Source organism: Vigna unguiculata, chromosome 1 (assembly GCF_004118075.2).
Source record: "Vigna unguiculata cultivar IT97K-499-35 chromosome 1, ASM411807v1, whole genome shotgun sequence".
Lineage (NCBI taxonomy): Eukaryota > Viridiplantae > Streptophyta > Magnoliopsida > Fabales > Fabaceae > Vigna > Vigna unguiculata.
Window position 1 is genome coordinate 7,193,393 of NC_040279.1, and position 144,179 is coordinate 7,337,571.

Genomic DNA, 144,179 nt, shown 5'->3' on the forward strand with positions numbered 1-144,179 from the left:
TTCTCAATTTTAAGTGCTCAATTGCATAAATCCTTAATTTAATTCAAGATCAAAAGATGAAGAATCTATGTTTAAATTTGAATTATTATTAATTTAATTTTGTTATTTGTGCCATTTCGTTTAAGTGGTATAATATAAATTTTTAATAGTATAAAAAATATTTGAAATATTTTTAAACTTGATTATTGGTTTTCCTTTTATATTTTGTTAAAAAGAAATTAACCTTTTTACTTTGTTTGATTTTTTTTGTTACGTATGTTAGTTTCTAGAGAAAATGAGCACAGGAGATCAAGATTTGCAGGTACCAAGTCCACCACAGTGTTCACAACAACCAACTCCCTTTCAAAGTTCCAATAATGACAGTCAATCTCCATTGAATCCATCTACGCAAACACCTTCAGATGTTCATGATGAAATACATTCAACAACACAAGTAGAGCCTGAGAAAGGGAAATTGAAAAGTGTTGTGTGGGAACACTTTGAAAAGATAAAAGTTGATGGAAAATACAAAGCTAAATGTAACTATTGCAAGAAACTGCTTGGTGGAGAAACAAAGAATGGAACAAAGCACTTGCACCATCATACAAACATATGTATTCAAAAGAAGGCTTTAGCAAAAGGAAAAGGGGGACAAAAAACACTTTTTTCTAAGATTTCAAGTGGCAAAAAGGAATTGGCTTGTGGAGCTTATAATGAAGAAAATGCCAAGAGGGAACTTGCAACAATGATTATATTGCATGAATATCCATTGTCAATAGTGGACCATATTGGTTTTATTAGATTCGTGACAACAATTCAACCATTATTTCAACTTCCTTCACGAAATACGATAAAGAAAGAGATACTCGGCATCTATGAACATGAAAAACAAGTTGTTATGAAGTTGATAGATACAAATAAAGGAAGAATAGCAATTACATCGGATATGTGGACTGCAAGCAATCAAAAGAAAGGGTATATGTCTATCACAGCTCACTATATTGATGACAATTGGACATTGCAAAATATAATTTTGAGGTACACCTTTTTTAATTTATAAATTTTCCAGTAATTTTTTTTATGCACCTCTAGAAAGATTATATGTCTTACAAAATATTGCTTAATTTATAGGTTCATTTATGTTCCCGCACCTCACACAGCTGATCGACTTTGCAATGTATTAGTTGATTGTTTGTTCGATTGGAATATTGATACAAAATTGTCTACTATCACTTTAGACAACTGCAGCACAAATGATAGCATGATTGAAAAAATTAAGGATAAGTTGAAGTTGGACACACTCATTAAGAAAGGGTCTTTGCTTCATATGCGTTGTTCAGCACATATCCTTAATTTGATTGTGAAAGAAGGGTTAGCCGTCCTAAAAGAAGGGGTGGAAAAAATTCGAGAAAGTGTAGCATATTGGACAGCAACTCCTAAAAGAATGGAAAAATTTGAGGAAACAGCTAGACAATTGCGAATTTCTTTCACTAAAAAGTTAAGTTTGGATTGCCCAACTAGATGGAATTCTACTTACAAGATGCTTGATATTGCCATATGTTATAAGGATGTGTTTTTTAGGTTAAAGCAACGTGAAGCTCAATACACTTCTTTGCCAACTGATATGCAGTGGGAATTTGCAAAGGATGTTTGTCGAAGGCTAAAATTATTTAATGACATCACAGAAATCATTTCTGGCTCCAAATACCCAACTGCCAACATCTTTTTCCCAAAGATTTGTGAGATCAAGATTGCAATAAATGATTGGGTTAAATCTCCTGAGATAACCATTCAAAATATGGCAATACAAATGTTAAAGAAATTTGAAAGTTACTGGAGTGTTATTCATGATATATTGACAATTGCTTCAGTTTTAGATCCAAGGTACAAGATGGACATGTTAGAATATTATTTTTATAAATTGTATGGTAATGATTTTGATCTGAAACTTAGTAGGATTCGTCAAATGTGCTATGATTTGGTTTTGGAATATCAATCAAAAAAGAATGAAACTTCTTCTTATAGAGCTACATCATTGGAGTTGGGAAAGGATGTTGATAATGATGCGAATGAATTTTTAGAGTTTATGGCAAAAAAGAAAAAATCTAGAACTACAGTTATGAAAACAGAGTTGGATTATTACTTGGAAGAAGATAATTTGCCGGTTACACAAGAATTTGATATCCTATCATGGTGGAAAACAAATGGGTTAAAGTTTCCAACCCTTCAAGCAATTGCAAGGGATGTTTTAGCTATTCCAATAACAACTGTAGCTTCTGAATCTGCTTTTAGTACTGGTGGTCAGATATTAACTTCTCACCGTAGTCGACTTCATCATATTACTATAGAGGCTTTGATGTGTACAAGAAGTTGGATATGGAACTCAAACCATCTAGGTAAGTTACTCAAATTTATTAATATTTTTTGTTAGTATTTTTTGTGAATTCTCATCTAATATTCTACATTTGGTGTTTGTAGGTGTTAAAAAATTAAAAGGAAAAGATGTTCTCATGAGTGAAAATGAATCTGATGAAGAAGGTACATTATATTCTAGTAATTAAAATTTTCAATTTCAATTATTATATCATATCTAATTTTTCATTTTTTTTCTATGTGTAGGTGGATCGAATGCAAATGAAACCACTGATCATTTGTAAAATTAATAAATATTTTGGTTATTATAAAATTTTAGTAATGTGTAATTTTTTAGCTTTTATATAATTATTTGAATTTTATTTAGTTGTTATTTGATACTTTAATTTGAGATTTATACTATTATAATATTTTTCTTAATATTTGACATCATGAAAATCAAAAAGAGTATGTAATTTTAATATTGAATATTTTGATAGTATCATGATTCCGTTGGTGTGATTTTTAAATTTTTTTTATAAAAAATATTTAATTGATATATGGAACAATAAAAAAATGGGTATAGGTATGGGTATAAGAAAATACCCGTTACACGGTGGGGATGGGGATGGGTCAAAAGTTGTATACCCGTTGGGTTTGGAGATGGGGATGGGGATGAATTTTTATTATGGGGATGGGGATGGGATCATGATACCCGTACCCGCCCCGCCCCGTTGCCATCCCTAAAACCCACCCTCCAAACCAACCCTACATCATCTACAATCCCACCCTCCAAACCAACCTATGCATCATTTGCAATCCCACCATCCAAACAAACTTCATGGTCACCTTGACCCTCCACACCAACCTCATGACCACAATATTCCAAAAAATGTACTATTTGAGGTTCAGACACCATGTGTACAACATAAAGATGCACTTGACCATTGAGTATGCCAATGTTGACCATATGACATGCACTTTTGTCATCACTAAGCAATTCCAACCTTCCTTCAAACACATAACCTTCACCCACCGAATACCATATCTCCTTGACATTCACATATCCCATCTCCTTCAGAATTGGCAATATCTCAAAGTAGCTCCATCCGTCTAGGTCACATGACAATGTATTGGTCTCACCCACATACCCATCATTGATAAACTTCCCCCTATGGTGAAAGACAACTTCAAAAAATGGCTTGTCCATCTCTCTATAAATCCTTGTGAAATATGAAAATGCCCAAACAATAATACAAAATTTACACACACCGACAAACACTTTAAAATGGGGGACCACAACCTCAACACCATCTCTGTCACACATAACAGTGGACCACCGTTAACAACAAATTGACTAAACAAACACTGACTCAAACGATTACAAAAAGATGCATAATGAAACTCGAAACGCATAAAATACAATAACCCTAAACACTACAATCAATGCAATCAACAAACACTGATAAAACCCCAAAGCCATCACAACAACACAATCAAACAAATGTGACACAAGTGGAACAAATACGCACCTTTGATCGAAAATCCACTGTTCATCGATGTCAATCACAACTTCAAAGTTCAATTTCATTTTCGAATGCCACAAAAATCCCAAATCGTGTTTGCCAGCTTCAGAGTTCACTTTCATCCTGTTCCTCGACCAATATTCTTCCAATTTGTAAGAAACCCTTTCGAAAATTATTTAATATTTAATTATTTACATTTTTTGCTTTACAATTCCACGCAAGAAACTAATTTAATATCATGTGTGCAAAAAATGCATTAGAAAACAACCTTAATTAGTCAACATTAATGATTTTAACATCGTTAATGAAAACGGACTTGATTTATGCACTTAAACTAATTTGAGGACCAAATTGACACTTTTTTAAGGTGAGGTACCAATTTGACACACTTAATCTAAAGTGAGTACCATCCGAGTAATTAAACCATATATTTTTAGTCTCACGCAAGATTGAAATTTGTCTTTATACGAAACTTTATATTTTTTGGTCTCAAACTTTAAAAATGAATAAATATAATTATTTTAATTACGTTAATTTTTTTACCTATCAAACATGTTTCATACTAACATTTGAGTTGTTTATACTGTTTAACATGTTCCAGCTTCGATATTAATTGAGAATGTATTTGACAAGTAAAACAAAAAATAACGTAATTGAAATAAAAGAATTATATTTATTCATTTCTAAAGTTTAAAGACAAAAATATATCAATATTTTGAAAAAATAAATTTTAATTTTGGATAAAAATTCATAGACTAAAAATATATTTAATTTTTCTGTAATGCACTCTTACACGTAGTTGAAAATGTGTAAACATCAATGTTATTTTAACCGTAAAATTTAGAATATTTTAAATCATACAATTCAAAAATATAGTTTTAAATACTTTTCTAAACTATTCAATAGAATATATATTTTTAAATTTTAGATTCTACTATCCACATAGATTTATTTTTTTATGATACACTTTCACGGGATTTATTTATTTTCAATGTTTCTTGAATTCCCAAATTTAAAAAATATTTTAAATCATACAACTTAAAACATATTTCAAATTAAAAATTATATTTTTAAATACTTTTCTAAATTATTCAATATAAAATATTTTTTTATTTATAGATTCTACTATCTTGATGTATTTATTTATTTATTACAATTTAAAATAATTCCGCCAAAAAACAATTTGGTCAAGAGGTTCGAATGCAAATGATGATGAAGGGGTATTAGCGTCATTTTCTATTATTAGGGTTTTTGCCTTTGTTGTATTTCCCCTCATCCATTCCCATGATAGTGGAGAATATTCAGAAACCCTAATTATTCAAATCTTCTGAGAACATATCAACACCACCGACTCCGCCTCTTCCACTCCCGCAGCCATGGCCGCTGCCGACTCCTCCGCCGCCGCTCCTTTGCGCCAGCTATCGCAGAAAGAGACGGACATCCAGATGATGCTCGCCGCCGACGTTCACCTCGGCACCAAAAACTGTGACTTTCAAATGGAGCGCTACGTCTTCAAGCGCCGCACTGACGGTCACTCCTCTATTCTCAAATTCTTCTTTCTACTTTTATTCTTGCATTTATTCACCCATTTTCTTAAACAGTGGTCATTTACATGTTCTTAGTTTCTCTGTTTTTTTATATAATAGAATATGTCTGTGTAATATAAATAGGTTTCATTTTTATACATCACCATTGTGTTCCAATTAAATTCATGTAGTTATTCATAATCACCAAAATGTAGAATTCTGGATACCTTTGAATCTCCTTCATAGTGGCCATGATCTTGTAGTAATAGCTAAGGGTGTTTCATGAGTGGTCTAAATTTTGAGGTATTTTTGAAAGGTCAGTGATCCATGCCATTTGATAATTGTATGGTCTTTTAATCTTCAATCCTGAAATAAATTTCCTGTTTTGTGTATGATTTATGCCATCGGATAAATTTCTCCGTAAATATTTACGGAGGAAGAAATCAAGAATGTTATAATTGAGTTTCCAAATGTTAAAATCGGCTAATGTTAACTTCTCCAATAATTGACGTGCATAATTTGATTTTATATTATGGAAATACTCAATTCATTTTGACTTCGTAGTTTTTTTCTCCATTATGTGTTTGCAAACTGGTTTATCAAGCAAGGAATTAGTTGGACTCTTGTTTTTAAGTAATTGGATTGGATGTGAGATGTGCATTACCCTGATATTTGTGTAAGGTGTTATAGAGCAGTAAGGGCTAATTTAATTACTGATTTGAATTTTATAAATGTGGTCTTTTTCAACTACATGACCCTGATAATTATGTGTTTACAAACTGGTTTATCAAGCAAGGCATTAGTTGGACTCTTGTTTAAGTAATTGGATTGGATGTTGAGATGTGCATGACCCTGATATTTGTGTAAGGTGTTATTGAGCAGTAAGGGCTAATTTAATTACTGATTTGAATTTTATAAATGTGGTCTTTTTCAATTACATGACCCTGATAATTATGTGCTTACAAACTGGTTTATCAAGCAAGGCATTAATTGGACTCTTGTTTTTAAGTAATTGGATTGGATGTGAGATGTGCATGACCCTTATATTTCCTTAAGGTGTTATAGAGAAGTAAGGGCTAATTTAATTACTGATTTGAATTTTATAAATGTGGTCTTTCTGGTGTTTTCTTTTTCTAGCACAGTTATAGAGTTTTTCTCTTGCTACTAAAATAAAATTTTTTGGAGTTTTTGTTGATTTTTGGGGTTATGGTTTTTCAGGTATATACATAATCAACCTTGGAAAAACATGGGAGAAGCTCCTTCTTGCTGCTAGGATTATTGTTGCCATCGAGAACCCACAGGATATCATTGTTCAGTCCGCCAGGCCTTATGGTCAGAGGGCAGTGCTTAAGTTTGCTCAGTACACCGGGGCTCATGCAATTGCAGGAAGGCACACTCCTGGAACATTCACCAATCAGATGCAGACATCCTACAATGAGCCTCGTCTTCTAATTCTTACTGATCCAAGAACCGATCATCAGGTTATTTACCACTTGTAGAAGTTAGAACCAGATTATTGCAGCCATTGAGGATGTTTTGAATATCTGATAGTTATTGATACTGATATTGTTATACTGTGCATGATTTGCCACAATTTGCCTTATGTTATTGATATCTGTGCAGCCTATTAAGGAGGGTGCTCTTGGCAATATTCCCACTATTGCCTTTTGTGACACTGATTCTCCAATGCGGTATGTTGACGTTGGGATTCCGGCCAATAATAAGGGGAAGCATAGCATTGGTTGTCTCTTTTGGCTTTTAGCTCGTATGGTGCTGCAGATGCGGGGCACTATTCGTCCGGGTCACAAGTGGGATGTGATGGTAAAATACCTGTTGCTTTTCTGAATAAAATGGTGGCTGTTCCGTATCTCTAGAGAAGTCTTAGTCTGTTAGCATATGTGTTATTTGGGGGTTTTCTTTAACGTTTTTGGATTAGTAATCAATTATCTCAAATTTTCTTATGCAGGTGGATTTATTCTTCTATAGAGAACCTGAAGAAGCTAAGCAACAAGAGGAAGATGAAGCACCACCTGCGCAAGATTTTGCCATCGATTTCAATGGTGCTGCCATTAGCAGCTTCCCTGCAGACAGACAATGGCCTCCTGCACTCGACCAACCCTGGACAGATGACGCTCCACAACCAATTCCAGCAGTTCCTACTAACTGGACCCCAGAAACAGCTGGTACGACTATGAATTATTGGTTTATTTAAGGTCCTTGCTTTATGATGATTTGTACTGAGTTTTTATCTGCGGTGATTCAGGATGAACAAGTTCAGCTTGGTCATTTAGCTTGTTTATTATCCTAAAATCTATGTCTGGATTTGAATTTGAGATAATGCAATCTCCGTCTACCTTTATTTTATAAATTGTATGCAAAAATGGTACTAATCCCTGACTTTGCTATGATTCAACATTTCCTCTTCCCCTGTCGCACAAAGACGAGAATTTTTGATTCTGCAGTGATATGATGATGGGGGCACACACGCACATGCATTTTCTGATACCACTTATAATTGTTTTGAAATTTATGTAATCACAATTTGTTTGACTAATGTTCCTTTTACAGCTGCAGGAGATTGGGGTGAGGCTGTTCCTGCACCGGTCCCCGCTGCCGTACCGGCTCCACAAGTTGGTGTGCCTCCAGCTCAAAATCTTCCTGCTACTGGCTGGGACTAGGACAATTTATTTTGATTCCATGGTGTTAAAACCATAGTTTTTTTCCCCTCGGCTCAGAATTTTCCCTTTCGAGATTATCTTAGAAAAAAACATAATTTGCTTCTCAGTAAAATTTTGTTTGTTGACATATTGTAGGAAACTTTGTCATTTAAATTCAATAATTATTTATTTTATAATGGAATTTAACTTGTTTTATTGCATGTATTTCATAAATAGTTAATTTAACTTGTTTTATTGCATGTATTTGATCGAATTTCTTATGGAAAAGTATTTTGTATTTAAATGCCTCAGTAATACATAATTTATTTTTTCAATCACCTATTTTTCTAAGAATTCAGTGTCTTTTGTTAAGGACTTGAGTTAAGAACTGGGCTTACAAAAGAATTCACTTATTTGAATTCATAAGAGACAATTCATTTGTTAAATTGTAATAATTATATAAATATACGAATCTCACTAGATCTAAGAATCGATTGAGAATGGTTTAGAAGTGTTATTGTTGTAGTTATGAATTAAAGAACAAAACGTCAATTTTGACATTAAACAAATTACATTTCATAAAAATAATTACTTTTGTTATGTTAAAATTAAAATTTGTATACAGAAGATATTCTTATATATAATCACAAAAATGTTAGCTTTAGTATTTTTTTTAAGATTACATATTTATATATTGCAATTAAAATTTGAACATGCAAAGATCCTAATTTATTATGACACAAATACTATTTACTTGACATGTTCTCCTCTCAATTAATCCTGTTTTTTTTTTTCAAAAAAAACAATACGATCTTCTTATTTGTGTTGAAATAAAAATATTCTAAAAATATCAAGAAAAATAATACTTTTTAATCCCTGAAAAATTTTATATCTTGGTTTCTATTTTTTCAACTTAAATTGGACATGCCTTTATATTTATTTCATATTCATATTATGAGACTATTTTGATCCTTATGCACACAGAAACTTGTAATCTTCAATGCTTTTGATATTCATTGAAATTTTGAGTTGCACATCTTGATTCTAACGCAAACTCTTACGTTTATCAAAAATGATTTAGAATATGTTTGGAGAATTCTCTACAAGTAATTTTACAGTAGAACAACATGAAAGAAAAATATAATCGATTTTAGAGATTAAAATTAATTTATAAAATTATTTATTATTAGGTTTTGCATAAACTATTTTTTGTTTATAAAAAGTTTGTTTTTTTCTCTTCTAGAAAATCTCCTCTGAAACACATTCTTATTATTGCATTCGTTCTAACTTTTTAAACTCCATAACTAGAAAAATATAAAATATAATTAACCACAAGATTTCGACTAAAATCTTGACATAATTTTTCTCGGGCAAAATTTTCAACCACAAACATGAAATTATTTCTAGGAATTTTTTTCATAATTACACGAAATGTATTTAAACTCAATTTTGGTTAAAATGATTTCTGAAAACTGTGATTCTTATTAGTACTACATGGTAAGAAAATCAATTTTTTTTTTTGTAATAGACTTTTTTTTCTTTTTGAATAATCATTTATTCATTCAATTAAAATGGGAAATAAAGTATTGTTTTTTCACATGGCCCATTCGGCCATGCGATCCACGAGTTAATACAAGCGACAAATTATTTGCGAAATGCAAGCTGCCTTTGATATTTTTTCAAAGGTCATTCAACATTTAAAATGAGAGGTGCACATTTTCCACCTAATCCAAATTTGAGGTGCACACTTACTACTTGTTGATTTATTAATATTTGCTGGTCACTAAAGTTTAAAATCACTAAAAAAATCATACTTTTTTTGATGATTTTATTAATTTTAAAATCTAAATTAAAAAATGTACAAGGTCAATAACTCAAATACAAGTATTGTTGTGTAAAAATCTAATTTTTAATTTTTAAAAATAAATAAAAAATGTAAAATGTATAAAACCAATTGCTCAATGTTAAAAAGTTAAAAAGTCTAATTAAAAATGTTAAGAAGTTTATAAAACTCTTTGAATGAGTCACTTTTTTCAAGAGAAAAAAATTTGAGAAAATGAAACAAATAATTTTTTTTTTTCAAATAAATTTAAGAAACTCCAAGTGTTATTTTAAATTTCACACATGCATTCACTCATACCGTGAGATTCACGAGTCCTTATTATATTAGTAAATAAATTATTCAATGTTACCTTGAATATTCATGGTACTTGCTTTTTATGATTCCTCTGTTCTTTCTCCAAAAGCTTATCTCATATATATGCCATGAAGCCACCAACATCACACTAACACTAAACTTACCACCCTTCATTGGATCTATCATTCTTCAACTTTCTTCTCCACTGATTCCATTCTCTCTCTAAAGGTATCTGCATTCCCCCTTTCTTTCTTCACCCATTTCCGTACGCTGTTCAGTTTCTCATGTTTATTTTGTCTGTGTGAATCTTTTGCACTAAAAATTTGATTTTGATTGGAATTCTGAGGATCCTTAAGCTGATTTGATCTGGGTTTTTCTTGTTTTATGTTGAAGGGGGGGAATTTTGTTTTTGGTGGTGAGTTTGTTAAGCAATGGCCCGCAAGAAGATAAGAGAGTATGACTCCAAGAGGTTGTTGAAGGAGCACTTTAAAAGACTCTCTGGCCAGGACTTGCCCATCAAGTCTGCACAAGTAAGCATTATCTTAGTTTTTTTTATAATTAAAATTAGTAATGAATGAACATTGTTGAGTATATAAATGTATAATTTAAATTGTGATGTGGGGTTATTTTTTATTATTGATAATTTATTTAGAAAACTGTCGAAATGTAATTCAGATACAGAAGTAGAGGGAGTGAAAACTTCACTCTCCATTTGTAAATAAATTTCCAAAATAGTTTATGTTGGCTTGGCTGTGAATCTTATACCTTAAAATTCTGATGGGTTATGGTCACATTGGAATCACGGATTAAGTTTTGTTATCCTTTGCTTGATTATAGGATTCTGTTTATCTGAAGCCAATGTAATAACTCAAACACCTACTGATTTCTGATCATTGCACTGCATTAATCTGATAATGATCTTCAAATCTTACAACTTACTGTTAATATGGTGTGTCTTCATATGATGTATAACTGATTTGTGGAAAAGAAATTTGTATCTTACTAGTCAATCAGTGCAGTGTGCAGATCAAACATGAATAATAAATTTGTTGTGTTCTATTTCTCAGGTTACAGAATCCACTGATTTCAATGAACTACCTGAGAAGGAACCATGGCTTTTATCTTCAAAATTGGTTGTGAAACCGGACATGCTATTCGGAAAGCGTGGCAAAAGTGGTTTGGTTGCCTTGAATTTGGATTTGGCAGAAGTTGCTTCTTTTGTGAAAGAGCGTCTTGGCAAAGAGGTGTTTTTTCCCCCTTTGTCCCTCCAAACCTTAAATTATTTTTCCTTTTTCTTAATCACCTTCTCTTTTTACTTTCTATTTACTTTCTTAATCTTTGTTGATAATGTAGGTTGAGATGAGTGGATGCAAAGGGCCCATAACAACTTTCATTGTTGAACCTTTTATCCCTCACAAGGAGGAGTTTTACCTTAACATTGTCTCAGAGAGACTAGGGAACAGTATAAGCTTTTCTGAATGTGGAGGAATTGAAATTGAGGAGAACTGGGATAAGGTGCCAAAATTCACTTTTACCTTGCATATAAATTATTTGAAGTAAATTCTTCTCACATCTTCCTTGTAATTCCCATAACGTACAAAGTGGTTTGTTCATATTTCAGGTCAAGACTGTATTTATGCCAACAGGACTGTCTCTTACATCTGAGAGTATTGCTCCACTTGTTGCAACCCTTCCCTTAGAGGTATGTTAATCTTAGTAATTGTTAGTTTTTTAATAAGATAACTTTCTTACTTTTTGGGTTATTCAGTAGGACCATGGGATTGAATATCACATGCTATTTTGTTGCCGAACGCTTTGTTTCAATTATTTATAAGTACTTTATTCATGCTTACAGATCAGGGGAGAAGTTGAGGAATTCCTCAAGGTGATTTACACTTTATTCCAAGGTATATTACAAAATATGCTTTTACCAACATTAGATATGCTTATGAAGAAAAGTTCATTGATATTTAAAGTTGCAGTTTTAAACATTTTCTTTTCCTATCTTATTTGTCTTCTCTTAGACCTGGATTTCACTTTCTTGGAGATGAATCCTTTCACTTTGGTCAATGGAAAGCCTTATCCTCTGGACATGAGAGGGGAGCTTGATGACACTGCTGCTTTCAAGAACTTCAAGAAGTGAGTTTCTTGACTCTATTTCATCATGTATAATTGAATGATGTTTTGATAGTAAAACAAACTGAATTATGCATGTTATTTTTATTTACAGATGGGGAAACATCGAATTTCCATTGCCATTTGGAAGGGTAATGAGCAGTACAGAGGCTTTCATTCATGGATTGGATGAAAAGGTGAACAAAATTATTACTTCTAGAAATCATGAATTCATAGAACTACGAATTCTGTTTCTTAACAATTTTATGTTGTTTGTTTGTTTATTTTCCTCCCAGACAAGTGCATCTTTAAAATTCACAGTATTAAACCCGAAGGGCCGAATTTGGACAATGGTAGCTGGGGGAGGTGCTAGTGTCATCTATGCTGATACGGTGTGTTCATAATATATTTAAAAGTTAAACTCAGAGCTAATCTATATTATATTGTAATATTAAGCAAAAGACTCTTTCTTACATACTAATTTATTAAAACAGGTAGGTGATCTTGGTTATGCTCCCGAGCTAGGAAACTATGCAGAATATAGTGGTGCACCCAAGGAAGATGAGGTCCTGCAGTATGCCAGGGTTGTGATTGATGTAATTATCTCAAACATTATTGATGTGTATTTATCATCAATTTATGGATACAATACATGATCATACATTACTTTGTAACATGATACAGTGATTGTTTCTCTCTATGGAAATCTCTTTGCAGTGTGCAACTTCAAATCCTGATGACCAAAAGCGAGCCCTTGTGATAGGTGGAGGAATAGCTAACTTTACTGATGTTGCTGCTACATTCAGCGGCATAATCCGTGCTCTGAAGGAAAAGGTAAGGACATATATCATCATGAAGCTTTTTTAATGATATATTAATTTGTAGGTTAAATATGTTTTTAGTCCCTGAACTTTAATGTGAAATTGAAATTCGTCCATGTATGAAATTTTGGTATATTTTTGTCCCTAAACTTTAAAAATTAATTGATACAGTTATTCTAACTCAAATATGTTAACTTTTTTAAAAGTAATTGAGTTAAAAGGACTATATCTAGTCATTTTAAAATTTAGGGACCAAAATGTATCAAAGTTTCAGATAAGGACGAATTCCAATTTCGTCAAACTTCAGGAACTAAAAACATATTTAACCCTTAATTTGCTTATGGTAGAGTTAATGATTGTTGACCTATTACAAACCAGGAACAAAAGCTAAAAGAAGCAAAAATGCATATCTATGTGAGGAGGGGAGGTCCCAACTACCAAAGTGGTTTAGCAAAAATGAGGGCTCTTGGAGAGGAGATTGGCATTCCCATTGAGGTTATATAACAAAATGATGCCTTTATTGATTGCACTGAGAAACCATCTGAAACTGTTGCTTATAGTTTTTCATAAAGGAACTTTTTCTTATCTATATTTTGGTATCTTTGCAGGTTTATGGACCTGAAGCAACAATGACTGGTATATGCAAACAGGCAATTCAGTACATCACTGCTGCTGCTTAATTATCCATTCTTAGGACGGTGTGAACTTCTTTTACAAGTATTGTCATGGATGATTCGAAGAGATTGTTAATTCTTGGTTCTCTGTCCAACTCTCAGAAGTTATTACTTTTGTGAGTTAGAGTGCAGGCTGTTATAAATTAGTCATCCAATAAAGTGGTGAAGAATGTTTTGTATCTTCCAGAATTCTGATAGTACATTAGTGACATTATAAAATGGTACAAGTGTAATTGTTTTATGTTAAGTCAAACTACAATTTCATGGTTCACTCATTTACTTTCATTAACTGAATTGGTTTTCTTTCCATTTATGTGGACTTAAATTTCTGCTTGAAAGGGTATCTCAGCAAGCTTGTTTAGATATATGCAATTATGAGTAAAATATAAGTCTTTATTCAATTTTTTAAGTAATTCAAACTCATATATAAAATATTAGAATTATATTTTATCAATAAAGCGATTCATGAAATGTAGCTAAACAATTCCCATTATGGATGATGTTGAAATTTATCATTCTACTTTTTGTTTGTTACAGTCAGTAATAGAAGCTTTTACAAATTCTCTGAAGAAAACAAAAACGCATGCTTGAGTTATTTTGAGGAGAATTTTTGTTGATGATATACCCACCAACCCTTATGAAAGCTTTAGAAAAATCAAAAACTAAAAGTGTTAAAAGAAATTTCACAAACATAAATTTGGAATAGGGTTTTTTAGTCTACCAGGATATGTGTCCCCACACTCAGTGGATGGTACTAATTCTCCATAAATTCTTTCTTTTATATTTTACTCTTCTAATAATTCTTTTTGGAAAAGTTTTTCCAAAATTCTAACAAAATAAAAAAATTAGTTTATGTAAGACCTAGTTTATAAAAATTCTTTTATATATTTGTTTAAAATTGTTATTCTTAACTTCTGTATAACATAATTTTAACTCATGAAAGAAGTTATTTTATTTATTTTTCTCTAAAGTAAATAAATTGTCCAAATATAACCAATACCTATTATCGTGCATGTAGGTTCTCCACTGATAAAGAGAATTAGAAATACATAGCTCCATTTGTGAAATAATAATTAGTTAACCATATATATATATATATATCTTCATAGACAAATACAACAATGAACCCAATAATACATTTCAGCATCCACGTGTGTTAGATTTTTACTCTTGGGTGAAAGCTGCTATTCTCAGTGCATTGAAAATTTATGGCTTTATAATTGGCGCAGACTGCACATTCGCTAAAAATATAATCGGTTTATAATATATAAATGAAATAAATCTCTTTTTACATACTGGTTTTGTGTAGATAAATTAGAATTAAATTTACTTTCAACCTTGATGGTGATGGTTACACTATTTGAAGTAAACTAAAAAGTTTAGAAAAACACAGAAGTTGGGGGTTAGGATGAGCATGTTCTTTTGCTGCTATTTCATCAAAATCAGCAGAAGGTAAAGAAGAAATCTAGTTTCAGTTTGAGTATACGATGTAGTTATTATTTCAAGCATCACAATAGCTTCAAAGAAAGAAATTAAAATGAGGCATAAAGTATGATGTACATTAGGAGAAGCTCATTTTTCCTGCTTAGCTGATTCCAATAAAATTAAGTCATGTCAGATTGTTCAAACTTCAGGTCTTGCATAGCTTGTATACAAGAGTTTTGAACAGCTCATTTGGCTAATTAACAGAGAATTAGCTGTTGTTAAAGAAAGATTTGGTGATTTCACAATGCCAATGTGCATCCCTCTGCAAGCAACAAGAGATGGTGGTGACTGCTTTAGAGCTTCTTCAGTGTTGCTTTTAAGTGTGGTTGAAGAGTTACTGTGTTGGTAGCCATCTGAACCTCATAGCAAAGAACCCCATCAACCAGCTCAAAACGTCTTCGTATCTCTTTAACCTGGGTAGAGTGGTATCAAGTATTTTAGGCACTGATGTGAAACATTTTAGTCTATTATTAAATTATGTTTTAGTTTGAATTAATAGCATAATGCATCTTTTAAGCTTCAATTTGAATATTTTTCTTTGTGTTTATTGTTTTTTGTCAAACGTATTACACATTAGGTGTTTTATAAGTGTGCAGAAGCATTTTTGGATGAAACTATCTCTATTGAAGGCCCCTCCACTCTCCCTGCAAGTTTGTATTCTATTGTTTTATTTTATTTTTCGATAAATAATTACTTCAGTACAATAAGTTTTAAGCTAATAAAAAAAGGCTTTAATGCAAAAATTTTAATTTACTACTATTTTTTTTTTCTCAAATTTCATTCATATAATAAATTTAATTAAATTGAATTGATTAACAAAATTATCTAAAAATATAAAAAGGTCCCTATCAAATAAATAAAAAGTACATAAGCTAACAGAAGTAAAAGAAAATAAAACAACATCAAAAAATACTATTATAAAAAATTATATCAAAGTAAATTTTAAAGATAAACTTTTGTATTATCAATTTTTTTCAAAAACAAATTCAATTCGCGCCTGCAATCACCATTCTTTAAAATATTAATAGCAACCAAAATCGTGTCATAAAGCACGATTTTAAAAAGCCATGCCTTCAAAAATGATTTTCACATAAAGAAAAAAAGCAATTCTTGCCATAATGTTCAAAAGTCCTCACCCGACTTCCCTCTATTTCTGTAGATATCTGTTTACCAATCATTGTTGTCACAACAATAACAAGTCTTTATCTCATTAGATGAGAGCTTTCATATGAGTTTGTTATACTTGAGATATGAAATAGATCCCTGTTGCCTTTCTCCATTTTATTCATCCAACTTATATTTTGTGTGCGACATCTTTATTAACTCCTCCATTATTTGATAATATTAATTAATTCTGGATATTAAACTTAGAAACAAGTGTCATAGCATCTTATTCTTTTTTTTACTTATAATTGTTTTCTCTTATTTCTAGCTCAAATTGCAATGCATATACTGTGTCTTGTTCCTACACAAATAAAAGTCCTTTGCTTTCAAAGTTTGTCTCCAAAGCTTAAGTTTAGAGCTAGCATCTTCCTTTGATTCCTCAATCCACACTATATCATCCACAAAAAGCATGTAATTAAGGATAATCTTATGTTGCTCCTGGTAACCACCCACATCCAAGATTAACCATGTTAGGACTTGAAATTGAGCTATGATGTAATCCTATTCTTATAGAAAAGACTTTAGTCTCACCTCCAAGTGTTCTCACTAATAATTATCCAATCACATGTTTTAGTCATGGACTACTTTTCCAAAGTCTTCCACAACGCTTCATTTGATACTCGATCCCAAGTTTTTTCCACGTCAATAAAAACTATATCTAGGTATTTTTCTTCCCAAGTTTCTTTTATCTCCAAGACGAATTCTACAACATGAATCTAAAATTTATTCATCCTCTTAAATTTCTAGTGCTCCCATATTATAAGTCAATCCTTGTTCATCACATAAAAACCATAATCCTCACAGATGGTGATAAAAAAATTTCTTAAGAAACATTTCCAATACAATTTTTTTGATACATTCATATTATCAGAAGATGCCGTACTAAGAAGGTTGTTTTTTAAATCTAACATAAAAGAAGCAATCCAATCATTGTCAGAGTGTAATGTATGTGAACAATGCAATCATAAGCATGAGACATCAACATCAGTATTATTGCATTTGGCAAATACTAATTTAGATTACCTTAGAAGCATTCCCCACCATTTCACTCTGAAGTTGTATCACATTCTCTTCAAAGCTGTATGTCCCTTTCTGGGAGCACAATATCAAATGAAACCTTAATAGCAGAGAAGGACACTAAAAGGAAATAAAAAATAAAAGGCAAGAAACCTGATGGACCAAGAAGCAATGAAACGATCAAGACTTTTATGTTTAAACAGTTAAATAAAGGAAGAAAGCAATAAATCAAGCATATATTCGGAAGAATATCTCAACATGACAACAAACAGTATAAACACAACCCATTGCATAACTTATGGATAAATGCATATAGAAGGAAATTTATGCAATTGCCTTATCACTCTTGCAAGCAACTGGTTATAATGGATTGAATGCAATGTTAGGAAAATTGGAACTCAAAACGTAGCAGAAATGGACTGTTTTGCCAGAGTTTATTTGGAGCAAAATACAGAATAATTGGAGCAAAATACAAAATAATAAACATGTGCTTGTTATAGTTTGACAAGTAACAAATGAATTCAAGGATTTAGGTTGATCCAAAGGGTATTACTTAACAAAACTAAATTAAGCCCCTAATTTTCTTATTCAAATAGAGTTGTCTCAAAATTTAAATTGAGGAGTTATGCATATTAAGAGTCCATGGAGCTTCTAAACCCACCATTCCTATAGCATACAGATTATACAGACACAAGTATGAAGCTAACTGGTAAAACAATTTATCCGTAACAAAAACCAAATCAAATTGAAATATAGTACTTGAACTTCCACAAGGCCATTGCTTTGAGCAATCACAACTTCAATGGTGCCATCAGGTTTAGGACGCCAGTATCCACTCTCACCGTGCATAGGCTCTCCAGAGCTGAGTTTCCATGTCTTCTGAGTGTACCCTATCACAGGCTATACCCATTTCACACACAACCAAACCAAATAAACATAATCAGTTCACAACCACACACAAAAGAAGAGAAACAAGATGAATTAAACTGAAGTCCAGAACATATATCATCATAAATGGTTAAAAAAAGAACGTAATTGAAAAGCACAAATAATGTACATTTAATTGTTCATGGCCATATAATTAGAAGTTAATTACTTTTCTGTACTCCAAACATCATGTTTCGGATAATACTTAAATTTTCTTTGCCTTAAGCAATCTTACTAGTTATATATAAAGGGCGAAATTGCTCCTTATCATATTCCGGATCTGAACTAGTACTACTGGATAAACTGAAACAACATCGTACTAGTTGATTCACTTTGAATGGTGGAATGATTTTGAATTGATTGACCATGTAAACTAATGGTGTGTCAAAATAAAATTCTTAAAAAAAAAAAAAAACCCCAGTTAATAAAAAGAGAACTTCAAGAGACCCAGATAGTGTTTATGGAGAAAGAGAGAGGAAAACCTTGTTGGGGGAATGGGAGAAGAAAAGCTCTTCGCCATATGAGAAGGAATGTATAGTGGGGAAGCCTCCTTCTCCTTGGCCTCTCCAAGTGCCCAGAAGGAAGGAGAGCGGTGCCACCGCGGGGTGTATGACGGGCGGTGATGTTGCCGGCGCCGGAGACTCCTTTTCAGCATCCATTTCTGTTTTTCTTTGGAAAATGTGTATGTGAACCCAATTATTGTGGAATCCAAAATGGGGTATTTGGATTTATTGCTTTGACTTGACTTGTGTGTTACTTTGTTCTGTGTTTACGAAGGTGATGGCAGTTGTTATGAGATAGTTGTACGTCCAAAAGCCCGTAACTTTCTAAGAAAAGAATACATTTATTATATAAATTTAAATTTATGAAAATATAATTAAAATTTAATATAAATATTTTATTTTGTAAATTTAAATAATAATAATAATAATTTATTATTTTTATTATTATAATATATCTAAGTTATCTATATATATTTTTCTAGTAAAATACATTCTACCGTACAATTTTTTTCAAACAATAATTGAGCCAACTAAAACAAAAATATTAATCCTAAATAAAAAATAATTTTATACATGAAAATGGGTTAATTAGTATTTGGTACTTATATTTGAATTTTTTTTTGTTTTTTTCACTTAATATTTATTAAATAGAGATAATGTAGTCATTTCATTAATTCGGTGTTAACTCTATCTTTTTTTTGTTTGGCTGCTACCATGAAGCCCTGTAAATTTTTATAATGGTCTTTTATGACAAAACTTTGTGATGGTTGTATTTTTGTGATTTCCGTTATCATCCTTCTTGTTCATATGTCCACGTTTTGAACATAATTAGCATTTCTTTATCGTTTATATGTGAATGTTCTTCCATGAATATTTGTATGATTGGCGATTTAGGTAGGCCATAAGGTGCTTAGATAAATGTAATTTATCTTGAAGTTGCCTATGTAAATGTTGGCAGACGTTTAATTGGGTAATGAATAATTCAACCAACATCTGCCAGCAAATATTGGTAAATTATTTTTTTTTTGTTTGGCTACTACCATGAAGCCCTGTAAATTTTTATAATGGTCTTTTATGACAAAACTTTGTGATGGTTGTATTTTTGTGATTTCCGTTATCATCCTTCTTGTTCATATGTCCACGTTTTGAACATAATTAGCATTTCTTTATCGTTTATATGTGAATGTTCTTCCACGAATGTTTGTATGATTGACGATTTAGACAAGCCATAAGGTGCTTAGATAAATGTAATTATCTTGAAGTTGCCCATGTAAATGTTGGCAGACATTTAATTGGGTAATGAATAATTCAACCAACATCTTCCGACAAATATTGGTAAATTAATTGATAGTTAAACTAAGATTGTTAATAAAAAAAATGTCATGTGGCCGTTTAGGTACTTAGCAGAGTACGATATAAATATTCATTCAACAAGGGTCGCTTAGGTAAGTGACACAAAACACGAGATAAATGTTTGTTCAATTAGGACCGTTTAGGTAGGTGACAGGACATGGAACGTGAGATAAATATTTGTTCAACCAGGACCGTTTAGGTAGGCGGTAGGGAACGCGACATAAATATTTGTTCACCCAGTTAGGCGGTAGGAACGGGAGATAAATATTTGTTCAATCAGGACCGCTTAGGTGACAGGGAACGAGGGATAAATATTTGTTTAACTAGGATTGCTTAGGTAAGCGACAGGGAACTTAATTGTAACTTGCATGGTATTTTGTAAATGTTCTGTAGGATGAAAGAAAAAACCTTATTTATTGATGGGGTGCCTCGTTAAAACTTCTCTGGCCAAAACCCTCTTTAGGGATAAAAGATCAGATGAGAAAAAAAAGTACACATAAGGTTACATAGTGTCATCTTTACAAGTTTTTATTAATGAATGCTTAACTAAAATAGAATTTCAAATGTGTAACATTCCACGTATTTGGTATAGGATCCCCCAATAACTACTCTAAGCAATATGTTTTGCTGTCGACATCTTCTCTTATTCTGAATGGTCCTTCCTACTAGCGGAGAACTTGCCCTCTCTTTTCCTCTCCTTGCTTGCCATGTGCCATGCTAGATCTCCTTTTACGAATGTTCGTGGTTAGAGTTTGGAATTGTACTTTCAGGTCGCCTCTGTTTGACCGCCATGTTTCTGATCAATGCTTTTTCTTGTAACTCAATCAGGAGATCCAGACTTGTACCGAGACTTTCCTGATTCCAATCTTCGTTGTAATTCTGTCTTTGTAATGAAGGTTCTCCTATTTCCACTAGTATCATAGCTTTTGTGTCGTATACAGGGCTGAAGGGGGACTCATTGGTTGAGGATTACGGTGTGCACCTATAGTCCCACATGATTTGCAATAGTTCTTTCGACCATCTTCCTTTTGATTAATCTAGCCACTTCTTAAGCTCTGTCAAAATGAATTTCTTAACGGCTTTTGCTTGTCTATTGCTTTGGGGGTGTTCGAAAGAACGAGTAACATGCTTAATTCTGAGACCTGTATAAAACTTATCCAATTTTTTATCGATGAATTGTCAGCCATTATCCATAATGATAATGTGCAGTATTCCATATCGGCATATTATAATTTTTCAAACAAATTATTGTACTTGTTGGGCTGTGATTGTTGGGAGTGGTTGAGTCTCAATCCACTTAGTGAAATAATCTACGATGACTATAAGAAATTTGACTTGTTCTTTTTTCTAGAGTGAATGACCCTAAAATATCCATGCCCCATTTAGCAAACGGTCATGGGGAGTATACATGATGATGTTCTTCTTGCTTGACATGTGTAATGTTGGTGTGTTTTTGGCAGGGAATACACTTCTTAACGTAGTTGTGGCAATCCACTTCCATTGTTGGCCAAAAGTAGCTGACGCGTAGAATTTGATTTTTCATGCTTCGTGACCTTGAATGATATCCATAAATTCCTTCATGTATTTCTTTTATTATGTATTCCGCTTGTTTTCTCGTGATGCATTTTAGGAGTAATTGACTATAACCCCTTTTCTATAGTTTCTCTCCTACCAGAGCGTATTGTGCCACTTTCCTCACCCGGTCGCTATCTTTCGGGTCTGATATATTACCCGTCTTCAAGTATTGTATGTATGGGTTCATCTAAGCATCGTTGTTATCGTCTATATACATACAAGTGCCAACCTTGTCCATTGATAGGTCCTCCAACGTTTGTTGAAGTAGGGATCTATACTTACCTTTCTTCTTTGTGCTTGCTAGCTTCGACAATATGTCAGCTCTAATGTTATCACCTATGGGAACATGTTGTATCTATATCTCATTGAAGCCAGTATCCATAACTGTTCGGACCAAGTGATAATATTGAAGCAACAATGGATCTTGAACTTGATATTCATTATTTAAGTGGCCCACTATGAGCCTAGAATTTGTCCTGCATAGTAACCATCACGCTCCCACTTCCCTAGCCAATAGTAAATCGACTAAAATCATTTCGTATTCTGCTTAGTTGTTTGATGTTTTAAACGCAAAATGTAGGGACTTTTCTATGAGTACTTGGTTAGGTGTTTCTAACATAATGTCAACACTTACTCCTTTTGGCTTTGAAGATCCATCAACATATAAGATCCACTAGTCTTCGCAGGCATGCGTGTTTCCTGTAAGTCATTGGCAAATTTGGCCAGGCACTGGATTTTTATAGGTCATCGAGGTTCATACCGAATGTTGAATTCGGACAACTCTATTGTCGAGAACAATATTCTTCCTACTAGATCGAGTTTTTGTAGTATCTTCTGAATGAGGTAGTCGATCTTTACAATCACCTAGTGATTCTGGAAGTAGGGTTTGAGTCTTCTTGATGGGTTACAAGGGATATGGTTATCTTCTCCGCCATTTGGTACCGCGTCTCTGGATCTTGTAGGGTTCGGCTGACGAAGTAAATTGGTTCCTACTTTCCATCAATCTAGATGTGGATAAGCAAAGGTTGGGTATTATCTGACTTTCTTAGGATTGGGAGAGAGGATGGTATTTCTTTTAGCGGTTCAAACACGTTCTGACATTCATCTACCCAGGTGAACTTGGTTGATTTCTTTAATAGTCGGATCATGGGCCTCGTCTTATCGGCTAGTCGAGGCAGGAATCATGATATCATTGTTAGCCTTCCTATTAATCGTTGTATTTCCTTGACATTGTTGGGGCTTCGCATATCAATGATTGCCTTACATTTTTCTGGGTTAGCTTTCTCTGTGTTAACATGAATCCCAGGAATTTACTGACATCCACTCCAAAAACACGCTTCTCCAGATTCAGTTGTAGGTTAAACCTTCTTAGAGCTGTGAATACATCCGTTAAGTCCGTTGAATATTGCACTAGGTCTGGCGATTTCACCACCATATCATCTATGTATACTTCTATGCTTTTACCTCTCAAGTGGCTGAAAAATTTGTCCATCAACCTTTAGTAGGTTGCTCTGGTGTTTTTGAGGCCAAAGTACATGACCTTATAGTAGTAATTTGCCTCTTCTATTATGAAAGTGGTTTTATTCATATCGGGTTGGTGTCATGGGAATCTGATTATACCCAGACTAAGCATCAAAAAACAGAAAACATAGTTCCTTGTCGCTACGTCAACTAATCTGGCTATGTTGGGTAAGGGGTATGATCCTTGAGGCATGCTTTGTATAAGTCAGTGTAATTGACGCACATTTTCCACTTGCTGCTATACTTCTTCACCAACACTATGTTGGCAAGCTAAGTGGTGTATTGAGCTTCTCCTATGAATCTGACATCTAAAAGCTTTGTGACCTTTATCTTAGCCATTTATCTCTGCTATTCTCCTAATTTTCTTTTCTTTTGGGATACATGTCAGGCTTATTTGAAAACAGACAACCTGTGGATGACTACCCTGGGATCAACTCCAAGTAGGTTCGTAGTTGACTAGGCGAATAGATTTGCATTTTTTCCCTAGGGTTTCGTCGATTACCGCATCCCCTTCTACACTTAAGGTTGATCCAACTTTCAAGTTTCTCTCTCCAAAAAGAGACATGTTTTTAGTTTTTCCCACAGGTTCGATTCTTGAATCAGTCCCTATTCAAGGATCAAGGTCTTCTCCTATTAAGGCGGCTCTTGAGCCAAGTACTTGTTCAACATTGTTTGCTACTATAGTTAGCTCCTGGGGTCGTAGACTGACAATATAGCATTCTCTAACTAGCTTTTGATCTCCATGGATGGTGATGATATCCCTAGATGCTGACGGGAGTTTCATAGCGAGGTGAGGAGTTGATACCACGACTCCTAGTGTGTTTAGAAAGGGCCTTCCTAATAGGACATTATAGGAAGTATGTGCTTCAACAACTAAGAAACGCATAAGTCTCGTCTTCGTCTAGTTCCCTTCATGGAATACTGTGTGCAAATCTATGTATCCTTTAGTGCACACCCTTTCTTCTAAAAATCCATATATGGGCTAATCGTAGGGGATCAAGGGTTCTTCTAGTAGCTGCAACTTCTTATACGTCTTCTAGAGGATGTCTATTAAGCTGCTTTGGTCAATAAGCACCTTTTTCGTGGAAAATATTCTCGAGTTCAATGATTACTATAATTGGGTCATCCTGGTATGGATCCACCCCTTGAAAATCAACGTTTGTAAAGCTGATGGGTGACATCCTTCTTAGTCTGAAGGATGAATAGACCACTTTTGTTCTGCATGTATATTTGCAAATCTTGTTATATGTTTATTCTATGTCCTTGTTTTTTTGGCATTTTAGGCTTTGCATATGAAAATACCGACTCTTTACTAATAAAACAAAAAATTCATAAAAATTATTTCAAAAATTGTGTTGTACAATTTGAAGAATCTACCCTTCTATGCTTTCTAAAGCAAATTAGTTTTCTTCAATTTGTATATTCAAATATCTTCCATGCTCATATACTCATATTGTTCTTCCATAGAGTTCCTAAGTTTATCTTCATTCAAATATGGATGAAAATCAATAAAAAAATGCACATAAAAAAAATAAGGTTCATTCTTTCATGAAAGGTTGCAAAGATGATGAATACCACCCTAGGTAAACTGTCAAATTCTGTTAAAACTAATTTATTTCTAAATCTTCTACCATCAAATTAACAGTTTCATGTTTTCATTGAAAATGACAAAGTGTTGAAGGATATTCATATAATGTCTCAACTAACACTGAATAGTAATGAGATTAGTGACTGCTTTTGTTTTGAAGTTGAAATACAATGTTGTTATTATAGTTTACAAATGATACTATTACTTTCAAGTTCACACTATTCATGGTTTCCTTCCCATATATCATATAAAAGTATTCAAAAAACATTTCACAAAATATTAACAAAAAACAGAATGATGTTGTTCCTGAAAATAGACCATGTATAAGTGCCAATAACTCGGGTAGAAAGCTTTCACAATTTACTTTCGCTACCTTTCATACATTATTTTTAAAAAGCCAAATTTGTTAACATTTTTTAATGTTGTTATGACTTCACGAGGATTAGTTGTCCAATATAGCGATGAGAATTATTGGAAAAATTCAACAAACGCATGGAACATGTAAGGTAAAAGAAAATGTTATAAAATATATTTGTATTTGGTTTGGTTGATAGTTGTGTTTACTTTTCAGAATAGAAGAACTGAATGCCAAACATGTTCTCTTTCCTCACAATTTTTAATAGAAGTGATTCGTGATTTATAACTTGCAAGAAGGAAAATAAAATTTATTATTAGTCAGAAGTAGGTATCTTTTCTATGAATTAATAGATTTTGGTAAGTTTCCTATCAGTATAAAACTGTTATTAATTGTGAGTGTTGGTTATATTGGTAAGATTCATTGCATATTATTGTTATGGCATTAATAACACGCCACTGAATTGGATTTTCATCAACCAAAGTGATGAAAAATATGAAAAGTTTGTTTTTAAGATGACAAAATATAAAAAATAAAAAATATAATAAAAATATGTGAATAATAAAAAATATATATAAAACAATATATGAATAATTGGATAACAACATCAATAATAAACTAAACCAAATAATACTTCATTTAATAGTATAATATACTTACGTTAAATATAAATAATAATTTAAAAAATAATTCTATGACGGGTCAAGATACTAGTTACTAATTAAACTTATATTATTTTCATGTGTTAATTGCTTTGTGATATGTAATAATTATGGTACATACACCAGCATATATAGAAGTATAAGTGTCGAAACAATATCTAAAAAAATTACAATCTTATTTATAATTTTTTTTTGTATAAAATTTATATTTATGTATTTATATCCAGTTTATACTTAAATTGTATTTTGAAAATTTGTATGTTTGTACAAATCTTCATTTACATTTGTATTAAAGTATATAATTGTGTGTACATTTCACACATTTAAATTACAAACAAAAAATTATTAAAGAAAAAATATCTTTGATAACTACAAAGAAATGCTGATTTTTTATTTTATTATATAATTTGTAAAATTATAAATTAAAAAGAGTTAAATATGTTTTTAGTCCTTTAATTTTTGAAAATTGTAATTAGTCCATTTTGGAAATCTTTTAACCAATTTAGTCTCTTATATTTAGAAATACATATATTTAGTCCTTTAAATCAAACTTTTCTAAGTTTATTTGACGTTTCAAACTTGTTTCTCAATTAACATTAAAGCAAACATGTGTCAAATGATATAAACAAACTAAAATATTATAATGAAATGTGTTTGAAACATCATATATAAAAAATATATAAATTTATCCCGATTAAAAATCATATATAAACTACATAATTATATACATTTAAAATTATTACATAATAAACCATATAAAATTATAAATGTATAGAATTATATGATAAATTTTAAAAAATTAAAACTTTAACCAATAACAATAAATTTATTTGATAAATTGAAATTATAATAAATTTATAAAATACTAAAATAATTTATTTAATTATATAAATTTATAATCATGTATAAAACTATATAATTGTTTGATATGTTTATTAAATGGTATAGATCTTACATTTTGCCTGCCACATTCATTATCTTAATACACTCTTAACTGTATTTTTATTCTATAGGTAATATACATTTATTAAATCTTATGATATCTATTTCAAAAATCCTATTAAAAAATTTAAAGTTTAAAAATATTCAATTAATAGACAGACTAAAAGAAATTGCAATTAAAAATTATTAACCCCATTTAGTTTGTGGCTTGGAGTAAGCGAGTATCAGACACAGTTGAAGGGTTTTCCATTTTCCCAATCTCAGGCATTTTTTCCACACTGAGAAGTAAAAACCCATTGAAATAGAATGAACAAAGGTGGAGCAGCGGGATTAGGAGGTGGCGCCGGTGCCGGAAGCGGACCCACTGCGGCAGCCGCTTCAGCCGCAGCGCAGAAGCAGAAGACGCTGTTGCAAAGGGTCGAAGGTGATATTGCCAATATTGTTGATAACTTTAGCCACCTCGTCAACGTTGCAAGGGTATTCCTTTCTTTTCTACTTATTTTACCAACTAAAAGCTCTTCTAGAGAAGTTTGTCCAAACAAGATGTTCAGTTCACCCAAACAATGTTCAATTCATCCAAACAATTTAATTCATGTTAACCATGAAAAACACAAATTTTTAATTTCTCTTTTTAAGAAGTTATGTGTGGGATAAGTCTGAGCCTTTAATTGTGTGTTAAACCATGGCCTTTGGAGCAATAGCATGGATGATAAGAAGAAAGGTTTTAAATTGATTTCGTATATTCCTTGTGTTACTTGATATTGAGAGTGCCCATGAGCAGTGTCATTAAAGTTGCAGTAGTTTGCTGTTGTAGAGAGTAGAAACACTGAGAACGGTTGCAGTTGTTCTTAATTACCTGGGTTAGAAGTGAAGAAAAGAGGGGTGACATTGAGGATGAGTGAAATTGTTTATCTGATAGAATGCAATTTAAGGTGAGAAATCTTTTGTATTTTTGTCAAAAAACCAATTATGGTGAGAAATCGTTTGATAGGTTTAGGTTTCGTCACTGCCTTGTGAATGTGAATTTGGGTAAACATTTACGGAGTCATTTTTTTATGATTTTAATTTCACAAAATCGACTTCGGTTGAAAATGATTTAAAAGTGAAGTGATTTATGTTTAGAGACTTGTATGTTGAAAGTGAGTTTGTTGCAACACTTTCTCAGCTCGAAGATGTATTGTGTTGCTTCTAGCTGTTGTTATGAGCAAGACAAGTTTGATTTGAGACAATAAAATATTAATGTTTTTCTTTTAGGGTAAATTGCATTTGGTACCCTAATGTCAGTTTGGCTGTCCAAACCGCCTATCCGGACATATTCTTATTCATTGAGAGGCTGAGATAATGAGTATTTTCTTTTAAAGAATGACCAAAGGAGACCAAAACTTCATTATGGAAGAGTCTCTTATGAAGAAAACTCTTAAAATAACTTGATGATGTCTCTACATCCAGGATCTATTATGGTTTTACTCTTTTTTGGTGCCTACCATTGCTCAAGTAGGTTGGGAGGGAGTTGAATTATAAGATAAACATAATATATTTAGACAGATAGTAATAAATTTATTCGGAGTGGTTAACCTTCGGCATGGGAAATTGTGTATGGTTCAGTTACAATTTCAAGAAAAAGATAACCCAGCTGTAATTTTGTGATTCCGTAAAATTGGTGAGTTGGTCTCTACCAATGAACTAGTTTCTTGTTCACATTTCCTCATTTAGATGTTGACAAAGACTATCTTTCTCTTCATTGATAGTCACTATTTATTTATCCACTTTTTCCTTCTCATTAATGCACTGGTGTGTGTCAACAGCCACTATGCATGCATGGGGTTGTGGATGATTTAGTTTTTAAGCTGACCTGAGCCCTGTTCTGATCCCAAGGGTGTAAAAATTGGGAATGTCTTCAATATATTAACACACTAAAATTATGAGCATCTTGTTATTTCTACTTAACAAATGCAGTCTTGCAGGTCAATGACCCACCAGTTAGAAACTCACAGGAAGCTTTTATGATGGAGATGCGTTCTGCTAGGATGGTGAGAGTGCTTTTTCTGTTCATTCTAGTGCTTCTGAACAAGAATGGTTATGAAGATATATTTTTTAACTTGAATTTTATACATCAGAATCTTAAGGATTACTGTGGAGAGAAATTTGCTTGTGATAGATTATGTCTGGGAACACTGGAAATATTACAGACTCTATAGTTACCTCTTATATAATGCAGAGTTAATTGAATTATAATTTTGTTTTCATTCATATTAACTTACTTCTTTCAAATGTCGCAATGTCATTCTCTCCATTGTTCTGTTTTGTGAGACTTGTTAAGTATGGTTAAGTTGACAAGGTTTAGTAAGAGTCACTGAAATCTATTCGTTTTCTGTTTATTTTTTATATTGATTTATTACACAGGTTCAGGCAGCTGATTCTCTGTTGAAGTTGGTTTCAGAGCTGAAGCAGACTGCAATATTTTCAGGATTTGCCTCTCTTAATGATCATGTAGAACAAAGAAGAATTGAATTTAATCAACTAGCCGAAAAAACTGATCATACTTTATCCAAAGTTGGGGAGGAAGCTGCTGCTAACCTAAAAGAACTTGAATCTCATTATAGTTCTTCAGCACAGAAGACCATGCAAAACCTGCAACCATAGTTAAGAATCTCTATATGCAGTATGTGGATCATGCTTTACACAGTATAGTAGTTTTTAATTTTGGTTTCAAATATGTTCTTTCTTTACTGAGAACATGGAAAACAAAATAGGAGCGCTCATTTTGAGTTAGTTTATGGATGTAATTAGCATATTAGATGAGGATTTAACTAGGAAAGGGTCAAAAATTCACTTCTTATGATTACAATTACTGAAAGTCAAGGAATTTAAGATTATGTGGTTGTTGTAACATGTTTCTTTAGGACGGGAATGTGATAACTTTTTATTGAAATTAAAGATACGATGTGTTAAGACTATGATGATAAAAAACTATATATAGATATTGATGTACATTTTTCTGTCATATCAAAGTTTAAAGGCCAAGTAAATGGAGAGAGAGGCAGAGGAAGAATAAATATAGAGGATATAATGGTAATTATAGACGATATAATGTGTTTGTTACGTTTTTGTCTCTTAGGATTTTAGAATATTAAAATTTTAACTTTTAAAATTTCGAAAATGGATAAATTGTATTCTGTCTTTTAAAATTTTAGTTATTCTATATTATTAAGATGTATCCCAATATGGTTAATGTACAGTTTTGGCATGTTGAGGTGATAAGTTTTTAAATAAGCTTTTGACATTTATCACTTCAAAGTTTATCGATATTTTTCACTTGAAAATTTATAAATTTTCACATTTAACACTTCAAATTTTATTGATTATTTCTCACATGAAAATTTATTAAAAAAATGAAAATTTATTAAAAGAAAAAAGTGAATATAAAGTATGAGAATTACACCAAAATCTCTATGGTTTAATCATTTGATTTTACATTAATAAATATTTTAAAACCTTATTGAAGAGTAAATTAGTTTCATAACTATTATAATAACAATGCATTATAGTCTAAATAATTTACGAAATTGGAAAAACATACTAAATTTTTGTACCATATGAAAAAATAAATAAAGAAATGCAATTGACTTCTATAAATTTAGTTCCTTAAAATACATTACATTAATTGAGACAATTATAATCAATATGATTTTAGGGACACTAATTGAGAACGTAATCACATTTTTTTTATTTAAATATAACAATCCATCAAAATATCAAACACCTTCAATAGTTAAATACTTTTTTTAATATAACGCCTTAAATAATTATTATATATTACTTTAATTTTTAATAATTTCAAAATTATTAGTTAAACAAATAATACTTGATGAATAGTTTTTCAATAACCCATAATCTAAAGAAAACTTGTATGAAACTTTCTAAAATTTAAAAAACACTTATAATCGCTTAGTGTGTGTACCATGGCATGTGACATTTAACAAATAATAAGATGGAAATGTATCGGTGATAGTTAGTTATGAAGCACATAAATAATTAAAAAAAATTCTAACATGAATAAATTTTTAATTTTGCCCAATCAATTGTTGGCTTATTTCTTCCTCATTTTCATTTTTTTTTCTTCTTCATGTTTTTTAGGATTAAAAAACGTTTTAGATTCTTCAATTTAAAATATAATTTTATATGTGTTTAGGATATTGTTTGCTTTGAAACGTAAATTTTATCACAATTTTATTCTTAAAGAGGTCTCGGAAGATGAGAAGAGAAAAGAATATTTAAACCCTCTTAGACATCAACTTCTAAGTAATGTGAATTTATTGAACATGGTAAAAACAAAAGTAAATTGGGCAACATGATTTATAATACATTTTCATATTCAAAATAAATTCCAATTCAAAAATTTCTTAATTACAATCTAGAATATGTTTTAAATTAAAAAAAATATAATATATTTTAGATTATACAATTCATAATAATATATTTGTATATTGTATAATTCAAAATATATTTTGAATCTGAAAATATATCTTAAATACATTTTAAAATATTTTTTAATCTGAAATATATTTTTTAATTTTGAATTGTACATAATTTACAATCTAATTTTATATTGTACCATCTAAAATGTTTATTATATATGAATAATTTAAATTTTTCCTACAACTATGAATGAATGTGTAAAAAGAAATATGTGCCTTTCAATAAATCGATACAAGTAAACTTATAACATAGCTCTTTAACTCTTAATTATAAAAGAAACGACTCATGCAGATTGAATAACATATAAACCTACACTTAACTCCATGACATTTAATACACATAATCACATTAACTAACAAAGATAAACTTGAAGTTTTGGAGCCTCCACATGCAACATTAATACTAGCCACACCATATTTGCTCAAATATGAATAATGTTATATACACTAAGAAAAATAATAGGAGTAAGGTTATGCATTTCATAACTTAAGAATATACTAAATTTATCACACAAAACACAGGAAGATTAGTAGAAAAAATATTATAAGAGGATTTAAAAAAAAAAAAAATAGTACACCATACAAACTATGAATGCTTAACAACACAACATTGTTCCTTTTATTTTGTAACAATTACCACTTTTCCCATGTGGAGAAGAAAATGAAAATACAATATTGTTATGTGGAAGCTATGCAAAAATGGTGGTGACAACAAAATGTTACATGTAAGAGTAGGCAGAGAGGGGAGGGTTGCAGTTAAACCGCCATTTCCATTTCACAGAGAATATGACGCCTCTCCATTCTTTTCCAAAATCTCATTGATTTTCATATAGTTTTGATTTGCCATTTTTCTATATATAAATGTTGGTTTTTTCCTAATTCTGGTTGTATTGCTATCTTCAACCTTTTCTTCCACAATTTCCTCTCAAGATACCCTAGTGTTTTTGATGATGGGTGGTGCTCCAATCAACAACCACCTCATTTTCAACACCCTCATGTCATTTCCTGTCTAAATCAACAACCTTCCCCTTTTTCTCCAATCATTTTTCTCTCTTCTTCTTCTTCAAAGGATAAAAACTGTTAGATTCATTTGTCAATGCATCTGAAACTTTGTTGCTGATGTTGTAGCTCTTAGATAACCAGAGGGAGTTATCAGCATTCATGCCATTTCTGACTTTCAGGTTTTATTTCCCCCAAATCTCTTTTCTCATGGATAATCAATCTTCAATTTATGTGCCATAATTGGTTGTTCATGCGCCTTTCTGATTTGTATTGATAATGATGATTTGGTACTAAAAAATTTTATTATTATTATTTTTGCTTCTGACTTTGAGAATGGTCACCGTGTCCTATGATCTGCATCACATTTCATTACGTGGATGCCATGAATTTAGTTTTTCGTTCTTTATTCTTTTGACGTTTATATCATGGCATCGTGCATGTTCAACAACTTCCCTATTAACTTATATGCATATTCTCTCACAAACACAATTATTTGAGTGGTTATATAGTTTCAGAACAAAGGTAGTTGCAGGAATTCAGTACTGTTAGTTTCTTAAATTATGGAAAGACCAACAACTAGTTTCTTATATTAGATGTAGTTTTGTTTGAATTTTTATACCATTTAGATTTGTTTCAACATTCCATGTTACATCTCAATATAACTTATTTGTATGAGTTTTCTTATTTCTCTCTCTTTTTCAGGAGTTTCTCTTGAAGGGTGTTATTGTGTTGCCTTTTGATAAGATCAAATCCTGTCAAGATGCCTGATTTACCACCTGAGGTAAGAGTTTCGTCTCTATACATTCCCATAATTGACCACAAAATGCAAACACTACATTTCTATACTTCTTCACAAAAGTCCTTTTTTGAAGTATTTTTATGGCAATTGTCATCATAGTTTTTTAAATTTATGCAGTGGGTATGCATTAACATATATAAAAACTTCAAGGGAGTAGAAAGTAAGAAGAAAAAAGAAAATAGTTTTAAAAAGAAAATTAACTTAAGCATAAAATAAAAAATAAAAATTTAAAGACACAATAACTTCTATAAATCTATGTATGCACAAATGAATTTTAACCAACAGTTTTTTTTTCTATTTTTCTCTCCGGAAAAGTCTCTCATGTGAAATATAATTTCAAAGAACAAAATGAATCTTTGACCCAATTTGAATGCATCCATTTTTGGAGGAAAAAGTGAGAATTGACCAAAACTTCTGGTTCATCCATAAACACAGATGAGACACAATATGTCAGAAGAGGCACACCCTAGTGTTCATAGCAGTTGTGCAAAGTCAGGAAACAACTCACCAACTCATCCCAATAGTGTGAACCAAGCAGAAAATGTCTACACTTCAGGAAGGGAAACTGGACAATTGGACCATGTTTCAAAATCTGATAATGCAAAGTTGGAAGGTAAATCAAGGCCCCAGAGGCTAATTCCACCAAACAGGAACATCTCTGACTTCAACCCTCAACAACACCAAAGTCCAAGCACAGTAAAGAAGCCTGGTCAAACCCCTGATCACCATCATTCAAAGACAGTGTCTGTGTCAACCCCACATGGAAAGACCTCGAATCATGCGAGCACTGGTTCTCGCAGTAACAGCTTAGAGAGCACAAGTGCACCCATTAGGCCACATACTGGGGGTGATGTGAGGTGGGAAGCAATCAACATGGTTTCAAAGTGTGGCCCTCTCAATCTCAGCCACTTCAGGCTTCTCAAGCGCATTGGTTATGGAGACATTGGGAGTGTGTACCTTGTGGATCTCAAAGGGACCAAGACCTACTTTGCCATGAAAGTAATGGACAAGGCAGCACTCATAAGCAGAAATAAGCTTCTGAGGGCACAGACAGAAAGGGAGATTCTTGGACTCCTTGACCACCCCTTTCTCCCAACTTTGTATTCTTACTTTGAAACTGAGAAGTTTTACTGTCTGGTGATGGAGTTTTGTAGTGGAGGTGATCTTCATACTCTTCGACAGAAGCAACCTAACAAGTGCTTCACTGAAGAAGCTGCCAGGTTAGTTAAACCTCACCGTCTTCTGATCATAATTCATATTGAAAAACTTGTATGCAATTGATAAACAGTATAGCAATATCTTGTACAAGTTTCTTCTTGGCAGTTTTAGAAGAAAACAAACGGAAATCAATTTTAAAGTATCTCATTAATGAGTTAATTAATAAACACTATTGAAATTACTCTTAATTTTTACTTTTAACTTAAGTAGAAACTAATTTTATTTTATAAAAAAAATATTAATTTATTTTATGTCATTACCTTATCCAAGGCTGGGCATTCATCAGCATTTCATGTTTATATCACTTTTCAAACAGGGACTTGTGTTAACCATCTGATTTCAGTTAGTAGATCAATCTAAGTACTTACATGCTTAAAAATCTTGTGATAGGTTTTATGCCTCAGAGGTTTTGCTAGCTCTGGAGTACCTGCACATGCTTGGCATTGTATACAGAGACTTAAAACCAGAAAATCTTCTAGTGAGAGATGAAGGGCACATCATGCTCTCAGATTTTGACTTATCCCTTCGCTGCTCCGTGAGTCCTACACTAGTCAAATCTTCATCTGCACATGCAAGCAACAATAATGGTGGCAACAGTGACTCCAGTGGCGTACTAAGTGATGACCAAGCAAGCACTACTCAAGTATCTAGTTTTTTTCCGCGCATTTTACCTTCAAAGAAGAACCGCAAGGCAAAGTCAGATTTTGGCCTATTAGTTGGCGGAGCACGCCTTCCTGAACTGATGGCAGAGCCTACCAATGTGAGATCAATGTCATTTGTAGGAACACATGAGTATCTTGCTCCTGAGATTATCAAAGGAGAGGGTCATGGTAGTGCAGTAGATTGGTGGACTTTTGGGATCTTTTTGTATGAGCTGTTGCATGGATCAACCCCTTTCAAGGGTGCAGGGTATAAAGCCACACTTTTTAATGTTGTTGGACAACCACTTAGGTTCCCAGAAACTCCCCAGGTCAGTTCAGTGGCTCGTGACCTTATTAGGGGATTGCTTGTGAAAGAGCCGCAGAAGAGAATTGCATATAAAAGAGGAGCTACAGAGATAAAACAGCACCCATTTTTTGAGGGAATGAACTGGGCTCTAGTCAGAAGTGCCACACCTCCCCACATACCAGATACTATAGACTTCTCCAAATATGCCACCAAAGACGCAACACCCCCGGTGGACAAGAAGATGGCAGATATTGCTAATGATAAACACAGCCATAATGCTAGTGATTCTTACGTAGATTTTGAGTACTTTTAGCAGTCAAAGTTCTATATGGATATAACACCCTTCTTTGACAAGAATATACTGTACAAAGTGTCACCTCTCTTCCCCAAAAAGAAAATTGAAGACTTCTATGAGAAACATACAATGTAAACAAGCATGTAAATTTGTTCAAAAACATTCTTTTTCCCCCATTTTTTTGAAAATGTCTGTAATATTGTTGTAAGGACTTCCAGACTAGCACTGCTTGCAAAATTCAGTGTTCAGAATATTTTTTGACAATGAAAAGATGTTTGTGGTACACGACATGAGTTCTTCAAATATAGAATTCTGTGGCTCAAGCAAAATGTAATTTTGGTGATCTCAGATTTGGAGTATTTAGTACAAGTCATACATTTGGTTAAAAACACAGTTTGACAGGAATACACTGTACAAATTGTCACCTCCACCTTTTTTCCCTACAGAAAATTGAAGACATTTCTGAGAAATATACACTGTAAAACACAAGGCATGTAAATTCGTTCAAGAAAGTTATTTTTCCCTTAGTTGTTTTTTTATTGTCTTCAATATTGTCATAAGGTATTCCAAAGTAGCACTACTGTTTACAAATTTCAGTTTTCAGAATGTTATATACTTCTAAAATGTTTAACTGTGAAGCAAGTGGAATTCCATCCTTCAAGAAAGAAAAAGAAAAAAATACGGAAATGGAGAACATTAATGGATACATTCATCTTGAACTTTACATCTTCGATTGTGAAGATAATCTTGTTCGCAGCTCCTCAGCTACAGCATCAATGAACTCTTCAGTATTCAAATACTGGGATCTAGAAACCCTAGACATTAGAAAAAAAGACCAAGTTTTAATCTGTCATGCATTAAAAGAAAAATTTAGAAAGACCAATTCGAGTGCCAGAAATTACTTAGGTCCATGAACAAGAAGCGCAAGATCCTTTGTCATCTTTCCCAATTCAACTGTTCCAATGCAAGCTGCTTCCAATTTCTCCGTAAACTCCAACAGTCTAGCATTTCCATCCAACTTTGCCCTGTAAAAGTTATCATGCATTTGAATAAGCTTAGGAAAAACATATTTTTTCCTAGTTTTTCTATATGTATGGATAAGCTTTTAAAAAAAGTGCTCATGCTATCTTTATTTAGTACTCTGTTTTTTCCTTTCAAGAAGATACAATTTTTACTTTATGCTCACTAGTAAAATTAACTTTAGATACAATACTCTCACATATACAGTCAAGACAATATTTGTGCAGATAGACCCTTGACTTATAAAAAAAAAAGCACTACAAACTTGTGCTTTCATTTCAAAAGCCTTATCTAATAATTGTAAATAATTTTAGACACACCTTTTACTAAAAAGCATTTTTCCTAAAAAAGGCCACAAACAACGGCCTATAAATATGAAATTGAATGGAAAAGGATAAACTTCTACTGATTCTAGCATAAATAATAATTAATCAAACTAGTTTCCATTGCAATCTCTACCTGTGTGCAAGACCTCGTGACCAGGCAAAAATTGAAGCAATACTGTTTGTGCTGGTTTCACCACCTTTCTGATGAACCCGGTAATGACGGGTTACAGTGCCATGAGCTGCCTCTGCTTCAATGGTTTTTCCATCCGGACAAACCTGTCGCCAAATTTAGCTTCTTGATTATCCATACTAGAGATTCAATGTGGCAAAAAGAAGGTCGGAAGGAAATACAGTTTGAATGAACAGAAAAGAGAAATGCTACAAAAGGTTAGAAGAGCAATACCAGTACTGATGTCATCAAGCCAAGAGAACCAAATCCTGTTCAATGGAAATTATTGTAATGAATTTCAAGAAACTTTGGCCCATCCATCAACAGAAACAGCAGAACACTGAATAACTAAAAGCTAAGTGAAAGTCATGCGCATATGGATATCTCACCTTGAGCTAAGAAGTCGCTCTGCACATCACCATCATAATTCTTGCAGGCCCATACATAACCTCCATCGCTTTTAAGAGCATAAGCAACCATATCATCTATAAGACGGTGTTCATACCTAACAATCAAGAATGAGTTAGCAATCTACTTGTAATAAAGGTTTCAATTAGCATGATGGGAAATTCAACTAACCATATCCCTGCAGCTTTGAACCTGTGGCTCCATTGAGCCTCAAAGACTTCCTGGAAAATGTCCTTGAATCTTTCACAAAAGCAAAGAGTTAAAAAGGTGCTTCAGGGTTTGATTAACAGCAACTACAATAGCATCTCACTTAGAACAGAAGAGAAATTAAATACAAAGAAAGATGAACCAAAAATATAATAGCATACCTTCCATCATATTTCTTTAAAATGGTATTTTTAGTGCTCAGATAGAGAGGCCATTTCTTCTGGTAAGCAAAGTTCATTGAAGCCTCAGCAAAAGCTCGAATGGACTGTTTCCAGATCAAATACAACATAATATTATTATCATCCAAGCAATAAGAAATTATTTGAGAAGAATAATAAAAAAATAAGAAAGCATCATCCAGATGCAAACCTCGTCAGTATTATACATGGACAAAGCTATGCCTCCAGCACCAGTAAAATTGTAGACCTCTAGCTCTTTAGTTCCTTCACCTCCACTGGGAGCTGTAAACACACAACTGAACACCATAAGATTCTTTGATTTTATAGGCCTCTCTAGCTCTTTTATCTACTAGGAATTGAAAGCAATCAAAGTCTCAGATTTCATTCAGGAACTTTGCAATATCATCAAGATTAAATCTTCAAACTACTTGAGCCATGAGAAAAAGTTGAGTGGAGAGTGAATTTACCAAACACCAATTTTAGCTTTCCTGGTCCTTTTATAACTGCATCTGTTGCCCGATATTGGTCTCCAAAGGCATGCCTTCCAATGCATATTGGCTTTGTCCAGCCTACACAATAGACAGATAGTAATTAACACTTGCAAAGTTGCAATCATAAAGTAAAACTCAAAATTTCAAATATGAAAGAATCTTTTGCATTTTATGAACCTGAAACAAGACGAGGGATGTTTTTACATATAATTGGCTCTCTAAAAACTGTACCTGTAGAACATAAAGATTGAATTTTCCCCTGGATGTCAGATCAAATTCAGAAAACAAAGCAAGATATAAAAACCATTAGAAAGTTTAGTTACCATTTAAAATGTTCCGGATCGTGCCATTTGGACTTCTCCACATTTGTTTTAAGTTAAACTCCTTGACCCGAGTTTCATCTATGACAAAGAAAACCTTGGCATGTAAATTTCATTTATAATGCATAACAAGTTACTACATGTAAGTCATGACGTAGGAAAAATATGCATCATTCCAGCTTAGAACATCTGTGAATACCTGGAGTTATAGTTGCACATTTGATTGCTACATTATACCTGCAATGACAAATTTTCCCTGGCATGTTAGGAAACCTCAGTGTGTAAGACAAGTTTCTCTAATAATTAACGAAAATAAAAAAAGGAAAGCTACTCTAATCCACAGAATTCAAAAAATGATAAAATCAAATCATAAATTATGTATTTTTATTTGAGTTGATTATTTGTCAATCTAAACCAAATACTCCTAAAAACTATATCCTCTTGATATACTACAAAAATTCTTTCTTTCCATTCTAACCTAGGCTTATTCTAAAGTATCGTATTTACACAGAACTGAGCATATTAAATAGTTAGTCCTTATCTCCATTTAAATCATATTTTTTTATCAAGTATAGAGGCAGTTTAGGCTACACCACTACAATGGGATGGAGCATTACAAGCCTTTTATACCATCACAGGTATAAGGATAAATTCCAACCCCACAGCCCCAATTTCCACAATTATACAACTAGGAACCTCTAAAGTGGATTTACCAAGGTGACATGATCTATATCAGCAAGTCAAAGGGCTAAAGGTAGGTGAGACCAATTTCAAGCTTATAGTGAGATGATTCAATGTTGAACCAATCACCAGCTTGGTGGCACTGAAACCCAAGTTCAGTTATCCTCTGCTAAATAAACGCATAAGAGAGTGAAAAACAACATTTCAACCACTTGAGCGAAACATTTATATACAATAATCATGGAAAAACAAAAGAAGACAGATAACAAATACTAAAATGATACATAATATCAAGATTGAACACACACTTGAGTGTAGCTTCAGCACTTTCAATGGTAACTCTATCAGCAGTGGCATCCCGATGAGGAAGGCCAAGGTCAAAATACTTAATATTTAGCTCCAAATAAGGAAGAATAAGCTGCAAGAGAAAAAAAAGAGAGGATAAAATACAAGAAAAAAGAATACAGCATCAACTTACTTGATTACCAAAGATAACTCAAGATAAAACTACCTTATCTTTTATCATTTTCCAAATCACTCGGGTCATTTCATCCCCTACATGCAAAGACAACGAAAGACTGATTATTCAGATCGAGAAACGGAAAGTCAATCACATTTTAAGCATCTATGGAAAAATCCTATGATTCCGAAGACAAGTTCTATGAGGATGAGACCCCCAATTTAACTGAATCTTCAGTAGTGACTAAATCATATAGACAGAAACACTTAATTCAAATATTTTAAATTATTATTAAGTATTAAATTTTCTATCATAATTTTTCTTCAATTTCACAACTTGCTTTAATTTTTCATCTGGTTCTAGACAAGCTTTTAGTGTTATTTCAATATGGTTCTAGACAAGCTTTTCATGTTATTTCAATAGTTAGTTTTGCCTAATTAAACGTTCCAATCAAGCAAAAACATCAAATTTAATAAAGGAGGAGACATAACAAAAAGGCTTGAAGCATAACAAAAAATGAAAAGGGGTGATTGAAATTGAAAGCCCAGATGAAAAAAATGGTTAAAGCACACAACTTTCTCACCCTGATAAAGAACTAAGCCCTCACACTATTATTAACATTCGTCAGAAACGAAAGATAGAAAGATCACACGTACACAATAAAGAGAGAAGTGTGAAAGATGCATAAAGTGATTCATAGCATACCATCCATTTCGACGATGGGGTTGTCGACTCTTATCTTCTGAAACCCCATTTTGTTGCTAGTTTGGTTGAGGTGAAAGTGCGAACTCAGAGAGGATCAACAATTCAAACTCTCAAACACACACACTGAAAGGGAGAAATTGGGTTGTGTTTGTGATTATGTGACTAAAAGAAAATATGTGGCATCAACCACCACGTGATCACTGCTTTCGCAATGAACAGAGTAAGATTAATTTGCATTTACCGTTCAATCACGTTGAATGGAGGATCCGTGAGAATGGTTTGCTAATATACAAGACATCATGGTTCCTTTGTTCTTTCCACCACTTCATCCACTTCCGACCAAAATAATATGCTACTAACGATTTATTTTATTTCAAAAGGCTTACTTATTTTATCATTTATTTTATTTATTAATAAATATTCAATTAAGTTTTCCAATTTTAAAATTATAACAATATTGTTATTTATTTTTTGTCCAATTAACATTAAAATTGGCTACAAATATTTTTTTATATATAAAATAACATGCTCAATAACACAATGTATTGGAACTAATTAATTTCTATATTAGTAGTGGAAACACAATAGCGACTAAAATTAACGAGGAAAAAGTTATTATGTTAAAATCTAAATCCAAAAATTATCAAAATATTTTTTATAAAATTTGTAATAATTAAAATTAGTAACAATATATCAATATTAGTCAATAAAATATAAATTTAGTTAAATAAAAGTTTAAAAAATTGGTAATTCAAATTATGATAAATAAATCTATTGATTATCAAAATGTAGGTTAAATACCTTAATTCATAAATAATTAAGAGATAAAGTTTAAGGAGGATAAAAGACTTTCTTTGTTTCTTCTACATTATGCCTTATTTTACATTTCTTGAAACATTGTTTATGAAAACATGATATGATGAAATTTATTTTTTGAAATATATATATATATATATATATATATATATATATATATATATATATATATATATTTAAACTTGACTGTTTTAGCACCATAAAAAAGTAAGATTGTTATATGAAAGTTCAATACACTCTTTACCAGAGTTGCCAACGAATTTTGACCCCAAATTGGCTTATTGCAAATATATAGTTTTATTTTCTCAATTCTAAAACTTAGGATCATTTCCTTGCCTGAAGGATCTACACCAATGAAAGTGAAGCTATATAGATGCCCTCAAAGTTAGAAAGAAGAGGTTAAGAGATTGGTAGTTGATATACTTCAAGAAGCCATTATTCAATATAGTGTAAGAGCCATTTTCATCTTCCAGGTCAAGAAAAATGATAAAATTTATACTCACTACCTTACTCGTAATGTTATCACCATTAAATAGAGTTTCCAATACTAATAGTGGATGAGTTAATTCGTGAGTTATTTGCACTACTAAAACAATTCATATTTTCTGATAATTTTGTTTTGAATCCTGTTAATTTTGTTTTGAATTTTTTTTTAGAAATATTTATAAATTTTGTTATGAAAAAAAATTACAGAAAATTGCTGCCAATTATTTTGCAAAATATTTTGTATAAAATATTTTTTGTAACAAATTTTGTAGGAAATACTTACAAATTTTATAATTTTATAGGAAATAAATTATCCACCAAGGAATTACCTGCCAATTAAAATTCTTAGAAAAAAATAGTAGGAAAAAGTCTTTTCTTGTAAATATTTGGTGAAATCATTCCAGAGGTCCCCATATTTGTAGCGAATTCTCAAGTAGGTCCCCCAATTTTCATTTGACTCAATTGGGTCCCTAATTTTGAAAAACAACAACAATTGAGCCATAACCGTTAAAGTTGCATAAACAACGTTTCCAAATGATGAGGTGGATAAGTAAAACGGATACGTGTCAGTGGTATTAAAAATTCTCTGTAGCCTACGTGTCAAATGTGAAATAAATTGATTGAAACCCTAAATGGATTCATCTTCTCCGCCGAATCTTCTCCGTTGAACTCATCTTCTTCGTGGTATTGACCTTCTTTCAATTGGTGCATTTCTTTCTTCATCCTCAAATGTCGCTTTGCCATTCTTGTTCCTCTTGCACTTGTAATGGTTGGGGAAGAAGAACCCTAGTGTATCTTCACGTGGTGCTGGAGGATCGAGGAGTTTGGGTTTACAACCCATTTGCTACTGTGGAGAGAAATCAGTTTTAAGAACTGCGAAAACAGCAAAGAACAGGGGGGAACTATTTTAGGTATGTTCAAAATATAAGGTGAGAGAGGTTGAAGGTATGTTTTTTGTGTTTTTAAATGGTATATGGGATAACTATTTTTGTAATTTTTTCGCAGAGTGGAAGTGAAGATGGTGGATGCAATTACTTTAAATGGTGGACTGAAGATATCATTGAAGAGATTGGTAACAGTGAAAATTGCGAAGGTAGGGGTGAAATTTTGGTGAAGACTGAAGAAAGTGATGGTGATAAGAAAACGATTACTAATTTGGAGAAATCAGTTGCCATATTTGAGAAATGAATGAAGGTGTTGATTGTGATGGTTATATTTGTTTGTGTGGTTAATGTAATTGTGCTATCAATGCCGATAAAGAATGCATCATTTGTTGTTGCAATGTCCCTTAATGGTTAGAATTAGTTGTTTAGGATGCTTATTTCCATGTACTATTTTTATATTTGTGTATCAATGAATTTGGAAATTATTTCCATGTACTGTATTATGTGTATCCATATATGCTAATTTTAAATCTGATTCTACATACAATTAATCAAAAGCATGAGACCTTGTAATTCATAATGAAAACCAAATAATAGATTACATATCAAGAGGTCCTGAATTGACGCAAAATACATCACAAAAGTGGTCCAGCCAATGAGTAGCAATATTAAAATACAAAACAAAAGTGGTGGTCCAGCCACTCATTAGCAATATTAAAAGATGTCTCGATGCAACGAAAGAAATTTAAAAAGTTCCAAAGTGACCTTAAAGGTTCACAGCTATTACAAAACGAAACCATAAAAAAAAAAGAACTAACACATACAACTTCAAAATATGGCTTGAAGTGATCATTGTATTCGACCCCTCCTAGCATTTAGTTTCACTCTGCCATTTAATGCACCTCGTGATGGCTGGTGGGATGGTTGAGTTGGAGTTGGCTGGTGGGATGGTTGGGGTGGAGGTGGTTGGTGGGATGGTTGGGGTAGAGGTGGTTGGTGGGATGGTTGAATTGGAGTTGGCTATTGGGATGGTTGAGCTGGAGGTGGGTGCTGAGATGGTTGAGTTTGCGGTTCAGATGCATCAGTGGGTGTTGGCTGCTGGGATGCTTCAGTTGGACGTTGTTGTTGGGCTTCCCTTAATTGAGCCAAATGAATTTCAATTACTTTCGGACAAGCCCTTCTATTGTGCCCAATTTGCTTACAAATACGACATGTTTTACGTAAACCACCTTTTCTTAGTCTTGTTTCATCTCTTCTGATCTCCCATTGCTCTAATCTTCTTTTTTTCTTTGGTCTGCCTAATAAAATTCTCTTAGAGGGGGGTAACACATCAGGGTATGGAGTTGTCTCCAATAAACTGTGACCATTGATAGGAAATATTATGGAAGTGTATATCTCTTCATAAGTAGACTTCCTAAAAACTGATGGGATTAAGTCTTCTCCATTGAGGTTTAGAAACTTCATTGTAGACAATGAATGACAGCAAGGAATACCACTTATACTCCATTTCCTACATGTGCATGATTGTTCGTCTATATCGACAACGAACCTCTCCCATAATTGCGAGATGTGCCTAACTTCAAATAATTTCTCTGCTAACCAGCTACAATGACACATAGAACACCAATAATTAAACAGCTTTCATTTTTTCAAATTAAACAAAATGCAATCCTTACCTAGGAATCCAATACTTTGTTAATTCTGACTCCTTCTCAAATCTGTTCATAATTCTAGGACAAATAGATCATGATATTGATTGTATTTTCATTCTGTTTTTTTGCCCACCTTCTCATCAAGTATACACGAATATCTTCCAACATGCTTATCACAGGCTTAGTCCTTGTATGCATCAATACACTATTGAAGGCCTCAGACATATTGTTTACCAAGGTATTAGATTGAGCCTTTGTGGTAAATCTTGATGTGGACCAATATCTAAGTACAACATAAATATTCGAATTATGATAGTATACAATCCCATTTGGTTGGAAATAAAATCACTGACTATTGAAAACAGTGCAATGGAAATTGAATTACCTGGGTGGGATTGCTATCAGATGCTTAAATGCATCTTCGTTCACATCTTTTATATTCCTCATCTCCCTTTCCCATGCTTGTGGGTGTGTGGTTGCAGCTGCTCTCCACATAAGACGTCTTAGACTTTTGGCTGGAAATTTCTTTCTGAAATTGGCATACATGTGCCTTACACAGAAACGTTGATCAACTCTAGACAGAAGTTCTTGTATGGCTGGTAGCACGCCCTGACAATATCATAAATAAAACAATAGGTTAAAGTTTTTCATATCAAATAAATGTTTGAAAAGAGCTTGAATTTGAATATACCTTTTGTTGATCAGATATAAATGTATAGGATGCACACAATGCAGGTCCACCAAGGTCCTCAATAAGTAGCTCTAAAAACCAGGACCAGGAATCCTTGTTCTCAACCTCCACTACTGCATATACAATAGGCAGCATTTGGTCATTAGCATCTCGACCAATGGTTGTTAATAACTCTCCTCCGTATTTCCCTTTCAAGAAAGCCCTATCCAATCCAATTATAGGCTGCATGAAATGAAACTGTATTTGCATGCTTTCAAACATGCGTAAAACCTCTTGAATATTGGCTCCCCTTCATTCTCCTCAACATTAACTTTGACTGTTGATCCTAGATTTCTTGCTAGAAGCTCATATGCGTAATCATGTATCCTTTTGTATTGTTCTTTAAAGGACCCTTCATCATTTTGTGCTGCAATTGCTTTGGCCCTATAAGCCATACACCTTAAGATACCAACATTCCATTTTCTACTAATTTTTTCACAAATTTCAATTTCTTTTACTCTTGGGTTTTCCCTAACTATTTTTTCCAGTTTCTTACTCAACCACTTTGAACTAAGTACATGTAGGCTGAATTCCCTACCACATGTGTGCTTATCTACAATTTTTCGCAACTGCCAGGTTTTAATAGCTTTCATGTAACCACAATATGTTGTCCATGGGCATTTTCCTTTCCCACCTATACATCTTAACCTCACTCGTCTTCTGTCATTCTTAACAAACTTTATGTTTCTCCCATTTTCAAGTGCATAGCATTTGATAGCTTCTAAAAGTTCCTCCTTTTCAGTGAAATATATCCCCATTTCCCATTTATAATCAGCCATTGTCTTGGGCATTGTAAAAGTCCCAAAATTCCCATACCCATCTTCATCACTATATACTACATCACTCATATATTCATCAGATATCCATTCATTATTCGAGAACCCCCTCACATCATCCTCCACGTCAATGTCATAGCTTTGGTTCCCTTGTGGCCCAGAGGTAGTAGATTGTCCACGGGAAACAGATTCAACTTCAACTTCTACATTACCAGACCACTCCTTATTACGTAGTTCATCATCAATATCATAATCAACACTAATATCTAGTAGGTTGTCAGTACTCTCATCCATGCTATCATCTGGTCCAGACTCAGTCCAATTGTGAACATCACCATCTTCTTCTATCTTAGTCTGCCCCACATCTTCTTCAACTTCACAGTTCACTTCAACATCCCTTAATTCACCATCGGCTTCAGCTTCACAGTTTACTTCAACATCCCTTAATTCACCCTAAACTTCAGCTTCACAGTTCACTCCAACATCCCTTAATTAACCCTCGGCTTCAACTTTACACTTAACTCCATCCTCCCTGATCTCATCCTCACCTTCAGCTTCACACTACAAACCCTTACTTAAAACAACACCAACATCAACCTGAGTTCCCTCTTCCCTTATCTCAACATCACATTTGTAAGACCCGAGAAATTTAAATAATTAAATAAATAATTATTTAATAAATGCGGGTAGTAGGAGCCCTTATGGTATTTAATGTGAATTGTTATGATGTGAAAAAGTACTAGCTCAAGTGGTTAAGAGTACTTAATTGTGTGAGAGGACTTGGGTTCGAGTCCTATGTATGTCAATTGTATGTTATTTTAATAACTGCATTATTTTGAATGTTATGTTTAGATGTGATTAGTGATAATGTAATACTAAAATTATAGGAATTATCACGAAACATGAATTGGTTGAATTGGTTGTGCACAAGAGAAGTCCTGTAACATCCACTGGCCCACCCCAGTGCCATGTCAGGTCTGCAGCACAGCTGGTAGCATCTTTTGGTTTACCAGAGTGTTAAAGGTCAGGTTGGGAGTTCGATACCCACTGGCAACAACCTGCCTTGCGAAGTGGGGGGACACTTGGGGCGAGGGGTTGGGGTGTATTGGGCTGCAGACCTGACATGGCACTGGGTGGGCCAGGGGATGTTATAAGTCCCAATTCTTCAAAGTGAGCAAAAATTATCCATGTTAATTAAATAGTTATTTAATTAATTATTTAATTAGGATGGGTAGCGAGAACATTTAAAGCAATAAATGTGAGGGACTATGACGTGGAAAAGTACTAGCTCAAGTGGTTGAGAGTACTTTTATTGTGTGTGAGGACTTGGATTCTAGTCCTATGTGTGTCACTTGGATGTTATTTAAATTATGCATTTTTATGTAATTATATATTGAATGCGTTGTGTGATGATAAATTCCTAGACTTGTGGGAGTTATCATGAAATATGGATTGGTTGAATGGTTTGGCCTTGGTTGGGTATGTGCATGAGTGTGGGTTCAAACCTTGGTGAGAACTAAATAATTTCTTTTTGCCAAATTTTCCTTTTGCATGAATGTGAAAGGGCTAGAAACTTAGCAGCCAAAGGAGAGGTAACCTAAGGGTTGGAAAACAGAGGGTTAATTGAACATTGGACTAGCATTGGTGTAATTCTTAATTAAAAATTCGTGTAAGGCACTAAAAGGGTAATAAGTGAGAGTGATTGTGAGAGAGAAGGTCATAAGAAGAGAAAGAGCGCACTGTATATTCGTACTCACCATAAGCAAGGGTTTTTCAGAGTTTTGGGGGTTGATTGAGAGAAGTGGTGGGGCTGAAATCACCAAGGATTGGACTGGAAACAAAGGCTAAGAAGGTTTTGTGAGGGGATAGGCATACATATTCGAATTTGGAAAGGAATCCAGGTAAGGGGAGTTGTTTTTGATGCTTTAGATACCTATACATTGTATTGTGCTATGGTGATTGAAACTACATGCCTTTCACCCGTTTTTCTGCACTGTTTGATTGGGTTTCTGGGTTTTTCCCAGAAACCGCCTGGCGGTTCAAGCCCTATCGCCAGGCGGCTCATCAAAGATGAGCAACTGTTCTTATGTTGGGTTGAATCGTCTGGCGGCGATGAGTTCCTGCCAGGCGGCACGACGCTGTTCGAGTTCTAGTTGATGATTTTGATGTTGTTTTGGGTGAATGTAACCAATTGCTGAGGTTCAGTGATTGTATACATATATATCTATAATATTTTATCGTTCCGAATTGATATGTTGGAATGCTTGTGAATTTATTGGATTTTCGTGTATGGGTAGTTTGGGTGGAAACCTAGGAATGAATGTAAATCTTGGGTGGTATGGGCTAATTAGGATGTAATTGGAAACATGGAATGCGAATAAAATGATATTGGTCAGAACGAGTGGTAAAAATGTTTTGAATGAATATGTGGTGGTGGTCGTGGGAGAAGAGTAGGGAGTTGAGATCTCGGAGTGTGTAGGGAAAATGCGAGATGAGGTCTGTATCTGATATGCCGCCTGGCGGCTCCATGCTGGCCGCCAGGCGATGGCGTGTAGCAGTCCAGGTGGGATGCTGTGCTATGGATAGTGCGAGAGGGGGAAGGAATACGTGGTGATGGAGTAGTTGGTAAAGTGAAAACTATAGAATTTATGAGTGAGGGGTTGGGGAAGCGGAGTAGCTTGAGTGGAGGATATTTAGGTGGAAAAGTGGTAGATTTTACATATATACTTATAGTGAGTCGAAGGGAAGGGCGAAATTATAAGGTATTGATGTCCAACAGGAAGTGAAAGCTTGGTCAGTTCAGTGTGTTAAGAAATTGGATGCTAGCAAGTTCATAGGAGGAATGGAATCGTTATGGTATGATATTATTCTTGTTACTTGAACAAAAGTGATTAGATGGATTAATCATTTTTTTTAGTATAGGTACTTGATTATGTGTACTAATGGATGGATTAACCACAAAGAGCCGTTGATATGAGAGTCCCTATTTGGTCATGAAAATGAGTTATCCAGTAAATTAGACTAACTAAGGTACCACAAAGCAGGAAGGTGTTGTTCTGGTATGGAGCTTGCCATTGATACCAGCCAGGCGATGGATGTAATAGGAGAGCGCTTAGTACTGAGGTGCACCTGGCAGCACGTCGAGCTCCGCCAGGCGGTTACGAGGAAATAAGGGGCACTGGAACGACGCTTGCGCCTGGCGGTGGGTGAATACCACCAGGCGGTCTGAAGCAATTTCGCCTGGTGGCGCGTGGACAGGGCCAGGCGAAACTGTTCTTCTTTACTTTCTTGGTGTGTTGTTCAATTAACGATGATACTTTGCTTGGATCGGGAGATGTTGTGCCATGAGCGAGTAGGTTCATGGATGGCGAATGACATGTGATGATATGAGCGGGGAGGTTCATATCCAGTTACTCTCACGTGGGGATACGAGCGAGGTAGGTTTGTATGTTTCGTGCTCACGTTGAGAGATGCCACGTGCGGGGAGGTACAGAGCTGGTGGATCACATGTGTTGGACTACGGGCGGGTAGGTCCGTAGAGCAGGACTACGAGCGGGGAGGTTCGTAGAGACAGGACCACGAGCGGGCAGGTTCGTGTGAGCATCATGTTCCCGAGTCCAAGGCTAACCAGTTGTGTGTTTTGAAGGCTACAAAGCCTTGGGGTTAAGGTCTTGGCCAAGAAATAAGTAGAATTGATAAGTTGGGTATATGAGGTTATCTTGTATTTTATATATCTGTTATTCTATTTTCACAGCTCACCCTTTCTTGTTTGTGTGTTTGTGTATGGCGATGATCGTGTGATTCGTTGCACGGGAGCAGATGTTGGCACAGGTGATGCTGAGGATGTCCAGGCGACAGAGTGGGGGCCAGCAGTGGGATTAGAGCTAGGATTTTACTCCTGTGTATTTTATGTTTTAAATACAAGACTTGGGAACTTATAACATTATATGGATTTAGTTATGAATTTTGGCGCGCTAGTTTAATGAATTTAAATTTTCCCGCCTTGGGATTTTTATCGAGATAACTATTATTATTATAATTATTATTTTTATTTATTTTAAGTAATATTCCCTAGGGATGTTACATTTGGTATCAGAGCAAACGTTTTGATGCTTTTGGGAAAACTGGGGAGTGAGCTGACGTTGTTGTGTGAACTTGATTGATGTGTGTTGGTTGTTAAATTTGATAGAGTATAATTTAATTCTTAGCTGTTTGATTTTAATAGTTGAATATGTGGCGTGCACAGGCAATGGCAAACAGAAGACGTAGAAATACCGCTGGCGCTGACGAGATTGCTAACGTAATCCACAGGATGGTGGATGCTATGCAGCCTGTGGCAGCACCACTGAGGGCTATGATCCCACCTGTTAGACCAGTGACCATGGAGGACTTTATGCGTCACAAGCCGGCTAAATTCACTGGGAAAGCCACCCCAGATGAGGCTGACGCATGGCTTCGTGAATGTGAGAAGATATTCAGAGTGATAGAGTGCACAGAGGCGCAAAAGCTCAATTTTGCCACCTTCCTGTTAGTGACCAAAGCCGAGTACTGGTGGATGAGCATGCAGCAATAGATGATAAACAGAGCTGAAGAGGTGACTTGGGCTAACTTCAGGACGAGGTTCCTGGAGAAGTATTTCCCTGATAGCGCTAAACATGAGCGCGAGGTAGAGTTTCTCACCCTACAGTAGGGAAGTCTGTTAGTGCAGGACTATGTGGAGAGGTTTGAGTACCTCTCGAGATTCTACTCGCAGACAGTGACGGAGGAGTGGCGCTGTAGAAAGTTTGAGGGCGGCCTCAAACATGAGCTGAGGCATTTTATTGTGCCACTGAGGGTGCGAGAGTTTCCAATCTTGGTTGAGCAAGCCTAAAGTGTAGAACAGTTGGAGATGGGACCCAGCTGGGTCAACCGCACACAGAAGAATAGTGCTGAGGGAAGATTCCAGAAGAAGCCCTATAGTAGACCAGTTGCGTCTTTATGGAAACCGAGGTGCTATAATTGTGGGGGTGAACATCTGCAGCGAGATTGTACTAGACCCACCCGCAGCGGAGGCAATGGCATGGGCACTCGTAAGTGCTATGCCTGTGATCAGCCAGGACACTTTGCCAACAGATGTCCTAATAGGAAGACTGCTCCAGCATCACGACCTCAGCCATCCTCATCTGACAGGCCGAGAGCCGCAGGCCGGGTTTTTGCCATGACCAGCACAGAGGCCACCCAGTCAGGTAATCTGATTCTGGATCATTATTTACTTTTTGGTAACAGTGTGTTAGTGCTATTCAATTCAAGAGCTTCGCACTCCTTCATATCTCATGATTGCGTGAAGAAATTGGGGTTGTCTACTCGTGACCTTGGATGCGAGTTGATAGTCTTGACACTCGTATCTGTACAGGTTTCAACAAATGTAGCCTGTGTTGGATGCTTGATGGAGGTAGAGGACAGACGCTTCAAAATGAATCTAGTTTGCTTGCCCTTGGAGGGATTGAAGGTCATACTGGGAATGGGCTGGCTGTCTATCAACCACGTGGTGCTTGATTGTGGACGGCGCAGAATTGTATTCCCAGAAACAGAGGGGATAGAGTTGGTGACGTCTGGAGAGGCAGTGAAAGAGATGAAGAGGGGATCGACTTGTTTTGTGATAGTGACCCAAGAGAAGAAAATGAGTATAGAACAGCAGATCAGTAAGATACCGGTAGTGGATGAATATGCCGACGTATTTCCAGACGAGATACCTGAGTTACCACCCAGCCGGGATATAGATTTCTCAATTGATCTAATCCTTGGAGCGGGTCCAGTGTCGGCAGCGCCATACAGAATGGCACCGGCTGAACTAGCAGAGTTGAAGAATTAGATAGAAGACCTGCTAGAGAAGAAATTCATCCGACCCAGCGCTTCACCATGGGAAGCCCCAGTGTTATTAGTGAAGAAGAAAGACGGTAGTTCTCGACTGTGCGTCGATTATCGGCAGCTGAACAAGTTGACGATAAAGAACAAATACCCACTGCCGAGAATTGATGATTTGCTTGATCAGCTCAGAGGGGCAGGAGTATTCTCCAAGATTGACTTGAGGTCTGACTATCATCAGATCTTAGTCAAGCCAGAGGACGTCCAGAAGACAGCCTTTAGATCGAGATATGGACATTACGAATATGTCGTGATGCCCTTTGGAGTGACCAACGCTCCAGCTGTCTTCATGGATTATATGAATCGCATCTTCAGACCATATCTGGACAAATTCGTGGTGGTGTTTATAGATGATATTCTTATCTACTCTCGGACTAGGGAGGAGCATGCTGGCCATCTAAGAATTGTGCTGGAGGTATTGAGGGAACATCAGTTGTACGGTAAACTGTCCAAATGTGAATTCTGGCTGGACGAGGTGCAGTTTCTGGGGCATGTAATTTCTTCGCATGGTATATCAGTGGACCCGAGTAAAATTGAGACAGTGTTGAAATGGGAGAGACCTCAAACTGTAACAGAAGTCAGAAGCTTCTTGGGATTGGCTGGGTACTACAGGAGGTTTGTGGAAGGGTTTTCTAAATTGGTGAGTCCATTAACTCAACTCACTAGGAAGGATCAGCCCTTCTCATGGACTGATAAATGTGAGGAATGCTTCGAAGAGATGAAAAGGAGGTTGACTACCGCTCCGATTTTAATTATTCCAGATACTAGTAAGATGTTTGAGGTATACTGCGATGCATCCTACCAGGGTTTGGGTTGTGTACTAATGCAGGAGAAGAGGCCGGTAGCTTATGCCTCTAGACAATTAAAGGTGCACGAGAAAAACTACCCTACCCACGATTTGGAGTTGGCTGCTGTAGTGTTTGCTCTTAAAACATGGAGACACTATTTGTATGACTCCCAATTTCAGGTGTTTAGTGATCATAAAAGCCTGAAATATCTGTTCGATCAGAAGGAGCTAAATATGAGACAGCGGCGTTGGATGGAGTATCTCAAGGATTACGATTTTGAGTTGCTTTACCACCCTGGTAAAGCTAATGTGGTTGCGGACGCCTTGAGTCAGAAACGGATGCACATCTCAGCTATGATGGTGAAGGAGTTGGAGTTAATCGAGAAGCTCAGGGATATGAACCTGGGTATACAGCTGAGTGGGGATTGCATCAGATGCGGTGTGCTTACATTGACTAGTGACGTACTGGGGACTATACGAGATCAACAGAAGGATGATGTTGAGTTACAACAATTTGTGAGTTGGATAGGGACTGAGAAGGGGAAAGACTACATGATTGGGACAAATGGTATCCTAAGGTTCAGAGACCGAGTTTGTGTGCCTGGAGATTGGAGACTGAGGAAACAGATTCTGGAAGAGGGCCATAAAAGTCGTCTTAGCATACACCCAAGTATGACTAAGATGTATCACGATTTGAAACAATCTTTCTGGTGGAATGGGATGAAGACTGACATTGCCGACTTCGTGGCATCGTGCTTGGTATGTCAAAAGGCCAAGATTAAACACCAGCGACCAGGGGGTACACTTGAGTCGTTGGATATTCCTCAGTGGAAATGGGATAGTATAGTCATGGACTTCGTCACTCATTTGCCGAAGTCTGCGAAGGGGCACGACTCAATCTGGGTAATAGTGGACAGGTTGACAAAGTGTGCTCATTTCCTTGCTATTAATTAGAAGTGGTCAATGGAAAAATTGGCTGAGTTATACGTGAGGGAAGTGGTCAGGTTGCACGGTGTGCTGGCCAATATAGTGTCAGATAGAGATCCGAGATTCACGTCTCGTTTTTGGCAGTCCTTACAGGCAGCGTTGGGGACTCAGTTGAGGATGAGTTCTGCATACCATCCTCAGACTGATGGGCAGTCAGAGCGTACCATTCAGTGTTGAGGGCTTGTGTATTAGATCATATGGGTAGTTGGAGTGAGATGCTTCCCCTAGTGGAATTCACATACAACAACAGTTATCACACTAGCATTGGTATGGCTCCATATGAGGCATTGTATGGATGGTGGTGTAGGACGCCATTGTGTTGGAACCAGGATGGGGAATCAGTAGTGTTAGATCCCGAGTTTTTACAGCAAACCTCTGAGAAGGTTAGGACAATCCAGGAGAGAATGAGGGCTACACAGAGCAGACAGAAGTCATATGCAGATAGGAGGAGGCGCCCTCTAGAGTTCGAGGCTGGGGATCATGTATTCCTCAGGGTAACACCGACGGCTGGTATTGGGATGGCCATCAAATCGAGGAAGCTAACTCCGAGATTTGTTGGGCCTTATCAGATTCTGAGGAGAATTGGCGTTGCAGCTTATGAGATTGCCTTGCCACCACATCTGACGAATCTGCATAACGTGTTCCACGTTTCCCAGTTGAGGAAATATGTTGCAGATCCGTCGCACGTACTGGAGTCAGATGATATTCAGATTCGAGAGGATTTGACGGTGAACACTGGACCAGTGCGAATTCTAGACTCACAGGTGAAACAGCTGCGGGAGAAGGAAATTAAGACTGTGAAGGTGTTGTGGGATGAGACTACTCAGGAGATGACCTGGGAGATGGAGGATCGCATGAAGCAATCTTATCCGCACTTATTTCCTGGTAAGTCTTATTTTCGAGGACGAAAATCTTTAAAGGGGAGTGTAATGTAAGACCCAGGAAAATTAAATAGTTATTTAATTAATTATTTAATTAGGAAGGGTAGCGAGAACATTTAAAGCAATAAATGTGAGGGACTATGACGTGGAAAAGTACTAGCTCAAGTGGTTGAGAGTACTTTTATTGTGTTTGAGGACTTGGATTCTAGTCCTATGTGTGTCACTTGGATGTTATTTAAATTATGCATTTTTATGTAATTATATATTGAATGCGTGGTGTGATGATAAATTCCTAGACTTGTGGGAGTTATCATGAAATATGGATTGGTTGAATGGTTTGGCCTTGGTTGGGTATCTGCATGAGTGTGGGTTCAAACCTTGGTGAGAACTAAATAATTTCTTTTTGCCAAATTTTCCTTTTGCATGAATGTGAAAGGGCTAGAAACTTAGCAGCCAAAGGAGAGGTAACCTAAGGGCTGGAAAACAGAGGGTTAATTGAACATTGGACTAGCATTGGTGTAATTCTTAATTAAAAATTCGTGTAAGGCACTAAAAGGGTAATAAGTGAGAGTGATTGTGAGAGAGAAGGTCATAAGAAGAGAAAGAGTGCACTGTAAATTCGTACTCACCATAAGCAAGGGTTTTTCAGAGTTTTGGGGGCTGATTGAGAAGTGGTGGGGCTGAAATCACCAAGGATTGGACTGGAAACAAAGGCTAAGAAGGTTTTGTGAGGGGATAGGCATACATATTCGAATTTGGCAAGGAATCCAGGTAAGGGGAGTTGTTTTCGATGCTTTAGATACCTATACATTGTATTGTGCTTTGGTGATTGAAACTACCGCCAGGCGGCTCATCAAAGATGAGCAACTGTTCTTATGTTGGGTTGAATCGCCTGGCGGCGATGAGTTCCTGCCAGGCGGCGCGACGCTGTTCGAGTTCTGGTTGATGATTTTGATGTTGTTTTGGGTGAATGTAACCAATTGCTGAGGTTCAGTGATTGTATACATATATATCTATAATATTTTATCGTTCCGAATTGATATGTTGGAATGCTTGTGAATTTATTGGATTTTCGTGTATGGGTAGTTTGGGTGGAAACCTAGGAATGAATGTAAATCTTGGGTGGTATGGGCTAATTAGGATGTAATTGGAAACATGGAATGCGAATAAAATGATATTGGTCAGAACGAGTGGTAAAAATGTTGTGAATGAATATGTGGTGGTGGTCGTGGGAGAAGAGTAGGGAGTTGAGATCTCGGAGTATGTAGGGAAAATGCGAGATGAGGTCTGTATCTGATATGCCGCCTGGCGGCTCCATGCTGGCCGCCAGGCGATGGCGTGTAGCAGTCCAGGTGGGATGCTGTGCTATGGATAGTGCGAGAGGAGGAAGGAATACGTGGTGATGGAGTAGTTGGTACAGTGAAAACTAGAGAATTTATGAGTAAGGGGTTGGGGAAGCGGAGTAGCTTGAGTGGAGGATATTTAGGTGGAAAAGTGGTAGATTTTACATATATACCTATAGTGAGTCGAAGGGAAGGGCGAAATTATAAGGTATTGATGTCCAATAGGAAGTGAAAGCTTGGTCAGTTCAGTGTGTTAAGAAATTGGATGCTAGCAAGTTCATAGGAGGAATGGAATCGTTATGGTATGATATTATTCTTGTTACTTGAACAAAAGTGATTAGATGGATTAATCATTATTTTTAGTATAGGTACTTGATTATGTGTACTAATGGATGGATTAACCACAAAGAGCCGTTGATATGAGAGTCCCTATTTGGTCATGAAAATGAGTTATCCAGTAAATTAGACTAACTAAGGTACCACAAAGTAGGAAGGTGTTGTTCTGGTATGGAGCCTGGCGATACACTGATACCCGTCAGGCGATGGATGTAATAGGAGAGCGCTTAGTACTGAGGTGCACCTGGCGGCACGTCGAGCTCCGCCAGGCGGTTACGAGGAAACAGGGGGCACTGGAACAACGCTGGCGCCTGGCGGTGGGTGAATACCGCCAGGCGGTCTGAGGCAATTTTGCCTGGCGGCGCGTGGGCAGGGCCAGGCGAAAATACTGTTCTTCTTTACTTTCTTGGTGTGTTGTTCAATTAACGATGATACTTTGCTTGGATCGGGAGATGCTGTGCCATGAGCGGGTAGGTTCATGGATGGCGAATGACATGTGATGATATGAGCGGGGAGGTTCATATCCAGTTACTCTCACGTGGGGATACGAGCGAGGTAGGTTCGTATGTTCCGTGCTCACGTTGAGAGATGCCACGTGCGGGGAGGTACGGGGCTGGTGGATCACATGTGTTGGACTACGGGCGGGTAGGTCCGTAGAGCAGGACTACGAGCGGGGAGGTTCGTAGAGACATGACCACGAGCGGGCAGGTTCGTGTGAGCATCATGTTCCCGAGTCCAAGGCTAACCAGTTGTGTGTTTTGAAGGCTACAAAGCCTTGGGGTTAAGGTCTTAGCCAAGAAATAAGTAGAATTGATAAGTTGGGTATATGAGGTTATCTTGTATTTTATATATCTGTTATTCTATTTTCACAGCTCACCCTTTCTTGTTTGTGTGTTTGTGTATGGCGATGATCGTGTGATTCGTTGCACGGGAGCAGATGTTGGCACAGGTGATGCTGAGGATGTCCAGGCGACAGAGTGAGGGCCAGCAGTGGGATTAGAGCTAGGATTTTACTCCTGTGTATTTTATGTTTTAAATACAAGACTTGGGAACTTATAACATTATATGGATTTAGTTATGAATTTTGGCGCGCTAGTTTAATGAATTTAAATTTTCCCGCATTGGGATTTTTATCGAGATAACTATTATTATAATTATTTTTATTTATTTATTTTAAGTAATATTCCCTAGGGATGTTACAAAATGTATGAGAATTTGAGTGCATGTACTCTGCTATTTTATGTATTTTCGTATTTTTTGTAATTTTCCATAAATCGCATGGCAGGTGATGAATCACCGCCAAGTGACTCATCTTGTTTCTAGGTAATTGGGAGTTCTAGAGACAGAATCGCTTGGCGACACGGGCTTAACCACCAGGTGACGCATGTTGGTGTACCTAGTTTTCTGGGTTTTATGAAGGGCTTGGCAGTGATGAATACCCGTCAGGCGACGCGAGCCATTTTTGGCTCGATTTTGATGTTTCTCAGGTTCTAGGAGGTTTCTAATCGGGGAGAAATCGCGTTCTAATCTTTATGGATGATTAAATATCATATTTCATTGGAAATTCGTGGAATTGAGGTTTAATTGACAAGAAAATTGCATGAAGGTTGTCTTAGGATTGATGATTTGGGGATTTTGAAAATGACACTAATCTAAATGGAAAATGTGAATGAATTCGGGTATTTGAAATGTTAGAGAATGAATTGTAATCCTAAAAGATGGAATCGTATCTTATAGAGTCATAAATTGGTTGAACTCAGAGTTGTTGTGAATGGGCTGAGGCTCGCATGTGCAAATAAGAATGTTGGGGTTCCTGGAGCAACAAGAACCGCCTAGCGACACCCAATTGGCCGCCAGGCGCCATACCAGTGATGCGTGGCGCTTTGATTCACAAAAAACGCTATTTTTTTGTATTTTTCGCGGAACAAGAACTGCCCAACGGTAATATAGTCCCGCCAGGCGCCACCTTCCTCACTTTTGGGCGATAGGCGCTAACTTTGTTTTTCTAGTTTGCGCAGTTTTCGTAAAACTGCATTTCCCAGTTCGTTAACCGTCCAATTTAGGTGAAATTTTGACAAGTGGTCCATAACATGTAGTTCTTCACTGTGAATGGTGGAGATTTGATGTGGAGGATAGTAGGTAGAGATATATGTCACGCATGATTGGTTGTTTGAATTCCCTAATAGTATGATTACTAATGGATGATTAAGTGTTCAAGTGATGGTATGGCCTTGATTGGTGAATGTATATATATATATATATATATATATATATATATAAATATATAGATGTGTGATTGATGAGTATATTTTTGGTAGTGCTTGCTAAGACATGGTTAATATATGAACTTATATATTACCTCGAATGTATGATGTTATAAGTGTGTGAAAAAGGCTACTATTGATGATATCACTATGACCGAGTGTTGCATGATCATGACGGGTTTTGGGGAAGTATAGGAACATGATAATCATACCTTAAAAGTAATGGAAATTGTGAGGGCATGCAGAATAAGTATTTAGCTTTGATTGTGTCTTATGTGAGGTATGTGAATTGTAAGCATGCAAAGGGTTGAGAAAATGAGAAGGGGAAAATAAAGTGTGTGTTGGAATTGATTTAAGAGGTAAGTATATATGAATTACAAGAGAGAGGAATGTGTGCTTATACTTGAAAGATGCATATGTGTTGTGATGTTGTAATTTGGAATATATGAATGTGTATGTTGATTTCTGGATGTTTGAGAATTGAATGAGTGAATGCTAGAAAATGAATTACAGTACCTAAAACCAGTAGTATCAAATTACTGGTGTGGTGCCTGGTGGTGTAGAGTGGACCGCTAGACAATAGTAGGAAACATGGATGTCTTCTGAGTTATGGTGCCCTGCGGTGATGTGGAACCGCCAGGCAGTCTGCACTGCCATTTTGCCTAACGGTGCTTAGGCTGCGCTAGATCATGGTGTAGTGGCAGGGTGCGTTGTGATATGTTTTGCATGGCTTGTTGTGTTGGTCCTGGTCTGGGATATTCTTGATGTTGTCATGAACGGGTAGGTTCATGATTGGTGATGAACACGTGATGATATGAGCGGGGAGGTTCATATCATGTTACTCTCATGTGGGGATACGAGTGAGGTAGGTTTGTATGTTTCGTGCTCACACTTGAGAGATGCTGTGAGCGGGGAGGTTCGTAGCTGGTGGATCACATGTGTTAAACTATAGGCAGAAAGGTCTGTAGAGTTGGACTACGAGCAGGGAGGTTTGTATAGTTTGACCACGAATAGGCAGGTTCGTGGAAGCATTGGAATCTTTAAGAACAGCTTGAGTATGTACCTTGTATAGCGTAGTATGCTTTTCTTGTTTTTTTATCATGTTGTGATGTGAGATTTGGATCAGGGGATGTTGTGCCATGAGCGGATAGGTTCATGGATGGTGATGAACACGTGATGATATGAGCGATGAGGTTCATATCATGTTACTCTCGTTTGGGGATATGAGTGAGGTAGGTTCGTATGTTCCGTGCTCACACTTGAGAGATGCTGCGTGCGAGGAGGTACGTAGCTGGTGGATCACGTGTGTTGGACTATGGGCGGGTAGGTCCGTAGAGTAGGACTACGAGCAAGGAGGTTCGTAGAGCAAGACTATGAGCGGGAAGGTTCATAAAGGCAGGACCACGAGCAGGCAAGTTCGTACGAGCATCATAAACTCTGAATCCGAGGCTAACTATTTGTGTGTGGTAAAGGTTGAAAAGCCTTGGGGATTAAAGTCTTGGCCAATAATTAACTAGAATAAAATAGATGGGTGTATCTTGATTTTTTTTTATTAACTTATATGTTAACTGTTTATGAGCTCACCCTATCTACTTGTGTTTGGCGATGATCGTGTAATGCGTTACACGGGAGCAAATGATGTTGCAGGTGGTGCTAATGAGGCATAGCATCGGAGAGAGGGTTAGCTGGGAAAAGCTTTTACTGGAGTTTTATCATTATTGTTTTTTATGAACTTTGTAAACAATGTTTTATGGATTTGTGAATTTGGATACTGTATTGGAGTTTCATAAATTATGGATTTTTTGGATAACTTCCGATTAATAAATGTTTTAAAATTTCCCGTGTTTTTGGGAAGCAAAGTATAATAAATGAGGTTTTCATCATATTTCTTAATTTATATTACTTAAATTAGTACTATCCGACCAAGATGTTACAACATTCACCTTCACGTTCAATAACATCTCCCAAAATACCAACTCCACCTTCACATTCAATACCATCTACTATAACAGGAACACTTTGATTTAGAGCTTGAGGTTCACCCTCAACACAATCACCTAAAACACGTGATCCACCCTCCTCCTGTGTGTCAGGTTCATCCGGATAATACTCCAACATTTCAATGACTTGGGGTTCAGACAATCAGTGTTCCACAAATAAATGAACTTTACCATTCAGTCTTGCGATATTAGCCATATGCAACGCACCATTGTCATCACACAGAAGCTGCAATCTATCATCTAATATTGAAGAACCTCCAACTAAGAACCATAATTTATTCTCTCCAACATACCTGAGCCCTTTTATCACGCTTAAAACAACAAAGTAGCTCCACATGTCTAGGTCGAACGATAACATAGTACTTTCCCCATATTTGTACCGCAACTTCCCATCACTTATGAATTTACCTCCATGGTGAAAAACCACCTCAAATTCCTCGTCCATCACGCAAACACGTATACAGATAGATACATAAACCTATATATTAATCAAATATCGACAAAAAAATATGAAACATATTAAATACAAAACACACAGAAAAAGACACTACAACAACACTTTAAACATGGGGGACCACAATGCAAAAGCATTTACACATTGTGGGCCAAAAAAACATATTTAAACACCGACAAATCATAATCAATACTTTGCTTCCCCCAAAACACACAACACACATAACCAATATTCTGGTTCCCCAAACAACAAACACTAGAACATGCACCCAAAAATTTATTCCCAAATTCCCAAATGCTATAGAGAGAAACTCACCTTCTACCCTTCTATTTAAAGCAAATCGCAATTCAGATGATCGAAAACCTCGAATGCAATTCGATTCCAGCAGCTTCTCCCCCTTCTACTCTCTTTGCTTTGCTTCGCTTCGCATCTCTTCGACAAAAACCCTAGCTCACTAGTTTCCCCCAAATCAATTTGAAAACTATCTCGTCCTCTCCTATTATGCATTTTTCAAATTTAATTTTTAAGACTTAATTATTAATTAATTATGATCAAGCCACGTCAGTAAAACACAACACCTCAGCATGCCCAGTCATTATTCACTTAATAGTCATTGACGGTCGTTAACGGTTATGGCTGAATTGTTGATGTTTTACAAAATTAGGGACCAAATTGAGTCAAATTAAAATTGGGGGACCTACTTGAGAATTTGCTACAAATATGAGGACCTCTAGAATGATTTAACCTAAATAATTTTATCAAATTTACAAGAAAATTCTCATGTAATATAAAAAACTTTAGTAGTGTTGGGACTCAATTCTTTTTTAATATTGATTTTAGATTTAAGTACCATCAAATATTGTTGAATCCTAATTTATAGTTTTAAGACTGCTTTTTGTACGTAACATGAGCACTTTAAGTTGCCTGTGATGTTATTTGTGCTTGCATTACAATCTTTCAAAGCCTTATGAATGATATATTTAAGGAATTTTTGAATAATTTATTTTAGTATTTTTTTTTGTCTTTTATGAAACATTCATTTATAATAGGAATTGGAAATATCACTTGTTGCATTTGAAAATTGTCTTACAAATCCTACAACAAAATCAATTGTATGTTTTCATGTCTAAGTAAGCTCTATAAGTAAGATTCTTATAACCATTGTTTTTTTCACCATGTATGGCATAATGTTTTAATGACTTCGTCACTCATTAGCCTTCATTTCATGATTTATCTATAATTATGGTGGTAGTGCAAATTTTCTAAATTTGGTTGCTTCATTTCTTTACAAGTTGCTTTTAAAAGTAAATTATTTAAAAAGCCTTTTCTAATTTTATGGTCAAATTGTACAATTTTTCAGAATCCATGATCTCATAGAGTTTTGAGTAGTTTTTTTTTTGGTAAAATTTATTTAGACAATATTTTAGAAATGAGTTCCTATTATTATCATCAAATGGATGGACAAACAAAGGTCTTGAACAAAACCTCAGAAATGTACATTTGTTGTTGTTGTTTGATAATCCAAAGAACTAAGTCACCATGCTTCCTTTTATTAACAAATAATTAAACAAATAATACTATTAATAATAAAATTATTATAATAATAATTATTTGAGCAATAATAATACTGATATGTATATGAATAAAAGAATATTGATCAGAGACCAATAATTCTTATAACAATAACAAATAATAGATAAAAAGAATAAAGGAGGTAAATAGTAGTAATAATTTGGGTTGAGGCACACATAGCATTATACTTATAAAGAAAACGCCCTTACTGCACAGGGCAAAACAAAATCATATGCGCTTCTCTCCCAATATACAACATGTCAGATCGATTGAGTGCAGCGAAGGATATCCGAACCTTATGAGCATCAATGTCTTAAAGATAATATAGAGAAGAAAAAAATAACACTTTTGAAAGAACTCTAGTGTTTATTGTGCTTTTTCCCGTTCACCTAGGTAGTATTTATAGATAGAAAAGGGAGACACAAGAGTGAATTGTAATAAAAAAATATAGTCATTAACCCATAAAATTAAGAGTCCAAAAAATATTAGTAATTGTAAGATAATATTTTAATTATTTATTTTTTAAATTATATTAAAATATTTCTAACAATCCCTGCATAATTTAAAAATAAAATAAAACAAAATATATTATCTTTTAAAACAAGATATTGTAGTTCAGCGTAAAGAACCTTTCAGGTTTGAGCCTTACACCTAGTGCTTATAAACTTCCACCAGAGAAAATGCAGAGACTTAATTGTCTTGAGTTACATCCCTTATTACCGGGTTTTAGTAAATAACACATACAATATCGGTGTTCGTTTTAGGTTCTAATCAGGGTGCACGTTACGACCTTGTGCATGTATCTTATTTCATGGGTGTCACTTAGAGACTTGCTCATGTCTCACAATGGCAATCCCACCCCACCATCACACTCACTAGGTAAACTCTCAAATGGTGGTTTATGACTCACACCCCTACAATAATTGTCATTGGATTATTAAGAGGTATTTTATAAAATAAGCATAATAATGCATATACCTCAACCAAATTATTGCCACAATTTATAGTACACCTCGCCATAAGAATGAGACATAAAATTTAATCAAATTAGTTGGTGTACTTTAGTCAAACAATAACTTTGTTGTTACCCATTGAACTTCATTCCATGGGATCGCCATTCATGTGGAGATAGGTGTCCATTGTTGCAACTAATGTGTGGGCCATAATCACATTCCCCTCAACGACTCAAATACTTGTTGATGCATCCTTTGGTGAGCGAATCCGCAATTTTTTTCCTGATCTCACAAAGTCAAGAGAGATGATACCACGAGTAATTAAGTTTCTAATAAATTTTTCTCTCATTCTCATGTGTCAATTTTTCATTAACATTTTCACTTGAAACTTTAAATATAACAATTTGATTGTCACAATGCATTCAAAATAGTCAAAATAGTAATAATTTATGCTTTCATAGTAGATCATAACAAAACGATTTTTTTGAACATATTTCCATGATGATGAACCTCTATCCAAGGTTAAAACATAACCATAACCAGTAGTTGGTTTGTGTCACCAAAATCAATATCCAATTTACATTAAAATATCCTTCGATCATTCAAAAAAATTGGACATATTGCCATAATTGGAAGAAACACAAATAATATTACACTAGATGGCAAAATATTATATTTTCACTCACTTTAGAATATATAACCAATATTTTTTTTTATTAAGAGATATGTTAACCATTGCAAAATAACTCCACACTTTGAAATATTTTAAACGTGATTCTCTTTTGTTTCATAACTCAATAAGTTTTATCACAACCTTTTATGTTCAAAATATGGCAAGCAAAATATAAAGTTTCACTAATATAATGTTAGGCAAGCTAGAACTTTAAGCATAACATTTACTATCAAACAAAAGCATTTTTTTCCCTCTACCATTAGATTACCATTATATGATACCATTATATGAAGATGTTACTTAAGGAATAATATCATGAATTTCACACAAAAACACTCATTTATAAAGACGTATCACCACTTCTCTATTAATTAATTTTGTACCTCAAAATTTTATAATTTAAATGGTCTCTAACCAACTTCTCAATACCATGTCATATATTACAACTTTCAACATCTATAATAATCAACTAAGAACTACTAAATATTTTATTAATAAAGGTACTTAACTCAAACAAAGCATTTACCAACCAAACACATGTCTAGAAATAATAATTTGTTGTCATCATAAACCACTTCATAATCTTGTTGAGCAGCAAGGAAGTTTCTAAATTCAGAAACATGAAAAACTTTTTATTTAAAAAATAATAATTTCTGAAAGATAAATTTAATTTTAGTTGACAACCATCAATTTTTGATATGAAGATTTTTTTTTATCAACACACAGATGATCATAAGCATGATATCAAATAAGTCATTTTAATTTATATTATAAGCAATATTCTTAAGTTCATAAATCAGATAAAAAAATATTTATTATTGGTATTTTTTTTCATATAAATATCAAGATAAACTATTTTTCCTTGAAAATGTATAGTTTCATAACTCAATAGTAGTTTTAGTATGACAAATTATTTTATAATTGTTTTCATAGAAAACTCTTCATACATTCATGATATAGAAAATCTTTGTCAATTGTAAGAGTAGAAGATATTAAATCATAAATTAAGATAATAGAAAAAACATTAGTTTTATACATCACAAAAAATTATTCAATGAGTCAGAATTTTATTTATCCATAATTTCACAATATTGTTACCAATAGAGAAAAAAATTATACACATAAATTTTTAGGCTTAATTGAGACTGATTTAATTATAACTATAACAAACACATCAGTTCATAAAAAGATGCATTCAATCTACTATTCTATATTGTCTTTAATTTTAGAAATGAATACAAATGAGTAATAAAAAAATAAAAATAATTGTTCTTCTCTCTAAGAATGTTAGAAAATTATTAAACAAATAATACTGTTAATAATAAAATTATTATTAGGAGCAATAATAATAATGATATGTATATGAATCAAAGAATATGAATCAAAGACCTAATAATTCTTATAACAATAATAAATAATAGATAAAAAATATAAAGGAGGTAAGGAGTAAAAATAGCCAGCGTTGAGGCACGAATAATGCTATCCTTAAAGAGAAAATGTCCCTGCTGCACAGGGCAAAACAAAATCATATGCGTTTCTCTTCCAAGATACAACAACTCGTCAGATTGATCAAGTAGTGAAATTGATCGAGTGCAACGAAAGATCTCCGAACCTTATGAACACCAATGTCTTGAAGATAATGTAGAGAAGAAAGGAATAACACTTTTGAGAGAACTCTAGTGTTTGTTGTGTCTTTCCCCATGCACCTAACTGGTATTTATAAGTAGAGAAGGGAGACACAAAACTGAATTATAATAAAAAATATAGTCGTTAATCGTAAATAACATTAACCCATAAAGTTAAGAGTCCATAAAATATTAGTAACTGTAGGATAATATTTTAATTATTTATTTTTAAAATTATATTAAAATATTTCCAACCCTTTGTCTCAAAAGATACAATTTGCATTGACCGATTTGATGCTAGTGTATAGTTACATCTAAATAGTCATCTACATAAGGTGAGAAAGTTATTTAAAGAGTATGAAAAAAGAAGAAGGAGAATTAATGTCTTATTAGAGAGTTAGATGACATGAATATGTTATGGGAGTGATAATCCTCTTTCTGAATATTTTTCTCTTCTTAGCTTTGTTCTTATATTAGTTATTAAGATGATTACATCTTTTATTAGAACACAAGAGTTTTCTTATTAAACTCTTTATAGCATAAGTATTCTTATATTTAGGGGCAGATTTTGACCGGTGTAGAGGAGCAAATTACTATCACTAATTCAATAAAAATGAATACATAATTTACTATAATAGTAATTATAAAAGAAATTGCAAGTATCTAAATCTCCTTTGTTCTTTTATATTCTTAAGTTCATCAATAATTTAATTAAAATTAAAATCGTTTGCTATTTTTCTTTCATTGTAAATAATTATATTTCCACTAAGAAATTCATCTTCCATTTTAAATTGCAATCTTGTTTTGATAATCTTCATGGAAGAAAATGATATTTTCGTTGTAGCCATAGAAACAATAGAAAAATAATTTTGAATCTTAAGAAATGACTCATCTAATTGAATCATTAGTATCATGTTTCATAATAGATGAAGAAATTGTTAAATTTGTTTGTGTTCTCATCTTCACGGGTTGCTTCCTTTTTATCACCTCTAAAAGATGAATTTATTATTTTATTTTTCACAATATACTTATTTTTTTAAAAGGTTTAAAAATAAAAAATAATTTATCATAATCTAATAAAAATTTGAGAGAAATAATTATTAAAAGAAAAATATATGATAATTAAGTCACAGTTAAAAACTAAAACTGTTCATGAAAAAACATTATGTTTTCTTCTATATTTATAAAAACTAATATACAAAATATTCATGAGATAAAAATAATGCTAACTGTTAAATTAATATTTTATTATCAAGCGAGACAAATTTTTTTTTTTCAAGAATGAAAAATAAAAACTAAATTGTGTCTAACGTTTAAAAACATGTGAAAGTAAAAAATGAATAAAATATATAAAAATATAAAAAAATATCTTGATAGTTTTTTATTGTTTATTATATTTAATTATTTATTAACAGTAAATATTTTATAAAAAATAAAAAATATCTAATTTAATTTTCATTAATTTTTAATATTCCTAATATATATTAGACTTAATTTAAAAATTTTCAAAATAATTGGGTCACACAACCCCTTGCCCCTTATATAATCCGTTGGTGCTTATATCATATTTTACATCATATGTTTTGATCCAAATATTCTATTGAGTATCTATCCCAATTCTCGTTCTTTAATTATTTTACTGTCTTATTAACTATTTTCTTTCTTTCATCTATACCTTTATATCTGGATTCTTCTTTTTTAAGTTCACACTTGTTTTCCAATCTTATCAATTTTTTAAATTAAAATAATTGTTTTATCAATTTTTTTTAGCGACTGTTTCTTTAAATTTTAATATACTTTTTTTTAATTTGACACTTTTTAAAACTTAACTAGTTTTTTAATAAAAAGTTACCTATTAAATAAACAAAAAATACTTATAATAAATTAAAAAAATTATTTATATTTAATTTGATTATTATTATTATTACAAAAATTTACTATAACTGTAATTATATTTATATTTATTTTATATTATCATAAAAAAAAAGTAAACACACTAATATAAGTTGATCAAATAGAATTATGTTTAAAATCTATTGTTCATGGTTATTATAAAGGAAAATAAAGGAATTGTGAAGTACATTATCGTTTAATTATACTTTTTATAATTGAAAATTATTTACTTTTTAGTAAAATTAAGGTGATTTTTTGTTTATGTAATTATTATTCAATTTAAAATTTCTACAATTCTTTTAAACTTCCGATAAATCAAATTATATTCTTATAGTGTTTATTATTGGTTATTAATTAAAATAAATAATTTGAAAAGGGAAATTCTAAATCTCTCTATTCTTTTCTTGGTGAATAATATTTAAATTATAATTTTTTTAAAATATTAATATTTTTTAAAAGATCTGTTACTACGATGAGTCTGGTTGTTTCCTTAAACCTACGAAGCGGACCCTTAAACCCTACGCAGCGGGTTTCTCCTTTCTTCTTTGTTCTCCATTCCTTCAATGGCTTTCAAAACCTACGCATCCGCCATAGCCGCCGCTGCTGCCAGTGCCGCATTACTGAATCAGAGCACGGCTTACGCAGATGGAATTTCACCTACGAATCCTTCTGAAAATCAACCTTCTCCGGCGCCGCCAAAGGTGCGAAACGATCATCCGAGGACCACTTCTGCTGGGTTTGATCCTGAGGCCCTCGAGAGAGGGGTTAAGGCTCTCAAGGAAATTTCCACTTCACCCCACGGGAAAAAGGTTTCAGCTTTATACCCATTTTCCCTTTCCATTCAACCCCACCATTACTCTTCTCCGTCGTTTTAACTTGCCTCTTATAGTACAGGTCTTTGAAGCCATCAAAAAGCAAGAGGAGACAAAACAAGCAGAGCTTGCTGCAAAGGTTGCTGAGTTTAGGCAAATGAAAGCCCAGCATGAGACAGTAAGTTAGTTTAATTCTCTTCACTTTACTGCAATGGAAAGTGTTGAATTCTGTTTTGTTATTGTTTTACTCTCAAGTGTGTTATTTGATCATTGGAGTTCCTGGAATAGCTATTTCTTTAGATATTGTAACAACTGGTATCAGCTGTCACGTTCCTGATTGCAAGCAGCTTTGCGGGAAATGGAGGGACGGTTAGAAAATCAAGCTTGTGGAATTGTTGAACTATTCCGAAAAATTCCTGTTAGATATCAAGAACCACTGAATACAGTTAAAACCTTTGAAAATCTACCATTGGCCAGTTAGTTAGGATTTCTGTTTTGAGTTAGTGTCTCTTTAAGGGTTATGGGTGGATGTTAGTTTATAGCAGAAGATGGTTCCCCAACTTGTTATAACTTATAAGTAGGACTTCTGTTATGGAAGAAGAGGTCTATTTCTTTGTTAGTTCCATTCCCAAGTTCCTGAACTTCTGAAGTCGTATTCTTGTAGTATACCAGTGTTTTTGTAGTATATCAAATGGTTACATACTGCCAATCCATTTTTTATTAACATAATGACACTGGTCTCTTATTGCAGCCCACGCCAACAAATCGACTGTTTTTTTTTATACAAAATTAAGATTTGTTTCCCCCATCGAAAACTAAATCACAAGCTTCTGAGAATAATAACTGTGCAGTTCTAATAAGATTTGTTATATTAATACCCTTATGATTTGTAGATAAGGGTTATTTTAGGATTCCATTTTCTAGTATCATGGCCAAAAGGATATCCAGCTTCTATCGTTTCTTCCAAAATTATGTTTGTACAGATTCCAGTGTGAAAGGAGAAATATCTTTCGACCAGTTAGTCAGTATATCTGTTTTGAGTTAGTGTCTGTTTCAGGGGTTATGGGTGGATGTTAGTTTATGAAGAAAATGGTTCCCCAACATGATATACATAGGACTTCTGTTATAGAAGTAGGGGGAGGCTTATTTCTTTGTTAGTTACAAAACTGGACAGATTCTAGTGTTGAAAGGAGAAACATCCTTTGTGTACTTGTTTTGTTATCAAAAGACAATAAAAATATATACGAACTTTTTTCTTTCTATCTCCATCATCGCAGAAATCCTAACGATTCCTGAAGATTCAGAAAAGTCATCACATGCTAACAATTCAGGACATAGAAGAAATCACAGTCCATATCTGACTATTTTGCTTGGGATTATGAATATTTTGAATATTGTACATCACTGTTGTTTAATAGATTATAAAATCATGTCCATTGCTTGGTAAGTTTTAGCTATTTCAGGACGAAATTCATGTAATCAAAGTTTTTTTTCATTGTAATTATGACCTTAAACTGTTGAATATTTGGATGAGGCATTTTTGCTTTGTTTTGTTGTGTTCTACTTCAGGATGTTTTGTGTCTTGTGATTTATTTCAGATATATAATTTGGTTCATCTTGCAGGAAAGACAAAAAATTATATATGATGAGCAAAAAAAGCTTGCTCAGCATCAGGCACAAACAAAATCTCAAATGGCCAAATATGAGGATGAGTTGGCGAGGAAGAGGATGCAGGTATTAAACCTTTTGAAACTCAGGATTTTTGTTGTGTCATTTATTTAGCATTTCTCAATGTTGCATTTTTTTCTTGGCAGGCTGAAAATGAATACCACCGGGCCAGGAACCAAGAACTAGTAAAAATGCAAGAAGAATCATCAATCAGACAGGAGCAAGCTCGACGTGCAACAGAAGAACAAATCCAAGCACAAAGAAGGCAAACTGAAAGAGAGAAGGCTGAGATTGAGCGTGAAACAATCAGAGTAAGGGCTATGGCAGAAGCAGAAGGCAGAGCACATGAAGCAAAGCTAGCAGAAGATGTTAACAGGAGAATGCTGGTTGATCGTGCTAATGCTGAACGAGAAAAATGGGTTGCTGCCATAAATACCACTTTTGATCATATTGGAGGTATTTTCTTACCAGATTCACGAATCTTAAAGGATTGCATTTACAGTTTAAGATGCAACTGTCATTACGTATGTGATTTTGGTTTTAAGTGTGTGGAGTGGGTCATTCCATACATATCCTACTGATTTTGAAAGAAAGCCCTTTAACATAAATTTGTGGGGTAAAATGGTATTTTATCGTATTTTATTCATAATTTGGTTTGCTCAGTGAGCAATAGCCTATAACATTCCATTAGTAATCAAAATATTGCAATTTGAGGGATGCTATTTTCATTCACTTTTTTCTTCAGTATCTGATGTATTTTAGCATAATATTGATGATCCATCAGTATCATCGCTTTACTGTGTTTGGTGATCTCCATTCCATACTGACCTGAGTTAAAAAAACATTATCCATATGTTGTAGGGGGTATAAAAGCCATTCTAACGGATCAAAATAAGTTGGTTGTCGCAGTTGGTGGAGTGACTGCTCTGGCAGCAGGGGTCTACACTACGAGGTAACTACACAATTACTTGTTATTGATGATATTATTTTATCATGCCTTTGCTTTATAATTGAGGGCAGTGGGGTAATGTAGTAATGGGCTATATTATACCATGTGCTATTTTTCCAGCACTACTCACTTCTGGGAATTGTGAACTTGAAGAGCGATGTTTTCCCCTTCTACATTGTATATTTCTTATTCCATGGCAACATTTCACTTTGGTGTTATTTGCTGCGTTCTAGAGTTGCATAGTTTTGTTCATACTGAACCTTTGGGTATTTTGCACATCAGTTGCTGTGATTGAGTTCATGGGTTGTGCAGTTTTATATTCACATCAATTGTTTTGGTCTAACCCAGGGAAGGTGCACGAGTAATTTGGGGATATATTGATAGAATATTGGGACAACCATCACTGATTCGAGAGTCCTCCAGGGGGAAATACCCCTGGTCTGGCATGTTTTCTCGTGGCATGAGCTCCCTATCTCGTCGTAATGATCCAGCATCTGCCTCTAAAAATGGAAATGGTTTTGGTGATGTGATTTTGCATCCTTCTCTTCAGAAAAGAATTGAACAGCTGTCATCTGCAACTGCAAATACAAAAGCACATCAAGCACCATTCAGAAACATGCTTTTTTATGGTCCTCCTGGAACTGGAAAGACAATGGCTGCTAGGGAGTTAGCTCGTAAATCTGTATGATTTTTCTTCAATCTGTTGATCTACTTATTCTAATTTTTAAGTATTTCATACAATTTACTTTCTTCTTGGGTCAAATAAGTGAGTGTGCATTGTTCATTTGGTGTTTCCCTTTAACAGGGTAAATTTTTATGTATGTTATCATTCTGCATTAATTGGCATGAATACACCAGCATACAGCAAACTATCTAAACTTTTTACGATTTGGGTCTGTTTCAGAATTTCTTCTTGCTATTTAGGGCCTACAATTAATAAATTCAAAATTATGTTGACTGCTCTACAAATTTATGCTCTCATACTTTCTAAATTAGTAGTTAAAATATATATTCAGTGCCATGTTTCTGGTTATAGCATGCTTTATGAAACAATAAACTTTATCCTCATCAGTTGAATATTTATGCTTATCAATTTTATTTTATTTTTTACTGCAATCTATACCTTTCAAATTAGTTTATTTTATTTAATTTGGGTTTTCAATTTAATGCAGGGATTAGATTATGCATTAATGACTGGAGGAGACGTTGCTCCACTGGGGTCACAGGCTGTAACAAAGATACACCAGTTGTTTGACTGGGCTAAGAAATCAAATAGGGGTTTATTGCTTTTCATTGATGAAGCCGATGCATTTCTGTGCGAGTAAGCAATACTTCTTCCATGTTTTCATTTATTTTATTTTGCTTCTCTTTGCTCACGGCAACATAAGATGAAAGCAGCTAGATGCTGCTCACTCAGGATCACATTTGTTTGTTAAAAATTAAACTGACAACATACTTTCCGAGAAAATTGTTTGAAATGGATTTCATTGCATTTGATGGAATTTGCAGGCGGAACAAGACTTATATGAGTGAAGCACAAAGAAGTGCTTTAAATGCCCTTCTCTTCAGAACTGGTGACCAGTCTAAGGACATAGTCCTTGCTCTTGCCACAAATCGTCCTGGTGATCTTGATTCGGCTGTTGCTGATCGAATTGATGAGGTTCTAGAATTTCCCTTGCCTGGGGAAGAGGAGCGCTTCAAACTTCTTAAGCTCTATCTGGATAAGTACATAGCCCAAGCTGGATCAAGAAAATCTGGTTTTGTTAAAGATTTGTTCAAAGGAAAGCCGCAACAAATAGAAATTAGGGGATTGACTGATGATATTGTAAAGGAAGCTGCAGCTAAAACCGAGGGATTTTCTGGAAGAGAAATAGCCAAACTGATGGCAAGTGTCCAGGCTGCTGTATATGGAAGTGAGAATTGTGTGCTTGATCCAAGTTTGTTCCGTGAAGTGGTAGATTATAAAGTTGCAGAGCATCAGCAGAGAAGAAAATTGGCAGGTAGTGATAAACCTATGCCATGAGGAGTTTTGGAGATTTTATCAAGAACCCTTGTATAATGTAGGTCTGGTTCATTGCATTATGTTATGGGCATGCTGCTATTTATTGGTTCCCCTAATTGATGAGAAGATTTTGGAATTTGAATTTTTTAGTTTCATTTACGGCTGATAATCACTATTCAACATTCATCTCTAAATGTAGCAGCAGCTAATCCAGGGTTTGATATCACGTTGAATATTCTTTTCTCCTTTTACTGGCCAACATCTAGGTTTCATGCTATCATACATGTACTTCTTCAAAAACCATTATCCTACTGTGATCTAGTAGAGGCTCTATTTTCATTTGTAATTTTTTTATATAGAATTAATTACAATAAAAATATATTGTGGGTTTCAATATTTGTTAGTATTTTATAGGTGATGATCATGTACACATACACCTGAGTTAGAGAATGAGAATCCATAGTTCAGTGGAGGATTAACAATCAATTTTGCTCATTTGCTTCAATCCTATTACTTTTAGTTTAACTACACTGTTTCATTCCGATATTTTAGTCCATGTACTCTTTGCCCCTTAATTCTAAATTTTAATATTTACTTATAATTTTTAATTATTAAAAATAAATCCTGGAGATGTGGCAAAATGTGACATGATTATTACTTGTCTGAAATGACAGGAAAAAAATTGTAAAAGCTGGTCAAATAATTTTTTTTGAAGGTTAAATTGTTTGAAGCTATAACCACTGTTCAATCAATAGAAGTTCTGATTTTTGTACAAAATTTACTGTGTGGAATGCTCCTTGCCTTTTGCCCAATCAAACTATAAGGGTCGTCATTTATTATACTGGTGTTCTTGAGTAGTGCTGCATTCACATCATTAACATGCAGTTCTACTAATCTTTCCTACATTCCTGGTCATTCATTTAGTTTTACTGGGAACCACAGAGCAAGCAATTTTTAAGCAATTTTTATTTTGTTTTTGCTGCATTATAATTGTCGTTCAGTCTATTACCAAATAAAACATGGATAACCAAACCAAAATAAACTGGTTTGTCTTATAGCTGAAATACTTTAACCGGTGATAATTTTAAAGTGCGTTAGAGAATTTCTGAAAGTACAAGGCAAGTTTCATGATTTTAGTCCCTTTTTTCTTTTTGTCAACATGAGCAATTTTACCCAACTGAGAATCGAACAACAATAGCGGGAGCACAGATTATTGTTACTCACTTGTGTACATAGTCATTAATCATAAAATAATGGAAGAAAAAAGAGAGTAAGAGAGCAAATACATATTAAAAACTATACATAATTTATATAATAACAAGATCAATTACTCTTCAATCTAAGTATTATATATCAAGAAAAATAACTAATGTTATGTATCTTGTTCTTAAATATTTCATGTTACATTATGATTAAATATGTTTTTTTGTTCTAAACTATGATATAAAATTGGATTTCTTTTAAACTTTGATCCAGACTTGTAAAAATGAATGAATATAATCTTTGTTATTAAACGACATTAAGGATTTGTTAATGTGACAAATAACATTTCTACACTTTCTACACTTTCTACACATATATCTACATGTTGATACGTTCACGTTAGCATATGACACACATGTGGTGGGAACAAAATTCGAAGTCTGGAATGTTAATGTACCTATTCTACTTTTACTCCCTCTATTCTTCTACTATATTTTATATATATATATATATATATATATATATATATATATATATGTTTTGATTCATGATGTTATTTTTAAAACCAAACGAAGATATAACTTCATGAAATTTTAAAAGTCATTCTCAATTGGTTTATTCTAATCTATTTTAGACTCCAATGTTAAAAATCCAATTCAAGTAAATATGCTTTATAATCATTGGAAACTGTCAACCTTTTAACTTAGTAGATAGTTTTAATGTTGTCTCATTATCCGGTGAGAAACTTGTTGTTCAATTGTATTCAACAAGTTGTTTAACTTTTTGTTAACAAATTTGTTCTTTGTTAACAGCTTGATTTATATTATCATCCTTGGCAACTTGTGAAACTCAAAATATTGGTTGACTAGCACGCTCTTGAACTGGTGGTGCATGGATGAATAACAAATTGTAATTTGATTTAGAGGGTTGAACTTCATAATAACTATTTTGAAAACAATATCTAGAATTAAATCACTTTCACTAATCAAGTTATTTTCAAGAAACTTTATGTTCATGCAAGGCTGAGAATAACCATAGTCCTTAAGCTTTATTATCTCTTCGTCATGTTCTGATCGTCTAACTCTATTGTCATCAATCGTCCTTCTCAAGTCTGTCTGGTCAGTTATTTGCAAAAGGCACTTCGATGCTGAAGTAAGTGATTGCGATAGACTGCAATAAATGTAACAGGTTCAAAAGTATTAAATGTTTCACCTTTATGTCTTATTTATAGGGCCCTTGGTGGGATTTTGCCTCAATGAGGGCCTAATGATGGCCTAATAACCTCCTAACCTTGTTTAACTTGGTATTATGCAAATTAGACCATAATGTTGCTTCTTGATATGTTTGATCGGTTCTAGGGCTCGGTACGAATAATGGCATCATCATTATTGATCGGTAGGTGGTAAGTACACTAGCCCTCAAAAGCTCGAGCGTCTCTGTTGGGGAGTGAGGGGTTCACCATATCCATGTTTGGTGGACTTCCGTGATTTCTTTCCAGTGGGTAGATCGATCGAGGTCTCTATGGTAGGCAAGGCCGCTTACTACATTGTGCTTGTTGGAACGATTTGAAACGTTGCGAGATTTGGACCCTTGGATCATGACAAATCCAACGACTTGGGGTTAACGACTATTAACCTGCCTTGGACCCTGGTCTTCCTATAAATAGGGGTGGGCTCCCCCTCATTTGGCACTTATGCTTACTTCTTCAAAGCTGCATTCGTCGTTCAATTTTGAATAAGGTAATAATGGACATCGTGGTTAGTGTTTCGTTGCCCGAGGATATTTCAGGTAGGAAAGGATGAGGGTATGTAGATAATACATCCTCATCAATTTTAAGCTCGTGTTCTAGCAAGGAAGGTCTTCTTTCTTGAGAAGTGATCGTTCGTCCAGTTCCATCAAAGGAGTAGGTGTGTCGGCATCGCAGTCGGGCAGGTATGCCGTCTTTCCTAGGGAGGGTACTCCTCAATAGAACGAAAATTTGGACGTTGATGCTAACAACGAAGGTGATGAGTTAAACATGCCTCCCGTCCGTGTATATGATTGGGTGGATCCGCACGTCCTCGAGTATGTCACCAAGTACCGTTGGGGGGATTCCATTCGCTACAAGGCTAGCAAGTTCAATTTCCTTGAGAGGGTAAAACACCAAATACAACAATAAATAAAGATATACACAAAACAAAATAATAAAGGGAAGGGGGAAGTCTTATTTGAGGAAGGGGATTGAGTTTGACTCCACTTGAGCAAAGATAGATTTCCAAAACAAAGGAAGTCCAAACTCAATTCCAGTGGGGATGGTTCCTTTAAGTGGTCAAAAGAGTCAATAACAATGTATATATTCTAGATCTGCCTAGTGAATATGAAATCAACGCTACTTTTAATGTGAGTGATTAATTCCTTTTATAGGTAGCACAAATGATGAGGCAGACCCTCCAGATTTGAGGTCAAATCCTTTTCAAGAAGGAATGGATGATGACAAACCTTAGCCAAGGGACCAACCACCAAAGTAATGGCAAGAATGATCTAAGAAGATTGAGCTTCATATGAGGTGAGCATGCCTAAGTTGATGTTCATCTGGGCTAAGGAAGATGTGAAGACCTAGTCTATGATTTTTGGTTTTGTATTATGGGCCTAATAGTATAGGATTTTATTTAGGCCTAAAAGGAGATAGGTCTAACTTTGGGCTAAGAGTGGAGCGCATAGAATTAGGGTTTCCTAAACCCTAATTTGACACAAACTTAGAGAGCAAGTCTCCTCCTTGTGCACACATAGGAAAAGAGAGTGTGGGTGCTTAGGTGGAAAGTCACACCTTAAGCATGTCTTCCTTTTGGCTCCATTTTTGAAATTCTAAACTAGTTTGAATTCAATTTTGGCTATCCTTTTGGAGACCACTGTAGGGTTAGCTTGACCAATAAATTAAGGCCTTTACCTTTGTAAGATTCATCTTGAATTTGAGTAATGAAGTGTTGTTAAATTGCCTATCCAAACACTGGTCTTGAGCTCACCTTACAGTAGAATCCTCTCTAGACTACTCTAACTTTCTTTCCTAGGAGTTGACCTCACCTCTCTTGGGGTTTCTCTACCATAGCCGAATCAAAGCACATCTTCTCTACTCCATACCATTGCTTTCGCATCAACATTCAACCATGAAGACTCCATCACCCACTCAAGCCTTTAAGGAGCTAGGAGGAAGGTCACCACCTCTAGCTCTAACTCCGCATCCTCCTCCTCCTCTAACTCCGCATCCACTGTCATCATCGTCCCACTTTCGCATTGTCACCAAACATCAAATTTATATACTTTTAAAATTTTAATATTTTGTAAAATTAAAAATTAAGTTATCATCCTCTTTAATTCTAATGTAATTATTTTCATATAGTAATATATATTATTTTAATATGCATATTTTAGAAACTAAATATAAATATAAAAATGAATAATTTAAAAAGGATCCCGTGCATTTGCACGTTTTTAAAATATCTTTGAAAAGCACTATAGACGTGCACAAAAAAGTAGGAGAGAAAATGAAGAGTGCACGATATAAATTAAGGAATAATGGTAAACTATCCATCAAATAATTATTATAGTCAATACATTTCATTAGATAAATTTAAGTCTTGGCAAAAGAAAGGTATTTTTAATTTTTTTTGAAAAAAAATTCAACATTCAGTGTCATTACTTTTACTTCAAATCTTCACAAGTAAAAGCTATTTTCATCCTCAATAGTTTATTTTTATTTATTTTTTATCTTTATAATATTAAATAAATTACTACTAATACGTCAAAACTTGTGTCTGCATGCAATACATGTTTTTTTTCCTCATATTACATGTTGCACCCGGAAATTATGATATGTTATCAGACATGTCGATAATTAATTTTTATTAGAGAAATTAGTTAATTAGCTTTGTTGAAATTTTTGTCAATATTCATTTAAGAAGTTATTGGGTTCTTTTTGTCCTATTGGTTTAAGAAATGTCTATTCTTTATACTATTTAATATATTAAAAGATTAAATCTAAAGAAAAATAAAATTACGTACAAATGTGCAAAAAATAGTTAAACTTATCCACTACAATAAGCAGAATCAATGTGAAGATAAATCGTCGATTTAATTATGTTTTTAGAATATGAAATTTATGATAATTTTAATTTTATTTTTCTATATTTTTAAAAATAATTCTTGAAATTTGAGAAATATAATTAGTCAATTTGATCATTTAGATCTAAAAACAATATTAAGAAATAATTTTAATTTCTTCAATGTAGTATGTAAAACAATTTTTTAATTTAAGAAATAAAAATATTGATTTTAAAAAATTTGAATATAAAAATCAAATGCGCTACAAATTTCAGAAAAGAAAAACATAACTTGTTAGAAAAAAAATATTTAAATCTTCTTTTTATTTACACAATTTCTGTTGTTTTATAGATACATCCAACAACACCTTATTAGAATAGAACATGTTTCATAGTTGACAATAGTGGTGGAGAAGAAGATAGAGAGCAATAACATACATAATGTTGCTGCAGCATTCCATGTTCTGTGCTATTCCTCCCTCTCACACTCTTTCTCTCTTCACCCCATCACTGAAACAAAGGAACCCATTTCTTCACCATCTCTCTTTTCCTAGAAAGCCCAAAGCTTCCACCTTCAGAGTTTCTTCTCTTGGCCCTGGTTTCTTTGATGACATCGTTCAAATTGCACATAACAAGGTACCCCATTTCAAAATTCAAAGTTTATATGTCTCCCAAATTCTTGGTTCCTTTCAAATTTTGATTTTTCCTGTTCTTTTTTTCTCTTTCTTTGATCTTCTTCTTCCAAGGTTCTGATTGCAGCAGGTGTTTCTTTGGCGATTGGTCAGCTTTCTAAGCCATTCACTTCGGTTTTTCTGTATGGCAAAGAGTTTGATATCAGGGTAATTGTTCAAGCTGGAGGATTCCCATCGTCACACTCTTCTGTATGGCCTTGCAACCCTTAATCAGTTAATCCTATTTTGATGATGGCACTTATATTTTTGATTTTTCACCAGTGGGGTTTCATTGTCAATATCAGTATCTCACCAAGTTGTTTTGTATTTTCCTGGCATAGGCAACAGTGGCTTGTGCAACATTATTTGGCCTTGAGAGGTAAAATATTCGGGTTGTGCCATTTTCGTGTTTGGTTCAAGAATAATAAAATATATGCTGTTAGATTATGTTTGAGTGGTCAAGACTAAAAGATAAACGCACACGACATTTTTAATGGTCGTGTGATCACTAAAACACTTTTAATCTTGATCATCCATTTAGAGTTGTATGGATAACATTCATAGGTTTTATTTCTCACAATAACCAAGAATTTCAATTGATTTATACATTTGTATGTATGTGTTCTTGTGATATCTGTAATTTTATAATTTGCAAATGCAGAGGCTTCTCCGATCCTATTTTTGGGCTTGCAGTTGTGTATGCTGGTCTCATTATGTATGATGCTCAGGTATGATCTTCTGTCAAATATGGTACTTTCTATCTAGTCTTTAGTATTTTTTACTTTCCTTTATGTATTTTTATTGTATCACGTGAATGTCTTTTGCTATGTTCTTTTCACTGTGACATTTGAACTGCGCTCAGGAAAAAAGCCACAATTGGTGAGGTCTATTTTGTAGACACCGTGGTGGTCTATAGGCTATTTATTTCAAACTTATTTGACAAGTCTTAAGCCGGATTAAGTTAAGATCTTGTAAGATATTGGCTATGGTTGTTATGTGATTATTCTAATCTCTAGTGAATGATAAAACTATTGTGGAATTCTTATCGAGTGGTATTGGTAAACACTAAACATGAAGAGATTTAATTCAATTTTTCGCATGTGACTTGTGGTTTTGTGCGGGGATGTGTTGTTTCTGGAACTACGTATGTTGGTAAAGCAATTGGCATAAGCTGATATGCAGCAGAAACCTAAAATAGAAAATTCTTTATGACCAATGAATATTTTTAGGAGTGGTAACAAAACTTAAACTCTAATTCCAATATATATCCAAATGTAAAAGATATTATAAGATGATTGAAATGCTGAACTACAACTTTACATAGGTTCGTACAATGGGGGAAAGGTAACATAAAACTCTTGCTTGTGTTACTCCTCTGGTTTGTCGGGTTGAATGTGTTCCACTGTCAAGGCCCTGAAGTAAAAACAAGCTTTGAATAACAATTTGATCATAAACTTGTCATTTTTCAATATTATGTACCATGTTTGATCGAGTACCACTAAACTAAAAGCTATATATAGTTGATAGTTAGGATGCAACTCTTACTACTTAAGAGTGTATGAGCTGAAGCATCATGATTCAATTGTAACTTGACTCACCTAGCCTACGTCACAGATAATTGATACATCCTGTAACAATTTTCCCTTGAACAATTGTTCTACTGGGAATTGAACTCACGACCTTGACTTTAATATCAATTGTTGGATTGAGTGTGTATTACTAGGTCAAAAGTTATAACTAATAATCAATATTAAGCTCTTTCTACTTAAACGCGTAATAGTCCAAACAACACTATTCAATCATGATTTGGTCCACCTAGACTAAACCAGAGGACAATTGATGCACACAACAACAATATCAACTGCCTACCAGCATTGATAATCTATAGATTTACATTTAGGCTAGAACTGTTCTTTTTCTTTGTTGATGGACTGATTTAGTAAAACTGTGAACCTAAGAAATATAAAGTTGTTGCTTAAGTTTGAGGCCAGAGAATTTGACCAATATATATTTTCCTGAAAACAGTAGCTTGATACTGTGCTGAAAATCTCGTATATATGGTTAATAAAACCGGAGTTAGAGAAGCTTTACATTTCTGAATGGTTATACAAAAAAAAAAAAAAAAGAGTTGGTATTAGGATTTGCAACAGAACAAGGAAGTGGTAATCCCTGTGTGCAGTCAGGGGAGGAAACTAGTTTCATCTCGACGGTACTGACTCAAATCAGGCTTATATAAATAGAAAACAAGGGTACCTTTATTTCTAGACAGTTCCTGTTGGTGAAGCCAATAATGCAAGGAGGCATCTTATGATTGTGGTAAGTTGGCTCTCTGCGTGTGGTCAATGGAAATCTCTGAGACTAACACATGTTGCATTGTGTCATGCCATGTGATAAACGCCTAATCATAAGTTAGGATTTTGACATTCTATCCAAAAAAGTCACAAAATAAAAAGAAAAGAAAAAGAAAATGCGGAAGAAAATAAAAGATGAAGAAGACAAAAACCAGAAATTTCTTATTCAAAGGTTAGAATTAAAGTATTTTCACAAAAACTTGTAACAGAGTGCCAATAAGGTAAACAAGGGTATTTAGGTGGAGTGTTTATCTGTATAGATTATTAAAGGAGGAGAGGGATGTGATGCAGAAAAGGTAAGAGGCCAGTAAAGAGAAAGGGAGGATGCAGCGTCTCTCTTCAATACCCCTTTTTGTTTTTGTTTCAGTATTTACATTGTAAATTCACACCCATGGATACTACTTTATGTAGAAGAATATAATACAGAGGGTTTACTAAATATTTTTTATACATTGGTGGCAATGAAGTCTGAAACTATGACTTGATGCAAACTACCCAAATCCCTTACTACTAGCCCAATCCTAATGGATTTGCTGTGTATCACATTTGCTGTGTCTAAATTTTAACCAATAGGTGAGACTGTATTATAAAATGAGTGTTAGAAAAATGTGTTATTTGTACTATACTCTTCTCCTTTTACTTTCTTAAAATCAGCACAAGAAAAACTGTTTTTTGGTGTTTGTCCCTTTATTTTGTTATGAATATAACCTTATAGCTAACATTTGGGAGTTTGGCTTGTGTGGTTTTCAGGGTGTAAGAAGAGAAGTAGGGATTCATGCTAGAGTGTTGAACAAACTACTGCTCCAAATGCAAGCCAACTCTTTACATTCCAAAGATGGAGATAATTTAATGAACTCTCAACCAGGACTATCAAAGCAACTAAAAGTAGAAGACTTTGAGAAGTCCCTTTTGTCCCAAGAAGCCACTTTGGAACCACAACAAGCAAATGGTGGTTTATTGGTCAAATCAGGAAGCAAAATAAGGCAAACAGAAGAAGAAATCTCAAAATTGGGTGTTGATGGCATACCCCCATTAAAAGAATCTATTGGCCATACAGAGATTGAAGTCATAGCTGGTGCCTTACTAGGCTTTTTGGTGGCTTTGGCTGTGTATGATATCATGTAAAATTCTTTTTTGATGAAAAATTTCATAGTATATCTTACTTCAGATAGATTATTATACTAATGTGAAGAAACCAAGTTGGTATCTACCAGGTTAGGTTATCTTTCAGCAAAATATACCACATTCAAATATGTCCAAAGAGAACATGACATTCATAAATATAGAATACCCTTCTAAAAGGGATTGGTTTGTTTGGGATGAATGGGAGATCTTTGCTTCTTATACCCTAAAGAGATTTTTGCTTCTTATTTCATTTTTGAAACATTCAGGTTTGTCTAATTGGAAGGAACAAAGGATATTTTATTTACCTTAATTATATGTAAAGTTATTATTATTATTATTAATAATAATTGCTTATATATAATAAATTTTGAAACTTATGAAATAAAGAAATATATGCAAAATATGACTTTAGATAACTTTCAAGTTATCACGTGTCGTTTGGTTTTTATCTTTTTTAAACTTTATTATTTGTTTGTGTTTCTACTTTTTCATTTCAGTTTAAATTTATTTATTCATATTTTAATTTCTATACAATTTTATTTTCTTTATTCATACACTTTACTATTTATTTATTTATTCATATTATGTTAATGTCTCTTAGTACTATATGTTAGTTTTCTTTTTCCATTATGTTTTAAATTCTTTTATTTTTTTAACATAAACGTATTTGTATTATGATTTAAAAAGGATTAATTATGTTTTTGGTCTTTAAACTATTTAACGTTTATGATTTTCGTCCCTCTTTCAAAGTGTGATGTATTTAGGTTCCTCAGCTTTTGAAACTCATGGAATTGGTCATCATTTTCGAACGTCGTTAGTTTTATTTGGCAGCTGCCAAACGGAGTTCCACGTCACAAGTGATTTTAACTAACACTTAAGCTATAGTAAACACGTGGAAAAGAAAATGAAATTAGTTAACTTTTTTTTTACTGAGTGACTTTAAAGAGGGTCTTCCCCCTTTGGATTTGAAACCCTAATTTTTCATTTCAGGATTGGAGCGGCGCAGAGGAGTCTAATTGGGTTTTTGGAGTTCGTGTTGGTGTTGGGAAACGTTGGCAACAACATTCTTTTTTGTTTCTAGCATTGTACAATGATGAAGAGTGATAACAAAGGATGTCATTGTTCGTAGAGGAATATTGGTTTGAAAATGTCGCAAAGTTGTGCGTCATCTTTCAGAAATTGCATCAAAAGTGTGTGGGTGTGGTGAAAGATTGTTGCTCCTAAAGGTAACTACTGTGAAGAACAAGGGTGTTGATCTCCTGGCAAGGGTACCAAAAGTCAACTGTAGTATAATGATTTTTAAGTAAGAGTGTTGATCCTACGAGGAACAGATTCAATTAAAATAAATAATTATCTCAATCAACATATATACATAAATATTCATTTGATTTATCATTGATTGTTGCATAGAAATAATACAGTAAAAGCGGGAAAGTTTAGAAAAAGTCCAGTAAAAGAATTTGGGATTGAATTTCATCTATCTCATTTGTTTGTAATCTAGATAAATATGAATATACAACATCTGAATTTAGCAATATTGATGCAACACCTAAAAATCATTTATACTGATTTCTCAAGTATAATATTCATTAGATTAGTCCCTTGAATATTGATTCCTCTGATATTCAACAGATTAATCCAACATTATGATCAAGTGTTATAAGCAACTGATATATTGAAATCTATTCCTAACATCACAATACATCAAGTATCATTGTTCAGATCAGATTTTCATAAATACTTTCCAGTCAAATCTAAAAGTCACAATCAAGAATCTATTGATCAGATAGAACTATGCATTAGGAACAAAACAATAATACCAACATTGAGTAAAAACAGAAATCCCATATATAAATATCATCATATTACATCCAAGTTTGAATAGATTACACTCAATCACAAGAGAAGAGTTTAGCTACTAATGGTAGCCATGAAAATCCTAAGAGCTAAGAAGAAAACTCAAGAAAATAATGATTTGGTGTTGTTCGTCCTTTTAGAGCTTGTCCTAGATGATTTTTTTTTTCAATTCCCTTTCAACCTCTTTCCTTCTGAACTCAAGGAATATATATACTACACGGGGTCTCGCTTAAGCTTGCTGAATCTCGCTTGGGCGAGATGTACTTCATGCTGAAGAAAATTACTCCCACTTAAGTGAAAATGGTCTCGCTTAAGCGAGAATGATGCATGCTCATTGTCCTATACTCGAACTCTCGCTTGGACGAGAGTGCTTCTCGCTTAGGCGAGAATGGCGACAAGTTTCTCGCTTGGGTGATATTACTTTGGCTTGAGCGAGATTGCTGTGATTTGAGCGAACTTTGACACAATTTCTTCCCTTTTTCTATTTCTTGATTTCTCCTTCATTTCTCTTAAAGTCTTTCCTCCTCTACTTTAATTTACCTAAAAAATACACAAAATAGGGATCAAATGATTTCTTTTAAGTAGAAACTTGGAAACATGTGATAGAAGCTCATTTTTCCTAGATATGGGAAAATCAAATTCATATAAACACATATTACAAGCATAAGTGCCAAAATTCTGTATGAAAATTACAGATTTTTGACACTTATCAACTCCCCTAACCTAGCATCTTGCTTGTCCTCAAGCAAAGTAATAAAATGCAACAACCATTGAAAACTAAAACTTTGAAATTGGTTATTGAGAAATCATTTTCACAGTTTTTTACCAGACAACTTTTGCATTCCAAACTATAGATTCAAAATCAGAAGCAGATGGTGAATCCAATTGTCAAACAAAAGTAGGATAAAAGTACAGTAAATTTTTTCAGGAAAAGCAATTGTAAGAACAATTGATTTTAACCAAGGAAATTCTCTCTTAAATCTCACATGCATGTTTTTCTCTCATTTTCCACTAATATTGAACAAATCAAAATTGCAAGTCATTTTCAATCCAACCACAAACACAATATCATCATGGATCTTAAGGTCTTTTCAAGGTTGTAATGAGGCTAGGCTTCCAAGAATTATGGTTTTTTAGGATAACAAAAGCACAACTTTAGAAAAGAGAGCATAACTACAATTCACACCCAATCCATTTCTACTCTCCATTCATCACAATTTAGACCTCAATACACAAAGTGTTTCTTTTTCATTCATAATTCACTCTCTTTTTTGTTCTTTTTTTAGTAGAAATATATTCCTATACAATACTAAAGAGTGAATTATAATACTCAGCCCTCTCTTCCTTGCGTACAATTCCACCAACCAATTACCCTTATAGTTGAATAAAATGCACTTATGCTCTCCATCCCTAAGTGTGCAAAGGGAAAGGATAATAATTAAAGTTAAGGTTAAGGTGCATAATTCAAAACAATTAGGCTCAAATGGGATATCAACAAAGAATGATTCTTTACAGGTTGGTTGTTTGGCACTAAGTTATACAAATTCAATAAAAAAAATGCCTTAATAATTTCCACGCTTCTAATGTGATGTTATCAAAATGAAAACTCAAGCAATATCAACTTGACAACAACAATGGAAACACTCAACTATTTATGGATTCCCACACTTAGTGGGTTTTCTGTTTTATTTCCTTGGTCTATCACTTGTTGTTACAATTGATTGTCTTGACTAATTATCCAACACTAGTATCCTAATCCTATTTAATTACGAATTCAGCCAAAATTTTCCTCTTTCTCACTTGTGTTTAGTTCACTTAGTTGTTCTAGACTCAAGACACTTACTGAACTTGATTTTAGGGATGGCAATGCGGGCTGGCCCGACCCGTTTAGGCCCGACCCGCATTAGGCCCGCAAGTTGCGGGCCAAACAGGCCCGCTCCGTAGATTTGTTGGCCCGCGGGCCTGCGGGCTGGCCCGCATAAATTGAGCAGCTTGATTTATAGAAAAAAAACACATCCTGGACATTTTAAAATAGATCTTGGACATTATAAAATCATAAAAAAAACAGGTCCTGGACAGTTGCAATAAACAACATAACAAAACACTCCATAAAATCAAGTCTTGGAGTATCAAGTTCAATAAAAACAACCAAAACAACAAAACAATAGTCCAAATTAAAAAAAAACAGTCCAAGAAAGATGGTCCAAATAAATAAAAACAGTACAAGAAAGATGGTGGTATTCTATTGTTCTTCAGCTCCCATGGTTGTAACATTTGATGCAACAACAACAGAGGACCCTTCATTTAGCTCCACATTTTGGAAGTTGACATTTTCTTCTACCTCATCTGTGCATACATATAAACAAAAACAGTAATTAATATGTATGAATGAAATCACAATAAAAGTAATATCAAGTAAGAATAAAATAATTACCCTTAACAAAACCATGCTTCCAGTTAGAAATGCAAATATTGGATTCCACATTCTCGGACAAAGTCGACTCCACATTCCTCAAGTTGATTTCTCTTTAACCAATTTCCTCAAGAAAGATTTTCAAAATAATTTCCAAAAATTTTAGTTGTCTCTAAGTATTATGTGCAAAATATTAAGCAAAAAGTAAAGTTAAGCAGTTAATCCTAACTAACTAGATAAAATAACATCATTCTAACCAAAACAACTAAAACAAAACATTATATTACTAATTACTACATAGTACTTAAAACAAAAAACAAAGAACAATGAAACCGTATTTAAGAGTTCAAAAGGTTGGAATGGTGTTGTGTATCAATCTCCCCCTATCACTCTATCAAAGTCCATCTGGAATTCCTCCTCTTGAAGGTCCACTCCATCAATCTCTTCCTCAACAACAGGGTTATCTTTGTCTACAACTCCTGACGGTCCCTCACCTGTTGTAGGTCCACTCCCTCTTAGGAAAATTGGACTGTCCCCATGCCACTATAGATTTGTCAAGAATTCTGGTGGAGTCATGCCTGGATAAGGTTCGCAGACATTGTGATAGAGGTACTCTTGAAGGTGGAGTTGTCCTCTACGAATGGAGACATTTTGTTGGTCAAAGTGCTCCATTTGCAACCTAAAGTACCTTATTTTCTCAAGTAATTCATCATTTATGTTGAGTTGAGGTTGTTGGGGGGACTTGTTTGTTGTTCTTCAACTACTAGTTGCTCTACAACTTGTTGTTCTGGCTGTGGCTCTTCTGGATGCTCAAAGTCCACTAGGTTGGTACAAATTTCTCAATGAATTTCTTGGTAATGGAGGGTCGTATCTTTTCAATTAATTCTACCTCTACCCCTTGAGCTTGGCAGAGAACTATGATTAAAGTCAGGAATCCCAAGGCACCTTTTGCCTTCTCACTATTTCTGTTAACTTCATATCTCACAAATTTGTGGATTTCTCCAGAAATAATTGTGGCCACATCAATAATGAGATCTTCCCTCATTATACAATAGAGGAGATGTCATCTAGGCACATTCAAGTCGGACACATGGCCAATAGGCACTATATTTGCTAGCAAGAATGTCATCCAAACTTGGGATAAGGTATTCATATCTCCTCTAAGTATTTAGAGAGGATTGCTAGAAGGTCCAAGCTGATAGAACCTGTTGGGAATCCCAATAGCCACACCAACTTCCATCTCATCATAAGGTTCCTGACTTCTCCTTTTTATTGTATAATCACAATGTTGATCTCTCTCTAATGGCAATGGATTCCCTAGAAATTCACTTATTGATGCTCTATCATAATTGATCCACCTCCCTCTGACTTTGGACCGCTTGTCTCTAGGACCATCTAAGGGATAAGCATTTGCATAAAATTATCTGACAATCTCTGGATCAAATTTAGGTAGAGGGTTGGCCAATCTCATCCAATTCTTCCTAATAATGCCATTCAAGAAGGGATCATATTCTTTTGTACATAATGCCACCCTTCTTTCTTTGATAAAGCACCAACTCTTGATCTCCTCATGCCTCTCTTATCTTTTGGGATCTCTGAATAAGTTTCTCTTTGGTCTTTCAGGAGAGTTACTAATGGTTTTTCTTCTCTTCCCCTTGTTGGATTCAGTGGGAGGAAGTCTAGAAGTTATATTTGTTCTTGCCATTTTCCTGCAAAGATCAAAATTAACCCAGCAAAAGCATCTCAAGTTAGTTTATTACAGTGTAGTAGCAATTTCCAAAAGGTTCAAATGGACAATCAAGAACAAACCAAGCAAGGAATTTCATCAAATAGTATGGGTGCAATACCAAAATATCAGTTTTCTTGAATCAATTCATGTATATATAACCCACATTGTTCTGTTCCATCATAAATCCATACTTAAACCCATAATGCACAAAAGATTTGCTGCAAACAAACAATGGACACTACTGTAGGGTTTGATACAACATAAAACCATGACTTTGCTTGGTGAAAATGGAGTGAAACGAAGAACTTACCTTAAAGAGAAATTAGCAGAGAGACTAAAAGATTGGAGAGTTAAACTAGAGAAAATGAGTAACCAAGACGCGCATGAGTGTTTGGGGGAGAAAGTGATTGTGAATCAGTTCTGCCCCTACTGCCCAGTTAAGTCAGGGACGCGCGTTCTCGCTTAAGCGAAATCGCTTAAGCTATAGTAGTTCTCGCTTAAGCGAAATAGTTTCGCTTAAGCGATAGTAATTGTGGCAGAAACATTTAAAGTTCTCGCCTAGGCGAGATGGGTGTCGCCCTAAACTTATTTTCATGCTTAGCACATCAGTTTTGCTTGAAAACAACAAAAATGCATGATTTGCCCTATTGGGACACTTGAATGCTAAAAACTCACCTTTTTACACACAAACACATAATTATACATATAAACACATAATTATATACACAACACATTTAACACACAAAAATGAAATTAAACATTGGGTTGTCTCCCAAGAAGCGCTTGTTTAACATCACGAGCCTGATGCCTGTATCATTTTAGGATCATTCAAATGGATGAGTGTGGAAATCCTTTCAACCTCACCACCAAAGTAGGGCTTCAACCTTGGCCCATTTACAACCCAAATTCTTTTTGATTCAGGATCCTCTAACTCAATAGATCCATAAGGCTTAACATTCTTGACAAGAAATGGTCCTGACCATTTTGATTTGAGCTTTCTAGGAAATAACCTTAACTAGAAATTGAGTAGTAACACTGATTGGCCTGGATAAAAATTTCTTTTGAGAATTTTCTTGTCATGATAAGCTTTCATCCTTTCCTTATAAAGCTTAGAGGACTCATAAGTGTTGAGTCTCATTTCTTCCAATTCTTGCAGTTGTAATCTTCTTTTATCTCCTGCTGCCTTAGAGTCAAAATTTAAAAATTTCAAGGCCCAGAATGCCTTGTGTTCCAACTCGACCGGTAGGTGACATGACTTCCCATATACCAGCTGGAAAGGGGATAAACTAGTGGGAGACTTATAAGTAGTTTTATTGGCCCAAAGTGCTTCATCCAACTTTATTGACCAATCCTTTTAGGAAGATACCACTGTTTTCTCTAGAATATGCTTGATTTTCTTATTTGACACCTCTGCTTGTCCATGGGTCTATAGATGATAAGGTGATGATTTTATGCTGCACTTTATAATGTCCCAGACATTTCTGAAGTTGGGCATTGCAAAAGTATGAACCTTCATCACTAATTAACACTCTTGGGGTACCAAACCTACATAAGATGTTCCGTTTCAGAAATTTGATAACGGTTTTTGCATCAGCCTTAGAAGCTGCCACTACTTCGACCCACTTTGTCACATAATCAACTACCACCAAAATGTATTCATTTGAGATAGAAGATGGTAGTGGTCCTACAAAATCAATTCTCCAATAGTCAAAGGATTCAACTTCCAGAATAATATTCAATGGCATTTCATGTCTTTTTGAGATTCCCCTATCCTTTGACAATAATTGCATTGTTGAACATATCGGTGTGCGTCTTTGAATAAGAAGGGCCAATAAAAACTAGATTGGAGGATTTTTGCATCTATCCTCTCTCCATTAAAATGCCCACCATAAGGTGAACTGTAAAAATGCCCTAAAATACTCTATTCTTCTTCTTCTAGAGATACACACCTTAATAGTTGATCAACTCCATTTTTGAACAAATGAGGATCATCCCACACATATTATTGTGCATCTCTTAGGAATTTCTTTTTCTAGTGTCAATTAAAATCTTTAGGTATAACCCTTGCAGCTTTGAAATTGGCCATGTCAGCAAACCATGGCCTTTCTTGCACCATCATCTATTTTTCATCAGGAAACTTCTCCTGCACCTCTGATTGAGTGTTGGTCACCTCAATATTCACCAACCTTGACAAATGATCAACCACAAAGTTTTCACTTCCCTTTGTCCTTAATAACCAAATCAAATTCGTACAACAATAAAATTCATATAATAAGTCTTTGCTTTGAATCAGACTTGGTTAACAAGTACTTAATTATAGTATGATCAGTATATACAATGATAAATGATTCAATCAAATATGCTCTAAATTTCTCCAATGCATATACTATAGCTAACAATTCCTTTTCAGTTGTTGCATAATTAATTAGAGCTTCATTAAGAACTTTGCTAGCATAATGTATAACATGAAAAACTTTGGATTTTCTCTGTCCAAAAACTGCTCCTGTGGTATAGTCACTTGCATCGCACATTAATTCAAAGCCTAAATTCCAATCAAGAGCAATTATCACAAGAGCTGAAATTAATTTTTGTTTTAACAATTCAAAAGCATGTAAACATTCAACATCAAATTTAAAAGGTGTATCCTTTTTAAGTAGATTGTTGAGTGGTTTGGAAATTCTGGAGAAATCTCTGATGAATCTTATGTAAAAACCAGCATGGCCTAGAAAACTCCTGATACCCTTCACATTTGTTGGTGGTGGCAGTTTTCTACGATCTCCACTTTAGCTTTATCAACTTCAATACCCTTATTAGAGATTTTATGGCCCAACACCACACCTTCAGTCACCATAAAATTGCACTTTTACTAGTTCAAGACCAGATTGGTATCAACACATCGCTTCAGTACAATGTTTAAGTTTTCCAAGCATTGATAAAATGAAGCACCAAATACAGAAAATTTGCCCATAAAGACTTTTATACATTTTTCCATCAGATCAGAGAAGATTGCAAGGATGCACCTTTAAAAGGTTATTGGTGCGTTACACAATCCCAAAGGCATTTTCCTGTAAGCAAACACACCAAAAGGACAAGTAAAAGCAGTTTTTTCCTAGTCTTCTAGATTTACTACTATTTGATTATAACCAGAATATCCATCCATAAAATAATAGAAAGCGTGTCCTGCTAACCTTTCTAACATTTGATCCATGAAAGGTAAAGGAAAATGATCTTTCCTAGTGGCATGATTTAATTTTCTATAATCTATGCACATTTTCCAACATGTGATTGTTCTAGTAGGAATTATTTCATTTTTATCATTACAAATTACAGTCATATCTCCTTTATTTGGAACTACCTGGATCGGGCTGACCCAAGCACTGTCGCAGATTGGATAGATCATACCTGCATCAAGTAATTTCACTACTTCTTTCTTGACCACCTATTTCATGGTTGGATTCAGTCGCCGTTGAGGTTGTGCTACATGCTTGTAATCTTGCTCCATGTGAATTTTATGCATACAATAGGATGGACTGATTCCTTTGAGATAAGATAAAGTCCAACCTATTACACCCTCATTGGCTTTAAGAATTAAGATCAATTTTTCTTCTTCAGAAGCTGTTAAAGCATTGCTGATCACCACTAGTTTGTTACCTCCATTTGCAAGAAAAGCATATTTTAAATGAGGAGACAATACCTTTAGGTCCAGCTTCTGACTTTCAATTTTATTCTCTTGCTGCAACTTCTCATTTTGTATTTCATTTGATGCAATTTCTTTTGCTGAATTCAAATGTGTTAAGTATTCATCAACTCTCCCTTCATTTTCTTCCTCCAAATCATCACAAACACCAATTAAGGCTTTTTCCAATGGGCTTGTCTTTGTCAATTTCTTCCTAGCTGATAGAAAAATTTCATCTATCACATCAATTTTGAAGCATTATTGCTTGTCTTTAGGGTTCTGCATTACTTCAAATACATTAAAGTTAACTTTATCATCTTGCACTCTAACCTTCAATTTGCCATCATTAACTTCAATATTGACCTTAGCCGTCTTCATGAAAGGTCTTCATAGTGTTGGAGGAACTTCAATGTCTTCCTCAATATCTATCACCACAAAATCAACTAGGAACATGAATTTTTCAACCTTAACTATGACATCCTCTGCCACACCATATGGATATTTCATAGATCTGTTAGCTAGTTGCAATGTCATCCTTGTAGGCCTTACTTCTAAATCTCCTATTCTTCATAGCATAAACAAAGATATCAAATTTATACTTGCACATAAGTCAAGCAATGCTTTACCTACTAACAATGTTCCAAGTGTGACTAGAATGGGGAAGCTGTGAGACTTGAGAAATTTAAGTAATTATAAATAATTATTTACTAAATGCGAGTAATAGAAGTCTTTATGACATTAAATACTAGTCTTTATGATATGGAAAAGTATTAGCTCAAGTGGTTGAGAGTACTTAATTATTATGAAAGGACTTGGGTTTGAGTCTTATGTATGCTAATTGTGTGTTAATTTAATTTAAACTTGTTATTTTAGTGATATATTTTACCTTAAAGCGTGATATTATATTCCTAGAGGTGTAAGAATTATCACAAAACATGAATTGGTTATGCATTTGCTTTGAAATTGGATCATTGTGTGTTCGAACCTTTCGTCATGCGAAATAAGGTTTCTTTTTGCTAACATTATTTTTGGCATGGATGGGAAGGGTCAGAAACCTTAGCCATCAGTGTGAAAAACCAGAAGGGCTAAAAAAAATCATCAGGTTAATGAGAATTGATGGCCATTAACCTACACAATTAACCAAATTCGTATTTTTTATTGATTTTAATTAATTAAAGGAGGAAAAAGGTAGGAATTAGGAAAGAAAAGAGCATAATAGTGAGGGTTTGATTTGGGGCTGAAAAGGTTTGGTCTAAGAGGAGAAGAGAAGGTTTTTTTGGAGTGGTAGAGGCAAATTGGAAGCCAAGTCTTGCATAGACGAACAATAGTAGCGAGTTTGGAGCAGGAGAATCTAGGTAAGGGGAGCTCCACATTGTATTCACGTTATTTTTTTATTCAAGGATGCTTTGAAAATTGTTTATGATATGAAATAGAAGTTTAAGTGTATTTTATTTTGTGATTGTTATTTTTATACAATTTGGATTTTTATGTGCGGAAGGAAAATGCCTCAGACTTATGCTTTATGCAGGATGTCCATAAATTCTAGCTTTGTTTAGTCGTTCACGACTTATCTATTATTTGTTCTATGGAAGCATAAGCATGAACTTGTGTTTTGAATGGATGATTAAAATTTTATTTTTCAATGAAAGCAATTGATGGGGTTTGTATCTTTACTATTTTACGTTTTGGGCATCTAAAAAAATTATGGAATTAACGTCTGCATTTGGATGGTGGTAGTGGACATCTAAGCTTTGGTAAATGTGTTTTAATAATTTATGGTTCTTGGTTGTCACAAGTTTGATTATATTAGAATAGATATAATTATGTGAGATAATTTCCCTTAGTAAAAATAATATTAAGAAACATAGAATTTACTTTTGGTAAATGTGGTGAATTTGATTGAGTTGGTGCGTAGTGGTAGTCCTTGGAAGTTAGGTAAAATGGAATTGGGGTAGTGAATTGAAACTTGGAAATTCATTAATTGAGATTGTGACAGTAGTTTTAAGGTATTATTATTGAAAAGAAAATGTTGAGAGTTTGGAAGTGTGTGGTGAATTAAATTATGGTGCAATGGAGTATTCTAGTTCATCTTTGGTTTAAGTGGTAGTGGGTACATTATTTAACCATATTAAGTATAAAAGTTTTATTAATAGAAAGAGGGTACTATGGCATAATGTATTCATAAGTTATTCATCATATGTGTGTTGGATGTTTTTGTTCAATATTGATACATGCGACCTTCCATTTTATTTGATTCAAAGTGTGATGCCATAGGTATTAAAATAATGAAGAAGAAAATATGATTACTTAAGGTTAAATATTTTTAAGGGCTTGACATTTGTAGCTTGGGTACAATTATGTAGATTACGAATAAAGGGAAAATGGATTCTCATAACAATATGGCTTAATTGAGTGTAAGTTTTATATGCAATTTTCCCCTCGTAGTTATTTAGTTAGTTGATTGAATCTTTGATGCAGTGATGTTAAATGCACCTAGAATGGAAAATTGAAAGGTATGGTTTGAAATTTTGTGGATGGTTAAGTGTGAATTGGTGAGGTACAATGCTATTTTATGTATTTCCAAGTTAGGGGTTTAAAGATTCATAAAACTGTGTTGTTTTACGTTATTTTTCATATTCTGGAAATGTCGGTGGTCGTTGAGCGAGTGACTTGGTCGCTGGACGATTATGTTTTTTTCTAATCTGCGCAATTGTAGTAAAATTGACTTTTCCGACTCGTTAACTGTTTGATCAAGCTCAAATTTGGACAGTTGGTCTGTAACATGCCATTCTTGATTTTGACCGGTGAAATCAATTATTTGAGGTCTGTAGTTTGCAAAATATGTCATGCATTACTACAGTATTTTTGGTTTTATGATGATAAATTTTCTTAGGAATTTTGGAATAAGAATTATGGTTGTGCATGGTGCTTGATTGTATGGCATTGTAGGTACTTAAGTGTTGGCACTAACCAACTTGGAATGATTACTATTTTGTGATGCATGTATGTCATGCTGTGGTGAATGCTTGTACACTTATGTGATTATGTGAACTATGTGTGCATATGTTTGGGATGGTATGATGTTATGTGAGACTTGGACAAGGAAGTGCTTGTTTGTGTCATGAACGGGTAGGTTCATGGTTGGTGGTGAACACGTGATAATATAAGCGGGGAGGTTCATATTATGATGCTCTCGTGTGAGGATACGAGCGAGGAGGTTCGTATATTTCGTGCTCACACTTGAGGGCTACTACGAGCGGGGAAGTTCGTAGCTGTTAGATCACGTGAGTTGGACTACGGGCGGGGAGGTCCGTATAGTTGGACTACGAACGGGGAGGCTCTAGAGTTGGACTACGAGCGAGGATGTTCATAGAGACAGGACCACGGGCGGACAAGTTCGTAGAAGCATGTTATATCCTGGGTCCTTGGTTAAACAACTGTGTGTTGGAAAACCTTAGGACAATAAGGTCTCTTGGCCAAGAATTAACTATACTAACGTAATTTGTGTGAACCTTTATTTTATCAAATTATATGTTATTTATTTATGAGCTCACCCTTTCTGTTTGTGTTTGGCGATGATTGTGTGATTTATCACACATGAGCAGATGATATTCCAAGTGATGCTGGTGATGCCTAGAGACAGAGAAAGGGCTAGCATGGGGATTAGATTATGTTATCGACGAATTTAGTTTTCAGTCAATTATCTTGAGAACATGTTAAATGGTTATGGATTTTCTTATCGATTTTATTAGTTTGGATTGTAAGCGCGATGTATAAATTTTGAATTTTCCCATGTTTGGGAATAATAAACTATGACGGTTGAATGTCCTTGGATTTCTGAGGTAATGATTTCTGAATTATGGTACATGACTTTACTTCAAGCTCCACTATTTCTTCTAAAAATCTTCTTTTCTTTTTTAGGAGCTCTTTTGCATAAATTGGCATCTGCTCCATAGCTTCCACAAAAGGAATATTAATCTGTAGTCGCTTGAAAATGTCCATGAACCTTGCAAATTGCCTTTCCTTGTCCTTTTTGGAAGGATTTTCAGGGTATGGTAGGTTCTTCAACTGTAGTACTTGTTTCTCACCCTTCTCCCTCTTTTCTCCTCATTCTTATTTTTTCTTCTTTTTCTCTCAATGTTTTATGTACATACTCACTTCTATTTTTTCCTCCTATCCCTCACATTCATCTTTTTCTCTTACTTTTTATGTTTCCTCAAAGACTTCCTCCTCCACAGCTAGGTTGTCTCCAATCCCTCTTTACACAATTTTACCACTCCTGGTAGTAACTAATTTATAATGCTCCTTGGGATTAGTCTTAGTGTTGGCTGAAAAATGACCTGCCTGTTGATCTGATAGTTGTTTAGCCAACTGTCCCACCTGTGTTTCAAGATTTCTAATTGAAGCTTTTGTATTTTTCTGATTGGTCAAAGAAGCTTGCATAAACTTTTCTAGCGTATCCTTCTATTTTGTTATTTTGTCATGCACAAAAGGATAATGTTGTTGCCGTTGTTGATAAGGAGGTTGTTTGTTTAAAGGACTAGCATCTTGTTTCCATCCAAAATTCTGATTTTGATTATTTCTCCACCCCTGTGAAAAATTATTATTGTTGGAGAAATTACCTTGTCTTCCTTGATTACTCACATACTGAACTTCTGCTTATGAGTTACATTGATAAGAACAATGGCCATTTGGATGATCACCCCGACAAAAGTCACACCTCATGGGTTGTTGATGACTAGGAGAAGATTGCACAACTTGTAACTACTCAGGTAATTTAGACACTTGCTTAGTTAGTGCTTCAATCTGTTGAGTCAAAATTTTACTTTAAGCTAAGATTGCATCTGTGGTACTAAGATCAATCACTCCTTTCCTTTGAACAATTTGCCTATTATGTTGAGCTTGGTGATTTGTGGATGCTAATGCCTTAATGATTCTTATTGCTTGTTCTGCCTCTGCATTCATCATTGTTCCACCAGTTGGTGCATCTAAAATCATCTTGGTATCAGGCCTTAGACCATTGCAGAAAATATTTAGCTGAGCAATATCTTCAAATCCATGATTTGGGCATCTCCTTAATAGAGAATTAAATCGTTCCCAAGCTTCACAGAATGGTTCATCTGGTCCTTGCCTAAAAGTGGAAATAATAGTTTTTGCTTTGATGTATCGAGAAGGTGGAAAGAATTTATTCAAGAATTTCTCCTCTACATCATTCCACTTGTTCAGACTTTGATTTAGATGTGACTTAAGCCATTCCTTTGCTTTGCCTACCAATGAAAAAGGAAACAAATACATATATACATGGTCAACATCTCCTTCTTGAAAACCCATGGTTCCAATCAATTCATAGAATGTAGAAAGATGAGTATATGGATCTTCATTATCCATTCTAGTGAATTGATAAGAAATGATTAAGCTAAGGAAAGTTGGCGTCATCTCCAATGTTTTGGTGGTGGATGGTATTGCTATGCTAGAAAAATATCTTGGCACTTGTTACATAACATAGTCTCCAAGTGTTTTTCTAGGTGGAGTCAGTTTTCTTTTTCCATTATGTTTTAAATTCTTTTATTTTTTAACATAATACGTTTATGAATTTTTTATTATGATTTAAAAAGGGTTAATTATGTTTTTGGTCTTTAAACTATTCAACGTTTATGGTTTTTGTCCCTCTTTCAAAGTGTGATGTATTTAGGTCCCTAAGCTTTTGAAACTCATGGAATTGGTCCTCATTTTTGAATGTCGTTAGTTTTATTTGGCAGAGGGGTTGGGGTTGATTTATCTTAATGTTGAAAGTTCTAGCCTTAACTTTCAGCAATTCAACAACATAATCATGTAAACGACCATACTGACGTTATCCACCCCCACCAAATAGTCCATTGCAATTTGTTTTGCTTTCTCAGTCCTCCAAGGTGTTTTGCCTACATTGTATGTCTTCTTCACTTCGTCAATAATTTGATTCACTGTCATTACACCCACATTTATAAATCTATCTATTAGCACCTGAGCAATCCATTCCTTATTAGCATTTTTATTCCTAAAAACCCTTCCACACTTATGATGCCCAACAAGTTTCTTAACCCTAAAGTTTTGCCTACCTCTAACCTTGCTCACCATAATTAAGAAACCACATTTTATTTTACAAACATCATTCACTTTCTTATGATCATTCTTAACAAATTTCACTTCTTTCCCATTTAAAACACTAAGCTTCATTAATGCTTGTTTAAAATCCTTCAAAGAACAAAACTCCATTCCCAATTTGAATTTGAAGTCCTTCTTCATATCTTCAGGTCTATACTTGGAAAATTTGGGACCATCATTAACAACACCCTCATGACTATCCACATCAGAATCTAACTCATCAATATCGTATTCCTCATTTATGTCATGCACTCCAACTTTTTCATTAGTCACAAATGACCTTTCACCAACATCTCTTGTATTCCTCACTTTGCTTGAATTTTGTTTCATTGATTTCCACCTATCCAAAACAAGGATAATATTTCTAAGAGGTGGATCAATGGCCATCCAAAATCCATCATCATCATCAGTCACCCTTTCTTCTTCACTATCATCTAGTTTATCTCCAATTGAACCTTCTTCCTCTTTAGAGTCAACCTGTTCACCAACCACATCCTCTTCACGAACCACATTCGTTTGCCAACTGCCAAATAAAATTAACGACGTTAAAAGATGAGGATCAATTCCATGAGTTTTAGAAGTTGAGGGACCTAAATACTTTGAAAGAAGGACGAAAACAAAAAACGTGAAATAGTTTAAGGACCAAAAACATAATTAACCCATTTAAAAATAAAATTATAAATAAATTATATATATATATATATATATAAATTTAATATTGTTTCTATAAAATATATAAATATAAAGAAGATTTGCTCTTTTCATATACATATCTTATATACCCATTTTATCATTAATTATTTTTTAAAAATATAAAACATTATATAATAAAATATAAAGATGACACTTATTTAATACTTTTATTTTAATTTTAATTATATTTTAAATTAAATAATAAAAATAAATTTTATACACTAAAAGTTACTATAGTGTAATATCTATTAATATTTTTTTTTTGTTTACAAAAATACAAAGTGCCTCACATACTTAATATCTATCTATATTAGTCCATCACCAATAGCAAGTCACAAAAATATCAATTTAATCTGTACGCATTAGATCAATTCTTACAAAAATGAAAAAATTTAATTCTAATGTAACAAGGTTATTACAAAATAATTTTTAATTTATTATTAATTTGATCTTTAAAATTACATTTTTCATAAAAAAGGATATTTTGCAAAACTCAAGTTTAAAAACTCTTACAAGTAAAAATAAATATTCTACATTCCTTAACATATTTAAGTATCAAATTAGTATAAACAAGGTATAAATACATATTTGGTACCCAAACTTTTTCGGAAAGTTCAATTTGATACCCAAATTTTAGGAATGTTCAATTTGGTACCCCAATTTTCTAAAAAGATTCAATTTGGTCCTCTCCGTTAAGTTGGAGTTAACACCGTGTCCGTACAGGACACGTGTCAAGCCATGAAATTTTTATTTTTTTTTATTTTTTTTTTCAAAAAAAATAATTTTTTTCAAAAAAATTAATTTTTTTTTCCAAAAATTTAAAAACTGCCACGTGTCAGTTTATCATCGTGCCACGTGGCAGCTTACAATCATGACACGTGGCAGTGTAATATTTGTTTTCAATTTAGTACCCCAATTTAAATTTTTTGTTCAATTTAGTACCCCAATTTTTTAAAATCATCCAATTTTGTCATCTTCCATTTGAGACCAAATTAATAAATAAGCTTAATTACAACCTATATATACATGTTACAATAACTTTTTCTAATATATACATCAAATCATTTCACCTAAATACTTAAATTATTTTATTTTTTACATTTTAACCTTTGTAATTTTTTATACATGAAATTTTTTACACTTGTTATGATTAAAATAATTTGAATATTTAGGTGTAGTGATTTGATGTATAAATTCAAAATAATTATTTTAACATGTTTATATAAGTTATAATTAAGCTTATTTACTAATTTGGTCTCAAATAGGAAAGGACGAAATTGGATCATTTTAAAAAAATTGGATACTAAATTGAACCAAAAATTTAAATTAGGGTACTAAATTGAAAATAACTATTACACTGCCACATGTCATGATTGTAAGCTGCCACGTGGCATGATGATAAACTGACACGTGGCAATTTTTAAATTTTTGGAAAAAAAAAATTAATTATTTTGAAAAAAAAATTATTTTTTTTGAAAAAAAAAATAAAAAAAAATAAAAATTTCATGGCTTGACACGTGTCCTGTACGGACACGGTGTTAACTCCAACTTAACGGAGAGGACCAAATTGAATCTCTTTAGAAAATTGGGGTACCAAGTTAAACATTCCTAAAGTTCGGGTACCAAATTGAACTTTTTGAAAAAGTTTGGGTACCAAATGTGTATTTATACCTATAAACAAATATAAAGAAAGAAAATTGAAAAACACATATGTTAGAAGAATTAAAAGTTCAGTAAATCCATAGAAGTAATATCAAATTCTACACTCACTTGACAGAGACTTTCTAGATACTAAAAAGGCAGAAAACGTGGCAGAAAACAAGAGTGAGAGTACCAAATATAAGACACGTGTAATCTCATGGCATGTTGCATACAACGTGGGTTGATTTTGGTAGGGTGGTGTTATATGATCTATATCCTCCCATGATATATATATACGGATATGTGAAGGTGAAAAATAAGCATAGAAACATTAGAGATCAGAGAAAGATGTCTGGGGCACAAGGAGCACAACCAAAAGGGTCAAAGACGGCAACAATATATGAGTCGGTAGGAGGAGGAGAGAACAGGACGAGGACTGAGTTACGTTCACGGGAGGATCAAGGTTGCATTCAGGTGGAGAAATTGCAGGACAAGGTCACTGATCCTGCTGGCAAAGGTGGTCCTGTCTTTGGTGCTGGCAAAGAGGAAGACAAACAAGATCTTGGAGTTACAGGCACAGGCTAAATCATAACCCAATGGAACCCATTTGAGTCTTCCTTACTTTACTTGTACTTTATGTTTTATGGAATAAAAAAGGAAGAGGTTGTTGTTATGGGCTAAATTTTTTACCTTCTTTGATTTCTTTCTCTGCACTGAGTCATTGTTTTATGTTTAACTTTATTATTATTTGATTTATTTTGATTTTTTTATTATATTTTAATTTAATTTGGTTTTTTAATTAAAAAGATTTAATTTTTAATTATTTAAAGAGATTTAATTTGATTTTTACGTTAACACTGAGTATGTACATATTACTATGAAATTTTTTATTTTTAGAAATTTTTAAAAATAATTAAATTTTTATGTGTCATTTTATGATCGTGAAAAAACTATCATATATAGTAGGTTATGATTTAATTTTGTCCTTTAAATAATTTAATTTTAGGTTTTAGCTTTTTATGCTGAGACCAAATTAATAATTAAAATAAAATTTTATCATTTAAAATTTTATATATATATATATATATATAAAACTAATAATTTGAATAGATTTTTTCAGTTATAACTTTTTATATTTGAAATTTTTTATATATATAAAAAATTAATAATTTAAATAATTAGATGGAGTAATTTAATTTATAAATATATTAAAACATAATTAATCTGTCCAGGATGCACGAAACTGGTAGTTGAAAACCAATTTGCAAACAAAGTAAAACATTACTTAAAAGGAATTGTCGTAGTGAGCTAAGACTATGTGCTAATCCCTCAAAAGTAAATCCATGCAAAAGTAGAGTGATGTGAGGGATCATCTTGATGGATGAATTTTCCTTTTCCTAACCCGTAAAGAAATTGTTTTAAAGACCTTATTCAGCCATTACAAAGATAAACATGTCAAGTTCAATTTTGAATTTCACTAAAAAAAACCAAACGTGAACGTAAACATAAAAGAAAAAGGTATAAAAGAAAAACTCAAATTATAATTTTTTTCTCTTATAAAAACTTTTAGAATTAAGAAAGAAAAACTATCAATAATATAGTCATATATAATAATATAGTCATGAATATACTCTCTCGTTAAGAAGTACACAAATTCTAAACTCCTAAATAAGATTCATAATAGTCCCACGACCTGTTTGTTTATGGACTAACACTACGCTGTCTGTTTATGGACTAACACTCTGCGTCGTCCACTGCGTCGTCCATAATTATTAACAATATGATTGATAAGCAGATAGTCAATTCTTATAAAATTTCAAAACAAACTTTGTAATATTCCGATCGAATATTATTAATTTAAATAAAATAAAAATTCAGTCAAATATTATTAATTTAAATAAAATAAATACAAAACCACGTTTATAACAACTCCTCTTTCAAAATGCAGGGAAAATTAAATAATTTATTACATTGCTAAAGATTCAAAATTCACAAAATAAATGCCAACTACAAGTTCTTGTAAAAATAAAGATTTACAAAATCATTAAAATCCTAAAATCATAAAACTTCACAAAAAGATTCATCACGCGTTTCAGTGACCATTTGAGCTATCGGCAGGCGATCTAGTCTTACCGTCAGGCGGCACACACGGCACACAATAACCGTGATGTACTTTTTTTTTTTTTTCATTAGACCCAAATCTTCCTCTCTGTAAATCTAACATGCTCCCTCGAATCACGAATGGATCACTCTTACATGTGATTCTGTTTCAATAGGTTTTCAATCCAACCTAGTAAGAAAACACTATTACCCCTCCCATATAGCACTTATTCACCATGAAGTCCAAATCTCAAGTTGGCCTATCATGGCTCCAATTCCAGCCACCAAAAATCCCTTAGTTGGTTCTAAATTCAATTTTTAGTTCACTAATTTTCTAGTAACAGTTCTGCCAAACACTCTCCTATAATTCACATATCAGTCTCCAATCTTAAGGAAATGATTGCATCCTAATTTCACTTGAGCATTTTGCTACAAATCTCAAAACTCTAATTTCCCTTATGCAATTCATATATAATCATGTTTCATGCTCCTGTTATCAACTATTTTCCTGTCACAATATTCATAACCATGGCCTAACTTTAAATTCAATACCCCTTTGTGATTTTAGGCACTTTATCCACTTCTTCATCCCCTATTCAAGGTTTCTTACTCCACCTCCCTCGGCAAAACCCGTGCCTCTAGGCAATGCATGCATTTCTAGATAAAACCTAGAATTTCTTTGAACCTGCGAAGATCCCCACAAAAATTATAATACATTTCTTTTCCTATTTCCTTAAAATTGCCATTAATCTCGATTACAAATATACAACATACTCCATATCTATTGCAAGTCAGACGTCCATTAATCCCATAACATCAACAACCCTAATTTCCCAAACCCAAGTGTTCATATGATTTCCTCCACTTAGCATCCAATCAAAACGTAATTCGACAATATATGGCATCCAATAATCATCGAACAGATAAAGCTCCATTTTTTTCGATCAGAATCAACCCAAAACCCCAAAAACATAAAAAATTGAGCCACATTGCTCGCATCGCCTGACGGTTGTTTATCACCGCCAGGCCATTCAACCAAAAACTCAAAAAATGGGTGACATAGCTTACATTGCCTGGCGGTCAGTTTCATGCCGCCAGGCAGTTCCTTATAGGAACCCAGAATTGCACAGAAATTTAGATGTGTCGCTTGGCTTCTCTGAAGGCCCGCTAGGCGGTTTCTGAAAAATTAAAAAAAATGCACAGTTTCATAAATTAAGCAATATTTAACCATCTAGAACGCATACAATTCATACAATTAAGCGATACAAATTGAAATGAACTTTGGCAAAAAGGGCTCTTCACATTCATGCCAAAAAGAATTTTGGCAAAAAGAAAGTTTAAATTGTGGTTAACAAGGTTTGAACCCACAACCACACAATTGTCAAATCAATGCACATCCAATCAACCAATTCATGTTTTATGACATAGTTTGACATACACAAGACTAGAACCCAAGTTCCTCCATAATAACTAAGTACTATCAACCAATTAAGCTAGTACTATTTTAAGTCATAAAAGTTAGTATTAATTATCATAAATGTTTCCACTACCCACATTTATTGAATAATTAATTATTTAATTATTTAAATTTTTCGGGTCTTACGGGGATAATAATGTTTAGCGAGACTAAGGAAGAGATGTTGAAGATTCTGTGAGTTGGTGGTTAGTTTGTCGGAAACTTGGTTATCGAATGTGAGCTTTACTAATGAGGAGTTTGGATTTTGGATTTTGGATTTCATTTGGGGAGTTTACCGTGTTGACTGATTTGAGTTTTGCATTTTAAATCCAAATCCACAAGTTGTGGGAAAATTTATAGGTTACTTGTAAGACTTGCTGGTTAAATTCTTCAACCCTAAAACTGATTTCCCTCATTCTTTGTTATTCTTGTTATTCTCAACATTACAAACTGTCCACACTTGCAAAGGAGTGTTACTTCAAAACCTATGGACCCACCACCCTTAAAGGAAATACTATGATTTTGTATTCCTGTGCATTACAAAACAATATGAAGATGAAGGGTACATAACCATAATTCACCTGAAGTATGCACAAACAAACCAGAACCCAAACATGGAGACAACCATCATTGGTTAGGACAATTTTCACATTTTTCATTGCTAAAAATAACATACTTGTCATGTCACTTCCTCTCTTTCGTCTCAACATTTAAACATCGTGTGCCATGTGTGTATTACCTTTCTACATGGAAAGAATCAAAACGAACATTTACTCCAAATTAATGAAAATGATCAAATTTGATATTCTTAAAAAGCTAAAATACTAAATTGGAAAAACAAAAAATTAAAAGTCTTTTAAAAGATTTGAATGAGGGTAGAAATTAAATCTGTTTATAGGAAGTATATTTTTACTTCTAAATAATTAGATGATTTTTTTATAGATAAGATAGATTTCTTACTGATAAAGGGAAAAACTAAGCTAATAAAGTCATCCTAGGACTAAAAGAATTGTTTATAATACTTTAGTTTTACATATAACATTATAACTTTTAAAATAGTAACAATAAATTAGAACGTGTCTAGAAAAACATGGGTGAACAATACCTCTATGTTATTTTTGTTATTATATTAAAAAATAATTTAGGTCATTATTAAATTTTATAATTAAAGATTATAAAAAAATGTTTTTTAAATACATTTAATTTTTTTATGTTTGTTTGATGTAAAATATATTGAAAAATAGAAATTAAATGGAATTATTATATTTTTGAAAATAAATATATTTAAGGATAATTTTAAAATATCATTATATACACTAAATGCGAATCTTTTTCAAATATATTGTTATAAATTATATAAGAAAGATACATATTTTGAAAATATTATTAATTATAACAATATACAATGGGATTTTATCTTAATTTACATATTTCATAACTTTATTTTATCTTATATTTTAGATTTATAAAAAGTATAAACTACTCATATATATATAATAACTGTACACTGCATGCTATAAATACCTTATTACATAACATTATTATTTTTCTTATTTTCTTAAAAATATAAAAGCATTGATCTTCATAATGAACATTACAAACCATAAATTATCTCATAAAAAAATATAACATGTAAAGCAAGCCATTAAACTCTCAAATATAAAATAAATTAAACATTTTTATTAATAGAAGATGACAACCATTAGAAAAAAAAATGTTATAAAAATAGTTCGTTCTAGAGTATAATTCCAAATTGTATAAAATATCTGGTGTGTGAAAATTACTTTTTAGTTATATGTATGCCTTCTATAAATAATTATCCGTCGTCTTTTTGAAATAACAGCAATTAATAGAAATCAATGTTTAAATATTTTATTACCGTTATAAAACAGTTAATAATAGAAAAAAGAATAAAGAGAAAGAAATAACAACAATTAATAAAAAAAATGTTTAAATATTTTATTACTGTTATAAAACAGTTAATAATAGAGAGAAGAATAAAGAGAAAGAATATAGTATCAAACACTAGTTTTTTATATCTCATTATCAAAGGGGGAAAGTCCCTATTTATAGGTATAAAAGATAACTCAAAGGGACAACTCAAGGGTTACAAACTTAATGTATATAATGTAAATATCATTAATAGTAATCAAGCTGAGTAACTATCAGCAACTCAACTCAATGTAACACTCCCCTTTGAATGTCCATTGATCAAAGAACGTGCCTTGTTAAAACCTTATTAGGAAACATCCTTTGGGATAAAAACGTAGTTAACGAAAAAGAGTACATCATTCTTAATTCTTTGATATAATATTCTTCTATTTCTCCCCCTCATGTTAACTTTCATCTTTAAGATGTCGGAGCCCAATCTTGTGAACCAATTGCTCCAAAGTTCTCCTTGAAAAAGACTTTGTAAATAAATCTTTAATATATCCTTCTTTCAATTGAGCAATACATGCATTGTTGTCTTCATATATGGTTGTTGATTCCATTTTTCCTCATGTAATGCTAAAAGTTGCATGATTTGACGATGTTGTTATTATGGTTTGTTTCAGAGACTGCCATGAAATCAATATGCCACCACATGTGAAGAAATATCTTGTTTGTGATCAACCATTATGAAGATCAGATAAATAACATGCATCTACACAACTCATTTAATTTTGAATCATTTGGATAAAATAAGCCTATATTCAAAGTACCCTTAAGGTAATGAATTATATGTTTTATAGTAATTCAATGTGTTCTTGTAGCTGAAAAATTATACCTTGCTTAACAAATTTACAACAAATATTATATCAAGTCGAGTATAATAAGCAAAATACATTAGTGCTCTTATAACATTAAAATATGGTATTTCTTGATCAAAAAGTTCTTCATCATTGTGAGGTCTAAAATGATATTTATCAACATCTAGCAGCCTAACAATTTAAGTGCAAAAATGATATAACTTGTCCATATAGAACTTTTTAAGCACATTCATTATATAAATCTCTTGATGTTAAAAAAATACTTGTATTTAAATACTCAATTTGTAATCTCAAATAAAACTTTGTACTTACAAGATATTTTATCTCAAATTCTTTCTTTAAACAATCAATTGTCTTTGTGAACTCATTAGGAGTTTCAACGATGTTTATGGTATATACATAAACAATTATGACAAGTTTATTTTCTGATATTTTCATATAAATACAAGGATAAGTACCTTTCTTTTAACAAGTACTTACAAAGACAATTATATCATATACATCTTGATTGTTGTAATCCATAAAAGAGACTTGTTCAATTTTATTGAATAATCCACTTTAGAATTTACATTGTTTGGTAAATAATATCCTTTAGGGATTGTCATATAATTATCCTTCTTTATAATATTGTTTTGTGCAAAAATTCATTTGTACTCAATGAGTTTTACACCTTCACGTGTGCGGACTACAAGTCCAAAACCTTTTGTTTAACATGCAAATCTAATTTTGTTTTTATTTCATCTTTCTATTTGGTCAATCATTTCTTTGTCGACAATCTTGATCCTCATTGTCACTCATAACATTCATCATTATATTATATGCTAAGGCATTGTCAACGTTGACTTCATTTTGGTTCCATATTATCTTATTCATGACATAATTTATTGAGATCTCATAATTTTCAACAATTTCAAGTACATGTGGTTCTTTTGGAACCAAGGTTATTCTGGAACCCAATTATTAATTATGTCAAATGAATCTTTTATGATTTACACCTCCTTGATTAGGTCATCTTGTCTTTTTAGTTCATTTTGTAACGTCCTAGCCGGAAATTACTATTTAAAAATAAATAAGAAATAAGATTTATAAAACATCACATTTATTCTCGCAATTTCCAAAAAAATGCGGGAAAATTAAAAGTTCAGCATCGCTTCCGTAGTAATTAAAATCGTACTATTCAGTTATTACAAAACCAAACCATAAAAAAATACAGAAGAAAATCATAATAAAACTAAGTAAATAATCCCGTCGTGACCCCCACTCTGTCTCTACGTATCCGCCTGCTCACCTGCATTAACATCTGCTCCCATGTAACAAGTTACTTGATCATCGCCACCACCTGATAGTCCACACGTGGGAATAACCTTGCCACAGCATCTCACCTATCAGACAATCACCCGAACCTCGCCGTACAAGCCACACGTGTTACCCCAATACAAGATTACATGTTAATAACTACCCCATCCACTAAACATAATCTTCATATATCCTTACATGTTAATAAACTGAATTGCACCTCATACATTGCACTTGGCATTCTTCTCATTTATTAGCATATCATTTCATATAAATCTATCTCACTCTCTCTGCCATACTAACATACATTCTGAATTTAACTTACCACATGCACCCAATTATGCTTCATTAGAAGTTACTTGAACTCATCAAAGGCTTATTCATGTATTTTACAAACTCCAAAATAAGCAATATTAAATAATGTATATCTCTAGCTACTGACCTCCAAATCAAATCTCCACCGTTCAAAGTGAAGAACCACATGTTATGGACCACCTGTCAAAATTTCACCTAAATCGGACGGTTAACGAACCAGAAAATGCAGTTTTACGAAAACTACGCGAACTAGAAAAATTGGTGGCACCTAGCGCCAAAAATCAGACGACTGGCGCCCGGCGGGACTAAAATACCGCCCGACGGTTACTGTTACGTGAAAAGTACGAAAAACAGCGTTTTTCATGAATCAACACACCACGCACCTCTGGGGTGGAGCCTGGCGGCCAATATGGTGCCGCTAGGCGGTTCTTGCAGTTCCAGGAACCCAGAATTTTCCTCAACCCCTACGAACCTTATTCCAACCCCTACAATTCTGATTTCACTCGATTTACGATCTAATAGGCTGCCTTCACATCTTACCTTCTCCTCATTTGCGTATTACATGCCCCATTCCCTCAATTACCACACTTCTACAAGATTTGATACCTCGTTCTTGGTCACCAAATTGTTCAAATAAATATCAAATTCCATTTCTTTATTATTATCCCACAGAATACAAATCAACATATGTAATGCGTATTATCTCATCTTCTCATTCCCGTATAACCTCCCATACCCAAACAACCTAAGGTTCATGTAATTTTGGAAACTACACAGTTATAATATCCAATTCACCATGCAATTATTCACACACCGTAGAATTTCAATTCCAACATCATCACGCCACGAAACCATCAAAAATCACTGTAAAACTGGCAATCCAGCGCACACCGCCTGGCGGGTCTCCTTCGGCCCCCCGACGGTTCATAAAAAGAACCCAAAAACTGACGTAAACACATGTGCCGCCTGGCGGCAGTCCTTGCGCCGCCAGGCGGTTTCTGGAAAAATCCAAAAAATGCAAACAGAACAAGGACTCACAGATTTTTCATGTCAAACATGACTCAGAACACATCATCATACTATATATAGATAAAACACGCAACAATCATAATTTAAAACAACGAAGGAACTCCCCTAACCTGGATTTCCTTCGCCTAACCGTGACTGTGACATACCTATAGGTGCTTTGTAGGCTGTCCTGTGTGCCCAAAGTGCATCATCCAATCTCTTGGCCCAATCCTTTCGACTAGGCTTCACTACTTTCTCTAGTATCTTTTTAATCTCCCTGTTAGAGATCTCTGCTTGCCCATTAGTTTGGGGGTGATATGGTGTAGCAATGCGATGTGTCACCCCATACTTCTTCAACATGTTCTCAAGTATCTTATTACATAAATGAGTCCCCTGGTAACTGATGATAGCTCGTGGTATCCCAAACCTACAGAAAATGTTAGACCTGACAAAACTCATGACAACTCGAGAATCATTAGTCCTTGTAGCTATGACTTCCACCCATTTGGAGACATAGTCTACAACAAGCAAAATATAAAATCCAAAAGAAGGAGGAAAAGGACCCATAAAATCAATACCCCAAATATCAAATACCTCACAATATAGCATGGGTTGTTGAGGCATTTCATCCCTTCTTGAAATGGATCTGGCTGCCCTTTGACACTGCTCACAATTTTCATATACCCTTTGTGCATCTTTAAAGATAGTAGGACAATATAATCCACAATCCAACACTTTCCTACCTATTCTTTGTATGCCATAATGTCCACCAAAAGGAGATGAATGATAGAACTCAAGCACATAAGGTATCTCGATATCTGGAACACACCTCCTTATGACTTGATCACTACCAATGCGCCATAAGATTGGGTCTTCCCAGATATAGTACTTTGCCTCACTTTTTAGCTTGGTTCTTTCATATTTGGAGAAGGAAGGAGGAATAGCAAAAACAACCAAATAGTTAACAATGTTAGCAAACCAAGGTTCAGGAAACATACCTTTCACAACAGTCAATGCTAGGAAGACTTCATCAGGAAAGTCATCCTTAATAGGAATATTATCTTCTCCATTTTCAATCCTGCTAAGATGGTCGGCTACTAAGTTATACGCCCCACTTCTGTCTAGAATCTCAATGTCAAACTCTTGGAGCAGTAGCATCCATCTAATCAACCTTGGCTTCAAATTTGCTTTCTTCAGAAGGAATTTTAATGCTGCATGATCAGTGTAAACAAATACCTTGGAACCAAGTATATACGGTCTGAATTTGTCCAAGGCAAACACAACAACCACTAATTCCTTCTCAGTTGTGGTGTAGTTAACCTGCGTTGTGTCCAATGTTCTGGAAGCATAATATATCACATGTGGTAGCTTCCCATTTCTTTGTGCAAGCACTGCTCCTACTGCAAAATTTGATGCATCACACATCAACTCGAATGGTGATGTCCAATCAGGTGGCTGGATTATAGGAGTGGTGGTAAGCGCCTTTTTCAATGTATCAAACGCGTTTTTGCATCTCTCTCCAAAGTCAAATGCTACATCCTTTTGCAACAAGTTGGAGAGGGGGTTGGCTATCTTGCTAAAGTCCTTGATAAACCTCCTATAAAATCCTGCATGTCCAAGAAAAGATCGAACCTCTTTCACAGAAGAGGGGTAAGGCAATTGTGAAATAATATCAATTTTAGCAGGATCTACAGATATACCATTCTTGGAAACAACGTGACCTAAAACTATACCTTGTTCCACCATAAAATGAAATTTTTCAAAATTTAAAACAAGGTTAGTTTCTTCACATCTCTCCAAGACTCTAGCAAGATTAGACAAGCAGTGATCAAAAGATGAACTATATACACTAAAATCATCCATAAAAACCTCAATATAATGCTCCAACAAATCTGTAAAAATACTCATCATACATCGTTGAAATGTTCCTAGAGCATTGTAAAGGCCAAATGGCATTTTTCTATAAGCATATGTACCGAATGGACAAGTAAAGGTAGTCTTATGTTGATCCTCGGGGGCAATACAAATCTAAAAATACCCATAGAATCCATCAAGAAAACAATAATGAGACTTACCTGCCAATCGGTCTAACATATGGTCCATGAATGGTAAAGGAAAGTGGGCCTTCCTGGTGGCCTGATTTAGTCTTCTATAATCAATACAGACCCTCCAGCTATTCTGAATACGAGTAGGAATCAACTCGTTCTTCTCGTTCTTGACCACGGTGATCCCATATTTCTTGGGGACCACATGTACAGGACTCATCCAAGTGTTGTCAGAAATACGATATATAATACCTGCTTGTAGCAAATTGGTGACTTCCTTCTTCACAACCTCCATCAGTTGAGGATTCAGTCTCCTCTAAGGTTGCCTTACTGGCTTAGCATCCTCCCCCAAGAGTATTTTGTGCATGCAGAAAGAAGGACTAATACCAGGAATATCTGCCAAAGTCCAGCCTATTGCTCGCTTGTGATCTTTGATAACCTGCAATAGCTTTTGTTCCTGCTCGTCAGTAAGCAAGGCAGATATAATAATAGGGAGTTTCCCATCCCTCTCAAGATAAGCATATTTCAAATGAGATGGTAAAGGTTTCAACTCCAAAGTGGGTGGTTGTTCCACAGATGGCAACATTTTACTGCCTAAGGTAATTTCAGCCACCTTAGCATCACACTCGGACGCCACAAAGGTATCAAATAGTGACACCGCGTCCTCAATATCACCTGTTTTACAATTTCTCTTTCGTCTAAAATCAAGCCCGAAATATTCGAAAAAGAGAAATCTAAAGAAGAAGAAAAACCAGATAAAACGTCCAAAAGTCCAAAAGCATAATTGTTCACTACATTACTCAATAAATCAATATGAAACAAAGAATGGTCTTCAGTTGGGTGCTTCATGGCTTCTAGCACATTGAACTGCACCTTCTCATCTCCTATCTCCATAGTTAAGGATCCTGCATGCACATCTATCTTGGTACGTGTTGTCATCATGAATGGTCTTCCCAAGATAATTGTGGTTGAACTCATTCCTTCATCATCCTTCATGTCCAAGATGTAGAAATCTGCAGGAAAAATTAACTTGTCCACACGGACAAGCACATCTTCTAGCACACCTACAGGGTTAACTGTGCTACGGTTGACCAATTGAATGACCACACCAATAGACTTAAGAGGTCCAAGATGAAGTGAAGTAAAAACTGATAAAGGCATTACATTAATGGAAGCTCCTAAATCTAACATAACATTGTCAAACTTAGTACTTCCTATAATGCAGGGAACAAAAAACATACCTGGATCCTTACACTTTTGCGGCATTCTGATTGCAGGCTTCTTAATTAAGCTAGACACATTTCTTCCCATGTTCACTACCTCTTTGTCCATAATACGCCTTTTATGTGTACATAATTCTTTGAGAAACTTAGCGTATTTAGGAATTTGTCTCACATCATCCAACAAAGGAATGTTTATCTCCACTTTCTTGAAAGTATTCAAGATTTCTTTGTGTAACTCCTCCATCTTTTTAGTTTTTGGTTTCAAATAGTTTGGATAGGGAGGAGGAGAATAAGGTGAAAATTTTTTAGAGAAAGTATTAGGGGATACCAACCTAGAGTTATCACTAGGTGCAGGCATTTCAGATGTTGCTTGTGTTGCTTCATCTAATCTTCCACTTTCATTATCAAGTACAACTTCATTGTCCTTATCTTCATCTTCTTGGGCATCCCCAAGGCCTTGTATTTGCTTACCCGATCTTAAAGTAATAACACTTACATTTTGTGGGTTAATTACAGTTTGTGCAGGCAAATTGCTCGAGCCTTGTTGAGACTTCATCTGATTTAAATCATTTGCCATTTGTCCAATCTGGTTCTGCAAATTTTGATTGGTTGCTTCCATCGTCTGTTTCAACTCATTGATTTGTCCCTTCATCATGTCAGCCATCATTTTCATCATTGTTTCCATGTTTGAGTCACCAGAGGTTGCAGTTGGTTGTGGTTGTTGCCTCTGTTGAGGTGGAACATAGACTTGATGGTGTTGAGACTACTGATTTCCCTATTTCTGACTGGGATATTCCTTCCAATCTGGGTTGTACTTGTTGGAGGACAAATCATGGTTGTATTGCTGCCGAGGTGGTCTATTATTGCCATAGATGTTTGCAGCATATGCCTGAGGTTGTTCACTGTCTAACGTCCATGTCTCTTTTAACATAGAACAAGCCTCGGTAGGATGATTAGTAGAAGCACAAATTCCACATAAGGTAGAAGAGATAGGCTTTTTCTGTAAGTCTGCCAAGGTCCTTACCATGGCGCTAAGTCATCCAACTTTCCTTCTATTTTCTTGTGATCTGCAACATATGAAGCTTCTACTCCATGAGTTCCCTTTAATAGAGTTATAGAATTACTCCTGGTGGTAAATTGTTGATGGTTCGACGCCATATTCTCTATTAATTGTCTTGCATTTGTTGGCGTTTTGTCCACCAATGACCCTCCACTTGCAGCATCTATCATTTGTCTATCCATGATACTCAATCCCTCATAAAAGTACTGAATGAGGAGATGCTCGTTTATTTGGTGATGAGGACAGGAAGCACATAACTTTTTGAATTTTTCCCAATACTCGTGAAGATTTTCTCTTTCTTGTTGCCTTATCCCATAAATATCTTTGTGAATAGCAGCAACTCTAGATGTTGGAAAAAAATTTCCAGAAATAATCTTTTCAGAGTTTCCCAAGTATTGATGGATCCTGGTGGAAGGCAGAATAATCAATTCTTAGCGACATCTTGCAATGAGAATGGAAAAGCCTTAAGCTTAATATGTTCCTTTGTCACTGTTGTAGGTCTCATGGATGAACAAACAACATGAAATTCCTTCAAATGATGGTACATGTCTTCTCCTGCTAATCCATGGAATTTGGGTAAAAGATGGATTAACCCAGACTTAAGCTCACATTCTCCATCTGGATATTGGATGCACATGTTTTGTGTAATTGCTGCATCCGGTGAAGCCAACTCTCTTATTGTTCTTTCTTCCATTCTATCTTCTTGAATTTCTGGTTCAGGTGATGGATCAGAAGATATGTTAATCACCGGAGGTGATTCTAGCGGTACACTTTCAATGGTAGGTTCAGATGATGACGGTGCTCCTTTAGTAGAACACCTGAGTTCAAGTCTCCTGCGTGATTTACGCAAGTTCCTTTCAAGTTCTGAATCAAGTTGATAGAATTGACTCGGGTTAGCCCGAGTCATGCACTACGCAGTCCACCTAAAAGTGTTTCTTGTTTTTTTTGTTTTTTTTTTGTTTTTTTTCTCCTATTCTTGTTTTGGAGAAAGATTTCAAGAAAGAAATAAGTTAAGATGTCGTTGGGTCTACTCCCAAGAAAGAGAGGTGCGTCACAATGGACAACTTAAATACCAAGTCTTTCCTAGACAAAGTTTTCCTAACTAGTCTCAAACAAATTTCTTAAAAGAAATTCTTAATCAAAACAAAAATAGAATTTTGCTTGAAATATATAAAAAGAAAACTAAAGACTACAACAAACACAAACTCTATTAAATGTAAATGCGTAAAATAAAAAAAATAATAAAATAAATAATAAATAAATAAATAAATAAAATAAATAAATAAATAAATAAATAAATAAAAATAAAATCAAAATATAAGAAATACTAACCGTATTCCCCGGCAACGACGCCAAATTTGATATCGCTATCGTTAAGCGATCAAATTACCACTACTTAACTTTAGCAACTTCAGTATTGCCAAATTAGTAGTGAACAAAATAGTTAGGGTTAAGATAACCTTGAGTCGTCTCATAACGAATACAGAATTGATCTCAAATATTTGATTCTTATAAAAATGCAATTAAAAATAGGGGGTTTTGATATGCAAAGAAAATGACATGGAAGATTGTAAACACAGTAATAGTAAATAGGTCAATTCTACTGCTTTTTCAAAATAGGATTCTTCATCGGTTATCTAGAGATTATTGTTAAATTAATTATTGTTGTTGATTTACAAATCAATCAATTTAAAGTCTCAATTCATTTGTTGGCATTCTCACTTTTAATCAAAGTACAATCTCAATTAAAAGTGAGAATTTTTAGATTATCCATAGTAAATTCAACCAAAGTACAATCTCAATTAAATTTTACTATGCCTAATCATGTCTATTCCTTTGTTTCTTCACCAAATAGAAAACTTAATTAATCAAAGTAAAGTCTTGACTAATTTTAGTTAAAGTAATTACCTCCAATCAAAGTACAGTCTCAATTATTGGCAAAAACTTATTTAATCAAATGAAAGTTTCTAAATAAAATCAAAGTAAAGTGTCAATTGAATTTAAAAACCTTTTAACTCATATGATTAGCATGCATGTAGATTTAAAATCATTATTTTCTATTCGATTAAGAAGCAAAGGACATAGATAAATAAAAACCACAACAATAATCAAAATAACAAACACATAAATTCATCTAACCTTAGAATCCAGTTAAGAAATTACAGTGGAATCAACCCTAAAAGCTTAGCCCTCCATGGCTTTGATGGAATACATGATGATATGAAGGAAAGAAATATAAAAAGAAAAGAGAGAATGAGAGATGTGATGTATGACAGTGTCTGCCAAAACCAGAGAGTTCTAAGTTGTAAGTTTTTTCGCTTCTGCTCCCGTAAGTCTCTTTATATAGGCTTCAACTGGACTTTGGGCTTTATCTATCGGTTGCTAAAATCTATTATTTTTATTTAATTAATTAGCAACTTAATTTTAGTCCAATTTCCAATTCTGCCCTCTTATTTAACCATTTTTGCAGTTTTGACCAGAGTTGACTGTTGGCTTTGACTAGTTGACCAGTTGACCAGTTTGACTGTCCAATAGCAGCCTGACATGTGGCAGAGTGCTTTCTCTCTCCAGACTAGGGTTTCTCTCACACTTTGGTTGCGAAGGTGCTATGACGGCTGCTGCTGCCGTTTTCCGGCGAGGCTTGACGGCGAACAATGTGGTGCTCACGGTTTGCGACGCGGTGGTGCTGCGACGGTGGTTAAACGCTGCTCCGATCTGGCTTGCATTGTGTTGGTTCAGATCTTGTTTGCTTTAGCTGCTACAGCAGTGATGGTGGTCGCGTTGTTGTTGCTGCAGAACTACCATGGTGCTGGTGTCACTACTGCTGCGGTGCTGTCATGGCTCGTGCTCGCGTTAATGGTAGTGGCAGTGTCTAGACCAAATACCTCCTATGATATTTTGCTGAATTTCTTTGCATTCCTCGTCATGTGTCTTGAGCAGCCACTGTCTAGATACCATATAGGCTCTTTGGCTTGAAGACTCAACTGCAAAACAAGTCAAGAGGATGCAGTTACCCATTTGTATTTACCTTCAAGAACTCTAGATCTCTTGAAATAACATTTATTTGATGCATGTCCAATTTCACAACAGTAAAAACACATAATAAAAATTGGTTTGCTCATGTTAATGAATTTTGTGGATTCTAATCGATGTCCTAATTGATTAGCATATTCTACATAGCCTATGCCTTCTCTGTTTAAGACACTCCATTGAGAACCTAGAATTGCATCCAAATTATTTCTTCCAAGAGTAAATATAGTAAGTGTGCTCATTAGATATTTTATTCTCTCTAATTGTTTGGAACAATTTTCACAACTAATAACATTTTTCTTGTAATTACAACTCTTATGCTTTTCCATGTTTTCTAGTTCAGTTTTCAACTCTTTATTATCTGCTTCCAGTTGTTTTACTCTATTCTCAAGCCATCTGGTTTCACCCTTATGTATGTTATTAGAACATTGCAATTTTCTAGCATCATCATGCAATTCATTATACACATCAAGTAATTGATGAAATTTGCATTCATAACTTTCATCCATGGATTCAGGACTACTTACACTATTGGCATAGGATTTTGTATTAACCATTAAGCATAAATTTGTTTCTTCGTTATGTCTTTCACTCGAATTGCTGGAAGTGCTAGAGTCATTGTCCTCCCAAGCAATATATGCTTTCTTCACTTTCTTTGACTTCTTTGATGCCTCACTCTTTTCCTCCCATTTCTTTTTGATTTTGAGAACTGGACAATCAGGCTTGATATAGCCATATTTGCCACATCCATAACATCTTGGTGTGCTTGGTGAATCTTGTTTCTTGAATAAAAATTTTCTTTTTCCTACAATTTTTCCATTGGATTTATTTTTATATTTCAAAAATTTGAAAAATGTTTTACCATTAGGTTCAATGTCTCAGAATCAGAATTTTCATCTTTTTGATTTCCCATTTCTTCAAATCTGCTAGCTTTGCTCTTGTTGACAGATTTTGTAGCAGCTTTCAATGCAATGCTTTGCCTTTTCTCTCCTTTCTCTTCCTCTTCTTGTCTTCCAAGTTCCAACTCATGTTCCCTTAGTTTCCCAAAGAGGGTTGTCATATTCATTGCGGTGAGATATATGGATTCTGATATAGCAATGACTTTAGGCTGCCATGATCTACTAAAACTTATCAAAATCTTGATATTCAATTCTTCCTTGTCAAAGGTCTTTCCCAAGACTATGAGGTGGTTCACTATATGTGTGAATCTTTTCTGCACATCATAGATTGTCTCTTCAACCTTCATCCTAAACCTTCATGAGTCACTTGTAATACATCCCACATTTCCTTAACGGATTGACGAATTGATAAAAAATCTTTAAGAACCACTTTTCCTTCCACGTTTATATACTTTATATTTCGTAATGCATTACATACAAATAATATATTCTTTTTAACATCAATATTTTTTATTCAATTTTACTCTTTAATAAATAATATTTTTTAAAATTACAAATAAATATTTTTATTTTTTTAAATTAAAACAATAAATAATAACAAAAAGAAAAGAAAATAAATAAAATTATCTATAACTTTATGAAAAATTATATTTTCTGTTAATAATACATACATTTTCATTTACTATATATATATTTCCACATTTCTATATTTCGTAATTATAGTATAACTTGAAGGTATTATATTTTCATATACTATAAATAAACATATTTATATATACATTATTTATTCAATTGTACTCTTCAAAAAATATTATTTTTTTAAAATTAAAATAATTATCTTATTAATCGACTGTTAATTTTTTAAAACTTAATTATTTTTTCAATTAAAATAATTATTAATAAAAAACATATTCAGAAAATAAATAAAAAATGGTCTATAATTTAATGAAAAGATAATATATTTAATATTAATAATAAATATATTTTCATTTACTATAAATAAATTATATTTGATTATAAAAAGTAAATATATATATATATATATATATATATATATATATATATATCATTTTATTATAAATAAAAATTATCTTTTATTTTAAAAAAAAATTAAATTTATTAATTTTTTGTCTAATATCCTGCTTTGGGGCGTTCTTGTACCATCTCCGGTCAAAGAAGTAAATTATTTATAGATGTAATGTCAATGCAAGTGGTATGTTACATTTTGTAAGGTTCTTCCGTGTCAAATGCAAAATCTTATGACATTAAAACACATATGCAATCAAGAATCAAAAACTTTAGAACAATGATATATGTAAATAAATATTTACAAAGCTTTACCAAGGACTTCAAAAGAAAATTTGTAAACTCTTACAAAATGTTTCCATCTAGGCAGATTTTTTTAATGCGAAATGATTGTTGAAATTTATAGGTAGCATCAAGGTTGCAGTCAATGGCGGAGCTTGCATGGAGGAGGGGTGTCATGTAAGGACGGCTCAACGGTTTAAGAGACTTAAAAGCAAACTTAATAATTGAGACCTTTAATTTAAAATTTATTTTTTTAGTTTTTTTATGCAAAATTATTTATTAAATTGTCATAATTAATTTCATTAAAGATTTCTTTCTCAATATATAATAGGATTAATCTGTTTAATCTTTCTTGTGACATTTTGATCTTAAATAAGTTTTTATTATCTTTAGCTCTAAGAAACTCATTTAGCCTGAAACAACCAACACCAAAATTGTTAACATTATTTTATAAACTATATATGCATTTGGAAAAAAAATTATTCTTTTTATATAATTAAAAATGTCAATTGGTTTATCATTTTCCAAACCTATAATTAATTTCCCTTGAGATATTTAATTATGAAATTAAATCAAATTCATCAATATCCAAAAAATTATCATGTTTTAAAGATTTTTCAAGATTTAAGCATTTTTCTTTAAAAAATGAAATATCTATACACCGTAATACACAAGACATATGCTCTTTTCTATTCAGAGCTCCTTTTTTTTATGCAATTAAAGCCTCAATTCTTCTTTTCTTTTGAATTTTTGAATAGCCTATTCAAATTTTCTAGTTGACATATCTATATATTTTTATATAAAATAAAAAATGATAATATATAAAACACTATTAAAGATAAATATATAAAATGAATAAATTAAAACAATAAAACTTGGTTCTGATTGTCAAGAAAATAGACTCGATAGTATACTTGCAGTATCTTGAAGTCTTAAGTCTTTTCTTTGTTCCTAAGTCTCAACTCTTTCACAAACCTACAAAGTTATTTATTTTAAGATTAATCATTAATAAAAAAAATATTGCTCTTCACAACTCAATACTAAGTCTTTCTTTTTTTTTCCTAAACTTGAATTATCTTTCTATAAAAAACTCAACTTTGAATTATGCTTCAATTAATCTATTATGTACAAAAAGAGTAAATCATAATCTAATTAATAGTTTTGTAAAAAAATTCAGTTTTTCCTCAAGATATATGCCAAAAAAAAACACATTTTTAATCCTAATACAAATCCAAAATAGAATAAAAATAACAACAACATAAATAGAAAGAAAAAACATACTAAAACTTGAATTATCTTTCTACAGAAAACTCAACTTTGAATTAGGCTCCAATTAATCTATTATCCACAAAAAGACTAAATCATAATCTAATTAATAGTTTTGTAATAAAATCAATTCTTCCTTAAGATATATGCAAAAAAAAAAAAACTCTCAGAACCCGTAAATCTAAAAGTACCGAAAAACAAAACTGGACAAAAGAAACACATTTCTAAATCTAATACAAATCCAAAAAAGAATAAATATAACAACAACACAAATAGAAAGAAAAAACATACTAACCAATAAATGGATGAAAAAATTGGTACACATAGACAACATGAGATTCAAGAGATTTAATGGATGTAATCTGCCAAAACCCTAAAAAAGACCCTTAAAATAAAATAAAGTAAAGAGAGGTAAGAGAAGTCATAGAGAGATAAAAGAAGAAAATAGAGTCTAGATTGATTATAATAGAATAAAGATATTTAATCATTATCTTTCTTGTAAACACAATTATAATTTACTAAAAAAATATTTTAACTCATTAATTATCATTTTTACCACCAATAAAAATAAACATACACTAATAATAATTTAATTAAATTTTATTCCTAAACATAAACTTATAATTAATTTAATAAAGCTATATTAGTAATAAAATATTTTTTTAGGCCTTTTTTATCTTAAACATAATTTTATAATTAGTTTAATAGAGGTATATTAATTAGTACTAAAAAAAATTTGAGGTCTTTTTTTAGGCCTTTTTTCTTAAACATAATTTTATATTTAATTTAATAGAGAAATATTAGTAGTAAAAAAATTTGTTGAGGCCTTCTTATCCTTGAGGCCTAAAGTGAGTATTTTACTCGCACTTTACCCTTGAGCCGACCCTGGTTCCATGGCCCCTCAAACTTTTTTGGAGTTTTTAAATTGTAGATGATATATTGAGAAATGTTTTAAAATTATTTGGGTATTTTAAATTATTGGTGATATATTTGTAAGTTTTTTCAAATTATATATGATATATTAAGAATGGATGGAAATGAAATTGAGTATATTTTTATTTCTTTAATAAAATAAAACATTAACTTTAATAAATAATAAATATAAATTCAACTATAATAAAGAATACAAAAATTTATCAAGATATTTCTCTTATCTTCCACTTTCATATGTTTTCATTTTGGTTTAATTAATCGGATGGTATCCACTTTCGTTCAGATATTTCAGTTTGGTATTCGCTTTCAAAAATGTGTCAAATGAATCCCAAATTTTGAAAAAAAATGTCTCAATTAGATCCATCTCAGAAAAACGTTATTAATACCGTTAACGGTATTGGTATTTAAAATGCCTTACAAAGTTAAGTATTTATATTTATATTAAAATTTAGTGGTAAAAGTCATGAATAAAGTTAACGACGTTAATAATTTTTTTCTGAAAGGGACTTAATTGAGACACTTTTTCAAAAGTTGAGACTCAATTGACACATTTTTAAAAGTGGATACCAAACTGACACATCTGAACGAAAATGGGTATCATCCGACTAATTAAACCTTTCATTTTTTGAAGAGAAAGAGACTTAATATTTTTTTTCTCTCATTTCTTATATGTTCTCTTCCATTCTTAAAAAGAATAACTTCACTGTGACGTGATTGACAAGTGTACCAAATCGTACAAATAATCAAGTGGACAAGTCCAAATATGGTATCCCACCGGGACTAATGTGGTTTAAGTGTTTAACTATAATGGATTATTTATGGATAAAGGTACAACCAACAAAACATTTTGTGGGTTTAGAGAAAAAGTATATTTAGAATTATATGTAAATAATAAACAGAAATTGGCAGAATAGAAACAAAGAGCTTAATTTAGAAGAATATAATATAAAAACTTCACCGAGATTGAATTTCACGACTCCATTCAAAATTCAAAGTAAAAAGGTGAACAATGACACATGATGTAGTTAACAATAAAATGTAACGGGATTCAATTGAAAAATTTTAAAATTTTAAGGAGTCAATAGACCACACAAATTTAATTTGTTCTCCATTGGAAGTTCCCCACATTTGACAAAACATAATTAAGTGTAATATAAAATACCTTAACTATTTTTTAAATATAAGCATAATGCACAACCAATGTCAAAGAATATTTTTCGTATCATAAAATCATGTGCAAAAGGCTTATAAACATAAACCAAGAATTTGTAATAAAAATTGATTTATTGTCAGTACATTAGCAATATAAGCATATAGAAAAAGATATAAAAGCTAAATTATATATATATATATATATATATATATATATATATATATATATATATATATATATACTAAATGTAATCTACTGGAGAGAATATTTTACTGATTTTATAAATCAACCTTCCCGAAGTATATCAATTTATATCAGTTATGTTGACATTAAAAAATGTATTAAAAAACAAAATAAAAGAATATAAAGAAAATTATACTAAATTTATGATAAAAATTAGATTTGAACAAATCAATCATTATGTTCATAATCACTTAAATTCTTCTTTGAGTCACTGGGAGTGATAGAAATTTTTCAATTAGGATTCTGATTTAGTGTTTAATTTCTATGATTTGATTTGATTGAAATTTTTTGCCACAACAGATGGAGTAGAACACAAAAGGTTAGCAATGTCCTTCCAGGTATTCCACTCTCATTCTTATTTCATTTTGTGTGGGAGTAATGTCTTGGATTATATTCATTCTACTCACAAATCAGTATTGCATCCAATGAGAGGAACATTAAGAATAAGAATTAGCATATACCATCATTGTATTTCAAGGACAAATATACAGACTTTTGGTTGTTGCTTGTTAACAGTTATATGCACTTGGGACAAGTTTACTTTGATTAACTCTTTTATGCCTGTGACACATATGACAATAGCTTGATCGTTCATGGGTTTCATTTTCTTGCATTTTAGGAGGCATAATAATCAGCTGAAAAAATTAGGAACACAACCATTTAGGTTGGCGTGAACGATTATCGTATTTGTCAGTTTTTTTTTCACTGGGCAAACTACTTTTCATAATTACAAGAATAGACATTTTTTTTAAAAAATACGAATTTGTACAAAATGTGTTGGGGTGCACGTTTTCTCATGAAGAAATCGTGAGGGGGGTGTGCATTTTTGGGTCAGAGAGAGAAATCGTGCGAGTCCAAATGTTCTCCAATTTAGAAAACGTGGGGGTGGGGGGGTAGGCGTTTTCTACTAGAAAACGTAAGGGGGTAAGACATTTTCTAATTGAAAATGTGTAGGGGTAGCACGTTTTTAGGTTTTTAATTTTTTTTCTATTCGCACCCCGAACCCTTTATTTTGATTCTGGATACTCATATGCTTTTGGGGGCTGACACATTTTCAGCTGAAATCGTTTAGAGAGCCAAGTTTTGTATGCTGTAATCGATTACTTTACGACGTAATCAATTACTGAATGAGTTACAATGTTTCTGGGTTTAATGTAATCGATTACAAAGATATTGTAATCGATTACAGAATGAGTTGTAGTATTTATGGTTAAAGGTAATTGATTACAAAGGTATTGTAATCGATTACAATCGTCTGGAATGATGACCCTTAATGCGACAATAAGAACATTTTTTTGTTTCATCCGTAATCGATTGATCCATTTCGTCATGGATCCTTGTCGTTGTTGGTCGTCCGGAAGTCTTGCACCTAGTTTGTGGGTCTGGAATGAAATTAGGACTTGTATATGTTGACCAATAGTCCTCATTTGTGCCTAGTTCATGCACTCCGCCAAGTTTGTTATCATGTGGGTGTACCTCCACCCCTCATCATAAGCTTGAGACCACTTGTGTAAGGGGATTTTATCAATACAAGCTACTGCTTGCGAGAATTGGGATCTCATAGTTGAAAGTTTTGCTTGCACTGTAGGTTGTTTGACTTCGTAAGCTGTGAAGTGAGCGGTGTATGTAGAGAAAATTTGGTAAAATAATATATGGTGGTGTTATTGTATATATAAGGACTTGAAGGAGGTTCACATAGCATTATTTACCAAAAGTATATGAGTATTCGAAACCGAAATAAAGGATTGAGGGTGCGAATAGAAAAAAAATTAAATACCTACAAACGTGCTACCCCTACACGTTTTCAATTAGAAAATGTCCTACCCCCTACATTTTCTAGTAGAAAATGCCTACCCCTACGTTTTCTAAATTATAAAACGTTTGGTCCCACACGATTTCTCTCTCTCTCTCTCTAACCCAAAAACGCACACCTTCTCACGATTTTTTCATGAGAAAACATGCACCTCTAGCATATTTGGTCCAAATTCATAAATTTTTAAAAAAACGCCTATTCTCATAATTATGAAAAGTGGTTTGCCCAGTATAAAAAAAATCGTATTTGTCTTTGTGTAATAGATTGTCAGAATTGTCGTTTGACTGACTTGAATTATTGTTCAATGTTTTTATTCTTATTTTGAAAGTTGGTATATATATTTTTTCTCAAATTTGTAGAGTTAAAATTGTGATTTCGTTGTCATACTCTGATTTTGAAATCCAAGTTGGTCTTTATTGAGCTATAAACTAATTAACATTTTAATATCAATCTACCAACATGTAAAATGCATGGAAAATACAATATAATTTTATTTTTTTATAATGTATTGTTCTAATGCATAATATAAGCATTTGCTGGCACCATATTTTTAAAATGGTTTATAAACATAATCAAATTATTCAATTCCACTACGCCAACGTGATTATCCTAAACTAATGCTAACTTTAACTTTGGTCTTTGATTTCTCTTCCTCAAATGTATTCGTGAAAAAAAAATAAAAGAGTTGTTAAGTACAACAAAGTAAAAAGTACTTAGTTCAAGTATCACATACCATTAAAAAATTGGAGTTGCTTAACTTTCAAAATTTAATATTGCTTAAACCATGTTCCCTTAATATTATATTTAAATTAATCTTTTAACTGAATATGATATGATCAAAGTTGTATTTTATTTAACTATGCCTTATGTTTGGTAAAGAGTCACGGTTCATGCTCATACCCCGACCCAGTTTTGGATTAGCCAGCAAGTTGAGTCTAGTTTTATATACTTTGTCAACTTTTAAACAAATTAAAAATAAACAAAGCATAGTTTGATACATTTAAAAAAAAGTCTTTTTTGTTTTCGTATATTTGATGATGACATGATGAACGTATAATGTATTTTCATTTTATCTCTCATAATATTCTTTTAATTTTCGTTCTTCACTAGTAAAAGTCTACAAATTTCAACACAGAATCACAAACTAGTTGACCGTAGTCATTCAGTCTAATATCTGTGTTTATTAGGTTTCTTTTTCAATAGAGGACCCACCATAACCTTTCCCTCCTTCTCTCTGTAGTACGTGAAGTCATAACAGATTTTTTCTTTGCTTCTCTTTTTCTCTCGTTTTCCTTCTCTTTTGTTTTTTTCTCTTTGTCAAAACTCCAATACAGTACACTATTCTCTCGCCTCCATTGCTTCATTTCTGCCATGGAGAGAGGTAAGGAAAAAGAAAGCGGTGCCATTAGTCAAGAACGTCGCATGGGTTTACTTTACGACAGCAGATGTGCAAACACCAGTCACCGGATGAGGCAAACCATGTCGAAAATCCTGACCGCATTAAGTCAATTTGGAATAAACTCGAAAGCGTCGGTGTTCCTCAACGGTAAGTCATGCACATTTCTTTCTTTAGTCTTGTTAGCATATTAGAATCTTGCTTATTTCTTTTTAGTCAATTTATCTTTATTTTTAGTCTGTGTTATCTTTAACGTGCTTATTTTGTTCATGCATTTGTTCATGCAGTTGCGTTCTTATAGATGCCAAGAAAGCTCAAGACAAACATTTGCGCTTGGTACATTCAATAAACCATGTGAGTACAATGAAGAACATTAGTTCCAAGAAATTCAAATTGCGAAGGATTGAGTTGACCTCCGAATGGGATTCCATCTATTTCAACGAAGGGTCTTCTGAAGCTGCATTTTTGGCGGCTGGTTCTAGCATACAGGTACTACCTTCCATTCTTTTTTATATAAAGATTCTTACTTTAGGCATTGTTTCCATATTCTTTTCCTTTGTCATCTCTAACCTTGGTTTGTTGGCAAGTAGGTTGTTGAAAAGGTGGCAAGTGGGGAATTGGAATCCGCTGTTTCCATTGTTAGACCTCCGGGTCATCATGCAGAATGGAAAAAAAGGAATGGTATTTTGTATCTTTAACAACGTAGCAGTTGTTGTAAGCTATCTACTAAAGGAAAGAGTGAGTACACCTACTACCATTTCCAAAGAATTTTTTTAGTCATTATTTTTCTGATTTTTCTGTTTGCGACAGCATGATCTAGATTTGAAGAAAATTTTGATCGTTGATTGGGATGTCCATCATGGAAATGGTAATCAAAAGATGTTCTGGTATGATTCTCGAGTTTTATTCTTCTCCGTTCACAGGTGTGTTTATGTTAATTATTTTCACATGTTTTCTAGTCAATCTTATTAGTTGGTTGTTGATCTTGTAGTTGTTTCTTAATACAGGCATGAGTCTAGGAATTTTTATCTTGCTAATGACGATAGGTTTTATACTAAGGTCAGAGAAGGAGAAGGGGTTGGATATAATATAAATGTCCCCTGCGAGAATGTGAATTGTGGTAATGCAGATTACTTTGCAGTGTGGGACCACATCTTGCTTCCTAGACTAATGACGACGAGTTTTATACTAAGGTCGGAGAAGCAGAAGGGGTTGGATATAATATAAATGTTACCTGGGAGAATGCGAATTGTGGTGATGCAGAATACTGGTCTCTCTATCATGGATTCTCCACACGGTTTGCCTCATCTGGCGACTAGTGTTTGCACATCTTCCTGTCGTACAGTAAACCCACACGGTGTCCTTGACTATTGGCACCGCTTCTTTTTCCTTACCTCTCTCCATGGCAGAAATAAAGCAATAAAGGCGAGAGAATAGTGTACTGTATTCGAGTTTTGACAAAGAGAAAAAGACAAAAGAGAAGGAAAATGAAAGAGAAAGAGAAGCAAAGAAAAAGTCTTTTATGACTTCACGTACTATAGAGAGAAGGACGAAAATCTTATGGTGGATCCTCTATTGAAAAAGGAACATAATAAACACATATATTTGACTGAAATATGGTGGGTCCTTTATTCATACTTTTTTCCTCAATGACTACGGCCAACTAGTATGTGATTCTGTGTTGAAATTCGTAGACTTATACAAGTTCAATATGTTGGTCTCTATATCAGTAACAGAACTTTTTTCTTTTATTTCAGTTGATGAATTTTGCTGAAGGTAGGATTGTACTAATTTTAGAAGAGGGATATAATCTTGATTCCATTGCAAAATATATGCACGCTTGCTTGGAAGTTTGGCTAACTGGCAAGGCTGTTACCAAATCCTTAAAGGCCCATCTATTCCAGTCTATATGGGATGTGATTCAAGCGATAAGAATTTGTTATAATGATGTATGTCCTTTCCCTCTTAGGGATATAAAATAAAATTAACTTATTTTTCTCTCTTCTGGTCAGAGAGAGGGTGTGATGTTATCTATTTCTTTCCTACCATACACATGACATTTATGCTACTTGAGATGTGCATGAAATTCCTTAATTTAGTGTTAAAGTGGCATTCATATTTTGCAGGTTCGCTAGACGTTAAGTCCATTTTGGCCTACACTTGCATCTAAACTACCACAAGACTTAGTCTCGCAAATAGGCCCTCATTCGGTAATGTAGTTTTTCCCTTTATTTTGAGTGTAAGTGTAATGTACTGTCTCACAAATACATTTTTGAATCAGATGAACATATTTCATTCATTTCAATTTTTCCATGAGCATTTATGATATTTGTAGTCAAATTTTTGAAGTTATTCTTTTTTGTTAGCTTTTGCCATTTTTTCATAAAGGTCTCAAGCATTTGTCAAGGGAAGTGTAGATTAGCCATGAAATTTTTCTATGATTTGGAGTTGGTAATGTAGTTTCCATTACCGTTTTTCATGGAGCTGTCGTGTGAGAATTGAGTTGAATGCTCAACTAATTGTTCCCAATGGTTCACAAGATAATCAGATGATTTGGGTCGAAAAAGGGACTTTGATGTTCTACTAATGGGTTTGGTCCCCTTTATTTTGAGCACCTTTTGTTTTATTTTCATAAAAATATGTTTAAGTACATTTTAGAAAGAAAAAAATCTTAAAAAATCCACTGAAAATTGAAAACAAAATAAATATTTTTTCAGTGTTTTTCAATAAAAATGAAAACATAATGGCAATGTTCCATTTTGTACATCTTTCGTGTTCATTTCTGTCTGTCTATCTTATTTTTATTCCTTTTTATCGGCAAGTACTCAATAAATATTTTTTCTGTTCTTTCCCCTTTGCAAGCATACACTAATTTCGAGCTCAGACTCTAAAGATGAGGATGATAAGGGTGCACAAAGTTTAGGAAATGTTGGAGAACTTATTGAGGATTTCTTAAAACCACTTTCCAAACTGAAAGTTGATGCTGGTAACCTTGATCCCTAGATAGTTTTTTATAATTAGAGAAACATCAACTACTGTCAAATACCAAAACAAGCATGTTGAAAGTTGATGTTGGTCTGTATTAGCATGACATTTATGTTACTTTATCCAGGTCTTCGCTTTTTGATATTGAACGTTTCAAATCTGAGGAGCTACCATTATGTGCCCCTAATAAAGTGTATCGCATCGCAACTCCTTAATTAAAGGGTTGGTAGAGGGAGAACAAATTTCTGAGGTGGAAGCCATTAATTATATAAAAGGTGCTGCTAAATTGCTCTGATTATTGCATAGGCATAAATTTGTACAGAAAAAACTATTCCCTTATAGATAAGATTTGTTTGTGAACTACAATGGTAGTGCTTCACGATTCTGCATTTTTTGTTTTGTAACACCCCATTTAATTAATAACCCTAATTAAAGGAGGAGTCACATTGAATAATATAATAGCACGGTCCTGGAGAATAAACCTTACTTCATATAATTGTTCAAAAGAAGACAAGAGAGAAACTAAGCATACCATGATGCCAATAACAAAGTATAATAAAGTAACGATAGTATTCCAAAAATAAAACCCAATGGCCAGACGATACATGGGCCATAGCCCTAAAAGAAAAGCCCAAAAGCGGAAACTAGACCAAATGGCTATGCAGCGGAGCCACCATCGCCCTGTTGACCACGAGTATTTCTCGCATCTGCTCACATCAATAAATTAATGATCATCGCAAAGAGAGAGATCCACACCACAAAACATACAACAAACAAAAGGGTAAGCTAGAGCGTAAAAGAATTTATCATGGTCAAATATACACACATCATCTAATCATGTTATGACTTTCCAAACAATACACTAAGACTCAGACATGACCCATCCAGATACATATAATTAGTCAGATTTAGCGGATGCTTGCACTTGTGGTGGACTTCCCTACTCTACCGAGCTAATTGTTATAATGTCACATCCCACACACATAAGGTTAGTCCTTAATGAATTTCAGGCCTCCTGCTACTCTCACCACTAGAGTCAGTACGCTCTATGTGAGACTAACTAGCTCTTTTGAGTGTCAGAATGCAACCTTACCTTGAATCCTTACTAAATTATATAGATGGGGCACCACCATGAACTTCCACTAACAAGGGTCATGGAATTACGTCCCGACCAACTGAGGCACCACCATGAGGTCTCACCTAGAGGCTCGTGGAATTACGCCCTAACCAATGAGGCACCACCACGAAACTATCGTGGGATTACGTCCTAACCACATACGAATCATATTCCACCAACCAAGTAAATACTTATCATGCATATAAATCTCATGCCAACCTTTATAACCAACCATCATTCATATTCCATGTCAAATCCATATATACTCATCATTCTCAATCCATGAAACCATCCATACATGCAACATGCCCAAATCATGTTAAACTCATCCATCACAGACTATAGATTATCTCATTCATACATAATCACCTAATTCATACTTTAAAGGCAAGATCAATACAAACATATAGCCAACATTTGAGAACAGAGAAACAACAGAACAAGCCGCATTCTCGCCCAACTTCTCGCTCAAGCAGAAAGGTCTCGCTCAGGCGAGAGGGACTCTCGCTCAGGCGAGAGGGACTCTCGCTCAGGCGAGCTCCTTTCGCCTAGGCGAGAGCTCGACAATCAGGATCTGCACTAGCTCCCTTAGGCGAGATCTCCTCACCTGAGCGAGACATTCTCTCGCTCAAAACGAAGATGGGTCGCCTGAGCGACAGCTCACGCAAAAGGCCTGAGCGAGTCTCTGCTAGTCTCGCTTAGGCGAGACAAGCTCGCTTGGGCGAGATTATCAGTTCTCGCCCCTGTTCGTACTTGCAGCAGCCATACCTTCATACCCAAAATGAATAACCAGGCAGTTCACACATTCACAATAGCATACAGTCCATACAAGACGAGAAGCATGGCTGAAACAGATAAATTTACGGAAAGTACTAAAGACCCTAGCTTCCCTTACCTGGAAAGAGCTAGCCGAATGACTCTGAAACTTAAGCAAATGAGTATGACAGTTCCTAGAGTAGATTTAGGAGCTGAAAACCTTAATACAGATGGAGCACGAGATTATTACAAGGAACCCAAATAAAAATCACGAAGGTCAAACTAAAAGAGAGGAATGTGCACGAAAATAACTTACGTGAGTGGAAGAAGGAGGTTGAGCTCACTTGAACTTGGATGGATCCCCAAACCCTAGCAAAGGTTTTGTGGAGAGAAAAGGGAGGAGTAGTAAGGCTCTGATTATGTAAGTCAATGCAGAATGGAAGGGTTAGGCTGCTTTAGGGGCCTTAGCACCTATGGGCCAGCCCTTAGGCCCAACAGATTTAAGGCCAACCTTTAAACATTAGGCATAAATGATTGGGCCTTACATATTTTCTCTCATTCTTTATCTTTTTTTCCCCAATAATTTTTTTATTTTTCATGTTTGTTTTAAATGTTCTCTATCTTTTTCTTTTTTCTATTTTTGACCCCTTTATTTATTGTCATTTTTTTTGTATTATTTTCAATTGTATATTTTTTTATTACATCCATTTCAGATCGAGACTATATCTCATATTTAATGGAGATATATCGGGTTATTAAATTACAAAATCATCACCCATTGCATTGCATGGTAGTTAAGTTGGATTGTGTTTAATATGTGAATACCTATTTGTTGAGAATTTTGATTCAATATATTTTTCTCAATCAAATAAAATTAAAAAATAATTATTTTCTAATCTAAATTAGAGTATGTAGGTGACGTCACCAATATGGCAAAATGTAGTTGTTTATAACTGATGTATATCTTTTAACAAATAATTTGTCATAATATTGATGGACGAGACATTTAATTTGATCGACACCCATATGTATCTGACGGTTCACAACCTTGTAGGCATGAGTTCGAAGGTCGAAGAGTCTAAGTCTTGTTGATCATGCACGGTTATCAATATCCTCATACATATATTTTCATTGGTTATAAACATGGGGGAATTTTTTTAAAATTTAAAAAGGAAAAGGTATTAATGATGTGTCAATTGGAAAGAACTTGTAATGTCACATATTTTACAATTTTTTGCATATGTTTCTCTTGAAAACGTTCTCCCTTCCTTTACCTCCTTGCACATTCCATTCTCTTCATTTCTAAATCTCCACTTATTGTTGTGCTCTTCTTAAATCTCCACATTGAGGTGGCAATTATCTCATAAGAACATGTAGCTTTTCTGGTCTATTGGTTGTGTATCCAAATCTTTTGTCCTAGGTCGATCCTAATTTCACCTCATTCTTTAATCTTGCTTACCTTCTCCATCTCTGCATTTTCATCCTTATTTACCGTCACAGATTGATTCATCCCTCGTCATCATCCATTTTATCCATTCTAATACACGTAGACATTGCTCTACCTCCCTCACAAACAATCAATGCAAAAACCAGCACACAAAGGAATCACAGAACACCTAAAAATAGGGAGTAAAATTTTTCAATTGAATCAAAAGGTTGTTCCTAATTGTTCTGGCCTAAACTCGAAGTAGGAATCTAAATAAGAAGTATTCACTCTCTTTTCTAGTAATTTTCTCAGTTTGTCTATTTGTATGTGTTAACTATCCTTAAATATGTGGTAAATTGGCAATTAGATCTATCCCGTGTTTTTCAGTAGACATACAAGGAATGAGGTATATGGAAGAGGGTTGTGGTTTCTATTACGTGACCCACACCCTGATATTGTCTCGCCCCTACATATATCGTGTTGTCCCCAATCCGAGGTGAATAAATCGATCCACTTATATGCAAGCTCTACCTAAAATGTTCTAATTATTGCCACTCTTGCTAAGGCTTCCCCTCTAGATAACATGTAAAGAATGATGTGGAAACATCGCCTGACTTCAGAAGACATTCAGATCACTAGCCTTCGAGGTCCAAGCTTCGATACATGACAAGTATGTCGAGTGCAAGTTTGACGCATAAGATCTTATCAAACTTACTAAGGTAAGACTTTGGAAAATGTCTAGACCACTCGCCTCCGAGGCCTAAGCTTGGATATATAGAGAGTATGTCAAGCCCAAGTGTGATACATAAGATTTCATCGAACTACCTAGACCGGGACTTTTGGAAGACGTCTAGTCCACTAGCCTTTGTGACCTAAGCTTGGATACATGACGAGTATGTCAAGTGAAGGAATGACACATAAGATCTCATCGAACTATTTAGGTAGGACTTTGGAAAACGTTCAGACCATCAGCCTCCAAGGCTTAAGCTTGGATACATAGCGAGTATGTCAAGCCCAAGTATGATGCGTAAAATCTCGTCGAACTACCTAGATTGGACTTTGGAAGATGTCCAAACTACCAGCCTCTTAGACCAAAGCTTGGATACATGATAAGTATGTCGGAAGCATCACAACAACCAATATATATTAAAAACATTTAGGCTTAATATCACATTTAGTCTTAGTTTTCGTTTGAAAAATTAGTTTTGGTCATAGTTTTTAAATTTTGTTCGATTTGGTCTTGATTTTTGCAATTTGCATTCAACTTAGTCTTTAGTCTTTTTGTTTGATTTCGTTTAAATTGGTAATGACACGTGAGTAATGCTTGTCATGTGTCAATTTATGATTTTTTTTATTATTATTCTTTTATGTTTTTTAAATTTTATGTCACATGTCAATTTCTTGTCTTTTTTTTTTAATTTTTACATGCACTTTTCACATGGCATTACTAAATTCAAATGTTGTGAGACAAAATAATTAAATTGAACACAAATTACAAAAATCAAAACCAAATAAAATAAAATTAAAAAATTAAATCAAAACAAAATTTTCAAACAAAAACTAAGACCAAATTTGATATTAAGCCAAAGATTTAAAATGTTGTCTTGGCAGGACATGTTGAATGTCAGGGTTATGTCTTTCCCACCTTCTTTTAACTTCCCTTGTATGCTGGCCATTTGCATCAATAAACCCTCAAACTTTCGTCTTCCCACTACTTCGTCCTCTCTTGATACTCTTGCACATTGTCATTGTTGGTGTCACTTTCGTACAATCTCTCCATTTTTTCCTTATTCATTCGGTTTTATTCACTAGGTAAGCTTCTCTTTGTTTCTATCCTTAAGAACAACCATTTTATTCATTAGTTATATTTAAATTACAGTTTTAATAGGTCTTTAAAATAAAAAACAAATTTAAAAATTAAAAAGAAACTAAAAAATTAGAAAAAATTAAAAAAAAAATTAAAATTAAAATAGAAAACAAAAAAATAAAAATAAAAAAAAGTAAAAAAGTAAAACAAGTAAAAAATAAAATAAAAAATACTAGATATTAACACAGGGCATAAAATTAAAAAAAAACAATTAAAAAATAATAAAATTAAAAAAATTAAAAAAAACTCAGAAATTAACATTCATAATCTTGAAATCCTGGAGGTTGTTCCACAAATACTTTCTCTTTGATGTATCCAACTAGAAATACACTTTTCACGTCCACTTTAAAGTTTAAAGTCCAACATTGGTGCAATAGTTAGAAGAATTCTTATGGCTTCCAACCTAGCCACAGGCGCATAAGTCTCATTGTAATCAATCCCTTCTTCTTGACTATATCCTTTAGCTACTAGTCTTACTTTTTTTTCACAATGCAACCACTATCATTCAGCTTGTTTCTAAATATCCATTTTGTTCTAATCACTTGTAGAATTTGATCTCCGAGGTACTAAATCCCAAACTTAATTTCTCTTAAATTTGTTAAGCTCCTTTTGCATTGCAAGATACCAATTCTCATCATTGAGAGCATCATCTACTCCCTTTGGCTCTATTTGGGATACAAATGACACATTTAGACACAATTAACTTAGTTGCTTCCTTGTAGAGACACCTTTTGATATATCTCTTATCACGTTATCTAGGGACATGTCTTTTGGTGTGGTCCATAATTTTGACAAAGCATCTAATTGATTATCTAGTTGATTATCTATGACTGTATCAAAGTTTTCTCTTCAATTTGGACAATTTGAGGCTTTCTAGCTAAATCTCTCCTTGTCTTAAGAAACTCTTCGCTTTTTCTAGATTCAAACATGTTAGTATAGGTTTCCAAACATTCATGAAATGCAACATGGATTGATTCCTCAATAGTCAAAGTTCTTTTGTTATAAACTCTATATGCTTTGCTATTAAGAGAGTAACCTAAGAATATACCTTCATCAGCCTTGGAGTCAAATTTGCCAATGTTAGATTTGTCATTGTTCATTGTTCAATATAAACCATTTGCAACCAAAAATTTTCAAATGAGAGATAATTGGTTTTCTTCCTTTAAAGAGTTCATAGGGTGTTAATTTCAAAATAGGTTTTATTAAAACTCTATTTAGCACATAACATGTAGTACTTATTGCATCAACCCAAAAATATTTTAGGAAGTTATTTTCATTTAACATGGTTCTTGACAATTCTACCAAAGATATATTTTTCCTTTCTAAAACACAATTTTGTTGTGGTGTTCTTAGTGCTGAAAAATTGTGTGAAATCACATGTTCTTCACAAAAGGTTTCAAAAATAGCATTTTGAAATTCACCCCCATGATAACTTCTGATGGATTTTATTCGTAAATCTTTCTCATTTTGTATAACATTGGCAATTTTCTTAAAGACTTTGAATGTATCATTTTTGGTTGGGATAAAGAATATCCAAGTATACCTTGAGTAATCATCTAATAAGACTAAGGCATAATAATTTACTCCAATGCTCCTATTTCTAGATGGTCCAAACAAATCCATAAGTATTAGTTCTAATGCATTAGATGTACAAACTAGTTGCTTTGATTTGAAGGAAGTTTTAACTTGCTTACCCTTTTGACATGCATCACATAGTCTATCTGGCTCAAATTTAATTTCAGGCAAACCATTTACTAATTTTCTTTTAACTAGTTTGGTGTGCCATGTGAATGTGTGCAAGGCTTTTATGCCAAATCCATGGATCATCCTTTTTAACAAATAAGCAAAGAATATAATTAAAATCAGTATTTTCAAAATCAACCATGTAGATATTTTGAATTCTCTTTCCAACAAGCACTCTTTCCAACATATCAAGCAATGGTTTGTCTCAAAAGTAACTTCCAGCCTTTTATCACACAATTGGCTTATGCTAAGGAAATTATGTTTTAGTCATTCAACTAACAGTACATTTTTAATGACAATGAAAGAAGAACTTATTACCTTGCTTACACCCAAAATTTTACCTTTATTGTTATCACCATAGGTAACATGACCACTTGCCTTGTATGATATTTTGTTGAATTTCTTTGCATCCCCCATCATGTGTCTTGAGCAACCACTGTCCAGATACCATATAGGCTCTTTGGCTTTAAGACTCAACTGCAAAACATGTTAAGAGGATGCAAGTACCCATTTGTATTTAACTTCAAGAACTCCAGATCTCTTGAAATAACATTTATTTGATGCATGTCCAATTTCACAACAGTAAAAACACATAATAAAAGAAGGTTTGCTCATGTTAATGAATTTTGTGGATTCTAATCGATGTCCTAATTGATTAGCATATTCTACATAGCCTATGCCTTCTCTGTTTAAGACACTCCATTGAGAACCTAGAATTGCATCCAAATTATTTCTTCCTAGAGTAAATCTAGTAAGTGTGGTCATTGGATATTTTATTCTCTCTAATTGTTTGGAACAATTTTCACAACTAATTACATTTTTCTTGTAATTACAACTATTATGCTTTTCCATGTTTTCTAGTTTAGTTTTCAACTCTTTATTATCTGCTTCTAGTTGTTTTACTCTATTCTCAAGCCATATGGTTTCACCCTTATGTATGTTATTAGAATATTGCAAATTTCTAGCATCATCATGCAGTTCATTATACACATCAATTAATTGATGAAATTTGCATTCATAACTTTCATCCATGGATTCAGGACTACTTACATTGTTGGCATAGGATTTTGTATTAACCATTAAGCATAAATTTGTTTCTTCGTTATGTCTTTCACTCGAATCGCTGGAAGTGATAGAGTCATTGTCCTCCCAAACAATATATGTTTTCTTCACTCTCTTTGACTTGTTTGATGCCTCACTCTTTTCCTCCCATTTCTTTTTGATTTTGAGAACTGGACAATCAAGCTTGATATAGCCATATTTGCCACATCCATAGCATCTTGGTGTGCTTGGTGAATCTTGTTTCTTGAATGAAAATTTTCTTTTTCTTATAGTATTTCCATTGGATTTATTTTTGTATTTCAAAAACTTTGAAAAACGTTTTACCATTAGGTTCAATGTCTCAGAATCAGAATTTTCATCTTTTTTATCTCCCATTTCTTCAAATATGCTAGCATTGCTCTTGTTGATAGATTTTGTAGCAACTTTCAATGCAATGCTTTGCCTTTTCTCTCCTTCCTCTTCCTCTTTTTGTCTTCCAAGTTCCAACCCATTTTCCCTTAGTTTCCCAAAAAGGGTTTCCATATTCATTGCGGTGAGATATCTGGATTATGATATAGCAATGACTTTAGGTTGCCATGATCTATTAAAACTTATCAAAATCTTGATATTCAATTCTTCCTTGTCAAAGGTCGTTCCTAAGACTATGAGGTGGTTCACTATATGTGTGAATCTTTTATGCACATCAAAGATTGTCTCTTTAACCTTCATCCTAAACCTTTCATATTTCTGGATGGGTGTGTTCTCTCTAGCTTTTTTTGACTTCATTTGTTCCTTCAAGAGTCACTTGTAATACATCCCACATTTTCTTGACAGATTGACAAATTGATACCATGTACAATTCATCCAATATTAGTGCAAATGAAATTATACTTTTGGCTATTATATCATAGTGTGCACGTTTATTTTCATCAGGAGTCCAAGATAAAAAAATCTTTAAGAACCACTTTTCCTTCCACATTTATATACTTTATATTTTCATATGTTTATATTTTGTAATGCATTATATACAAATAATATATTCTTTTTAACATTAATATTTTTTATTCAATTTTACTCTTTAATAAATAATATTTTTTTAAATTACAAATAAATATTTTTATTTTTTTAAATTAAAACAATAAATAATAACAAAAAATATCAGAAAATAAATAAAATTATCTATAATTTTATGAAAAAGTATATTTTTTGTTAATCATACATATATTTTCATTTACTATATATATTTCCACATTTCTATATTTCATAATTATAGTATAACTTGAAGGTATTATATTTTCATATACTATAAATAAACATATTTATATATACATTATTTATTCAATTGTACTCTTCAAAAAATATTATTTTTTTGAAATTAAAATAATTATCTTATTAATTGACTGTTAATTTTTTAAAACTTAATTATTTTTTCAATTAAAATAATTATTAATAAAAAACATATTCAGAAGAAAAAAAATTGTCTATAACTTAATGAAAAGATAATATATTTAATCTTAATAATAAATATATTTTCTTTTACTATAAATAAATTATATTTGATTATAAATATATATATATATATATATATCATCTTATTATAAATAAAAATTATCTTTTATTTTTTAAAAAATTAAATTTATTAATTTTTTGTCTAATATCCTGCTTTGGGGCGTTCTTGTACCATCTTCGGTCATAGAAGTAAATTATTTATAGATCTCTACAATGCCAATGCAAGTGGTATGTTACATTTTGCAAGGTTCATCAGTCTCATATGCAACATCCTATGACGTTAAAACACATATGCAATCAAGAATAAAAAAGTTTAGAACAATGATACATGTAAATAAATATTTACAAAGTTTTACCAAGACTTCAAAATAAAATTTGTAAACTCTTACAATATGTTTCCATCTAGGCAGATTTTTTTAACTTGAAATGATTGTTGAAATTTGTAGGTAGCATCAAGCTTGCAGTTAATGGCGGAGCTTGCATGAAACAAGGGTGTCATGTAGGGGCGACTCAACAGTCTGAGAGGCCTAAAGCAAACTTAATAATTGAGGCCTTTAATTTAAAATTTATTTTTTTTTAATTTTTTTATGCAAAATTATTTATTAAATTTTCATAATTAATTTCATTAAAAATTTCTTTCTCAATATATAATAGGATTAATCCGTTTAATCTTTCTTGAGACATTTTTTATCTTAAACAAGTTTTTATTATCTTTAGCTCTAAGAAACTCATTTAGGCTGAAACAACCAACACTAAAATTGTTAATATTATTCTATAAACTATATATGCATTTGGAAAAAACATTATTCTTTTTATATAATTAAAAATTTCAATTGGTTTATCATTTTCCAAACCTATAATTAATTTTCCTTAAGATATTTAATTATGAAATTAAATCAAATTCATCAATATCAACAAATTATCATGTTTTAAAGATTTTTCAAGATTTAAGCATTTTTCTTTAAAAAATGAAATATCTATACACCGTAATACACAAGACATATGCTCTTTTCTATTCAGAGCTCCTTTTTCTTATGCAATTAAAGCCTCTACACAGTAATACACAAAACATTTGCTCTTTTCTATTCAGAGATCCTTTTTGTTATACAATTAAAGCCTTAATTCTTCTTTTCTTTTGAATAACCTATTCAAATTTTCTAGTTGACATATTTATATATTTTTATATAAAACAAAAAATGATAATATATAAAACACTATTAAAGATAAATATATAAAATGAATGAATTAAAAATAAAACCTAATTCTGGTTGTCAGAAAATATACTCGATAGTAGACTTGCAGTATCTTGAAGTCTCAAGTCTTTTCTTTGTTTCTAAGTCTCAACTTTTTCACAAACCTACAAACTTTGTTACTTAAGATATATGCAAAAAAAAAAAAAAAAAAAACTCTCAACCCGTAAATCTAAAAGTACGGAAAAACAAAACTGGACAAAAGAAACACATTTCTAATTCTAATACAAATTCAAAACAGAATAAATATAACAACCACACAAATAGAAAGAAAAACCATACTAACCAATAAATGGATGAAAAAATTGGTACACACGGACAGCATGAGATTCAAGAGATTTGAGGGATGTAATATGCCAAAATCCTAAAAAAAAAGGACCCTTAAAAAAATAAAGTAAAGAAAGGTAAGAGAAGTCATAGAGAGATAAAAGAAGAAAATAGAATCCAGATCTATTATAATAGAATAAAGATAGTTAATCATTATCTTTCTTGTAAACAAAATTATAATTTACTAAAATAATATTTTAATTCATTAATTATCATTTTTACCACCAATAAAAATAAACATACACTAATAATAATTTAATTAAATTTTATTTCTAAACATAAACTTATAATTAATTTAATAAAATATTTTTTTGAGGCCTTTTTATCTTAAACATAATTTTATAATTAGTTTAATAGAGGTATATTAATTAGTACTAAAAAACATTTGAGGCCTTTTTTTTCTTAAACATAATTTTATATTTAATTTAACAGAGAAATATTAGTAGTAAAAAAAATTGTTGAGGCCTACTTATCCTTAAGGCCTAAAGTAAGTGCTTTACATGCGCTTTACCCTTGAGCCGCCCTGGTTCCATAGCCCCTCAAACTTTTTTGGAGTTTTTAAATTGTAGGTGATATATTGAGAAATGTTTTAAAATTATTTGGGTATTTTAAATTATTGGTGATATATTTGTAAGTTTTTTCAAATTATATATGGTATATTAAGAATGGATGGAAATGAAATTGAGTATATTTTTATTTCTTTTATAAAATAAAACATTAACTTTAATAAATAATAAATATAAATTCAACTATAATAAAGAATACAAAAATTTATCAAGATATTTTCTATTATCTTCCATTTTCACATGTTTTCATTTTTTAAAGAGAAAAAGACTTATTATTTTTTTCTTTCATTTCTTATATGTTCTCTTCTATTCTTAAAAAAAAAAAAAGATAACTCCATTGTGTCGTGATTGACAAGTGTACCAAATCGTCCAAATAATCAAGTGGACAAGTCTAGATATCGTATCCCAGAAGGACTAATGTGATTTAAGTATTTAAATTTAATAGATTATTTATGAATAAAGGTACAACCAATAAAAACATTTTGTGGGTTCAAAGAAAAGTAAATTTAGAATTAGATCTAAATAATAAACAAAAATTGACACAATAAAAACAAAAAGTTTTATTTAGAAGAATATAATATAAAAGCTTCATCATATTGAATTTCACGATTCCATTCAAAATTTAAAATAAACAAACTAACAATAATAGTGTAATAGTGTAGGTAACTGACGCATGATGTAGTTAACAATAAAATCTAATGGGATTCAATTAAAAAAATTTTATAATTTTGAAAAGTCATTAGATCACACAAATTTAATTTGTATTCAATTGGAAATTCTCACATTTATTATTGGATCAAGTAAAACATAAAATACCTTAATTATTTTTCTTATCATAAAATCATGTGCAAAAGGCTTATAAACATAAACCAACAATTTGTAATAAAAATTAATTGATTGTCGGTATATTAGCAATATTAGCATATAAAAAAAAATATAAAAACTAAATAATATATATATATATATATATATATTAAATGTAATATACCAGAGAAAATATTTAACTGATTTAATAAATGAACCTTCCCAATATATTGACATTCAGTTATGTTGACATTCAAATGAACCTAAATAATATATATATATATATATATATATATATATATATATATATATATATATATATATCAATTTACATCAGTTATGTTGACATTCAAATATGTATTAGTTATTTATCTTACATGAAAATGATTAAAAAACAAACTAAAAGAATATAAAGGAAATTATACTAAATTTATGATAAAAATTATATTTAAACAAATCAATCTTTATGTTCATCATCACTTAAATTCTTCTGTGAGTCACTGGGAAGTGATAGAAAACTTTCTTTATACATACCACAACTTTGCTGAATGCCAAAATTTTGCCATTTCCTGTGAAGTATATTGGAAAAATGTTTTGGTTTCGTGGACCATATCTCAATGAGTGGAGCATAGATGTAAAATTAATCTATGAATGAATAAAAAAGATATTTGAAGGGAAAAATTAGAATAATTTTATGTTAATTTTTAAATTATAAAAAATATAATATTTAAAATTAATTTATTATTCTTGTAGTTTATAAAAAATGTCTAATAAATTCTCTCCACCTATAATTTATTTTATTATATTTAATTGTTAATAATAACTCTCGACCGACCAACCTTCAAATTGAACTTTTATTAAATAAGTTTTACAAACTTAAATAACAATACTCATATATTATAAATAAACTTGAACATATTTATATGTACATTATTTATTCAATTGTACACACCCATACAGCAAAAAAACAATAGAGGAAGAAAGAGTTTTTTGCTTGATATATTTCAATTTAAAATAAATGCAATTCTCTCGATATAAGATTAGCCTTTTATAGGCTTTACAAAATATTATAATATTAATTTTTAGACAACCCATTCAAAAAGGAATTGTCAATAAATAACCTTTCAACTTGTGGTGTCTACAATTTTGTACAATTTTGTGTAATTTTGTACAATTTTATACAGTACTTACAATAAGCTATATCAGTGTAGTTGCTTTCCAGCTTTCCAATAAAATTACATAATTTTTTTAAAAAGTAAGTTTTGGTCCAATAAAATTACACATTATTTTTCTGATTTTTCTGTTTGCAATAGCCTGATCTAGGTGTGAAGAAAATTTTGATTGTTGACTGGGATGTCCATCGTGGGAATGGTATAATTTTCGAGTTTTATTCTTCTCCGTTTACATATGTGTTAATTATTTTAATTATTTTAATTATTTTCACTTTTCTAGTCAGTTTTACTGGTTTGTTGCTGATTTTGTAGTTGTTTCTTAATACAGGCATGAGTCTGGAAATTTTTCCTACCAATGACGACGGGTTTTATACTAAAGTCGGAGAAGCATAAGGGGCCGGATATAATATAAATGTTGCCTGGGGAATGCGAATTGTGGTGATACAGATTACTGGGATCACATCTTACTTCCTGTTGCCAAAGAATTTAATCTAGACATAATTATTGTTTCTGCTGGATTTGATGCAGGAATGTTACAAGTTATTGTAACGTTTGTGTTTTGCTGCTATCCGTGTGGGAGGAGAGGGTATCACTAGTTCTTCCCATAACTTTGGAGCATTACTAGCTACCATTTGTACATGAAGTAGATTTGGGTAAGTTGATATGTTAATTTATTATTTTTAACTGTAACAACAAGTAATAGTTATTGACTTCTTTGTCACAGCTATTGGAGACCCTCTAGGAGGATGTCGTGTCACAGCAGATGACTATTCTGTTCTATTGGAGAAGGTTACTTTTAAGATTGAATTTTAGTGATTGCGTACTATTTATTCTAATGCTAGTATGTTATTTGATAAACCAAAACTGCTATATTTGAAGAAAAGTTAGCTATTAGCAAAACTGAATTAAATATGTAGACTTATAAGAATGAGTATTGATTAATTTCTTTTCCGTAGTTATCAGCATACTATTTTTAATTATGCTACCTTTTTGTTTTTAATATTTTGATATTACTTCTCACTAATTTTAAATTTTTAAAAAATATAGAAGTTCAATATACTGGTCTCTGTATCGGTAACAAAACTTTTTTCCTTTATTTCAGTTGATGAATTTTGCTGAAGGTAGGATTGTACTGATTGATTGTAGGAGGAGGATGTAATCTTGATTACATTGCAAAATCTATGCATGCTTGTTTGGAAGTTTTGCTAACTGGCAAGGCTGTTGCCAAATCCTTAAAGACCCATCCATTCCAGTCTACATGGGATGTTATAATAATGTATGTCCTTTCCCTCTTAGGGATATAAAATAAAATTAACTTATTTTTCTCTCTCCTGATCATGGAGAGGGTGTGAGGTTATCTGTTTCTTTTCTACCATTCATACATAAGGCATTTATGCTAAGTGAGATGTGCATGAAATTCCTTAATTTAGTGCTAAAATGGCATTCATATTTTGCTGGTTTAACTCCATTTAGGCCTACACTTGCATCTAAACTACCATAAGAGTTAGTCTCCCGCAAATAGTTTTTCCTTAGTTTCTCCTTTTATTTTGAGTGTGTGAATATAATGTAGTGTCTACAAATACATTTTTGAATCACATGATCATATCTCATTCATTTCAATCTTTCCATAACCATTTATGATATTTGTAGTCAAATTTTTGAGGTTATTGTTTTTTGTTAGCTTTTGCCATTTTTTCATGATGGTCTCAAGTAT

General features: G+C 33.2%; 10 protein-coding genes, 1 non-coding gene and 1 pseudogene across 11 annotated transcripts; 10 read left to right on the top strand and 2 right to left on the bottom strand.

The window, feature by feature from the left end:
• Positions 1-5,131: 5,131 nt before the first annotated feature.
• On the top strand, positions 5,132-8,256 carry LOC114171760 (40S ribosomal protein SA-like). The gene is made up of 5 exons (XM_028056648.1): positions 5,132-5,387; positions 6,602-6,864; positions 7,007-7,204; positions 7,350-7,566; positions 7,952-8,256. The coding sequence occupies exons 1-5, from the start codon at positions 5,234-5,236 to the stop codon at positions 8,059-8,061; spliced, it is 942 nt and encodes a 313-aa protein (XP_027912449.1). The 5' UTR covers positions 5,132-5,233; the 3' UTR covers positions 8,062-8,256.
• Positions 8,257-10,189: 1,933 nt separating this feature from the next.
• Positions 10,190-14,096, top strand: LOC114164049 (ATP-citrate synthase alpha chain protein 1-like). The gene is made up of 13 exons (XM_028048525.1): positions 10,190-10,405; positions 10,571-10,707; positions 11,245-11,421; positions 11,531-11,692; positions 11,799-11,879; positions 12,033-12,084; positions 12,202-12,316; positions 12,408-12,489; positions 12,589-12,684; positions 12,787-12,888; positions 13,010-13,126; positions 13,492-13,608; positions 13,722-14,096. The coding sequence occupies exons 2-13, from the start codon at positions 10,609-10,611 to the stop codon at positions 13,791-13,793; spliced, it is 1,272 nt and encodes a 423-aa protein (XP_027904326.1). The 5' UTR covers positions 10,190-10,405; positions 10,571-10,608; the 3' UTR covers positions 13,794-14,096.
• Positions 14,097-15,277: 1,181 nt separating this feature from the next.
• LOC114189615 (UPF0678 fatty acid-binding protein-like protein At1g79260) lies at positions 15,278-19,157 on the bottom strand. The gene is made up of 4 exons (XM_028078267.1): positions 18,863-19,157; positions 18,213-18,353; positions 17,460-17,528; positions 15,278-15,685 (listed from the first exon to the last, which is right to left on the bottom strand). Exons 1-4 carry the CDS (start codon positions 19,037-19,039, stop codon positions 15,566-15,568), a joined length of 507 nt encoding a protein of 168 aa, XP_027934068.1. The 5' UTR covers positions 19,040-19,157; the 3' UTR covers positions 15,278-15,565.
• Positions 19,158-27,080: 7,923 nt separating this feature from the next.
• Positions 27,081-29,840, top strand: LOC114175119 (mediator of RNA polymerase II transcription subunit 22b-like). Its single transcript, XM_028059880.1, has 3 exons — positions 27,081-27,356; positions 28,844-28,909; positions 29,283-29,840. The coding sequence occupies exons 1-3, from the start codon at positions 27,186-27,188 to the stop codon at positions 29,520-29,522; spliced, it is 477 nt and encodes a 158-aa protein (XP_027915681.1). The 5' UTR covers positions 27,081-27,185; the 3' UTR covers positions 29,523-29,840.
• A 2,433-nt stretch (positions 29,841-32,273) lies between these two features.
• LOC114195213 (serine/threonine-protein kinase RHS3) lies at positions 32,274-35,991 on the top strand. Its single transcript, XM_028085608.1, has 4 exons — positions 32,274-32,538; positions 33,062-33,140; positions 33,594-34,378; positions 34,767-35,991. Exons 2-4 carry the CDS (start codon positions 33,120-33,122, stop codon positions 35,635-35,637), a joined length of 1,677 nt encoding a protein of 558 aa, XP_027941409.1. The 5' UTR covers positions 32,274-32,538; positions 33,062-33,119; the 3' UTR covers positions 35,638-35,991.
• A 127-nt stretch (positions 35,992-36,118) lies between these two features.
• Positions 36,119-40,936, bottom strand: LOC114195221 (isocitrate dehydrogenase [NADP]-like). Its single transcript, XM_028085620.1, has 16 exons — positions 40,827-40,936; positions 40,586-40,708; positions 39,932-39,975; positions 39,729-39,838; positions 38,939-38,976; positions 38,743-38,820; positions 38,597-38,650; positions 38,396-38,497; positions 38,119-38,210; positions 37,911-38,014; positions 37,714-37,782; positions 37,524-37,639; positions 37,369-37,403; positions 37,099-37,241; positions 36,522-36,644; positions 36,119-36,434 (listed from the first exon to the last, which is right to left on the bottom strand). Exons 2-16 carry the CDS (start codon positions 40,632-40,634, stop codon positions 36,341-36,343), a joined length of 1,251 nt encoding a protein of 416 aa, XP_027941421.1. The 5' UTR covers positions 40,635-40,708; positions 40,827-40,936; the 3' UTR covers positions 36,119-36,340.
• A 9,881-nt stretch (positions 40,937-50,817) lies between these two features.
• LOC114187676 lies at positions 50,818-51,780 on the top strand. Its single transcript, XM_028075986.1, has one exon. It carries the CDS (start codon positions 50,818-50,820, stop codon positions 51,778-51,780), a length of 963 nt encoding a protein of 320 aa, XP_027931787.1.
• A 16,302-nt stretch (positions 51,781-68,082) lies between these two features.
• LOC114196035 (ATPase family AAA domain-containing protein 3-B-like) lies at positions 68,083-73,426 on the top strand. Its single transcript, XM_028086531.1, has 8 exons — positions 68,083-68,410; positions 68,496-68,591; positions 70,037-70,147; positions 70,228-70,537; positions 70,943-71,033; positions 71,379-71,712; positions 72,203-72,351; positions 72,540-73,426. The coding sequence occupies exons 1-8, from the start codon at positions 68,165-68,167 to the stop codon at positions 73,051-73,053; spliced, it is 1,851 nt and encodes a 616-aa protein (XP_027942332.1). The 5' UTR covers positions 68,083-68,164; the 3' UTR covers positions 73,054-73,426.
• Positions 73,427-78,669: 5,243 nt separating this feature from the next.
• On the top strand, positions 78,670-82,657 carry LOC114175304. Its single transcript, XM_028060088.1, has 5 exons — positions 78,670-78,947; positions 79,058-79,192; positions 79,324-79,361; positions 79,644-79,710; positions 82,084-82,657. The coding sequence occupies exons 1-5, from the start codon at positions 78,753-78,755 to the stop codon at positions 82,456-82,458; spliced, it is 810 nt and encodes a 269-aa protein (XP_027915889.1). The 5' UTR covers positions 78,670-78,752; the 3' UTR covers positions 82,459-82,657.
• Positions 82,658-97,186: 14,529 nt separating this feature from the next.
• Positions 97,187-97,293, top strand: LOC114165620. Its single transcript, XR_003599742.1, has one exon. It is a non-coding gene; the product is annotated as a small nucleolar RNA R71 (small nucleolar RNA).
• A 3,623-nt stretch (positions 97,294-100,916) lies between these two features.
• LOC114163103 lies at positions 100,917-101,290 on the top strand. The gene has a single exon (XM_028047194.1). The coding sequence runs from the start codon at positions 100,957-100,959 to the stop codon at positions 101,191-101,193; it is 237 nt and encodes a 78-aa protein (XP_027902995.1). The 5' UTR covers positions 100,917-100,956; the 3' UTR covers positions 101,194-101,290.
• Positions 101,291-125,877: 24,587 nt separating this feature from the next.
• On the top strand, positions 125,878-127,129 carry LOC114187698 (annotated as a pseudogene).
• Positions 127,130-144,179: the final 17,050 nt, after the last annotated feature.

Coding starts and splice junctions, on each gene's coding strand:
- LOC114171760 (XM_028056648.1), top strand. CDS start 5,234: ATGGCCGCTGCCGACTCCTCCGCCGCCGCTCCTTTGCGCCAGCTATCG. Junction 6,865..7,006: donor ATCCAAGAACCGATCATCAG/GTTATTTACCAC, acceptor ATATCTGTGCAG/CCTATTAAGGAGGGTGCTCT. Junction 7,205..7,349: donor GTCACAAGTGGGATGTGATG/GTAAAATACCTG, acceptor TTTCTTATGCAG/GTGGATTTATTCTTCTATAG.
- LOC114164049 (XM_028048525.1), top strand. CDS start 10,609: ATGGCCCGCAAGAAGATAAGAGAGTATGACTCCAAGAGGTTGTTGAAG. Junction 10,708..11,244: donor TGCCCATCAAGTCTGCACAA/GTAAGCATTATC, acceptor TCTATTTCTCAG/GTTACAGAATCCACTGATTT. Junction 13,609..13,721: donor AGATTGGCATTCCCATTGAG/GTTATATAACAA, acceptor GTATCTTTGCAG/GTTTATGGACCTGAAGCAAC.
- LOC114189615 (XM_028078267.1), bottom strand. CDS start 19,039: ATGGATGCTGAAAAGGAGTCTCCGGCGCCGGCAACATCACCGCCCGTC. Junction 17,529..18,212: donor ATGGCCTTGTGGAAGTTCAA/GTACTATATTTC, acceptor TTGTGCTCCCAG/AAAGGGACATACAGCTTTGA. Junction 15,686..17,459: donor TGGTGGGGAATGCTTCTAAG/GTAATCTAAATT, acceptor CACTCTACCCAG/GTTAAAGAGATACGAAGACG.
- LOC114175119 (XM_028059880.1), top strand. CDS start 27,186: ATGAACAAAGGTGGAGCAGCGGGATTAGGAGGTGGCGCCGGTGCCGGA. Junction 27,357..28,843: donor ACCTCGTCAACGTTGCAAGG/GTATTCCTTTCT, acceptor GCAGTCTTGCAG/GTCAATGACCCACCAGTTAG. Junction 28,910..29,282: donor AGATGCGTTCTGCTAGGATG/GTGAGAGTGCTT, acceptor TTTATTACACAG/GTTCAGGCAGCTGATTCTCT.
- LOC114195213 (XM_028085608.1), top strand. CDS start 33,120: ATGCCTGATTTACCACCTGAG. Junction 33,141..33,593: donor TGCCTGATTTACCACCTGAG/GTAAGAGTTTCG, acceptor CCATAAACACAG/ATGAGACACAATATGTCAGA. Junction 34,379..34,766: donor TTCACTGAAGAAGCTGCCAG/GTTAGTTAAACC, acceptor ATCTTGTGATAG/GTTTTATGCCTCAGAGGTTT.
- LOC114195221 (XM_028085620.1), bottom strand. CDS start 40,634: ATGGGGTTTCAGAAGATAAGAGTCGACAACCCCATCGTCGAAATGGAT. Junction 37,640..37,713: donor TTCAAAGCTGCAGGGATATG/GTTAGTTGAATT, acceptor CTTGATTGTTAG/GTATGAACACCGTCTTATAG. Junction 37,404..37,523: donor GAGCGACTTCTTAGCTCAAG/GTGAGATATCCA, acceptor TCCATTGAACAG/GATTTGGTTCTCTTGGCTTG.
- LOC114187676 (XM_028075986.1), top strand. CDS start 50,818: ATGGGACCCAGCTGGGTCAACCGCACACAGAAGAATAGTGCTGAGGGA.
- LOC114196035 (XM_028086531.1), top strand. CDS start 68,165: ATGGCTTTCAAAACCTACGCATCCGCCATAGCCGCCGCTGCTGCCAGT. Junction 68,411..68,495: donor CTTCACCCCACGGGAAAAAG/GTTTCAGCTTTA, acceptor CTTATAGTACAG/GTCTTTGAAGCCATCAAAAA. Junction 71,713..72,202: donor GGGAGTTAGCTCGTAAATCT/GTATGATTTTTC, acceptor AATTTAATGCAG/GGATTAGATTATGCATTAAT.
- LOC114175304 (XM_028060088.1), top strand. CDS start 78,753: ATGTTGCTGCAGCATTCCATGTTCTGTGCTATTCCTCCCTCTCACACT. Junction 79,193..79,323: donor TCCCATCGTCACACTCTTCT/GTATGGCCTTGC, acceptor TTCCTGGCATAG/GCAACAGTGGCTTGTGCAAC. Junction 79,362..79,643: donor ACATTATTTGGCCTTGAGAG/GTAAAATATTCG, acceptor TTGCAAATGCAG/AGGCTTCTCCGATCCTATTT.
- LOC114163103 (XM_028047194.1), top strand. CDS start 100,957: ATGTCTGGGGCACAAGGAGCACAACCAAAAGGGTCAAAGACGGCAACA.